Source organism: Ascidiella aspersa, chromosome 9, assembly GCF_963924565.1.
Source record: "Ascidiella aspersa chromosome 9, kaAscAspe10.2, whole genome shotgun sequence".
Taxonomy (NCBI): domain Eukaryota; kingdom Metazoa; phylum Chordata; class Ascidiacea; order Phlebobranchia; family Ascidiidae; genus Ascidiella; species Ascidiella aspersa.
Window position 1 is genome coordinate 6,820,585 of NC_139455.1, and position 118,982 is coordinate 6,939,566.

At 38.8% G+C, this 118,982-nt stretch overlaps 8 protein-coding genes across 10 annotated transcripts; 3 read left to right on the top strand and 5 right to left on the bottom strand.

The window, feature by feature from the left end:
- The first annotated feature begins 3,230 nt into the window (after positions 1-3,230).
- Positions 3,231-7,552, top strand: LOC146132111 (alpha-(1,6)-fucosyltransferase-like). The gene is made up of 6 exons (XM_083397209.1): positions 3,231-3,272; positions 3,555-3,792; positions 4,504-4,741; positions 5,747-5,935; positions 6,762-6,915; positions 7,304-7,552. The coding sequence occupies exons 1-6, from the start codon at positions 3,258-3,260 to the stop codon at positions 7,550-7,552; spliced, it is 1,083 nt and encodes a 360-aa protein (XP_083253335.1). The 5' UTR covers positions 3,231-3,257.
- Positions 7,553-11,282: 3,730 nt separating this feature from the next.
- Positions 11,283-12,992, bottom strand: LOC146132112 (kelch-like protein 21). The gene is made up of 3 exons (XM_083397975.1): positions 12,848-12,992; positions 11,894-12,026; positions 11,283-11,480 (listed from the first exon to the last, which is right to left on the bottom strand). The coding sequence occupies exons 1-3, from the start codon at positions 12,918-12,920 to the stop codon at positions 11,375-11,377; spliced, it is 312 nt and encodes a 103-aa protein (XP_083254101.1). The 5' UTR covers positions 12,921-12,992; the 3' UTR covers positions 11,283-11,374.
- Positions 12,993-24,892: 11,900 nt separating this feature from the next.
- On the top strand, positions 24,893-55,547 carry LOC146132113 (guanine nucleotide exchange factor VAV2-like). Of its 3 annotated transcripts, none has more exons than XM_083396708.1 (26): positions 24,893-25,165; positions 26,100-26,216; positions 26,616-26,671; positions 28,086-28,178; positions 30,931-31,045; positions 32,373-32,519; positions 32,830-32,925; positions 33,851-33,952; positions 34,394-34,489; positions 34,877-34,948; positions 35,547-35,639; positions 36,228-36,362; positions 37,820-37,903; positions 38,765-38,871; positions 41,563-41,696; positions 42,189-42,269; positions 43,834-43,880; positions 44,054-44,138; positions 44,815-44,942; positions 45,708-45,770; positions 46,838-46,980; positions 48,331-48,438; positions 48,975-49,065; positions 49,598-49,853; positions 51,571-51,737; positions 52,746-55,547. In XM_083396708.1, the coding sequence occupies exons 1-26, from the start codon at positions 24,956-24,958 to the stop codon at positions 52,785-52,787; spliced, it is 2,868 nt and encodes a 955-aa protein (XP_083252834.1). In that variant the 5' UTR covers positions 24,893-24,955; the 3' UTR covers positions 52,788-55,547. The 3 variants fall into 3 exon arrangements, with proteins under 3 accessions (XP_083252834.1, XP_083252836.1, XP_083252835.1); XM_083396710.1 differs by lacking the exon at positions 46,838-46,980 and adding an exon at positions 47,525-47,625; XM_083396709.1 differs by having other exon boundaries at positions 43,837-43,880.
- A 15,546-nt stretch (positions 55,548-71,093) lies between these two features.
- On the bottom strand, positions 71,094-78,715 carry LOC146132114 (uncharacterized). Its single transcript, XM_083397211.1, has 7 exons — positions 78,594-78,715; positions 77,801-77,913; positions 76,790-76,925; positions 73,159-75,223; positions 72,949-73,034; positions 72,236-72,571; positions 71,094-71,804 (listed from the first exon to the last, which is right to left on the bottom strand). Exons 1-7 carry the CDS (start codon positions 78,642-78,644, stop codon positions 71,418-71,420), a joined length of 3,174 nt encoding a protein of 1,057 aa, XP_083253337.1. The 5' UTR covers positions 78,645-78,715; the 3' UTR covers positions 71,094-71,417.
- A 12,943-nt stretch (positions 78,716-91,658) lies between these two features.
- On the bottom strand, positions 91,659-100,755 carry LOC146132115 (cell division cycle 7-related protein kinase-like). Its single transcript, XM_083397285.1, has 10 exons — positions 100,618-100,755; positions 99,539-99,730; positions 98,989-99,124; positions 98,633-98,726; positions 97,776-97,918; positions 96,402-97,079; positions 95,623-95,705; positions 94,925-95,074; positions 93,895-94,011; positions 91,659-91,920 (listed from the first exon to the last, which is right to left on the bottom strand). Exons 1-10 carry the CDS (start codon positions 100,694-100,696, stop codon positions 91,670-91,672), a joined length of 1,923 nt encoding a protein of 640 aa, XP_083253411.1. The 5' UTR covers positions 100,697-100,755; the 3' UTR covers positions 91,659-91,669.
- A 3,578-nt stretch (positions 100,756-104,333) lies between these two features.
- Positions 104,334-105,581, bottom strand: LOC146132116 (toll-like receptor 7). The gene has a single exon (XM_083397214.1). The coding sequence runs from the start codon at positions 105,579-105,581 to the stop codon at positions 104,334-104,336; it is 1,248 nt and encodes a 415-aa protein (XP_083253340.1).
- Positions 105,582-111,463: 5,882 nt separating this feature from the next.
- Positions 111,464-113,797, top strand: LOC146132117 (poly [ADP-ribose] polymerase 2-like). The gene has a single exon (XM_083397956.1). The coding sequence runs from the start codon at positions 111,516-111,518 to the stop codon at positions 113,139-113,141; it is 1,626 nt and encodes a 541-aa protein (XP_083254082.1). The 5' UTR covers positions 111,464-111,515; the 3' UTR covers positions 113,142-113,797.
- On the bottom strand, positions 113,779-114,941 carry LOC146132118 (eukaryotic translation initiation factor 6). The gene has a single exon (XM_083397957.1). It carries the CDS (start codon positions 114,879-114,881, stop codon positions 114,141-114,143), a length of 741 nt encoding a protein of 246 aa, XP_083254083.1. The 5' UTR covers positions 114,882-114,941; the 3' UTR covers positions 113,779-114,140.
- Between the last annotated feature and the right edge of the window lie 4,041 nt (positions 114,942-118,982).

Here is a 118,982-nt window from a genome sequence, read left to right on the forward strand (position 1 = left end):
TATTCGTTTTGCGCGAATCGATAACATATTTGTAATACAGCTTTTGTATTGAAATGCTGACCTCTTCAATTTAAAACAAAATAAACAAACTGTGTGCTTATAGTTACTTCTTTTAGACGTCTAGATGTAGCTTTGTGACGTCACGTTTTGATGTAACCGTGTGACGTTACATTATGACGTCTGTTCAAAAATATTTTCTGCCATAATCCCGTCGTTAAAGCTGATGTTTTCTTATGTATTGCCATTTACCAGTTTGCGCCAAATAAGTGTTATTTTTATTTCAGTGGGATCCTTTTCAGCTGTGCGTCGAACGAAACTTCCGGAATCTATTTCGCCTTCCGCTGCAAAGTGTGTCACTGCCACGGATATGACGTCAGTGGGACAAAGTTCAGGTCATGTTAAGCCATTTTACATGATTTATATAGTATTGACGCAAAGCTGTGAGATACATTTTACTGTCGAAGTAAGTCAAGGTAGCAAATTGTACATTAGTCCGTTGCGGAAGTTTGTTGAATTACAATACGCGTAAGGCACCTAAGGCAGATACAATAGGACAAATAATGAAGTCAGCTTAACTATATTTGTTTCAGTGTAGTATTCTATTTTACAACTGAGTTAAGTTAAAAATGCCATGCTTAGAGAATTTATTTTGAGCATATTGTTCTTATTTTAAGTTGGCGTACATTTAACCAGGCCCAGTATAGTGTGGCCAAAGATAAACTTTTTAAAGTACCGGTATTCTGAAGTATAGGCTAACCTGCCAAATTTTGTATAAATTTTACTTGTAGAGATATGTCATTAGAAAACAAGAATTAAATACTACACAGTACTGTAACTCGGCTAAATAAAAGTTTAGTTCTTTAATAATGTTTTTTATTATCCTTTATTTTTCAACTTGATACTTTAATATAGGGGAAGCGTTACATGCTTTAAAACAATGAGCCGCTTCGGTCGACGGACCTTGCTTCTCTTCATAGCGCTTCTGGTCTTTCTGCTTTACAGATACACAATTCGGTAAGATCCGTTCTTATATCACTGTGACTTGTATTTGTTAACAGCCTCGTATTGTGTAACCACAATTCCAGATTTGCTTTACATTATCTTCAACGCGATTTTCGTATGCTTTGATACGTTCAATGAAATATTTTTTGTTTCAACACGCGATAATAAGTTACACGGCGGAAGAAAAAGACGCACGAGAGATAAAAGATAGGTAGCACCTAAGAAGCGACATGTGCACGTTTAAACACTGGCCCATGGCTCGAAAAGCTGCGAGGTTATTATTTCCCAGCGCAACATGGTATTCTGATTTTTTACTGTTTTTACAGTGTTCTTGAACATCATTAAGGAGGGCAAAGTATAGGCGTATTTACATCGATAAATCAAAAAGCGAGCACAAATCAGTAAACAGTTGAGAAAATCATTCTTATTTACAGTACCAAACAGCACAGTACGTTCGATGAAGTATTTTTTTTTCTGTTTAATATTCATGCATAACATTTTTTTCATGTTGAGGGCTTTTATACAATTATCTCTTGGTTAGTGGTGATATGTCCGTCAACAACAATGATAAAATACCATTTAGCTAGAACAGCACTAAATAAATGTTAAAGTAACTACGAAAAACAACATAGTTGCAAGAAGTTTTTTGAACTTTTATGTTTTATTTATATCACGATACAACAAAGCGAGTGTGAAAGGGAAAAAAAGAGGCGAGATAAAACACATAGAGTTCAAAGAAGTAAAACAATCTTTTTAGTTTACGACGGAAAAGCGCCTCAAGTGGTGGAAAGCGTCAGCACCATTTTCCCCCAAAATTGGAAGATCGACCACAAATTGGATTACCGTCTCCAGGTAAATAATATTTATTTGCACCAACCTTGAATATCAAATGCAACTCGATAGATTTTGGGAATCTTGGTTCAAGATTTTGCAAAATGGTACACCAACTACTTTTACTATTCATTAAACGTAACATCTAATATTTCAAGGTGGCAAAACAAATAAACCTATTACGCGCAGACCTATTTTTATTATCAATGAAATCATCGATTTATCATAAAAAAATCATTTCATATTAACTTTTACCATAGTAAGCATAACATCAACCAATTAAATTCTTCTACCAATCAAATATTCGCCCAAAAAAACAACGTATATTTTGCCACACTATGGTTTTTAAGCTTTTTTAAATCATAGAACTTATGCTTATCCTGTAAAATAATTTTGCGGAAGATCAAACGAAAGGATGAGCACAAAATTGATGTCGGACTATATTGTACTGAGGCAGCTACAGGCCAACGCAGTTACAAACCTCTTATCAAACTAACTGAGTCTTAATAACACAACAATAAATAAAGTGAATCACGATAGAACAGTCCAACCAGTGATGGCTTTCATAAAACACCACTAGTGATTTCCGACCGGTGTTACATGGAACATTAGTCAAAACACCTAGTGATGTTTACGGAACACAAAATCACTGCAAAAAACGTTGAGTTGATTTGTGTAGGATTGTATTTTTTGTGTCTTCCGTCACAAAAGTTTTCCCTTCGTTCTTGCAGACCTAAACAGTCGCGGTTGGGGAAACTGGAATGTATCTGGAAACGTATCAACCCGTCTCAAGCCCAAACGCCCTGAACTCTTTTACATGTTACACACTGAACTCATGAACCTGAAGATACGATTGAAGGGCGAAGGCACAGACACGGCAAAAGACAATGAGCTACAATCGAGAATTAGGTATGTTCAGTTACATAAATCAGTAAAACAGCTAGAGGCGCCCCCCAAAACATATGGGGGGGGCATATGAATATATACACATAATTTTATTAATATGTACATGTGGAATTTATATCACTAGAAATTTTAATACAAATCAATATTACTCCTTTAGTACCGTAACTTAGTAAAACTGATAAACAATAATACATCTTTAAATCAATAGTAACAATTCAGAGGGGCGCCAATACAAACAGCATAGTAATACAACTTCAAAAACCAAACCACAATCAAGCTCAACAAAAAAAGAACAATTATAAGTTACAATTTCCCGGCACTGGAGATTTCATTCTCGCTTGAATGTTTTTCATGTTGTAAAACAGTAAAAATAATTGAGTCGTTCACTAAAACACACAAACTGCCACGTGCTTTGATTTTGCAGTCTTTTGATCAACCTCTACAAGAACGTCACCAATTTACGGGAGGAAGAGTATGGCGAGTTGGTCGACCGAATAACTGAAAAGATACAAGACAGCATGAACCGTTTGCAGGTAATTGGAGTATAACGTAACTATAACTAATTAGCATTATACATATTCACGTATTTTTCACACTCTTTCGAAAACCATGAAACCGTAATCAAGAAAAAACGTACATTACTGTTTAAAACAGTTATCTGTTTTCCTAAATCAATTAAATTTGGTGTCTTCAGTTTCCCATCAACACTTGAGTTTTTCAGAGAGAGTGTTGGTAAGTTAACCACTTCAAGACATCAACACACAGTGCTGTACGATGCCATGTTAACATAGTAAAAAACAAACACCTTATTGAAGAACCCTGGCAACTGTTCCACCGCAAAGAAGCTCGTTTGTGTGCTGGACAACTGGTACGGTTTCGGTGGAATGGTTCACCACGCTGTCTACTGCTATCACATGGGACTTGCCAGCAAGAGGATCGTGTTTTTCCACTTCCTCAAGGGGAATTACTACCGGGAGGTGCTGCGACCTACTACGTTCTGTAAGCTCGGCAAAGTCGACCTGGACAATCTGCCAGTCTGGAATGGAGTGAAAGGTAAACAATCCGGCGTGTAGTACACCGAAAAGCCATCGCAGACTCGCCGAATTTGTCGTTCAATGATGCAAGCAGAGCAAGCCAGAAAAACAACTAGCCTGCAGTGAGGTTCGAACTTAACTCCGACGTGCACTGCTTTGTCTGTGGAATGCCCGCAACATAAAATTACCGTTTAGGGATTGCCGGAACTAAATGTTTTTTTAAAATGGGTATTTTTTTTATCTACCCAAAAGCAGTTTCCCCGCTGAGGACAAACAGTGACCTCTTTAGTTGGATTCGTGTTGGTATTAATTTGTCTATATGTTGGTTTGAGATGCAGAGTATGTATAATTATATATGTATAAATATGTTTGTGGGGGAGGGGGGAAACCTATTTTTTTCTATAGTAGGCTATATACCACAAAATTTACTTTAGAACGAATACAGTACTTTAAAATTGGATTTAAATGTTCTAACAACTATAGTTAGTTTAGTATTTCGTTTTTTTATTAAAACCAGATTAAAGTCACATTACTGCATCGGATTTTTTTTTTTGTAAAACAATTTGGCCAAATTTTGTTCATCATGTTTAAGTCAGACATTTCAAGGGTCAAAAACTGTTCATCGCTGAGAAAAAAAATAACCAGTCCAATAACATCCATTTCTACTTTACCAATTTACAAAAAAAATCATTTTCTGATCGCTTTTTTCGCTCAACAACAGACAGCCCAGTCCTTGACCGCCCTATCGTTGCTTTCCACATGCGACAGAAGATCAAAGAAACTTTCGACTGCTTTCCGACCGACTCCCTACCGCGAGATGTCGCACCGCACATCCAGGAGTTCCACGGTCTGCCGGTGGCCTGGTGGCAGGGTCAGCTGGTCAAGTTCATCATGAAGCCCGTGGACGGACTCATGGACCGCGTGGAGGCAGTCAAAGACGAAATCGGCTTCGAATTGCCAATACTCGGGTAGGGTTTGTGGATTGCTGATGCGGTTACAATGTTGCAATGATATCGACTTGTGTACAATTATTTGAATTTGACGCACACCAGTGAAAGTTTGTAAGGGGCTTATGTTTAAAGAACATTTTGCGCGAAAATGACTTTTCTAGATTGCTGATTTTCAGAATTATTCGACCATGCTACATTATTTAAATCTATTCCACTGAACTTAAATTAACTGTTAACTTAAATTAATAAATTATTTTACTAAATCAGTTTAGGGATAAAAGACCATTATGAATTGCTTATTACAATGTTATATAATTAACTTATGCTAAATAAGTTAAATTTAAAGCACCCAAGTTACTGTTTTAGGGTATCTTTAATTTAGCGTGAGTGTTTTGCGCGAAATTACCTCTAAACTTAGTTATTGAGCAAATAACTTGACTTGGAATAAAACAAATTTACTTCGTTCTAGGACAGTGGTCGGCAAACTTTCTTTGTCGCGGCCCAAAATACTCTTTTCAGACCTATTGAAGGCCCACTACGTAAAACCACTACGAAAACAGTGGCGGATTCAGGATATTTGAATTTGGGGTGAAAGATTACACGGCGCCTCAATGCCCAAAACACTGCTGTACCATAATGTAATTGTAAAACATACTATAAAACGCAGAATACACGATAATTTCTTTCAGTTACATATTATTTAAGTTGGCAAAAAATATAGTTCGACTCTCAGGACCACACTTGGAATTGGGTCTTTACAAGCTGAGCCAATTTAAATATTTGGCTCTGCGGCCCACAGTTTGCCGACCACTGTTCTAGGACCTAGAAGAGGCTTTCATGTTTTGGTACTCGGTATACAAAACATAATTTGTGGCACAACTTGCTGATGATACAACCAGGTATCGAAACGTCTTAGTCAAATCGGTGTAGATTTACTCGACCATTATGGCCTAAAATTCACTTTTAAGCTAGCAACAACACAATACAAAACACGCAAAATAACATTACAAAAATGACGGGCAGGATGCACGTTCGCCGGACCGACAAGCATGTCCGCTACACGCACAACGACTTCGAGTACATGAAGGTGGCTTCGGCCTGGTTCGACGTCTACGATCAAAGGCTGATGGTTGACCGAAAGCCGCCGCTGAAGAAGAGGCGGATATTTCTGGCCACCGAGAACACGTCGACTGTCGAGGAGTTCCGGAGAAAGTAAGGCTCGAAGTAATTCGTTTTTTTTTGTGGAGCTGTTTTTTCCTGTAATACTGTTGTGTTGTAAACAAACTCATTTTCGCAAGACTTGAGTCCCAGTAAAATTAATTTTGAGAAATTTATTTAATTCACAATCGATTTTTTTTCAATATAAGTAAAAGTCGTGTTCCAAAATTGGCACTTATCGGCTGTTTAGTTCATATTTAATCCTGCATGTCAACTAAGAAAAGAAAAAAACGCTGTTGGACCACGTCGCATTTCAAACAACGGAATTAAATAAAATAAAATTGTAACACACAAACCATTACCTATAATTATAGGTAGCCTATGAAGCAATAAAGTTAATTGGAGGCGCTGGTCTAGAATCCTATACCGCAGTTATTAAATCAACGCACAATATTTGGGTTAGAGCCCCAGTTAGCGTTCGGGTGTGTGTGGGTGAAGTATTATTATATTCATTAATTACTAATACACTAACCCAAACGCTAACCCGCACCCTAACCCAAATAATGGGTGTTGTGTTAGGATTCTAGACCAGCACCAAGTTGGAACATAATGACTCTAATTCTTTGAGTTAGATTTTTAAAATTATTTGTTGGTCAGGTGGGGTCTAATAAGATATTGGAGTGTATCCTACAGACCTACACCACCTATGTTAAAATACATAGAAAACCCATAACTTACTTAATTTAACATGCTCAAAATATTATCGAGTTTTACGACGAATTGAAACAAATTTCATTTCTGTTTCATAGAGTTGAGAAAGTTTCAGGAAAATTCTCAGGTTCCCAGTTGCGTATAAAATCATAAGAACTGTGTTTCGCAGATACACCAAGTACGAGTTCGTCAACAACATGAAGGCGACCAAACTTTCCGAGGACAAGGGCAAGCGGTTACACAAAGAGGCTCTTCTCGGTCTGATGGTCGACATCCATCTTTTGTCTCGCTGTACTCATCTCATCTGCGACGGCAACTCAAACGTAATTTGATTACCATTTTTTAAGCAAGTTAGATGTAGTTAAAATTTAATCTAGCAAAGCTAGCAATTCCGGTCAGAGACTCTTCAAATATATATGTGTATATATATTTCTCCAGCAAAGGCATCGTCACTATATAATATTCAAATAAAGTCCAAGGAAACCAAGTCAAGTTTTCTGACCTATTTAATCATAAACATTCGCACGTTTCACAAATTAGCTTTAGAAAACTTATATAGTACACGGTGACACCCCCGTTAACCTCTTGCGACCCCATCGGGAGTCTTGACTCCCACGTTGAGAACCACTGGTATAGGGTATCTGAAAGTCTTAATCGAACCCGTCCCCTTACCGCTGTAACATTTCGTTCGTTACTTCCTAATCGTCTCAGGTGTGTCGACTCGCCTACGAGCTGATGCAGACGCGGCGAGTAGACGCTTCAGCGCGCTTCACCCCCGTGGGCCTGGTCTACCACAACTTTCCGGCCCGGAACCGCTTCGAGTACGTACTGGACTACTCGACGCCCCGAGGCCAGTGGTTTGAGCGCCAAATGCACCGACTTGACTGGTTCACCACCTCGCTCGACCCAAAGTACCAGATCGTGCGTGTCACCGACGCAGCGCCGGTCGACGTGCTGTAAACTATAGTGCAGGGGCGGGTAACCTTTTTAACACAAGGGCTAGTTAGGAAATAATGCTGACATGTGGGCCGCACATCGAATAAACACTAATTCATATTTTCAGCTTTTACTAGAAAAAACTAATTAGCTACTAGGTTGCAACTACGGCACTTTTGTCAGTGCTGTCTACTTGTGGATTCGGAAATAACCTTTTCTACAATTCCAATGACGCCTTTCTCGTACGGATCAGCTCAGTAGAATTTAATTAACAGCCTTAGTTCAAAACCAGCTGTTAAAAACATCTTAGTCAATATGCGTGGAAAAAGTATGTTACACCTTGACCGTAGCCTACTACACAAGTGTAATTGTTGCAAAACAGTAATTTATCATAACAACGTGACGCAAGTAAAGCTTTATGAATGAAGATTGTTTTGTAATAGATGCTTCCCATTCGAATTCAACTGCATTAGTGTAGTGGTGTAGCTTATGGGTTACATCGCACTTTAAACAGGAAACTTATATAGCAATAGTCCCAACATGGTGCACACTCATAGCCTTATTTAGGAAAAAATAGCTGGTAGAAGGTGAAGGGCCGCACAAAAAATGGAAAAGGGCCGCATGCGGCCAGCACGTTGCCCACCCCTGCTATAGTGGTTTTCAACCGCCGGTCGGCGTCAACCTTCCTCCCGTCTGCCAAATATATTACAATTTTAAATCTCAGTTGCAAATGGAAAATGTTAAAGACTTGTCCATAAACTTTAGAACTTCAACAGCTCCGTAATTTGCAGCATTGTGACGTAACATAGAGTTAATGGTCAACTTTGGACTTCGTCACAATGCTGCAAGTGTTGTGCCCAATTGTTTAAAAGTAGGGTACAACTTGTTTATTAAGTCTTAAATTTAAGACCAGTTGTTTGTGAAAAACTTTAGCAAAACTACGTATAACACGTATGATATCAAAGAGACAGCAGCAAATTGCTCAATAAATTGAAAGTTTCCATTCTTGCTTTTAAATTGCATATTTTTGTCGTAACTACATTTTGGGTTGCTTTTGATTTTGAAAGGTCCACCGGTCCGCAAATTTGTTTCAAATTTTACCGGTCCTTAAATTAAAAAGGGGAAGAACCACAGCAGTAAACGATGTTTTTGAGCAAATCGTTTTTCGGACGGTTTGCTGGCTAACGTACACTGGTTTGAGTCGCAGACCACAACCCCTTTTTTGCAATGGGCTTCTTTTCTGAATACAGCCTAATATTGTTAATTAAAAAGTACCCTCCCTGAAAAGTCATTATTTACAAACAAAAAACGTCCCTTGATAACAAAACAATGTTAAACTTGCCCATTTTTTGTTCGTTTTCAAATGCTTAGTTAACACCTCTTAGCGTTTAGAGTCTAAACGCAAACCATGTTAGTATTTACTTGCTGAAGAAAACCTTTATTTTTCTGTTTGTCGCGCCGCTATTAAATTAGTGGCATCATTGTTCACCAGGATTGTCAGTGTAGGTTTTTTCTCAGCGTCAATTTTCGGCAAAAGTGTCTGCCTTTGCAATGTGTCTGATAATTATTTGCAGTGCGCCTTATTTTGCAGTTTACCTCATACAAGTTTGTTTTGGAATGCTGTCGAATAAAGATAGATTTAAATAACTCGTATGGTTTAAATAGTTACATTTTAGTGCGAAAAGGGTTGGACAACCATACAACCTATAGCAAGGGCTGTAAATAGTTTGAAAAGGTCGAATAATTTAAAAACAAGTTTCAAACAAAGTATGGCGTAGCCTACTCATCTTTTTAGAAACATTTAAAAAACAATATTTTACGCAACATAGCCGACTTGTATAAGTATAAATTTAGAACTGCATACCTTGGATTTTTGTGCTACAGAACTCAATCAAACTCGTGCACTCTAACATGCAATTGAATTTGAATCTAAATGCATCAAGAAGACGGCAGAAAAGCGTTCTAAATAGCGTTATTTTTGTTTATTTTATGGTAATGGGACACGCAATGATAATACCAGCTTAAAGGTCGTTTCTAAAAATAATAATTTGTATTACAAATCAATTTACGCCATATTACACTGGCAATAATATCATTCCAAAATTATAAAACCAATAAGCCATTCTTGTGTCCCAGCAATTGAAAACCAACTAGTTGGAAAGTGTCATGCCATGCACGCGGCGAACAAAACTGTATTTTGTAAAACACTTACAAAATATATTTTGTTAGGGAAAGGGCCAAGGGCGGCGATACAATGGACACTGTTAAACGCATTGTTGGGGTAAACACTTTATATCAAGTTTAGACAATATATTATAAAAACTGCTAAACTTACTTTTAAACAACCGCCCAGTGAGCCGATAAACTGAACGTTGCAATAGCGCGCCAGTTTTTTCGGCGTATAAACGGTGCACGAACACAACCCTATCAAACCGCTTAATAAAGTTGTGGGGAACAACTTCTGTCGCAAACTGACTGAAGATATTCTGTAACGCCGTTGGGGATATTTTTATAAAATATTGTTTTGTGATTAGAAATATTGTTAAATATGAATAAAGGCGCAAATAATAAAAGCACCGTGCGAATAAAATACTTTTTTTGACGCAGTATTTCTGTGTACGAGCCTCAGTCTAAGCTACAATTACAAACGCTACAGATATATGTCAGAACAAATGTCCAAATAATAATTATCAGTTTTTACAGTTAAAACAAGAAATACTATCTGTGTTTTACCAGTTGTACCCCCAACCCCCTTATTTGAGTATGTGCTGGACTTTCCCGTTTGTTAGCCTGCCCGAAGCCATTCGACCCAGCGGTGATAATAAGTCATGGAAATCAAATAAAAACCCCATAAAAGTTATACATAATTGTTTTAATTCCAGCACTTTTCAGCTTATAGACTTTTAATTTAACGTGAAGGTTCAATTCTAGCTACAAAAAAACAAACACAAATGTTTTAAGGGTAAAAATAAATAAGAAACAGAGAGAACAGGACTAATAGGCCGGTTTAATAAAACAACCAAAATAATTAAAATGGTGTAAATTGGAGGGTCGGGATTTGCATAAATAGGATAATAGCGTGTATTCCATTTTTTCAACTGAAGCATAACTCACAAGTTACAATTCTTCAATTGATGCCAGTATAGAGTCGGTGGGCCTATACAGAAGTCCAGGGACCCAGGAGCCGATATGGAAAGGCGGCGTTTGTCGAGCGTCCTGCACACCAATGTCGAGCGCAACCCTTATGTTACAAGTGAAATAAAGTGAAAGCGGAATGAAAACTAATTCGATGAAAAAAAGTGAAATTGTAGTTAAGTGAATTTTTATTTTTTGTTCACACCATTTCAATAATTGAAAAAATTTACGGTGTATATATTAAGCTCTACAAAATTGTACAGGCTTGATAAAAAAATGGCTACTTTGTAGCAACTTTGGAAAAAAAGTGGCTTAAAACGATAAAAACAGACACGACCGGTAAACACAGGAATTTCACAAAAGTCATTGTCTGATTGGGCAAATAAGACCGCTTTATTGTTGACACACAGCTTGGCTCTGTGAAACAAATGGGCACCGCTAAAGAACTTTGTGAAATTGGGTAAACGCAATATTAGGCTCTGTGCCATTTAAACTGCAACGTTTCGGCTTACTATACGGCAAGCCTTCGTCAGGGACTAACACACAAGCCAACAGGGCGCAAAGTAAAATCACACAAAAAAATCCTGTTGGCCATGTGTGTCAGTCCCTGACGAAGGCTTGCCGTGTGGTAAGCCGAAACGTAGGTTGAAGAAATATATGCCAGAAGAACCTATTTTAAATATACTATGCCTGGTAGCAAAAGCATATTTATTAAACTGCAACGATGCAACCGTAGGTGGCAACATCATCCATGTGGAAACAAACGGTCCACTTGTTTTCTTGCGGGTCGTAAACTTCCACCGATTTCTCGTTGTATCTGTGATAAGAAGATGTACAACAACGATATAGTTTGCAAAACAAAACAAAATTAAATATATCTAAAAAGCATGAATACGAAGAACACATATGTGCCGATCGCTATGGTGGCCATATACAAATACGAAATTATTTAATTATAGCCAAACCGTACTCAAGTATTTTAATGATAATATTAAAATATAATTAATTCTTGAAGCTTTAGTTTTTGTTTCTAATTGCAATTATATTTGAGTTTGGGCGAGTAGCAACTTTACTCGCCAATATAAAGTCATCGTTTTGTTATCTTATCAAAAAAAGATATAAAATTATGGAACAGCAACGATATAACCCACTACAGTGTACCAATTTCATTGATATTCGTAATTATTTTAATTCATGGTGGTTAGATTATTTTCCAATCAGAATTCTAACCCGCAAATAACATGGAGCTTTCCTTGCAACACACAAGTTGCATGGCACCACCGTCCAACGCTGGTGGGTCGAACTTGAGTCCACGAGTTGCTTCTGGGGTCGTATCGTTCTACTGTGCTTAGAGTAGACGGGCCTGATTAAAAAGCACAATTGTTGAAGTCTGAACAACGTCGAAACTACTGCAGGGTTCGAAATGATGATTAAGTACTTATCCAATTAGGGTATTTAGAAAAAAAACATTGCTATCTTGACAGTTACGAATGAGTTTACATGCCAATTACCCTACTGCATGTATTGCAAGTGTACAAAGCAGCAATGTCCGATAATTTCGAATCGAATCGAAGCCGATACCCGATGCGAACAATAATATCGACACTCGTCCGATAGAATGGTATCGGTGCCGATCCGATACCTAAGTAATATTTCAGCCATGATTTGTGTTTAAATGCACCCATTTCTACCCCAATAAAACATAATGTAGGTGAACAACATGAGGTAACTAAACTTCTTAAGTCTAAAGCGATTTTTTGCAAAACAACCTCGAAAAAATAATACCTTCAAAGTTTCAATTTATCGATTTTAATTGTTTAAGCATAGTAATGACGTGCGTTTTGGAAACTAGGAAACGTGTTGGATTGTCGAGAGGGGTAAACAGCAGCCATTACCTAGTGGCCCACGCACCTTCGTAAATACTTTTTGTGTCTTTAATTTGCAAGTGGGCTCACAATGTTATAAGCTTCAGGGGATACCTTTCAGTGTGGTTTATGAGCAGAATTTGCGCAAATGTCGACTAACAAAATAATTTTAGCAATATTCGTTTTATCAGTTTAAGATAACGTCGTGTCGCCGTCTCATATATTTCGGACTCGGGTAAACTGTAATTTAAACAAAACTATCTCTGTTTTACAATTTTCAATCGAAAGGTTTAATCAAGAGTGTAATAAATAGAATTACCATTGGAACCGCAAGTTGCGTAAATGTTTCCTTGAAACGCAGCAACTGATACACCCGATCTAACTTCATTCATGTGTTGAATTGTTGACCACCGATTATTCGAGAACTTCTCACATGAGTTAACGTTTGTTGAGTCGTCCTCTCCGCCAATAACAAAAAGTGAACCTGGTAAAACAATTAACAAAAAATCAACACAAAAGTTTATTATTACTAAAGGTCAATGTTATCGGCAATTTTAGACCGATATCTTATTGTAGAAATTTACCAAATATTACTTGAGAAAACAGGAAGAAATTCTGTAATTGTAACAAACGGCTTCACATCGATTTTGCTACTCAAAATGGACTGACAAAAAAGTGAAACTCGTGAACTGACAAAAAGTGAAACTCGTGAACCAGCCAAGTCTTATTGTAGGTTTACATCAAAAAGTTGGATGGTTAATACCTTAAAATAAGCTATTGCTGCCAGGCATAATATATACCGGAGTGTCGCTCTTCCAGCAGTATTATATACCTTATTTTTAAATTAACAGATGTCAAGTTAATAAACTCCCCGGCTAATCTATGACAGATTAACATTCCTCCTAAAAGTGGGGTCCGCGTAGCAGCTTTACGAAAACAGTTGCGTTAATTAGTGACGTCATTACTAGCGCAGTTGCCTTAAAATTGCTCCAAGGTCGTTAAACGGTTAAGCCGAGTAACTCACCAAATATTCCAACCTCATAATCATAACATCAAGAGTATTATCTGTTAAACCCGAGTTGACAAAAATACAATTGAGCTCCTATATGTGACCGCAACAAACATATATTTTTATGTATACGTTACAATACTTATACGCTAGAAAGTTGGCAACACTCGCAAACAGCTGATAGCGATGCGAGGTAAAGTCAACTTTCATCCTTACCTTCAAATTCGACCATTGCGTGGTTACTTCTCGGTTGCATCAAATCAAGGCCCTTGCTCCAGGAATTGTTGTCGGGGTCGTAGATGATACAAGTTGATAGCGGCATGTAGTTGTTGGTATAACCACCAGTGACGTAGATCAAACCTGGGTTCAAAGCAAAAATATTTACATTGAACGAAGCTTTAAGCACAAAATATACACAACAACAAAACGACAAACTCATATATTGTACACTTTTGTAGTTAAAAAACTTGTGGAACACCAAAATAAATTCAACAAAATTTAAGGTATTGTCAATGTCACAATGGTATGGCTTACGCAATTAAAATCAGATGCGCTCTTAGGCCCATTGTGCAAGGCAAAAAACGGAAGAGCAGATAATGTTGCGCAGAGAGTCGGAAGTTTATTAAAATACTAGTTAGCCAAACTATCCAAAATCAAAATGACAGAGTAGGCTAACACAGGTATATTTATCCTTTAAAAAATATAATTTGTTACTCACCATTTAAAACAGCACAAGCGGCATTAAATCGACCTTCATATCAGCCAAAGTGGTCCAAGTTCGATCGGTGAGGTCAAACATTAGTTCACCGCAGTCGAGCAATCAACCGGTACGATCGGTTGCTGGAAATAAAACAAACATTTGTCGAATTAAAATGTGTTTCAATATTCATATTTAGATTAACCAACGCATATTCAGCAATCTAATATCGGACGAAATTACATTGGTTTATAGTTGGTCCGCTTGCTAGTGGGATTCTAAAAACATACGCTGTCACGAAAAGTTAAGATACAGTGCTAATTTTGATGGGACGCAAAAAAATAAAACAACATTAGAACAGAATTCGCTTACTATTTTAACGTATTTTACTTACTTTCTTGCAACAATACAATAGAACAGGGCTAAATTTCTAGACAAACACTATACTAGAACTGTTTTTAGCCTGACTTTTAAATATCTTAAGTATGAGCGGGGTTGTGTTTTTCCCCAATGTGCAATTGAATTTGTAACAAATTACCAAAAACTTTCCTTATCAACACTTTTTTATTGTTTTGTATCAGCTAAATACGTTGTGATGTCCGTATGTTGCACGTGAAAAACACAACAGCCACAAGTTATAGAATACGTAAATGGAAACACAATTTATTAGATATGAAGTACTTTTTTGAGCAATATAATATTTTGCTTTAACTTATACAATGAAATGTTAGAGTTTGGAATCTTATTACAAACGTATACACAACATAAATAATTCATGGTTTCCGCTTTATGTAAAATAGTTTATTATGTGCAAGGTTATTTGTTAAAGGCGAAGCAAGCTCCAATGAGAGCAAAATTAGCTAAATGATCTTGTTCCCCTTTGAGTCTGCGTAGCTCAGTTGGTAGAGCAACTGGGTGTGTAGTTTAAAAAGTCAATCCTTATTGGAAACTGATGATATAGACTCTATATATTATAGAGCCATTATCGTTGGCCGATGGGAATTCTAAATCGGATGATTCTAGTTGCAGATAGACATGTCTTATGTGTATAGTTTGAAGTAGTGATTAATTATCATTCACTATTTACCGGCAATTGTTCTTTTTGCTTAGTTGTGACATCAATCAACAAACATTGTTTATTTGAACTGCAGCCACCAATCATCAAAAACTTCGATGATTCTGTTTAAAAGTATCATCATTGTTAAAAACGTAGCAAGATTTGTTTTAAGGAAAATTGATTTTTTACTGGATTTTTTTCAAGTTTAGGGACTGGACTAGTTTTTTCCAAGGTATAAATTCCATTTACCTAATTTAAAATTATTTTATTTCTGGCTTTTGCAATTATAAAAGCAAAAATGTATTCAATAATATCAAAGTTAACAGTTAACCCAACCATGGTGCTTAACATACTTGGTATGAGCAGGGTTTTTTTTTTAAGGTTTGGTTTGGGTGACCGCTAAGTAGTTTTAAGAGACCGCAAGTGTTTCATTTAAATACCAAAAAGTTGCAGGTCCAAAATTTGGGAAACCGCTAGAGAAATTTGGGGACCTTTTCAGTCCCCCAAAACACCTTAAAAAAACACTGGGAAGTACAAAAATTAACTGATATGTTTATTTTTTTCTTAAACTAAGAGGCAAGAAGGGTTAGCAAAGAAGCGTGAATGACTTATTGAGAAAAAAAATTATCAAGTTTTGCAAGTACAAATATATTGTTTAAAACCACTCTTTTGTCATGACTCACATAAATTATTTTATGCTAAACTAGTTTCTCTGTGATATGAATCTTGTTTTCCCGTTTCTTATATTCAGTTACAGTGGCACTTACTATACACAGCGTAGTGTTGTCAGATGGGTTTATTCAGGAGGGGTTAGAGCACCATGTGTAAATGTTTTTTAGGTGTTTTGATAAATTGTGTAAAGTTTAAGAACCCCTGCTTTAGTGACAGGCATATTAAAACACTACATAATAATCTTTTACGATGGCAGTTTTTACTGATGAAAAACATGAAAGTTAATTATAATTGCATTTTTAAATGCTGGTAAATAATACATATTGGCATGGTTATGTGACACCTTGTAATTTTATTACATAGATATGTACTGGAATATAGTGTAACTGGTATATTAAATATAGATATATACAGTAGATCAATTAACCTTGTGGTTTGGGTTGAGATTCTAGGAGAAATTTCCTCATTTCTTTTATCACAGCAAGACAGCAAGCAACATTTTCACTAAGAAGAATCTATATAACAAATAACAGTCATATCTTAACATCTACATTAAATTCCCTATTACCCGAATTTAGGTAATGACCTTAGCTACTAAAAGCGGTCAGAAAACACTGTGTGGCTGTTATGATAAAATACAATACAATTTTTTTACAGTTCCTGAAACGCAACAAATAAATGGTTTATAAGGGTTTCAGATTTAATATCAGATTAATAGGCTACATCTAGGGATGTCCGGTAATATTGGATTTGAGCCGATACCCCATACCAAGAAGTAGTATCGGTACTCGTCCGATACTAGGGTGGTATCGCTGCCAATCCGTTACCAAATTATTATAGTAATTTCAGCCTTGACTTGCAATTCAAACCGGTTGACTTTTCTGGTTCACGTTCGGTTCGGGTTCAAGGATTTTTTTGTAATATGGTTCAGTTCCGGTTTCAGTTTGGGGCAAATCAAAAGTTCCCATTCAGCTTCGGTTCGAACATTGTTTTTACAAAATCGGTTCATTAAGTTCCGATTCGGATACAATTAAAGTTGCGTTAATCTAAAAATCTTGGTCAATAAATGTAGAGAATAAGAATTAAATTTTAACTCGCGTTAAATGTAAGTTTTGTGACGTATTAAAAAGCAAGCAGCTTGTTATTAAAATATCTGAAAAATGAAAAAGAAACGTTTTATTTAGTACATATTTATTTTTTTCATAAAATTTCGAACATGGCATAACTTTACTCTGCAAAAATACAACTTGTGACATCATGCTTGAGTGAAACGCTTTTTTGACAGGTTCGGTTGAGGTTGTTCATAAACGTCTGGTTCAAATATGGGCGTTATAATCTAAACAAAGTTACCTTTGAACTTTTCGATATTATTAGTTTGCTAATAACGGTATCGGTCGGATCGGATAGCGATACTTTTTGTCGAAAAAAAAGGGTAGCGGTTTTGGAAAAAAATGTCACATATCGGTCATTCCTAGCTCCATCATAGCATATCTACTTCTTCTTAAGTAGAAAGCTGATTATATCTCTTAAAATCAACAGAGTGGTTTAGGTTATAACACAAGATACATAAATAACATATTACAGGTGACATTTTCTAACACACTGTGTTACATGATGTATAGTTTGACAGGTTTCATTAAACATCAAGTTCATAGTGCTTTAGTGAACACTACGTTTGGTTTAATAATAATTAAATATTTGCAGCACTTCTGTCATTTTAGGCTAGCGAGCCTGGGTGAGTCTAGTAACTTCCACCAACCTCATCAAACACAATGGTCTGCAAGAATTCACCAGAAAGAGTTGAAAGGTCAAGTTGAGAGAAGAGGTTCACAAAATGGTACCTATGACTGGAAAGTTTGAAGTGAACCCATTGAATAATTCCTGTGAAAACAGACTCTCCTTGTTTCTAAATGATAAGAAAAACTATGACCGGCAAGAACAGTATTATATTAAACTTTGTGTGCTTTAAGTGATTTAAAAATTGGAACTGAGTGCTGGGGTTATCATCTCAACAAGTAATAGTGATGTCTGAATAAATTTTACAGAAACTATTTCTAAGCATCAGTATTTATCTTATACAATGGTGGTATCAGTTTTAGTCCCATATCTGGCTCTTTATGTAAGTAATCTGATATTCAAATGGAAAACTTCCAACTGGAAAGGCATATATAAAGTTTTGCTTTAATACTTGAACATGTACTATCAACTATAGATATCTCTCAATTTGTGGCTATTTTCTTATTTAATTATTTTATTAAAATTAATTTCTATCGTTATGCATATTGTTAACTGGGGCATAAAATAAAATACAAGCAAATAACAACACCATATACTACACCAAAGTAGACATTTCTATTATAAATTGGAACTTGATTTCAAGCATAAGATTGATTAACTACATTAAATGCGATGCACTGTGAGTAAAAAGGAAACATAAAATGACCGAAAAAATGTAAACAAATAAAAAATTGCTTAGATGGACCCATTTGAATCAAGTTTATCAACAAACAACATCACACTTGTAGATAATAGAACAATGGGGTACCTTGATAATAATTGATAAACTTGAATCACTAACACATAAATGTTGAATATTTTTTTTAATATTTTATCATCAATTCATATTTTTAACTCAAGGAAATATTTACCAAAAATATCATTCTGGAATATTCAACAAAATATCATCTTAAGAGAGTGATACCTGGTTTTAAATCATATTAGAATCAAAACTAAGGTAAATTTTGGAAAATAAAGTGACATTTTAGTTACCTTGGTATTTTGATGATTGAATATTATGGCAGAAATTCAGTTGTTTAAAGTCATCTTGTTGCACAACCGTTCAAAGTTGTCATGTATTACATGTTGCGCTCTTTTCTCAATTTCGGTGAGGTTGTATTCTTATACTTCTGAGCAGGGGCGTATCCAGAAATCCAAAAAGGGGCCCCGATTTTTTAACTTAGGGAAGTCCCCGTTTTTTCGTCCAACACTAATGACATCATAACATAGTGACGTATATAATAGCAATTGCAAAGATGTCATAAATAATAATAATAACAAAATCTTCAGAAAAAGCGAACCTTCAGACGCAAAGCGAACACGTGCGTCGTCCAAACTCCTACCAGGCGCCAGCTGCGAAACCGCTTAGTGTGCAGTGATTAACTACAGGCGAAAAACGAAAACAAGACCGTGAAATATATGCGATTGATTTTGCTAGATCCATGTACAGTAGGCTACTACGCTAAATCACAAGCACGTTTTTTTTTTTTTCGTTTTTCCCGGGTGTTATTCGAATAGCGTAACATCTGAGCCGAGCTGTGTGCCAAGTCAGCTAAAATACAACCACGTCTTACACTAGGGGTCGGCAACCTTTTTCTAGTCGCGGGGCCAAAACAAAACTCAGAAAGGTATTTGCGGGCCGCACAAAATGTTAACTATGAATTGTGTTATTGAAATGTTAGAACAACTGTGAATCAGGCAGGCTCGGATCTATTTTGCACTGTCTTAAACACGTGTTTAATTACATTAAAGAAAGCAGGAAAGTGTTAGCCAGTGGTTGCAAATTTTTTGCTCTTTTTAGAGCTACCGGTATTGAAGGCCTGTCACGCCAAAATCGGTCCGGTCGGATCGATTTTGGTCGTAATCAAGCGCCAAAACTGGTCCGGTCTGATCTTAGGGTTAGGGTTAGGGTTAGGGTTAGGGTTAGGGTTAGGGTTAGGGTTAGGGTTAGGGTTAGGGTTAGGGTTAGGGTTAGGGTTAGGGTTAGGGTTAGGGTTAGGGTTAGGTTTAGGTTTAGGTTTAGGTTTAGGTTTAGGTTTAGGTTTAGGTTTAGAGTTAGGGTTTAAGGATAAATAGGCGATTTTGAAGGCCGGACCAGTTTTGGCCTAGCCGGACCTTTAGCGGCTGTTCCAACGCCAAAATTGATCCGACCGGATCAGTTTTGGCCCCGGACCAAATTTCTCGTTACAGGCCCACTTTTTTTTCGCAATTATACGTAGTTAAAAAAGTCAACAAGTTTTTTTCTAACCAAAGGAAAGTAAAAGAAGTGTAAAGGTGTAGTGGCGTATTTTCCCATTGACCAAAAAGTAGGTCGGTAATGCCTAATTGCCAGTATTGTTCGAGCCCAGTCCTCAGGACAACCATTCTCCCAAAGGGAGACGGTGCCGCCACTTGGAGGTAAGGCTATATTCGAACTGCGCATCGGCAGCAGGTTAACACTTTTCGTTTATGGTGCAGGTAATATGTCAGTGTATATATTAGTAATAGTTTAAGTATTTATACTGGCCAAAAAAAAACGGTTTTACCCGGGAAAAAAATGCCAGGACACAAACCTCAAAGTGATCCGGTTAAAGACCCCTGTCAGGTAAGTATGTTGCCGACCCCTGTCTTACACCAACATCTGATATTAACGCGGACAGCAAACAGCGAGAAACAACAGCAACGCCTAACTCGACGTTTTCAGCGAGAAAAAAGCGGAGACCGCTTTATTTATTATTATTAATTGTCGAACACACACTTACTGATCAGCCAACCCGAACGAATAACGAAACGAGAAAGAGAAAAAACATTCTGCGTTTATCGACCAAACAGGAAACGAAAAACTGTGTTTTGCGTTTGATTTTGGTTTCGCATTAGCTTACGACGCGTGACCCAATTACATTAGAAAAACACGTAGCTTCGGACGGTGAGTTAAACCAACCAACCAAACAAACAAACAATATTGGTATAAAACTTAAATCAGAGACTATTGTTACAAATTCTACAGTTGAAATTGTTAAGCCGGACATTACATGCTGGAATTCAAACTATTATGTGTATTTATTCACTTTTTATTAAGTAAAGGTAATAATAATAAAAAATAGACTAATATATATATATAAATACATCCAACCTATGTGTGTATTCAGCATCTTCATGCAATTCCAATTTGGGTTTCTCTTTTCACTTTTTTTTTTAAAGTACACCTAATTACGTCATTTTGATTTTAAAAATTACTTTATATTAGCTCTAAACATTTAATTAAGCTCATTTATGTTCTGTAGTACTGCTTCTGTAATGACCTTCTCGTATTAAAGGTTGCACCTATATTTGTTTATATTTAGAATGCAAGCGCGTGCAGGGCGCATTTTTATTAGTAAAATAAATCTAATAATTTTTTCCGCTGGTAAGCGCAAATAAAGCAACGCAGGCAACGACTTAAATCTCTAATTGTGTGGCCGAAAAAAAAAATCTAATTCTGTGGCCGAACGTAAGTACTTATATGCTACCTCGCAACGGTTGTGGAGCACTTGCCTTGTTATATAGCAAACGTAATTTTCGTGCTTTCCCACGCTCAATTAAACTATTTCTGGCCAAAAGATGCAATAGGCCTATTTGTTGTATAGCCGGAGGGAAACTAATTAAAGACATGTCTTTTCAAAATTAATGACAAACCACACAATATTTTGCCCAACATACATGTTTAAGTATAAATTTAGAATTGCATACCTCGGATTTTTTGTGATACAGAACTTTATACATTTTGTTTGAGGTGAACCCAGGATTTTGTTTAGGCTGACCTTGCGAAAGTTGTCCTCAATCAAAGTCGTTCGCGCGAATGTGCAATTGAATTTGAATCTGAATAAATCTAAAATACGTCGGCAAAGCGTTCCAAGTTGCAGTAGTTTGTTTTTATTTTGTGGTGGAGGTATAGACTACACAGAAAGAGACAATGCCGGGTTAAAGGTCGTTTTAAACAGAAAATAGATTATAACTTGAAAGAGCCGCTATATTAAACTTGTATTAAATATTCCCAATTAAAAAAAACAGTAGGCTTTCAGCCTTCTTGTGCTTCACCAATTAAAAAACAGAGAGTTTAGAGAGTGTCATGCTATGCAAAACTGTCTATATAGTCTTAGATAAAATGATACTTGTCAAAATAGTTTTTTTGCATTTACATTTTTGTCAATACCCCACAAAATATAATTGTTTTCAGGGGAAGCATAGGGCGGCAATACAATGAATGCTGTTAAATGCTCTGTTGAGATATTCACTATACTCTAAATTTTATGCAATGTATTTTAAAAACTGCTTAATTTAGTTTTGACAGTCTATTTTGTTTACAATATATGGTTAGATGCGACACAGATTTGTGTTATTTTGTGTACAAATTTTTCAGAAAACCAGTTGATTGGGTTTTTGCCCTTTCTAATTATTTATCAGGCAACAAGTGTTTAGCCTTAGGCTCCCAAATAGAGTTTTATCGCTGCCGAGTTTATTACGCCAGATAAATAACCAACTTTGCCATCTTTTCGCTGAATAATATACTTTGCCTTCTTTACTTTCCGAATGACGGTTTTGTTCGCTTTAAAGCATTGAGAGATTGACGGAACCTATTCCACAGGCCAGATTAGTTTAAGACAACAAAAAGTTTAAATTAGCTAAAATTTCAGAGGCAGGCAGACGTTTAAAAAGAGGGGTTTAAACTTTGAAGTGCCCTCATAAAAAACAGTTTGAGTTATGTAGCTCATATATTAGCCTACTAACCACCATTATCGAAAACATAAAAAAATATGTAGTAAACTAATTGAATAGACATAAGTAGGCTACGTTATGATAGTGATAACAAGTCTGGGCTATATTTAGGTTTGGCTGCAATAAAATTTCTTACAACGAGTTGGTTTATTAGTTTATATAAAACCTTATTTAAAAAGGATGCAAAGCCTTGAAGCGACAGAAAATTTGAAACATCGCGAATCGAACCATCGCCTATATTACTCGAGTGTACCTATCAGACTCACAACATTTCTTAAAGAAGCGCCGTTAGACCCAGAAATAATTTCCACTGGGAAAGAAAAGGACGCAACTTCTCTAGTTAAATCTGATTTGGCAACACTTCAGCGTGAACAAAAAGAGCTAAACACTAAACACGTTCCGAAGGCAGAAACAGACATCAAAGCAGTATCACCTTTAAAGCAACATCTTCAAATAATTAGGTATGGAGGACTACTCAACCACACAGACAGTGAACCTTACCTATTCAAATTTGACCCTAAATCTTTGTCGAAAGCAGAGCAACAGTTAATACGATATGGAACATCGGCTCACATAAATGATGAAACACATCCAAAATCTTGTTGTTTGTCTGACGATAGGCACTCTGCTTCTAAACTTTGTACGAGTTCATTTTTATCTGACTGTGGTTATGCGAGCCTGTACGACTCAGTCAAGTCTAACGATAAAGTTAATCATCTTTCAAATTTGCCCACAACGTCTAATAGGAACCGTAAAATGCCCAAATCTGTTTTGAAAAAAAGTGCGAAAAGGCAGGACACAGCTTATAAACTTATCCTGGAAACAAAAAAGCATCCAAAGCTATCTCGGCGATGCAAAAGTAGTTCATCGGCATATTCCAGACCTGTTCAAGCAATTAGCGAAGCCAAACCTTGCACAAAATCCAAAAGTTACGGGGAAAACGATTATTTACGTAAGTATTTTTTGATATGACGTAATCCTATTGTTTTTTCCTGACAACAATGTGAAAAACAATAGAGAGTAGGCATTTAAAACACCAGTCGTTGTGAAAAGGGAGTCTAGTTTGCAATTTACTCGATTTCGCTAACACAACTATCCGAAGAATGCAGACGCATTTTCCGTTGCAAAAGTTGTTTGTTATGCCGAATTCGTTGTTTTTTCGATAAAACGTGTTGAGATCGAATTTTGGTGTGTGTTTTTTTTAGATTATCAAAGCTTAATGTGGCGTCTTGAAATATAGATACGAATAGGGTTTAAGAAATAATTGTCGAAGATATACAACTCGCCCTCCCTTTCTTATTGTGTAATTTGCGTCAATTTAAAATATATACTTTATTGTTTAGTTTAGTAGTTGTATAATTGTCACTACGATGTACAAAACTTCATATTTATTCTGATAACCGATATTTCTCAAACTGGGGCTGCGTACCCCTGGGTATTTTGTCAAAGGGTACATTGATTTATATTATATATATATATATATAGGCGCTCTTTCACTATTGTACGTAAAAATTAATAAAAAAAATTTTTCTTCAAATGCCGCATACCACAACGCATATTGTTTGGGTTAGGGTGCGGGTTAGCGTTTGGTTGAGGGTGGGTCAAGTTATTATTAATAATAAACATAATATTACTTGACCCACCCTCACCCAAACGCTAACCCAAACAATATGCGTTGTGGTATGCGGTATTATTATTCTTTTTTTTGCATAACTTTTCACTTACAATAGTGAAAGAGCGCCTATATATATTTACTGAAGCACATCCTTGTCATTTAACTTTAATGGTAATGAATTGCTTAACTGCTTGTGTACAGTAAATATGTATTACTATTGATTTGAATATTACAGTAATTATGTTAGTGTTTTTTTTATCAAAGTTTTTCTTGTTCTTAAAACTTATGGAGTCCTTTTTTGGTTGGGAAGTAAAATAGTTCAGAAGCTAAAAATGTGATAAACACTATAGCTTTTTTTAGATAAAACATCAGACATGGTTTTATTGGTTTGTATTAAAACCAGAAGAGAATGGTTTGTTCTAAAACAAGAAAAAAAACAAAAACTTCTGTTGTTTTATTGATGTTATTTCTATTATTTATGATGTTAAGGATAGTATGATTCTGTTAATGATAACACAGATACCCAGTCTGCATTCCTTGGCAGATCCATACCTGATATTTTTTGTATTTAAAAAAAAGTTGTGTGCACACCTGAATTGGTATATTGCACACATAAATTGCATATAAAAAGCTAAATTGTCATGTGATTTCTAGCCTATGTGCGGAAAAAACATAATTGCACACTTGTGCACCTTAAAATTTGTTGCTGCACCCCAAAATCTCTGCAAACTGCCAACTGATTTGATTAAAATAAATCTCTAACAAACCGTTGATGGTATCATTTGTTGTGTTTCTTAAGGTCTAGATAATTTCTTTCACCCAATTGAGCTGATATCATACAAAAAGAGAAGACGGCCAATCGGAAACATGGATCGGGAGTTATGGCGGCAGTGTGTCCGCTGGCTAATCGACACCGGCGTTCTACCGGCGCAGCACAGAACTGCACAAAGACACGCTGTCGTTTTCGACCTTGCGCAAACACTTCGCGATGGAGTTATTCTGTGCAATCTCCTCAACGTCATTCGGCCCGGTGCTGTGGACTTTGCAAAGATCAACCTGAGACCCCAGATGCTTCAGGTATAGATCTTGTTAGTTATTGTTGTTTTGTTTGAAGCAACCGCCAATTCCAGGTGGCGATTGTCTAAAGCAGGGTTTCTAATATTAGTTTAACATGTTTTTACCAATCAAAAATTTTGGTTTGCATGAACGAGGATCATCTTAAAACTTTAGAGACCCTTTTAGAGATTTCGTTTAAACATTTTCTTTTTTAATTAAATTCTATTTTTTGTTAATTATATATATATATATATATATACAAATATTTCAGTTAGGCCTTCATGTACCCCCTAGAACAAGTCCAAGTATAATATGCAAGTGTCCCTTATAAAACTGTATTACACTTTCTCCAAGGTACAAATAAAAACAATAATTTAAACTGTGCCCAGTGCGAATAGCTTAAGACTTCGCAGAACCCAGTTTGAAAACTCCTGGTTTAAATGGAATTGGTAACTTTTAGAGTAATGCTTACATGGTTTTGAAAACAACTTGCAGTTGGTAATTGTCCACCAATCCGCACTCATTAGACAAAATAACATTTGCCTAGAATGCGTCTGTGAATATCTCTCCAACTCCTAACAACTTGTTTTTTAATAATTTAATCTGTCTTTTATATTTGGTTGCTACATACATAAATAGTTTTTGTATAACTGGCCTAGATTGTTTAATGTTTACTGTACCTATTGAATACAACTTTTACCATGTGCGATTTTGTGTTTGATTTTGTAGTAACACAGACATGCATCCTCAGCAATTTATGCAAAAATTGTCTTTTATTATGTGGCATTTACCATAATTTGTTGCAAGTTTAGTTAGGTTTGATTTAGTTAGGTCTGCGCCTGTTGCGAAAAACAAATTGCACTTATCGTTGGCATTATGTGTTTTGTTTGGAGGGCAAGATTCTGTTGTGAAAACACATACTAAGCTTGTCTATAAACATGCTTTTTTTCTCCAGTTCCTCTGCATGCAAAATATCCTCACCGTGCTGGATTCACTGGAGAATGTTTTTCACATTCCTGCCGAAGACCTTTTCCAGCCAGAGGACCTGTATGACATGACTGATATTCCAAAGGTAGTGGTCCCTGCATTTATTTATTCAACACAATGAAAACCCCAAAAGTATTTATATTCTCATATTCTCCTTTTTATAATTGCATTGACTGTACAAAAGTGTATAAGTTGCATTTCGTTTAATTATAAAGCAAAGTACCCAATCATTCATTTAAAATTTACAACTGCATATAGAGAGACATATAATAGTCTGTTTTATGTCAAAATAAGTTAATATACTATTTTAAACTAAGCAATGTACAAAACAAGCCCTAAATTGTGTCACTTATCTAACTTCTTCCCCAAGTTATTGCATTTGAGTGTGAAGTCAATTAATTTAATGTATATATAAATATATAATATATATAACTTTAGAAGAAAACTAACCTAAATGCAATACTTTTGTATATTGTCTTCATAGGTGTTGAGAGTGCTATCAATGCTTTCACAGCGCCCAGAAGCCCAATCAAAATACAAGTAGGTTTTTTCAAGAAGCTAAATTGAATTATGTGTGTAATATATATATATATAATAATTTTCAGACTTGTGCAAAAAATATCCCATTAAAATGGCTCCAAAATTTGTTTAAAAAGTACATGTTACAAGTTGTATGCTACACTATTTTGTTTAATCAAACTGCTCCAAACGAAACTGTTTACAGTTGACTTCACAAAGGCCATTTTGAGCAATGACTGAGCACATACTGCTAAATCAGAGAGTGTGAAATATGCTTTCCAGCGATGATGTTACTCGTTGGCAAGCTAACAATATTGACTCAGCCTCCAGTGCCGTGTTTCTATCTTGAGGTTCAAAATGAAAGTCTTGTCAACTATGTTAGAACATTGGCCAGTAGTGGAAACCAATGTTGATTTATCGCCACTTTGCCCTAACCCTGTCACTACATCACCGTAAAACAAAATTGCACGGCATATTTTTCAATCTTGATGGGCTTCTTATTTCCAAGTAGTTACCTATCTGTGTGTGTTGAAATATAAATTATCATGTAGGGGCCGCAGGAGATAGTATATTCTCTTGTTTTTTAATAATTCACATTTCTGTCATTTAAATACTATACAACACCTCTCTCTTGGGGAAAATTTCAGTGTGAGTGTTTTTTTTTTATATTAACATCATGGTTCATCTAATTTCAATAAAAATATAAAAGCCATAATATTTGATAAAAGCGACATTTCGCAATTGATTTACACTGATGATGGCATGAGTTATTGCTGAAACGTCTGTAAATTGCGAAATGTCGCTTTTATCAAATATTATGGCTTTTATATTTTTATTGAAATTACTAAAGAAACCCGTGTATTGTGTTCCAATGGTTCATCTAAAACAGTAAAACAATTTGATTTATTTTCCATATCCTGCCTTATTGTTATTTAATATTTTATACAAATCAAAATGTCAAGAACTCATTAATGTTCTCATGTAAGCCATAAAATTAACGGCTTTAAAAGGCTTACCTACGTTGGGTCTCATGGTTTGTTTAAAAGCCATATATAGTTCATCTTTGTTTCTTTGTGAAAACAACCGTCAGTGGGTAACTGTGCAGTAGAGAAGCAACGCATAGTTCTACTGTGCTTGCCCACGTTTTTATGTGGCGCAATACACTCAAGGAAGTTGAATCACTGCTAACAAAACAAGAGTTTCCTCAATGATGAATGATTGTTTTTGAAGAAAAACTGCCTTTTAACAGACAAAATACTTGCAGGCTAATATTATGGTTATATCTTCTTTAGATGAGAAAGTATCTCAAAAGTTGTTTTGTTTTGATACTTATACGCTTGAAAATTTTCTGTGCATGTGTGTTTTAACACATACGTCTATAAACGTTTGTATAGACTGGAGTTTGAACAGCATGATAAATATTTTATTTTTACAGCCCTTTTCCTGAGTCAAGCTATCACTCTTCCCGCACGCTTAGCCGCGAAGAAGAAGATGAAGAAATTTACAGAAATCTGCCGGACTTGGCAAGGTTAGTTTGTGTTCTGTGTAACAAACCTTGCTTAACTTTTAAAGCAGCTTCAGCAATTTTTAGATAAAATGGGTTTGATCCATTCTATTTGCAGTTTGAGGAAGTAGTGTTTTGTAAAAAAGAATTTATTTTTTCCCTTATGTAACAGTAAATTCAACCCAGACAACTTTAACAAACAACTTAAAACGAAACAGTTGGTAGATTTTTCATTAGGGGTCAATACACATTCAATTGATTTAAATGTACGATACTTTTTTATATTTATATTGGAAGTTTTATGGAAAGGAAACTTGTTCCAGTAAACGACTTAATGATGGTGCTTTTTATATTTGTTTACATGCATTGTTTAACAAAAATATTCTCTTAACATATAAACCAAAAAAATACCTTTTTTGACACGCATTGTTAAACATAATGTTGTGTGTCTAACAAAGAGAAACTGTAAGCGCTAAGTATATGTAAATCAACTACTAAAAAAAACAGATAAAAACAGTTAAAATACCTCTCATCGTAAAGCAAGAAGCACTAAGTTGACATAAAACCATGTGGCAAAAGCTATTAAAAGATAATAACCTTTTGTGTATTTAAACTGCCATAGAGAACTGTTAAGTTTTGAGTTTATCTTGTTTTACTCATTAATAAATAACGATCATTTTATGGCAGCCCTGTTGTAAATAACAATGACACCAGCCTCATAAAAAGAACCTTATCTACACAAAAACTTGTAGCAATATTTATTAAAATATAGAAAAATGTGTAGGTACTTGAGGGAGGGCTAGTCATCTTAATATCATTGGGTCTTACTGTCAATGTACATCTGAAGATTGTTATACTAGTAGTCATTTTAAGGAAAGTGATTAGATATGCTTAGTTGATGACAACTCTTTTATCCAATTAATGTAACTTTTATTTACTTTTCAACTAAGTTATCCATCCGTCCTTTGTCTTCTGTAAACTAAATCTTAATGGCCCCATTTTAACCTTTTAACACACACTCACCCCGGAAATAGGCTAACATGACCTAGTTATGACGCTTAATTGTTGGATTAATAAGAAAAAATATATATCTTATAGAGTATTTTCATCTCTGGAGTGTTTTTAAGTTAGTTTGGCAGTTACAAAAACATCTATTTGAAACCAGTAGATGTATTCATATATATACACTATACATACATATATATATATATATATCATATATATCTGTAGCCCAATGTATGACCATCGGCCAAGTAGTATTCTTTAAATACCAATAGCAGACAAGTAGAAAGTTAACTTTAATACACAGTTTTAAATCAGGTATATTTAATTCCAACACAAATTTATTCATTTGGTTTGTAGTTTTTCAGCACAACATAAACTTCATACATTTTTGTGTCAAGAGATTTAGTTTACAAAAAACCTAATTTTCCATATCTATTTTTTACTTAGAACTTTCTATACATGTGACTAAATTAAAATAGTCTTAGTATTTTTTCATGTGTTTTACAACATGCACCAGGAATTGAAATAGTCTAGTATTTTTTCAATTTGTGTTTTACAACATGCAACAGGAATTGTTTACATGGTTTACTGCTACTTTAATTTTATAAAATTTTACATCCATTACCCATAAATATACACATGTGTGGTTATGTTTTACCCGGATAGTGCTGAAAAAATAAGAGATCAGGTTACAATATTATTTATTTTTTGGTAATATGAAAACCTTTTTGCGTAAAATTAAAAAACTGAACACATGTGTAAGTAGGCAAATAAGGAATATTATCACCATATATAAAAATGCATATATTTATTAACAGGACTTGAACATATTTGTAAACATTTACCTTCCGACAATGGTTCTTACTTCAACTGTGGAATGATATATCTTATCATTGAAATAAGCACCGGACTACTAACTTCCTTGTTCTTTTTGCTTGTGATTCACCATTATATGGCTACAGTCCACCGATGGTGTAACATGTATCATAATATTGTACCTTCGTCACCACCATCAGTGTAGTGTAATACCACTCCAAACAAACCGACTATGGAACTATTTACAAGCTTTTATTATGGCCTTCGTTGTCCTTGTGTTGCTCATTTCATTTTATTGATGGATATTATGTTACATATGCGCTTGTATTCAAATCAAGGGGATATTTGTAAAATTTGAATTTTTTTTAGTTATACCACTCAAAACAAAGCTATTTTTGAATTCTGGAGCTGTGAGTTAATCTTAATTTTTTATATTTGGACTTAAGTTGTTTCAACAGCCAGCTTAAAATGCCTTTGTCAATCTACCACTCTAAAAATAGATACATCACATTGGCCACAAAGTCTTTGAATTGATTTGTGCATTAAAGGCCTTTGAAAAACTCAATGTTTTTTTTCCAAAGTCAAAATCTTTAAGTGATGTGTGAAAAGTGAGCCATATTTGTAATTGTGTGCATTTATACTGTTTTGTTTTCAAATTATTATTCTGTTTTAACAATCTAAAGTTTTTCAAAACTTAGAACAAAATCATAACTTAACAACAACTTTACAAAAAAAATGATTATCCAAATAATTTCTCCACGAAATGATAACACAACTTTGGGATTTATATTCACTGTCAGCAGGTGTTATTGTCGTTATCAATAGATACATTTTTTTGGGTGATATAAATTAAGGTGCTCATTAAACTTTAGTCCTAACTGTTTTTATGCACTGTCACCACTGCCATTTATGTTTATTTTTTATCATTGATATAAAAAAAACTTTTTTTTTCCAGCGAGCGGGAATTGGCTGACGAAGAAGAACTTTACGATTCAGTTGCGGAAGAAAGGGAGGAAGAAGGAATTTACGGGTCACTTATTGCTGCCAAACCTTCCATTTCACCCTCAAAAGTAAGAACATTGCAGTATGTTTCAGTGTCCTTCTTCTAAAACACATTTTTACTTTAGCACAAAACTGCATCAAATGTTAATTGACAGTTACAGAATAATTAGCTTAAAATACTGGACCACCATCATTCTAAATAATTTGTAAAACATATTTTAATTTGTAAAACATATTTTAACTAAATTTTAGATGTATGACAATGTATTTTTCGTTTTTTCAAGCAATAACTTGGAAATTGGCCAAGCATACTTTGCACACAAGCCTAAAACCCCTCTATCTGGTTGTACATTATTGAACTATTTATTGTTTTCGTAGTGTTTTTTATATGGGAATATCGCTGTGCTATTGTAGCTTCAGTGCTTCCTATAAACTTTAGGCTGCTTTCAGGGACCAGGGTTCTCAGTTAAACAATGTTGTCTTAGCTTCCTGTGACCAACACAGTATTACTCATGTTACGTTTCGTTGGCTGGTTAGCTTGGTGCATTGCAAACTTGCACCAAGCTATAGGGCTGTCTAGTCCAGTCACGATTTGATTCATAAAACCAAACAACGCCATCTAAGCAGTGTATATTGATAATGTAAAATATTTATTAGCCCTGACATTTATAAGGTCCAATGCCAAATGTGGCATTTCATGCCTACCACCAAACCAGCTTTTTAACTTTGCAAGCAAGTCACAAAAATAACATAATGGTTGTTTTACCTTCCTTCCATGTGAAGTTTTCTTTTTGAAAAACTAATGAATCATAAAAAATCTTAAAGAAAATTATTCCGAAAGTATACTTTGACCAGTTTATTTTAGTTTAAAGAGTAGTCTAAATTCTGAATACAAAAATTTTAAATCTATGGGAATGAGTTTTTTTTTTAATATACAAAGCTGTGGTAATTTTATGTGTGAAGGGTAGTTGCAAATTCAATAAAATACTAAATACGAAATGTTATTCATTTTAGTTTTTTCTTTTAAACTAACTAATAATTTCATAGTAAACCAGTGGTCGGCAAACTGTGGGCCACGGTCCAAATGTGGTCCTTGGAGCCTGTCGAACTATGTTTTTTGCCAACCTGAACTGTATGTAATTGAAAATTTTTTCGCGTTTATATTATGTTTTACATTATGATATGACATTGTTTTGGACATAAGGTGCTGTGTTATATTTCACCTAAAAATCAAATATCATGAATCCGCCACTTTTTCATAGTTGTTTTTACGTAATGGGCCTTCATTAGCTCTGAAAAGAGTACTTCGGTCCGCAACAAATAAGTTTGCTGGCCACTGCAGTAAACCAATGTCAATGTATTTTATATGTAATCCTCTTGTTCCCTTTTTTCTAGGACAAACGATCCTGCTGTATCACGGAAATTATTGAAACAGAACGCAACTATGTGCAGCATCTGGAGATGATTATTGGCAAGTTTTTGAATCTCATGAGGGGAAAGCTGCAAATCAACCAGCTGAAGACCATCTTTATGAACCATGAGGTGAATGGCTGGAATCACTAGGTTTAACAATATTTGTACATACCTTTCTATTCCATTTAAAAATTCACGCAACCTGACAAAGAGGTTAACTGGGTCTGGATTAAAATAGCCTGAAAACTGTTACTTTTTTATAAGATTGCTTTTTTCTAAAATATAATAAAACTTTAACTGACTGTGTAATGTATCTTGTTGTTGTACAATATTTAAGTAATATACAGGTTTGAATGTCAGATATATTTAAATTGGTATTTAACTTACAAGTATTAACATTCCATTTCTTAATATTATTCAACTTTTGTTTACTTTACAGGTTCTTCTTTCCGATCACCGAGTATTCTTCAGCGACATAACAGCAGCTAAAAATGCTTCAGCGAAATCCATGAGTCAACCATTTTTAAGACAAAAGGTATATTTTATATTTTTTCTCTAAGCCAGTGTTTTTCACAGTGTTGTAATGACTTAAGTCAATGACTTGACTTAAGTCTTTTGGGCAAATGACTTGACTTGACTTAAGTAATTTGGACAAATGACTTGGGTTAAAATAAATTGTTTTAATTAAGCAATTATTTATAAAATTGCGTTATTTATCCCGATCGTTGCACATAAAACAATTTGTTTGTAATATGTTGCTTTTATGTTGGTTTTTACTTGAGTTGCTCATAAAAATTGAAGGAGTTTGCCGGTTTTCATAATTTAAAGTTTTATTTTTTTGACAATGGTTGGACTTGAAGTTGACTTGCTCTAATTATGACTTGACTTGGGCAACCGATGACTTGGACTGGGACTTGACTTGGACTTAAGTTATTTTACGAATGACTTGACTGGGACTTAATTCAATTCAAAATGACTTGTTTACAACACTGTTTTTTTATGTTAAAAAGTTGACCGATCCAGTGGTGATATTTTTCTTGGCCATGCCATACTCCAACGGAATGAGAGTAATTCAAGAAAGATTTATTATACTCTCAGTGAGAGTTGATTTTCATTTATATTCAAACAGTATACATGTATATTTTAGAATAATAATAAAACTGCTGGATGAGCAACACTTGGTTATACATTATGCCTGGCAGCAATAGCTTTTTTCATGTATATTTTAGGTGTCCATACATATGTACAGGTAATTAGCTCACTAAGGATTTTTTTCTTCCTTAATTTTGTATGCCAGGGGGACTTGAGAGTTTTATAAAATTAGCATGGTTAAAAAAATTATGTGTTTACGCCCCACTTTATTTCTCCAAGTGAATGCTTTTCAATAAATTTAAAAGTTTAAAAAAGTTAAGAAAGTTTGAATAAGTTAAGACCAACTTAAGATTGCCATTGCATCACAGGAAAAATTTCTTCACTATGGAACGTACTGCAGTGGTTTAACGGACGCCCAAGATTTGTTGGAAGAAATTATGAAGTCGGATGAGATGCGCATGTTTGTAGAGGTTAGTACTACTCTTATGCAGTTAAAAAGTGGAAATTATTGAGAGTAATATGCGTTGCCAATAGTTTTGGGGGGTTTAGGTATAAAATAATAATGCTATTGTTTTTCTTGTTTATACTCAGATCTAAGCCTGTTCAAAGACTGCCAGTTGTTGATATTTTATTTCATAAGATCGAAACAGAACAACAAAATTTAAAAAGATCTCCAACAACTCTATTAAAATGCAAAATACTACAGTCATGCCAAAAACAACATCATCATTTTTGCTAAAAAAAAACTTTCAAACACACGTTTTTGGGGTCAGGTTAAACCGATGAAATAGCTTTTTTAATTTCTTTAAGAATACCACATTAAATTCCTAACAAGTCACAATTTCTTAGGTATATATATAATATAAGGATTATATATATATATAATATAAGGAATTTTTCTTGTTTATAAGGATTTGCAAAATCAAGCCAGTCCAAGCAAGTTCAAGTTGCGTGAGTTACTCTGCGTTCCAATGCAAAGAGTGCTGAAGTACCACCTTCTAGTAAAGGTAATGAACAGACACACTTTAAAAATTTATCAATATCTCTCTTAAGATCTTAAAATTGAAACATTATTACATAAACTTTACCATGCAAATAGTATATTAAATTTGTGGATTTTCCAATGAATTAACCCCAGATTGGCTTCAACTCCAACTGCAAATTAACTTGAATATCATTTTTTGAGCTAAAAAAAGTATTGAAGTGTTTTTGATATTGTATAACTGAATTTAAGATACTAAATAAAGATGGTGGGCTCAGGTTACTTGATTTAAATGGTAACAGTATTATTTTAACGTCTTGGAAAATGAATGTACCAATTCAAAGCAAACTGTGTTTTGATCAAATTTGACAGTATTTTCTGGACAAAAAAAAAACAAGTGTTTTTCATAAAGGAACTAAACAAACACACCCCGGATACTCATCCGGACAAAAAGGAAATGGCAAAAGCTTTGGAAGCAATGCAGGTAAGTGATTGTAGCAACCCACTCTAATTTAACTGTCACATTTTAATCCTGAATCATTCATGGGGAAACACCCCTAGTTAGAAAATTATGTTTTTTTGCTTTTACATAATATTGCTAGGGATGCACTTAAGTTCCTAGGGTCACGAAATAGGTTGTCAGACTCTGGATTTGGCGGAGTCAATTAATTTTGCTGGAGTCGGATTCATGACTCGAGTAAGACTATAGGAGTCTGACACGTTTCAAAACTTATTAGGCCGCAAACTGTTAATTGTAAAAGGAGGAATAGCGTATGGTGAACAATTTCTTATGTATTGTGGGTGGGTCAATTACATACAACCTCTATGAATGGCTTGCTGTATATCCACCATATTTTAGTTTCGTATATAGGTGAAATACAGCCCGTAGAATCCTAGCCAGACTCCCCACTTAACAAAATCGTCATATTTGGCCGGATTCGACTCGGAACTCGCAAGTCAGACTCTGGTTTATTTTTTTGGTCGGACTTGTCTTACCGTGTATAGAATTGTAACACATAGGTACAACTCCCTTCACCAAACCTGGCTTTACTCCTTACATCCATATTGTGTTGTACTTGCAGGAAGTTTCCCACTACGTAAATGAAGTCAAGCGGGACAGCGAAATGTTAATCAACATTAACAAAGTCAGCTCATGTTTGTTGAGTTACAATATGGTAGGTATTTCTAAAGCTACAAGATCCTGCTAGGTGCTAGTCGTATGTCAACACCCTTACAATATACACAGAATGTTTTCCCTCTATTTCTTGAACACTTATTATTGTGTAAAGCTGTTAAGCGCATTGCATTTCTTTAGTAAGCAAGATGCTGGCAGAATCTTGCCAACCTTATAGTGACAAGCATTTTTGGTCCAAATTCTTCGGGTTTTTTGCTCTAGTCCAGGGTTTTTAAACAGGGTTGCTCATACCCCCAAAGTAAGCGATAACTTAGGTTGCTACAATCTATTAATAGACTTTTTTAGATTTTAAACAGTTACATTTTTTTTTTGGATTTTAAACAGTTACATCCATGTGAGACAAAAAAATAATCTCCTTTTTGGCTGAACTACACTTATGAAAAGCCAGAAAAAATAAATAGCAAAGTTTGGAGGCGACAAAATGTTGCTAAGATAAAAATTCAAAAACTTTTGCTCATAACAAATTAGTATGATAGGATGTCAGGGCGTCTATGCGTCGAGGACACTTTCTGTACTCTGCATAAGAAAATATTACTGTAACCAGTGTTCGAGTGCAATTTATTGGCAGCAAACACCGCTGTACCACTACGGCCGATTGCTCAAAGATGGCGAACTGAAGATTAAAGGCTCGCAGGACAAAAACCCAAAGACGAGGAACGCATTCCTCTTCGACCAAGCTCTCTTCATGACGAAGGCCGAAAGGGTAAGATTTGAACTGTCTGAAAACTGAAATATTTGATGTGACGAAACCGTTTTGCTCAAATTTACTTGTTATCTATGGAAAAATATTTCGACTAAAAAACTCACGTTAAATGCTTGCTAAAGATATTAGATTACATATTTGGTTAACCTGAGTGGGATAGAGAAAGAATGTACATTCGGGCTAATTACTATAATACTACACTTGTTATTATTTTTTTGACAATACGTACTCCCCGAAGGTTGTTCGAATACAAAACTCAAACGCTAAATAAAATCCCCATATATCGATTAGAAACATATATAAAATGATTTAGAAGGCTGGAGGCAAAATAAATCCCTCTTTACATTTGTGTGGCAATTATGCAAATTTTGATCGGGTATCCACCATACAATAAAACTCTAAAAATAATGTTTTTTAAAGTATGCATACTAAAAAATCATAGTCGTCTCATAGACATATGATGTATTGATCGGATACTTTGTGTAATTTACTATTATTTAAGATATTTGTAGTTTTTCCAAGACCATCAATATAAATATGTTAAAAATGTGTCTTGATTTAATGAACCCAATACTTATTACTTCTTAAAAAATGAGAAGACCTTATAATATGCCCAATTACCTAATGGAATATGCCCCCATAAGAAGTGTCATCCCAATTCGACCCTATTTTGTTAATACTTGGAAAGACAATATGATGCCTTTACAATAAACAGTGGTTTTCGAACCTATTGTTCAACATAAGCATTGTTAAAAAAGACCAGTCTGTATTAAAACCTAAATTCAGAATAAATAAAAAGACCATAGCTCAGTTGGTAGAGCGACGGTCCCGGCTTGACCGGAGGTCGTGAGTTCGAAACCTCACTGCAGGCCAGTTGTTTTTCTGGCTTGCTCTGCTTGCATCATAGATCGACAGATTTGGCAAGTCTGCGATGGCTTTTCGGTGTACTAAATTCAGAATACTTTTATATTAAGTCAATTGCAATGTTAAGTTACATTATATAAGCCAACTTTGCCTACTGCAACAGATATCATGTTTTATATGCTAACTACCAAAGATTAGTTACAAACTCACAATTAGCCAAATGTGACCTGAAGCTATTAAAGTTATCTCTTAAAGCAGGGATGTCCAACCTGCGGCCCGCGGGCCACATTCCGGCCCGATCTGAAATTTTTGTGCGGCCCGCTAGTCATTTTCACTCCCAAGTTGTATTTTAAACGTTCAATATTAGCCCAACTAAAATGTTCCAGTCAGCTTTTAGGTGCGCACTAATTGTATAGTATGGGTAAAAAAATATAAATATAACTCTAAAGGCCCGTTATAACTCTAAAGAGCAATACTGTATCTTGAAACGTAATAGGTTCTGCGGCCCATTAAATTATTTCAAGTGTCAATGTGGCCCACTATAATAAAATGTTGGACATCCCTGTCTTAAAGAAACATTGTTTTTTATTTAGAACGGAGCTTACAGCCTCAAAGATCTTGTTCGCTTAAAAGAATATCGTCTTAATGAATCCTTGGCATCTGTAAAGGGTGGCAAGGTAGGTTGTTAACTAAACTTGGATCGAAAGTCTTTTATTTATTATTTTATTTATGCATAACAGAGTCACTAATTTTTTGTTAAAGAGCAGAATAAGGCTTGACGTTTGCGGACCGGATAACTGTACAAATTGACGACCGTGATCTAGTCATACAATTTTGTGTTTATGACTTTGTTAATTTGATTGTTATGAAAACATTTTTAATTTACACTTGTATCGAATAGCTTTTCATTCGTATTTTCCTTTCCTTGTGCAATATGCCGTAGGCCGAATTAGTTAACTCTGCGATCGGCATCTGAACTGCTGTCCGTCGTTTGTTGACCCCTGGTTTAGAATCAGTGACTCATTTGTCGTAAATTAAGTGTACTAATGACTTTAGTCAATGACGCGAATTACGTCTTTTTTTAAAGACTTGATTTGGTTAGTTTTGGTAAAATGACTTGAATTGGACTTCAGGCATTAAGTCGAATGACTTGGGATGAAATCAAGTGTTTTCCTAACATTTTATTCTAAAATTGAGCTATTATCTAAGTTCTGCGCGTTAAACGATTAGTTTGCTTCACGTTTTTTTTGTGTTGAATTATTGCTCATTATCGGACAAGGTTATTGTTTAAGTTTTATTTCGGTGATTTGACTTGGAGTTAACTTGTTTTAAATGACTTGACTTGTTATATTTTTGAAAGACTTGACTTTGACTAAAGCTATTTCACAAATGACTTGACTTGGACCTAAGTCACTGAAATATACCTTGTTTATACGACTGCATAAATCACTAGTTGTAAGAAAATCGTCCGGGCACAAACTCTACTGTACACAAAATCTCCTTTCTCTTTTACCATTAAGTTCTACTTTCCTTTTCAGTGGTCTTGGAGCATGACACTGGAAGGTATAACCAGTGGTTCCTATGTACTGTATGCCAAAAACGAGTCGGAGAGAGCAAAGTGGCTGGAAGGCTTAAAGAATGCTTTGTAAGTCGCAAGTTATTGACCCACAGGTGGTGACAACTAGGGATCTTCAAAGTAGAATATCGAATCCTTACATCCCATCTGGATTCGAATCCAATTCTGCCGTTTATTTCGTGTAATTGGAACCGATATAATTTAATGTTTTACCGCGGATTGTAGCGCCTAATAGCACAAACGCTTGTGGTAAGTTGGCCTGTCGCAGCGGCGACCAATTTACAGAGCTTGCTTTAAATCAGTGTTTCCCAACCTTTTTTACACTACTGCCCCCTTGGGCTTAGTATTATTTCATATCGCCCCCCTCATCTTGCTTTACAGTAAAGTATTATATTAATCGTTGTCTAACATCATATTGTCTTCACTTTCGTTTTGATAAGCTGTCAGTGATATTTTAGGTTGCCTAACATACATTCACTATTGGAATTTATACATACATTATTTCGCCAGGTTATGTCATTACCAGGAAAAATTCATATCTTTCTGCACCAAGACTTTAAATCCTTTTCTAGTCGCGGGCCGCAACCAAACTCATAAATGTCTTTGTGGGCCGCGCAAAATGTTAACTAAGAAAAATGTTAGAACAAATGTGAATCAGGCGGGCCTCGGATTTTTTTATAAATACTAATAATGAAAGTGTATTAGTGTTTGTTAATGTTTTGAAGTCCGGGCACACCTGGCGAGCGAAGCGAGCAAAATTTTTTGGGAGTATAGCGGCATTTCTTTTAAATTTCCTGCTAGTTTTTATCACATTGGCGAAAAAAATAAAAAAAATGTTAAAAAATTTATGTCTAATATTTTTGAATACGTTTTCCGTTTGTCCGCGACACACTTGGCAGCCTTCCACGTCCCAACGGTAAAGAAGCGCTGATCTAGTCCAAAGAAAGCATCAAAACGTAAACAAACTTGACAAGAAAGATCATTCGCGCAGCGCGAAAATTTTTCGCCCGTACTAAGTTAAAATAGTCAAAAAGTATTTAAAATGGACTTGTGTCTAGTTGTCAAAGAGGCGGTGGGTAGAGGGCCGTAGATTGGCGACCCCTGCTTTAAATATACAAACATTTTGCCGCGTATAAAACGGTGAAACGCAACAACAACCAACAACTTTACATAAGAAAGTCAATTATTACGTAACAATGGTCGGGAAACTACTACAAGTTCGCAGTACGGAAATTGCCATTTAAGGTTAAAAGTTACCTACGTCCTACAGTGCTGTTTGTTACTATTTTTATGTGAACATTTTACAAAATTTTGATATAAGTACTTTCATGTAACGCCCCCTTATGTGCGTTCAGCGCCCCCCAAATAATGAAAAGACTCAAAACGCCCCTTGGAACTCGCCAACGCCCACAGGGGGGCGGTACCGCCCACGTTGGGAACCTCTGCTTTAAATGTAACCCGGTAGTAGTGTCAGCGTTTTTTCGGGTGACTAATTACCGCGTCTCGCGATGACGTTCGTCTAATAATTAAGTGTCAATCAAGCGTTATTGGGCGAGCGACTAACGTGTACTGCCAGTTGCGGAGTTCGCAATCCCTAAATGCGTTAAGTCAATAGTAACTTTGTATTCTTTGCAGTACATTATTTGACTGCATAACAGATCACGTCAGTAAAAAATAAGCCCTAAGACCCGAAAATTCCTGGAAAAATAGGACCGAATTGCTTAAAACTTCTGTGTGCAGTGTTGCATTGTACTCACTATTGGCAAAAATATAAGTTTTGGCAACAACCTGAACAGTTGACATATTATAGTTTACACAACTGCTTTAAATGACAGTTGTTAAGAATGTTAAACATATGGGAGATTTTTTTTATTATCATGTACACATGTTAGAAAATTGTTTTGGCGATTTATTGCTGTGATTGTGGGCCCGGTAGAGTATAGATTAAGATTAATCCCTTCCCCAAACAAAATCGAGGTTAAATAATTTAATAAAAATATACTAGGATTCGCTATTCTGGATTCGTTATTCTAGATTCGAAACCTATTATTCTAGAATACCTTGGGATTCTACTTTGAACATCCCTAGTGACAACACTCCTTTTTTTATATTGGATAATTGTACTTGTGTCTCCAATAACTCATATATAACTCATTGATTTTAATTACAGTGATTTTTAACCGGTTCCGCGGAACTAGTGTTTCATAAAAAATCGTCAGATGTTCAAATAAAATTGTCAGTGTGACTTATGTTTCATATAACACCATTCGAAAATCTCTTTTTAACGCCTTGATTTGATCCATTTTTTGTATAATAATAATAGTACTCGATGTGTTTTGTAATTTTATGGGCCTGTGGCTAAGTACAGTACAGATCAAGTATTAATTTCGCGCTAATCCAAACAGGCCCAGATATCGCACTTAGAAAAACTGAATAAATATAAACTAATTCGTTGTTTATCGTAATACGTTAATATGAACTTTCGTGTTTCGCAAAACTTTTTTAATGCTGAAGTGTTCGCGTGGCTAAATTATATAGCAGTGGTTCTCAACCTTTTTGTACCTGTGGCCACTTTTTGATGCTTTCAAATAGTCGCGGACCCCTTACATTTTGCGTTTAGTTCTTTTTAGTAATTCAATTTATCCACCCAATGCAACTTATCTAAAGCTTTTTATGTATCTCTCTGACGTTAAGTATATCTAAACAATGTTTTTTTTAGATATATACTGTAAACCCTATGCATTTTTCTTTACCTTTCAGTGACAACATAAACCCACATGCTATAAAGTCGAAAGAGCATTCATTTGTGATGCACACTTTCATTGAGCCGTCCCAGTGCAGTTACTGCAATAAGCTCTTTCTGGGTACCTTTTATCAAGGATATGTTTGCAGCAGTAAGTAGCATCATATATTTTGCCTTGGTGAAAAAATCGATTTGTACCACATTTTGTATGTCCACATACTCCTTGACACAAAAATATTTTTGGTCGCGTATGGTCGCGCAGCGCAGATTAGCAGCTAGTAGGACTTTAGGGTTACAATAGGTAAAAAAATGAAATGTTATCTATATCCTACTTTATGCCTGAGTGTTTCAATAACTTATTTCAAACACGTGTCATATTTCTGAATGTTGTATTACGATTATTTTTTAACGTAGTGTAACGATCGGTTTTTGTAATAATATTACTATAAGTATTGTTTATATAAGGATCTGTGCATGTTCCAACGCTTTCAGTGGTCAATCCTTAATTATCCCTGTCTTAAGATCCAAAAAATAACCACCAAGGTTAAAAATGATCGAAAACAACTTTATCGAAAATCGTACCCCTGTAAGTTGCCACATTACTGGAGCCCCTGATGGTGAAGTTTTTTGTGTGTGTTTACAGGAACGGGCGCCAAATCGCACAAAACATGCCTGGCAGAAACGCTGAAGCTGATTGAGACTGGCCAGCTCGGCGTACAAGGAAGTGAGTGATTTAACTGTGTTACTGTATAGTGGCTAGCCAAGTCTTCGATTTTCATTTCCTGATTTCGGATAAACCCATACTTTTTGGGAAAATGCACGTGCTACTTTTTCCCGTTTTTTACAATCATTAGGTTGCTTGAACACGTGTCCGAGCACCTAAAATAATGGAATTACAAAGACCTTATAAAAGCTACTAACAAAACTAGCATTGAACAACCTTTACCGACTGCGATAAGTTGGTTTTAAGTTTGGATTTCTCCCAGTTAAATAAATTTAGGTACCAAATACATTGCTGTTTTTTGGGGCTAGTAACAGCATGTAATACAGCAATAAGTAAATGCAACTAAATGATAGACTCGAGGAAGACAGACCTAATGTTGAACTAGTTTCTTTCAGTATTTACGTCAAGGCATATCATTTGTATTTCTAGTTGATTGAGAATGACCTATTTTTGCTGGAAATTTTGAAAGAGCGTCGTTTTTAGGAGCCCAGTGGCCAATTACCTTAAAAAGAAAAGGCGTGTATTTTTCTTAGACAATGACCGATTGTAACGACCTGTGCGGTCCGCCTTAACGGTTCTGATCTTCTACACCCAATTCGTAACAAATATTTGATCAGCACTAGAGAAAAAAAGAGGGTTAACTGTTTGGATAACATGTAGTGTTAAAGCTATTCTACTGCCAGCCAGTACTACAGTTAGTTGCTCCGAAAGTATCTTGGTCTGCAGATGGGTTCAAGATTTTATTCTTGATTTAGTCGATCGTTTTGAGCAAGTAAAGCTTTAGATTTGTTACTGATTGAAATACTAACATATGGTTAACTACCACATTTTATCACATGCTGGTTTTGCCTACATTAATACGTAAACTTTTGAATTTTTTGAATAGCATTGCCAATTTAATTGAAAAACGATGTTAAGCATGAGATCCTACTACTGATAAAGTGTTCCATCTGATGTAGTTTTAGACCAGGGGTGGGCAACCTTTTTAACACAAGGGCCAGTTAGAAAATGTAATGGTTACAGGAGGGCCGCACATCAAATAAACACTAATTCCTATTTTCAGCTTTTACTAGAAAAACACAAGTACAAGCGGATATAAAATATCATAGCAGACACACATGTGGATGTTCAAATAGAAGTTAGTGAGAAGGATGATGCTGGATATTCGGATCGGCTCAGTACAATTTAAATAACAGCCCTAATACAAAACCAGCTGTTAAACATAATATCTCAGTCAATATGCGTGGAAAAATAGCTGGAAGAAGGTGAAGGGCCGCACAAAAAATGGAAAAGGGCCGCATGCGGCCCGCGGGCCACACGTTGCCCACCCCTGTTTTAGACGATATTAGCTGCTGGAGATGTGTGTTGTGAAAAAGTTTAATTGTTTGACTTAGAGTGAGGTTATGCCAAAGTTTATATTGTTTATGGTGTGTTTTTTTTTTTATAAAACACAGCTTAGTCTTTCGCATTTTATTAATTTAAGGGCCCTTGAAATGTGATTTTTTTTTACTTTTTTCGCTGGTATTGTACTTCATTATAACAACACTTTGTATATTGTTTTCAGAAGTAAAAGAAGGCGCACCACCTGTCCCACAAAGAATAGGAATCACGGTAAAGCTACCGATTAAAAAGATTATTAATGTTATCGATGCAATATTGTTATTATCTCTTTTATTGTAAACGTTCAAGTAACGGTCATACATGTGCATCTCTTTTACCATTTGTGGTGTCTTGGTTCTCGGACAAGAGCAAAGCCCATTATTCATTTTTTTACTCATTCACAGCGCACCCCAACCCTTCCGACCGGGAAGCCTACGAACATTTCAGTTAACCAGCGACCGATCTCCACTCCTGTTGGCATAACTGGAAGTAAGTTCGAATTTGTGGGCGGACGTCCCTTGTTATCTCCAAACTAAAACGATCGAACATACTTTTTTGGCGACTTAAAGCTTTAATAAAGATTAAACGAAGTACAGAACTTGGTGAAACGAAAATCGGTTTGTTTGGATTTTATACGATAAATTTATTTCGCTACTAAAAGCATCATCAGTACAAACAAACTGATCTTCGATATTATAGGCGCCGAACGTGGGTGTGCAGAGCGTTTTTTGAGGCCCTGGATTTCCTGCAAAAATTTTTAATTTTTTTTTACATTTTTATGTCATTTTATCGCAGGTCGAGCACGCATTGAGATTTGAGTACAATTATTCTGACAGAATTACAAGACAACGCTTTGTTTAAAAGAAAATGTACCAAATCGCAAAATCTGTTTGCGAGACCTGCTACGTTTTGTCGGTAGTGAGTAATTCAAAGAAACGCCCTTGGATTTTGAAAGTTCGACGCCTATGTTCGATATACCAAGTTCTGCACTTAGTTTAATCTTTATCATTGATGTGCAACCCGAATCGTTTGTTGTTCGCCATTCGGATTCAGTTAGATTCTGTTATTCGAAAGAAAATCAACTTTAAGCGCAAGAATGCATTCTTTGGCCCAAAAATTATACCAGATCAACCGATTTAACGCTGGTGTTTTCGTTTTCGCGCAGAAGCATACAAAGCGCACCGCGACTACAACGGGAAACCCCATCCCCCCTTCTCCGGCGCCAACTTCATCACGTTCTCTGTGGGTGAACAGATCGAGGTCATCGAGCAAGTGACCTCCGACTGGTGGGTGGTAAGTACAGTCCGCCTTTTTTTTTACTAGAACATTTTTTTTTTTTTTTTTTTTTTTTTTATTTTTACTAGAACATACTGTTGCTGCCAGGCATTGTATCAAATATAAAGGGATTCTTCTGGCAAATATGTATTCAGCGCTGACGTTTCGATTACCTACACAGGTAATTTTCTTCGGGGCAATAAACTTGTAACTTTACAGAAGGGTGACTATGTAATATGTAGACCACCTTGTTTTTGTCTTTTGGCTCACTGTATATATACCCTTCTGTAAAATTACAAGTTTATTGCCCTGAAGAAGATTACCCGTATAGGTATCAAAACGTCGGCGCTAAATACATATTTGTCAAAAGAACCCCTTTATATTTGATTTTTACAAGGATCGGTATTTTGCTATTTTGCAAATTTTGCAAAAAAAATCTAAATTAAAAATTAAGAAATTCAGTAAACTTTTTCATACAACACACTATTTTCAAGTTTCGAAATACTGTAGAAATAAAGATTTTTCATATTCCTAAGGTTTTTATCTTGTTCACGTTTAAGAAAATTATGTAAAATATATCAGAAATTTCGAACCAAAACTTTCAGTATTACCGTTGTCGTAAGTTCGAATCTCACCATCGGCTCCTCAAATCCCAACAATTACTAGGTTTTAGTCCAATTCCGTTTGAAGGTTACTCACTTACTGTAATTTATGACATAAAGCTAACTGTGCTCCTTTTCCTTTTGTGAATTTTCTTCAAATAACTAACGTTGTTTACTCCAGGGCTATTCGATGTCGCAGTTTGACCGAAGGGGGTATTTTCCAGCCTCCCATGTCAGTCCTTTGGTAAGTTCAGTGGTTTCTTTTCGTGGAAAGTTGCTTCTCGGAGTGTTTAGGATGTACAATAGGTTTCGTTATTTTGTTAAAGCCAGTCGCCAGTGTAGGGTTGCCACTTGGGATGTTCGATACTTCACATTTTGTTCCCCTACCGATACTCGATATTTTTGACTAGAAGTATTGCGATTCGGTGCGGAATTACGTTACTACTGTGTTTAAACAAGCAAAACAACCGAAATAAAAACGTTAAAAGGGAATTCTCTACCAGTTTATTAGACCAAAATGTGCCCCAGTTGTTAACCTTCTATTTTTCAATTAATTTACGTGTGAAAGTCCATAGAATCTCTGCGTTGGATCATTGCTAAAATTTAAATATTAATTTGGTATCTGATCGGCACCGATACCAGCCTATATGGGACAAGTACCGATAGTTCAACTGGTCATCGGGTATCGGCTCCGGTCCAATATTATTGGCCATCCCTAGCAGCCGCAAAGTCTTTTAAAATACTTATATCTTGGATTGTCAGTAATTAAATTGTAAAAAAGTCTTCGAAAACCTTTTGAATTTATTTTATAAAAAATGTGTGGCATTTTTGGCCCCACGTTTGACTTTTGAAGTCTGTAGCGCGTCCCGGTTGCAATTTGAAGTTGTTCAGCACTCGGTATGTATGTTAAAGCAAATGTTACCTATTGTTTATAAAGTCAGATATGTATTGAGTTTTTGTAAGTAGTTGTAGTGTAACTTTCCTACCAAGTAAATATGAAAAAACGTTTATTTTTCACTTCCACTTGTTTGAAATGACATTGATCAGGTGCATTTTCTAAAAAAAAACTTTGACTTCTATCTTTGTTGAAAGCAAAGCGATGAAAAACATGAAGAAGAAATGTTTGGCTGAAACAACAACCAAGACGTGTGTTTTGGCCTTGTAGATGTCCCATGGCTAACTATATGTGGAGTTGTTGTTCCTGCTACAGTCCAATTAGAACCGAGCATATAGTCAAAGCAGAGAGGGCCCTTATGGCCGCAATCTTGATTTCATTTTCGAACGCTTCATTTTCACCCTAACCTCATTCAGACGCAAAGGATTAGCAGTTCGAAGCCTACGGGCAATTACCTTCCAACCAACGTGAGTGTTCAAAATTCGACGCAGGCTCCGTTTACGCAACGGCCCAGTACAATGAAATCGCAAAACACGACGTCACTGGAAGATAGCCCATGGTTCGTGTCGCATTCGATCCATTGCTTTCGCCCGGGATCCGAATTTTGTGCTACAGAAAAAAATTATATAATAAGAATTCTGCTGCTGTGTCTATTTCAAAACTACTGATTAGTGGTGTTTTGCAATTTTTTTGCAGATAGCGAGGTCCGAATTCTAACTTTCGCTAGAAAACTTGATTCTAACGCAATTTTGAGCTTTGATGCTCAGGCGCAATGCCCAAAGTTACTCGACTTGGACGAGAATTAATAAATTAAAAAATTTAAACAAAAATTGTACCCTTGATTCTTGAGAGATTTCGGCTTTTATTTGATTCCGGGCGATTGCAAACCTTCCCTATACATATCGTGGTTATTTTGTTTGTTAAAAATGTTATGTTTCTTATTTTCCTCCCCATTCACCCATTCCACCCCTGGTTTCCGTTAAAAACATTTCTCAACCCCTTCGTTAAAAACATATCTCCACCCCTTCGTCAAAAACATATCCCCACCCCTTCGTTAAAAACATATCTCCACCCCTTTTCTACCCCTTTAAACACCCCCAAAGAACCAGCATGAAAGGCCGGGTCGTCCTAGGTCGGATGGGAACCTTTACAACAAACCAGTTCCCAATCTATCCAGTCCGGTTCAGCTAGAGAAATACGATTGGTATATTTTTATGTCAAGTCTGGTGCAGCGGTGGTGCACTTATTAACCCTGTAATGGCTCTTATCACAGAATAATAAAACAAAACACAAAACTGCTTGGCTGACTAACTCCCGTAGCCGTAGTGCATGATGTGGTGGATATTATAATGGGCAAAGTATAAAGTATCTGTACATGTGAAGTTATTTAATGCTTAAGTGCTATTATCATTAACAGAAATGAAGCTTATTAGGGCAATTTAAACTTGTTTTTTACAGAATGTTAACCGCATTGGTGTGTAACGCTTTTTTATAGCTCAAGTCAGCGCCAGGCATCTGATTTAGGCTGCCTTTGGGGTCATGAAGTCAAAATTCGTTTTGCCACATTATATACATTCCCTAACGCTTACTCCACAACCCATTAACCCCACACTTAACCCAACCCACAAACCTTGCCTGTTATTAACACCAAAACCGCACCCCTTTGTTATCAAGTGCATGTGTCGTAAAAATATCATGCAAAGTAGTGCTTGGGTGTCATGCTATGCCATATATTATGCACAAACTGTTAAGTATATCACTTTGCCAATTTGGCTAAAACATGTACTGATTAGTTTAAACGGTTAAAAAAGTAAAAATGTTTAGCTTTATTTGTGTTAAAACATATGTGATCGTAAATCCGCAATGCACAAATTTAGGTTTTAACGTATCTTATTTCAACGCTAACCAGGTATGCTGGTACCATGGACCGTGGAGGTGCTGAAAACCTTTTAGCCGGCAAACCTTCCGGCACTTTTCTGATTCGCACGAGGGACGGACACCTTGCCATCAGTTTGTGGTGAGTGGTCGATTTATTTCTTGTTACAATTCGTAATTAGTCAACTGCTTTTAATCTTGGTCGACCGTGTAGGGCAGTAAAATTTATCTGGTGTTTTTATTGTGTCTATCGGACACCTTTCGATCAACTTGTGGTGGGGTGATTTATTTCGTGCGCCAATGCGTCGACTGCTTGTAATATCTCTTTAAACCTGTGTCTGGCTGCTTGCTCGACCGTGTAATGTAGCGCAGTAAATTGTATTTACCAGACGGCGTTTTTATTGTGTTTATAGTACGGCCTTGCTCTCGGATAGCACCCAAAAAATTGCCACTATTATCTATAAGCATAAATGTATAAATATACCAACAGTTTTTGTGAATCAATAAAGTACAATACAAATAACGAAATTGGAACTGTTCAAATTAAATTTCACAAGTTTCTTTGAGAAACTTTTAAAATTGTCGAGCTGGTGAAATTCGTTTTGGGTCAGTTTTACCAAAATAAAATTGCTTGCTGGACAGTTTAATATAATATAAAATTTGGAATTTTTTTCTAAGCTACCAATCGGACATGAAGCACATCAAAATCAACCAGACCCCGGACAACATGTATTACGTGGCCGAGTGCCGAAACTTTCGTTCCGTTCAGGTACCTACATCTTATCAAGTAATTTGGAAACTACAACTTAATATATCGGTTTCTAAACGCGATAGTTGGCAAGACTCTTGCGCTTTTTAAACGAAATGAATAATTTTACTGTAAAAATTTTAGTTAGGTTTTCAAAACTTGAAAACAAAAAATATTTGTACTTCATATAACGTAAGTTTTTTGTCGTTTTTATATTTTTTAAATGTGAAATTAATTACAATCCCGAAGAAACATAATTTTTATTTCAATATGTAGCGTTTTGCCTTTAAAAATTGACACCGTTGTTCCTTTGGGGTGAACACAAACGTGTTACATAACGTATTACCCAAAACTTTGGCAATAAACCTTTAAGAAAACTGTTTTAGTTTGGGAAAAAAAGTTTTAGTTTTGAAAAAAGTTTAAAAATTTAGCTGTAAAAAAATATTTGTTTTTAAATAAGGTCGACTTCACTTCAACGTATTGCGTATACACATAGGGCAACAAAAAATAACAACGACCAATTCATCCTAAATACCAATTACTACACACACAGGACCTGGTCAAGTATTATCAAGAAAACACGATGAGCACCTCATTTCTCGGTCTCGAAACCAACCTGAAGGTTCCCTACCGTGACAAGAACTTTTTCCCCGACCACGGCAAGACCACGCCGTCCCGGACCTCGCAAGGGGGCTTTCCCCAGCAGGGCGCCGCTGGCCACGCCGGCCACCCCAGCCACCCGACCGACATGAATTACCGGGGAAGCCCCATCCACGTGATTTCGAACGGCGTGCGGAGGATTAGCATTGGTGAGACGTCGTTTTAATTTGGCGGCCATTTTTGGGCTGTTGTAGTTTTGTTATAATGTTTAAAAAGGTTTTGGTTAAGAGACAGACGAAACCAGCATAGGGATAATCGTGTTTTACATACTCCACAGTACAGTTATTGTATCCGGGTCCCTCTCCCAATCGTGCGTTTCGAAACTCCAATACGTTTAATTATATGGGCATTACGAGTCTCGTTTGGTCTTGTGTTTAAGGAAACCGTATATATGTTCCCCCCTGTCTTTTATGTTTGACGATGTTGCAAACGACGCACGACGCGACAAGTACCTTCGATGTAATACCAAAATGACTCCATTGCAGTGAATAGATAACAAAATTATAAAATCCAAACGTGCTATTTACTGTTGGGGATGAACTCGTTTTGTCAGGGATTTTTGGAGCCATAAAGATCCGCGTTGTCACACAATTTTAACATGACTTTTTGTTTATACATTAACTTTTTAATGTATAAAAAACGTTGCGTCTGATCGAAAACCATGTATATAAACTGTTGCTACCAGCCATGGTAATATAAATCAAAAACAGCTCCTCTGGTAATTGTAATTGTTAACCAACGTTTCGGCAACCTATACAAGCCGCCTTCGTCAGGGTAAATGACACTGAACGCTCGTACAATAAATGGAAAGCAAAAAAAGGAAAAAAAAACAGAAATAAACGCGAGCAACGAAACGATAAGAAAATAATTAGCGACTGCCTCTAGTCCTTCAGCAGGTGCTTGTAGCATGCAGAAAGCATCACGTCAGTTTTGACGTGCATGATGTTACCCTTCTTATGGATGTTCCACGATTCCAAAAATATTCTTTTTCCTGTAATCGAAAACTATGTTTGTCTGAATGGCACAAATAAACTTGTTAATGGATCTGCACCGATACCGGAAAATTATCGGACGAGTACTACTTGGCATCGGGTATTGTCTCCCGTCCCAAAATATCGACCACTCGCTGGACAACTACATAATTTTAGCTGTTTATTCAACAGAATAGGGCAATAGGCTGCTGTTTGTAATCTAATTTGTAAATTAATTCGGTGTTCTAATTTAAGTTCTTTTACTGATCTAGCAAAATGCTAACTGGCAGAACTGCAGATAAACCTATATAATTAATTGAGCAATCTAAAAAGTCGCACCAAACCATACCAAAAAAGACTTTATCTAATTTAAACCAAAAGCGAGTTGTCCAAACCTGACCCCATATTCCCAAACAGAAAGGGATTCTGTATTCGTAGTTTATACCGACAGCTAGTAGCAAGTACGAATACTACCACTTGGGCATCGGGTATCGTTCTTGTCGGCCATCCCTAATCCCAAAGCGTATCTGACGACACAAAGCGATACTGTTTATCCATTTTAATCCTAAACAAACAGTTCGTCTTTATCTGTTATAATTACATAAACCACAGTAACAAGTACAACTTACCTGGAACGAATAAAACAACAATGTTATATAAATGTATATATATAAATAAGAATGATAAACATATTAGCATTGTAAGCAACTGCAACTGAAAGACTAACAAGCTGCTTGAAGTACAAACACAAAGCGAAGGACAAACCAAGAATAAAATCACATGAGCCCAACACATGAAATAAACCACATCAGAGATAAGAAAACATAGAACACTTAAACAATTGAAATAACTTAACAGATACAATGAAATAAAAAATCGCTCTTTTTTTTCCCAGCTTCTACCGACGGACGAGCGCACGACTTCATCAGCCACGGTCGAGTCCTGTACGACTTTCAACCACGCAGCTCCCAGGAAATACCCCTACGAGAGGGGGAGATCGTCAACGTCATCAACAAGGCCGGCGGTGCGCACGGATGGTGGAAGGGCGAGCTCGGCGGCATGGTGAGTGACGTCATAACTGAATGACGTGGTCGCTTTTTTGTGTTTTGGTCGTTGACGACTTGGTCGACGAAATATCTAGCGACGATTTCTTACAAGCACAGTTTCTTTTTTTTTTCAATTCGTTAGTTATGCTTTAATTCAGGGGTTCTTAACCTTTCTAGGTTCGTGGCCCACTTTTGCTTTAAAAACACTCCGTGGTTCGTTTAAAGTTCTGCTTAAATAGGTTATAATCAACTGAAATGTGTAAGAAAACAAGAATAACTTCAAAATGTCAAAGAAGAAGAACATTTTATAATAACCCACACATAACGCAACGGTTAATGCGAACTTTGATAAGTTGAGAATGTACTGTAAAATGAACTGAAAAATTAAACGAATAAATAAAATTTTCACCAACTTTACAATTTCCCAAAGCTCTTTGGCCCACTTTAAAATGCTTCTGTGCCCACCGGTTAAAAGACACCATGCTTTAATTCTATAAGAATCATTGGATTTGATTATTTAAGGATCCAATTTTTGGCAACTTTATTCCTAATAAATGACTCTTCGGTATCAGCTTGCTTTCTATTTTTTATAAGGTTGTAGAAAATTTAAATTGCCCTCAAAATCTCAAACGAATTGTTTAAATCGAGACATAATGTATTCAATGTCATTCAAATATTTTCAAAAACTGATATTTTTGTTGCATTTATAAAACGAACATCTTTCTAATCAAGTAAATAATCCGCTGCGTTTATTTGCCCGCTATCTATTGAAACACTGCCTTGTAATTTATTCTTAAACCAGTTAGGTTATATACTGTTTAAGTGTCATAGATTTGTTCGAAATTTAACACAACATTACTTTTATTCTTGCCTAACAGCTATTTTGTCAGGCGTATCAATGTTAAAACACAATTACACCGTCGTTGGCCTTGTTTGCTTTGCTGGGTTTCGAAACAGCGATCCTCGGAACTGGGCGTTGCTCTCTTGTCAACATATGCATTTTCAACCGTTTTGCCGCTTTCAGGTCGGGTACTTTCCCGCCAGCTTTATCAACGAGCTGGATTAGGGGCGGCATAAAAGAGATGACACGTCACGACGATTCGAGTGTGACGTAACAACGGCCTGCCTGTTCTTCACGAGAAATCTACTCCTTTCTTGCCATCGCATCTTTTTCGTGACCGAGGCTATCCATTCTCCCTCAATGGTGGATTTCCCGGTTACCGTGTTGGTTTATGTCATTTTTACCCTTCAACAGGGATATATGCAGACGCGTGCATTGCAGCGGAAAATCCGTTTCCGCACCTTTAAAAGCCGTCGTCCTTTTCCATTGTGACGTAAAATCACGCCATTTTTCGGCGTTTTTTTTCTTTCTTGCAATATGCTTTATCATACAGCTCCCGTTTCTAGCAATGTACTGCCGAGCAGCGGCCTGAAACGTGGATTAAGGACTGCAAAATTTAGGGTGAACTATTTTTCAAACTATATCCCACATTACAAGCAAATATATTTGCCGGGAGGTATTTATTATTTTATGTTTAGCCTGAAATCCACTGGTTTCTTTTGATGGTTCATCCGTGGGTTAATGCTGTCATTGGAAGTCATGCAAATAATGATCGTCGAAATTTTTCTTTTTAAAACAAACTTCAGATTTGACGATTATTATACACGTTTACACCTGGCGAATTTGTAAATGAAAACGTTTGTTTTTTGTTTTCCGCACACAGCGAAACTTCAATTCAAAATCGCACCGCTTTTACAACGCTTTTAGTTATTTGATTAACCAAAAAGTTCTTTTTTGGATATTGCATTAACACACCGAAGGAAAAGCAAAAATTGCGTCAAATTATTGAATTTGACTCGATTACAAACTAATTCAAACCGCGTCCCTTATAAAATGTCACGTTTTTTTGGCAATAGTATCGTGTTTTTTCATTTTTGTCGCCTTTTTTCCAGTCATGATAATCAAGTGTGTCCATCATCGAACAGCAAATATACAGGTTCGTGTTTTTCACTCCTTTTCTACTTTCCAAGCGCCTAACTTGTATTTTTGTGAATAACACGGATTTGGCATTTTACCGCTGTAACTCGTCGTAACGTTATTTAATCATTTTTACATTTTTTTGACTTGGTATCATGGTTCAACTTTTCCGTTTTGTCGCCTTGTGTTAATTAATCCAGAAAAGATTATCTTTAGCTGAAATGCCGATGTCGACTGTTGATTTCACTCGAGAATTTTTTTCGTTTTTAATACGTCAAAACAAAGCGTTTCGCTTTTCATGGCTCCAGCCATCCCGTTAAACGGATTTTTTATCACATCGAATTTACTTGGTCTTTTAAAACTTTAATCGTGCAGATGGAGAGATATAACAATCTAAAAATGATAAAAGTATTTGTTTCACGAATTTAACGAGTAAATTTAGCGAGTAAAAGCCGTTTCGTGTCATTTGAAGCATGCCAGAGTTGAAAGGCGGTAAATCGTCACCACAGATTCGGGTATTTGTTCCTTAATTTGTTTCGCAGTTTTTATTAACTTTCTCCTTTTATATTTTTTTCTAATGAGCGATTTTGGAGCCATTGATCCTGTTACCACTTAATCATTTTTTAAACGATCTTCGAATCCTTGCTAAACGAGTCTCTCAAAAAAAGAAAATATGGCGTTGTTCTTCACGATATTTCACTCACACTAACACCCAGTTGTTCAAAAGTTGCGTTTTCTTTCCTACCGGCTGCTCGCATTTTGCTACGTCATCGACACTTTTCAGTATCTTTCATATACAACACATCAACTTCCATTCGAAAGCCACAAAACCATCGCTTTCGCCTTCACCTTCACCTAAACACACGTGCTGATTTTAACCGTTTAAATGCGTTTTAAGTCATAACCGTTTGCTATTGTACTATCGTCACTGGCATTTTTTTAGCTGAGTTTTAAAATGATTTGCTGTATTCAAGTATTAATAGAAGTTACACAAAGTATTCTTGGATGGTTTTAAACGCTGCGCTGATTGCTTGTCTACCAATTAATCTAACGCAATAACAAAAACGCATTCTAAGTTCACCAATTAAGCGTTATTTTATTTGTAATAACTAACCCCCGAGATTATACTGTTTTTCTTTCGGTTTTAGACGAATTTGTAGCATTTTGGTTGGTAAAACAACGTGTTTTGACATTCTTAGGCTGGTTGAATTTCGACATTTGTGTGTTTTAACATTTTTTCACGTTTTTACGTAACACCGTTAACATATTAGGCGCAATGAAGGACCAAGATTATTTCACCAATACTTCTTTTTTTTCACTTTATCCCGCAATTAAATAATCCGTTGTTTTTATTGTCATCTGCTAAAAGACTTGGACCAAAATATCAGATTTGTTCAACCGCGCGTCGTATCGATGCCACATTAACTTATCGTGGGGCTAACTCCATGGCAAAGCCATAGACTCAAAATTATTTTATGTCCGGCAATGTATTTCTGCCTAGCGAAAGAACCCTAAAAACGGCAAGGCTATAGCGTAGCCGTGGTTTCGCTATTTCGGCCAAGTTTCAACGCGTCTGTTGTGCAATATTTTCTTGTGCCGCCATTTTATCGTCATTGTTGCCTTTGCTTTCTATACACGCAAGCTGGCCAGCATTGATGGCCGCTTCGAAAACGGCCCGCACCCTTTTTTCAAAGAAGATGGTGCCGGCCGATTTTCTAGCGGCCACGCATACAGGCCGGCACGTGTTTCAACCCTCGTACTTCGTTTTGTTTGTTTGTTTCACACACTATTTACTGGCTCCTTCCGTATTACAGTAGACTCTTTTGATTGCGAAACAAAAAGCTTCGAAAGGCGACATATACAGGGTGAGCTGTACGAAAGGCAAATGGCGGCCAAATGTTTGGACGACTGCTATTGTAGCCTGGTGTCAATAATTGCCAGTCTCGTTATCTCTGGTGTTAGATTAGGCTTTAGCCTCTGCCCTAAAAAAACTGCCCTACACTCATTTCAACGAACAGTTACGCACATGCAGAGAGAACCTGTTTATCATAGTAGAATAGTAGGCCCATAAAAAAACCTATTCTTCAATTTATCTACCACACAAAAAGAAGACCTTTACTAAGGGAACTAAACACACAAATATTAATTGGATAATTGGGAAGTTCAGTTAGAAGTTAAAGGTTAAATATTTTTGGCATGTCTGTGATTGTTAAAATAAAGTTAACGAAAGGAGCATCTCGTGAACTAAACACAAAAAAATTAATTTGATAATTGGGAAGTTCAGTTAAATGTTACAGGTAAAATAATTTTGGCAAGTGTCTGATTTTAAAAATAAAGTTAACATAAAGGGACACCAGCTGGTCCATCGTTTTACCAATTGGTGTCAGAAAAGAGCTGTTTTTTTAGCTTTCAGGTTGAAAACGCGATGAACAAAAGTTTTCCTGTTCCCTGAAATAAATTGCGTTAGTATATTTGATATAAACAAACGTTCAACTTAGAAAAATACGTGACGCCCTGTCCTTCAGTATTCGCACAATACTTGAAATATTTCGATATTTGCATTTACCAAGATGATTTAGTCGAAGAGATTGTGAGGTTCATTGACCCCAAAAGTAACCGCAATAACATACAGTGTGTTCAAAAAATGTAATTTATTTACGACCGTTAAATAAGTCTACTATAACGACGGCGTATATTACGCTAAAAAGATTTCTTTAAAAAGTTGCAAGTAGGCCTATATGGGTAAAATGTACAAACTCTTGCCCCACCCCTGTTCGATATTTGTTGGTATCGGTGAATATTCGAAACCAAATTATTATAGTTAGTTTACGAGAAAGTAAATTATGGTTTACGATTAAAACGGGAAGAGTCTATTTGCCCGGCAACCCGCAAAATTCAATTACGACGTATTGCTAAAGCCATTTACAGTAGCCTACTCCGAATTTCGCACTATTGCAAAATGGCTTTAGCAATAAATAGAATTGCAATTTTGCAGATCCTTGTACAGTAGTGCGAAGTTCGGTAAACGGGCGAGCCGGGCAAATAGCTTCTTCCATTAAAATGACCTTTCAATTTTTAGCGCGCTTTTGTTAATTTGACCTCAGTAAGGACGACATTGAAATCAGATGGGTCGGGCGAAAACATAATTGAAGTATCGAAAATTTCCAATCAGCCCTGTAACTGTAGAGCTGAACTTGAATTGCTAGCCTTCTCGGGTTTTCAAATCCGTTCGGTCGCATCGTTTTTTGTCTGAACAAATTGCCAATTAAGAAACACGTGTCACGCCTGTAATATGAAACCGCAGGACGCCACTTAATCACGGGTTAACTATTGGTAAGGCCGTAACTGACCGATAAATGATCTCTCGTCGTGTTTGTAACGTCAGCAACATGGATAACGGGTATTTGTAATTTTTTATGGTAAAAAGCATTGAATATTGCAATTTAGTTGGCTCCTGTTAAGGTTACTTTAACTCTGCATTTAGTAGTGATGTTAATAAGTCATTTGCAAAATACCTCAAGTACAATTTAAGTTAGTTGCAAAAAGTAGCAGGTTCAGTCCAAATCAATGTCATGAAATCATAAAACTAAAATTGATAAAAAAAGGAAAACGTAGATAGCAAACTGTACGTGCAAAATGAAGGTAAACTACCCATGTCAAAATGATTGTTTTTATTTGATGAAGACACCTAATTGAATGTAAATCATTTCACCATTCCCTTTGTGTCCAAATAAAGTCATTTAAAAATAATAACTAGTGTGTATTTTAGTCATTACAACACTGACCATTAGAAAGAGTTTTCACTTAGCCTATACACATCTACGCGCAACATATTTATTTCCAATGGGCTATATAAATAAAACAAAACATAATCCTTTCAACATCTGTTTTTAGTAGTTGTTGCAATAGGGCTACATTCTTAAATAGAGTTTTTGGTGCAATGCGTTGTTGGGTCAAACGGAGGTATTGCTAGCTGCTAGCTGCTAGCTTCTATCAGTTAAAAACCGCAGCGACAAGCTAATAACCGGCTAGCATCGGTCCAACCCAAATACAAAGTAGCCGTCTGCCAGTAGTCCTAACGAGAAGCCAATCATGAACCGACCAGACACACTTGGTTAATGCGACAACTTCCACTTGATTCGAAATGGCTCGCGGATCAAAAGTTCGACACGCTCGTTTCTCTTTAATGCCGCCAGTGTCGTGAGATTTAAAAGTGGAAAATCACGCGTCAATTTGACACACTTTTTTGCTGACGCTCTTGTGTGGTTTGTGGAGCGGATTAAATAATTCGTCGCGCATAGCAATTACATGTTTCGCCGAATTTTCTATAGTTTGGGCAAACGATTTACAGAAATAGGAGTTCTGCATTTTCAGATGTACGTCCTCGGCCGAGAATCGGTGAAATGGCTTTTCAACAAACAGGTTAAAGTTAAATCTGAAGCTACGTGGAACATATTGAAACAACATATTTGCAATTTATAGTCACAATACAGCTGTAATTCACTAAATAAACAATTCACAAATTTTCTTTTTAACTGTAATCAGCTGAAAAGATAGTTCACAAATTTTAAATGATTAAAATATAAAATAAAGACGTGTTGTATTGCCTTGCCGATATCCTCACTTTAAAGATCGTGGTAATCGTTTTTATAGCCGTGAGGTCCGTGGAGAATTTGTTTGTTGTGATACAGTTACACCTCGTCACTTCGGTCTAAGAAATTCCCACTTAGTTTCTCTGGTGCCTTTTGGGATCACTTTGATTGACTTCTTAGATACAAGGTACCCACAGGGCCGCGTAAAGTGATATTATATCGCTTATGAGTCAACCGGTGGGATTAAAATTCGTAACGAACGTACCAAAACGACCATTGGAAGAACGCCCGCCATTCAATCGCCATTTGGTCTTTTTTTTGCCTAAAAAGTTTTTATCACAAAATTGTACCTTTAGGGGTATAGAGATCCGCGGTGAAAAAAGTTTTAAGAACCCCTGCTATATAGCGACCAGCCGACAAACTTTCTAATTTGTATAGTAGATATGTTGGGGACTTCATTTGCTTAAAATGTTTTTATTACAAAAGTGATACAGTGTTATGAATTTTCCCTCCAACGACATTCTCTTTTTTCACTTTTCCTACACGGTTTACAACAATAACAAGTTACACCTAATAGGCCATTTTCACTCGTCCAAGAAAAATCCGCTCCCTTTAAACCAATCACCCGACGTCCAAACGACCGATCGCCGCTTCAAGAAAAGTGGCCGTCTGCCAGAAGTGGATCTCCATCGGCGTCATTTTGCGGCGCGCTTGTCGTCGGCCAAAGGTGTCCGCTTACCGAGCACGTGTTAAGTCAGCTGTTCCGGCTGACAGCGGGCAAGCCCGGTACTCCCCCACGGATACTTAACCCTCTCAGCTGTGCTCGAGGCAAGACAGAAAATGCGCAAACACCCAAAGCAATTGTGCTGCGAAAATAACGAACAAAATTAAGAGTCTTTAAGAATGTATTTATAACAAGGTGGTCATAGTTTTCTATCATTTGTGGCGCGTATATGAACTACATATGACGACTGCGTGTATAGGTGGGCGAGAAGTGTGATAAGCGTAGCGCGCAAATTGGCCTCGGCCGACGCTGGAGAGGGTTAATGCGCCGACGCAGAAGGTCAAGCCGCCGTATCGTAGCCCGGGCGCCAGCCAGTCGGCGTCGGCGGGCGAAAATCGACATCAAAGCCGACGCGAAAATCTGTTCTCCAAGGTCCCCAGCGCGATACCTCTTGCCGCCCAAACTAAGATCGGGACGAAAATCTGCGGTTCAAGACTTGGTGGTTTGCTGCTGAGGTGCCAGACTGGATTAACGCCGAGCCGGCAATTTTGCTCTTGGTTTTGATGCGGTTGCTGCTGTTTCTGTAGATGGAGCTTATAGTGCTAAGTCGAATGCTCCTGCTTAGAATTTTTTTCATGTTTTGGAGACGGTCGGGTTGGACGACTGTAAGGTCGTCAATATTTCGTTTTTAGAAACGCTTGCCTTTTGTGTGGCGATCCGAAACGGGAAGGGCCTAGTGCCGCCTGCAGTTCCATAATGTGATGCAGGCCTTTTTAAAGGATCCTGATTGTATCCAGGGGATATTGTACTAGATCGACCTAGTTACGCCGATAAATAAAGAAACTGCAATTTTTTGTTTTATTATTTTCAACTACTTTATTTTTTTAAACATTTTTAATTGTTTTAAGTGCATCATCGTTTTTTTAAATTGAAATTTATTCAAAGAAAACCGTTTAGGTAAACGTGCTGTAGCTGTTTCAGAGTTTTATTGAAAGCCAATAAATAAAGGCCTTTGTTGTCTTGCTACAGCATAAAAACGTGAAATTCGACTTGTCGTTTACAACAAGTGTACACAGCCGCGTGTGACGATCTCGCGAAATCAAGACCAACCAGGTCGCCAAACTTTCGGCGCAGCCGGCGACAAAACAATCGCACAGTCGCACATTCGAACAGTGGAGGCAACTCACAGTGCAAACATCCTCTCCCCCAAGAAAGAACAACTCCAGCCCCCCCGAAGCCGTGATTAATTACGTCGAAGCGCTCTTCGAACAACGAAAACCGCGAGAAACCCGAATCGGCGAAAAAACACCAGGGCGGACTGAAAAAAAAACGAGGCCGATTCGCGATCGCTGATTTCCCTCCTCGTTTTTCTCCGCCAAAGAGCGATGGAGGGAGCAAGCAGGAGGAGGTGACGCGCTTGTTTATCCTCCGCCGCCATAGATGGGCCGCGAAACAGGTGGCGTGTGGCGCCATCCAGCCGGGCCGCGGTCACACCAACCTGCCTATCTGTTACCGACAGCGATCGGCGGGCCTTATTTTAGCGCGCCCTTTGTTTGCCTTCGAGTGTGCGCCCGAAACTAGCGGCGGAGGCCTCGCGGTGTCATCGGCTCGCGGCCAGCGGCATTAGCCGGCTGTCAGTTGCGCCAGGCCGGCGCCCGGGCTGCGGATTTTCTTGGGCTATTTGCTGTTTTCTTTTTTTTCTGCCGTATCGATTTGTTTGCGAAACGATTAGGTTTTACGCCGCGAAGAAGACGACTTTCGTGCCGAGCGTTTAACTGGACTATACAGCTTGACGACAGTAGCAGGGGCACGTTTTCGTTCCTTTCTGTCCCTTATTCTTTTTACTGAAATCTGGCGACAATGCCTCCTACACAATAGCTCCAAACGCGGTTTCGTTTTGTCGCGTAATCCGTCCGGGGAAATAATGCGATTAAAGCACACGCTCGCGTTCGATCCGCAAAGCGGGAAAAGGGGCGAATGGGGATTAACGAGGCCGAAGTGCCTTGGACGCTTTTCAAATTATCCGCCTTCGATTTTTGGGCCGCAATCACTGGCAGGTGGGTGAATACACATGGCCGCGGTTTTCAAGGTGGTTAAATATTGTTTTTAATCTGCAAAGAGCAAATGGTATTTGCTTCAAAATGTCGAAAGGCTACTTATGCTAAACAGTCAACGTTTACAGATATCGTTAAGATATCTTCCTGGGCAAACTGGAAGTTAATAGTGACGCTTGCGTAATCTGTAAAATTATAACACGGAGAGCACTAGAAAAACATGAAAAAACAACATTGGTATTGCATTGTAAAACTTCATAAAGGCTATTGCGATGTGGTCAAGGTGGTTCAATATTGTTTTCAAGCTGTAAAGAGTCAAAGGCCTTTGCTTCGACATGTCGAAAGGCTTTTTGTGCTAAAATCGTTAAGATATCATTCTGGGCCAATTGAAAGTTATTATGGTGACGCTTGCGTAAGCAAAGACACCGTGTCGCTAGTGATCACGTTTTGGAAGTTTTAATGTCGTTTTTAAGAAATGATCTTTTCGCCAGCAAACCTTCCAAATCTTTGGGGCAACGACGATCAAGGATGACGTAACACATTGCTAATACGCAACGTCACGCATTTCGGCGGCAAGCTCGCGCACGACCGGCGCGGCATGCGAATCCACAAACAAACTCACATCAGCCACCCACAATATAAGAACGCCAGGGCCAAAGCAGACTCCGGCTCGGCTCGCGCGCTCTCCTGTGACGTGATCGCGCACACCTTGTCGACCTTTGACCCCACTGGCGCCCGACGACCTGTGCCTCTCCCTTTCCGACGACCGGCCTGCTGTATGTAGACACGGTGTATAGATATAGGTGACTGGCAGATGTAAATGCGAGAGCTTGCCGGCTTTCCGCCCGTTTCGCTCGTCACCGATTCCGTCCACCCACAACCTGCTGGTGTTGCTGCTGTTTTGTGCCTTTTAACGGCCCCCGCGCCGCCCTTGTGGCTGGTAGGGGGAAGACTGGGGGGGAGTGATTAGCCAGCGGCGGAGGAAATGCCTCCTTTGCCGGTGCCGCTGACGCCGCTGCTGCCTCCGAACTCAGGAATTCTCGGCATTTGCGCCCGGTTCGACATTCGGTATTGGAGGTTATGTCGTTATAGGCAGTTTTCGCACAAAACATGGTGGTGTATTCATTATTTTTTATTCGCGTAATACATCGTTGTGTATTTTTATAAGCACGCATTTATTACTTTTTTTGTAAGTCTGTTTACGAGACGCCTATTTTGCGCTATCTTATACTGACCGCAAACAATGGACCACTTATACTTCTATAGATGTTTGTTAATTTTGGCCTTTGAAAGAATAAATAATTTTTAACTCAGAAGGAACAATCGCAATGCCTTGCGTAACAATGCGAAGTGGTTACTTTTAAATAAAAAAACACTTTATGTATGATTTCCTTCCGAAATGCTTAAATTTCCTAAATATTTTGGCATTTAATTTGTCGTAAACTTTCAAAATTTAACAACTTTCGATAGAAATCGAAATTTAAAGCATATCAAATTTATTATCTGGAAATTATTTGGTCATTTGTTTGACTCGTACAAATTTTAAACAAATGCAAAACTCGAGAACGAGTCGAATTTCAATGTGCTGGTCCTCGAGGGCTGTTATGCCATGACGCAATCCTACGATGGGAAATCGACGAAAACGCAAGTCTCATTTTTTAATTTTCTGCTCTGTTGGCTTTCGTTGGTTTGCTTACAAACAGAAACCCGAAAGTATTGCAACAAAATATGAGCATCGCTCGTCCAAGTTTCACCCAAAACGATTACGGAAATTGCTTACGTAATGGGTGAAACATTTAGATTTCCTTTCGGCAAAGGTTGTTTACCCATGTATAGCAAGGTTTGATGTGATTTCAACCACCATACAGTACACTACTTTGATTTCAAAGTTAAACCACATGACGCGGCTATGCTCGGTGCAAGCAAACGTGTCTTACCACATTACCGCAAAACCAACTCAAACATGAGGTTATACATTGCACACAATTGCAAAACAGACTGAATCTGAACAATTGGATTGGCTAGAGAACTTTTGCCGAAATGTGTCTACGCGGTAGTTTTAGGTGTACGTTTTTAAAACTCCACAGCTTTTTTATAGGAGTAAAAAATGGTGGACTTAATGAGAGTTCGTCATTTTTTATGGGAGTAAAATGGTGGACTTAATCAGCGTTTGTCAAGCAACGCTGTTTTGTTCATAAGTAACACATAGTCTACGGCAGTGTTTATCAACCTATGGGTCGCGACCCAAAGTTGGACCGCCGTTTGAATTGGTTGGGTCGCCGGGTTCAGTATGGTTCACGAGACTAGGTTTTTGAAATTCATTCTGAGCAACATTTTTCCGAAATTTAAGAAAATTGCGGAAGTAATACGAAAAAGCCCAAATTGCCCTGATAAAGATTTCCCGTATAGTTTATCAAAACGTCGTTTTATTTGTTAATGAAAAATATTTGCCGAAAGAGCAATTTTATAGTTGATTCAATGTCTGGCAGCAACTGTATATTCAATACGGAGACATGGCTTAAAATAGTTAAATTAAAACATTTGTACGAGATTGTCGTTTGTTATGTTCGCTTACAAAAAGTTCAGTGAAGAGATTTGAGTCGCCAAAGCTTGAATGTTGTACTTACGCTTAGTAGCCAACTTATGTTTGATTGCGATCGATTGAAATATTTTTTAGAGACTCGCGATTGACTGGTTCAGTAAAAAAAGTCACAAGAACACTTATTAAACATTTTTAGCGTTAATTGCATTCCAAGCTAGCGATGGAGGTTGATTTGTTACGTCAAATAACGTTTTATTAGGCTTGTCCAGACAACAATTGAAAATTTTAATATTCCGCTTGTGAGCGACAGCTGCTGTAATGACGTAACACATATTTCACGCGATCGACGTGTTGCCTACCCCTGGTCTACAGTAATGCGGGGTGTTTTTTCTTTTAGATTTTCACGAACTTCCACGGAAACGACATTTAACCACGACTTCCACCCTAAGCAATAAAATACTCGAAGCTCCGAAACCACAGAATCAGCAGCGACAGCAACAGCCCCTTCGCTTTTCCGGTCCACGCGCGACATAAAGTCGTCACATTAGATGCGCGAAGCCGTGCGCTGTGCGGGTGTCGCCTTACCAAGGCCATCAGAACCCAGGCGCCGACGATATTGACCCTTGACCCCGGCGGTGCTTTGTGTGCGATGCCAAGGCGTCGCTAGTTCTCCGTTGGGGCGGAAGCGTGCTGACGACTTGGACGGCTGTGCCTTATTATCGCGTCAACACAGGTTTCGACACCCGGCCCCACTGGGGCTTTCAAGTGGCGCAGGCGCCGCCCCAGGGTCACCCGTTGCCCCTGCAAGCCCCCATGGGTCCGAGGGCGTATGTCACCCGATCCGCGACGCCTTTCGAATTCACAAACGACCCGGGGCGCCCTGCTGTGATATAAATCTGCCGCGAACGCCGGGGTTAGCTTCGCTTGGCTTCAACTACGAGAGCCCGGATTTGGCCGTTTCAGACCGAAGGCGACCAAATATGCAGCGGTGTCGTCGAAGTTCTATGTTGCGAAACGCGGAGTTGCTGGTGTTTCTCGGCTACGTCGACTTGATTACACTTAACGCAAGGCAACTATGAGCCATTTAACATTGGAGATATCCGATAGTTCGTTTTTCAGTTTAAAACCTTTTCATTTTTTTTAACTTTTGCCTTGATGACCGCTAAAAAAAAAAGGACCGGCAGTGTTGCATCTAAGTAACAACTGCTAACTCTCAGCTGTAGTGACAAATTTAAGCTATATTTTGAGAGACTGTTTAAGAAATTTGAGAGGCCGTTTCGATTCCTCAAATCACCTTTAAAAATACGCTCTACTGTAGTCAACTCACACCCGATATTTCGTCCAAAAATTACAGCCCTATATGATACCAAGTTACGTTACTACTTTACTGAAGTACACAAACTTGACTAAATTAAAAGGTTTGCGCTTGTAGGTTATTCGGCCAAAACCCTTTGGCGTTAACAAGCTTTGTTACCTTCCATCGTTATTTTACTTTCAAAATGTTTTTTTTTTAGTTTTGTATCGGATCGGCACGTAGTTTGGTATCGGATTATTCTACTTTGGTATAAGATTCAAACGAGTACCGATACTACTATTTGGCGTTTGGTTATCACGTACGATCCGATCATATCGGACATCACCAGTCACGATTTCACGATAGTTAAAAAGTTTTACCAACTGGGCCGAAATCTTATTCCTAAAAACAGCTCGCACCCACGCGCAAGTAAAAGGCTTTACATTTGCACAATAGAACCGGCACATACACGGGAATCACTTTGCAAAGCGGCGACAGACACATCTGGCGCCGACCTACACCTTGGCCCGTGACTTTGGTGCGTCATCATAAGCCTATCACGTCGCACCAATGCCACACAAAGTTGCGCCGTCGCCTGCGGGATATAACGGGGTTTATGGGGGTCATTAGTGGGGACGAGGCACGAGCCGCCAGTACATGAAGTCACAACAAAAGGGGCCTTTCTGTACACATGTGGGGTAAAAGGCTTCGCCCCATCAAATATTGTCCGTTTGAATTAAGTCTTTACGTATATTTTTTCTCTATCTATGACAGAAAAACGTTGATACCTTATTAACACCGCTGTACCTATTCAACACCTGAAGGTGCTAAATAATGCTCCAACTATAGAAACTCCGATTGATAACAATTGCGTCTCACCTTTTAAAAGTGATGCTTGAATTGCTTCTCAGTAACATTAATTGAAGATGATACAAGCTCGTATCGAAACGTCCTAATCAAAATGATGTCGATCTACTCGGCTTTTTTGGCTTTGTAATTCATTATCATATAACAGAAAGAGATTTTTAATTGAAAAAAAAGTAAAAAGGGAATAGGCAATGATGTTCATGAGCTGCATGCCAAAAAAAATACATGCTTGCCAAACTAACTCTTAAACCCTAACAATCACAATATAGTTGGACAGAAAATGTATAGCTACAGCCTCAAACGTCATTTCAAAGACAAAAGTAAAAAACCCTTCAAGACAGGGGTTTTAAACTAGGGTCCATGGACCCCTTGGAGCTACATGAACTAGTTTTAGGGGGGTTCATGAAGGCCTAATTGAAAGATTAGTTTATATTGAAAAACTAATCACATCTTTAACGAAAAGAGTTTAATAAAAAATAAAACGTTTTTGCACTGAATGTATTTATACTCGGTTTACTTTCACTTTTTTTGGGCCGGAAAGAAAATATTTCTGAAATCTATTTATATTGTGACGTAAATTTGTGACGTAATCCCTTAAAATTTCTTGCCAAAACACTGGTCAATGCAAACCAATTTTTTGGGGGGTAAAAAAGTTAAGAACTCCTGCTTTAAGTGGTTAAGAAAACTACTGTGAAGTAATCTTACGCGACAGTTTTATCTAATGTCCTGTTTCCGGTGTCATTTTTAGCCGCACTTAGCCAATTTGACGCAGAAGTTTCCGCCTTCTCGCTCCGATTTCGCCTAAATTTACGATACCGAGCCTGTTCGAGGGAAGAAAAAGCGCAGTTGTCTGTAGACTGTAAGGCGACCATAACATGCAAACTTCACAGTTCACACGCGCGTGGGCATACCTTACAAAGCAGCCAAGTGCCTGCTTTACCAGCAGTGGCGTTACCAGCAGCAGCGGCGTTGTTCAAGGCAACGGTGGGCGGCTGCCGCTCCATATGGTTTATTGTTGTTTATGATTCGCGCGTCAAGACTGGCGCCAGCCGAACGCGACCACCGGCGCGCTGCGAGGTTTGGCGTAATCCGAACGGCGATTCGTCAGACGCCGACGCCGACTTTGCGGCTTGGCGCTGGCTTTTGCTACTACTGCTGGAATGATCCCGATGCGAAACGACACATAAAGCCGAAGAGAAACTACTGTACGCCTTGTACGGGTTAAAATCAAATACTTTTGTAGTGGCCGGGTAACGTTTTTGTAAAGTGCGCAAACAGCCTATACAGTATTTTGCTGTCAAATCCTAAGAAAAACATCATTTTGCAACAACGGGTCAAATAAATCCCACTTGGCAATCGATGTCGGAATTTTTATTTTTTTAATTTTTCATAGCCTACTAGCCGTGTATGTCACTTAAAAATTTGTAAATCAGGTTAACAAACAGATTAAATGTTGAAATGTGCATACTTTCGAGCACGATTTATTATCGGGTCAAAAAAGAAACCCTTTTGCAATGTTTGGCAACATTGCTTTTGGCTATTTAAAATATGTTTAACATTTCTATAAACAAAACTCAAAACGTAAGGGTAAATGCTGAGTCAATGTATGGACTTTTATCAGTTTTTATTAACTCCGGAATATGGAAGATAATTCCCCCTTTTCTAAGATTTGTATTAGCCCCGTCAGTCATGATCTAAAAGCGGTGGCATGTCACGAGATTAAACATGATGCACAGGTCAATGACGAAAATGGCTTTGAAGATTCACTGGATTTTGGCTTTTCGCAACTTACAACATGTCTAAACCAGAATAAAATGCATGACATTTTGTTTGAATTCAACAAATTGTTGGCATTTACAGATTTTACAATATTGCCCCTAGAGCAGACTAGTTTACATTACACTATTATTCTTGTAGGGCCTATTTGTGATATTTTATGGAAACCATATATAAAATAGATATATACATATCTGTATTTATTCTATAATCTATATTTTTTAGTTTTTACCTGTTTCATATGAAGTGATTGTATAGCAAAAATGTAACTTACATTTCAGGCAACTTCGACCTTGGAATGAAAAGGTCTACCTAGACTTAAAAAGCTTTAAACCAGCAAAGCACAAAAAAACTCTTTGGTTGTAAGAATAGTTAGAGGTAAAACGGAAATAAAGTGACTAATGCACAATTAATTTTGAATAATATACAGACCATAAATCTATGCTTGTTAACTTTTATAATATATAGAAACTTGTGTTATTCTAAACACTTTGCTTCAAACTTACCCCCAGTTTAATGAAAAAAAGACAAACAATATTTCTTTACTTGCAAAGTTAAACATTCGAGCTAAGGCCCAATAAAGTTCCCATGGAAGTTTTGAAGTCCAAATGCAATCTCTGACCCTTGGGGTCCTTTTCCCACGGAGAAGTCTGCACCCCAGTGGTCTAACACAAACGCGTGAACGGTTTGGGTCGAGATGGGAGTTTGCGGTCTCACTGACCTTTCGATCTACGTTGTGTTATTGTAAACGTAACGTATAGCTTGACAGATGGCCCCAACAGCTGAAAAGGGCGACACGTCACGACCCTTTTGTCTTGTGTTAAGCACGATTTTGTATTTGGCTGAGACGAGTAACAGACTGCCAATGCACACAACACTACAGACCTGATCGGCGTTGTTTTTTAATATAAAGAGGCAGGGTAAGCGATACACTTTGACCTACATTGGGTTGTTTAGCTGGTGTTGGGATTCGGATACGGTAGGAGTATCTTTTTATTACTTATCCGAGGCGAATAATTGTTCTACAGTGATCCTATAGCGGGCTTCCCAAGTGGTCTAGACCATGCCGGAAGTTGCATAACGAGTTATCGGTCGCGTTCAATTTCACATGAAAGTGGTCTTACATTTACATTAATTGTTTTTTTTCTGAATTTGATACAAAAATTGAAAGGAAATAAATCATAATCTTTAACTGAGTTGCCTATATGATTTGACAAATGCGTGGAGATAAAGACAAGAAATCACTGTCAAAGGGTCGCGAAAAAGTAAGGGTTTTAATAAATTCAGAGGGGTCGCAGAACAAACCATGTTCGAAGTCCTGCGCCAATATGCCAACATGCTTTAAAAAAAACGTATTGTATGAAGCAGATTGATGCGAATTTGGGCACAATTAATGTTTTTTGTTCTGAAAAGACAAAACACTTTGTCATGTAGATCAGTGGTCCCCATCCTGTGGGTCGCGACCCCAAGTCGCCTAAAATTTTTGTGGGGTCGCCATAACTCACCATATTCTTGCAGTTTTAGAACGGTTTATGTGTTTTGTTTTCTTTACAATGACGTCACACTAAATAAACGTGATTGACTGCGTCTTACAATACATCAAATTGCTGTTTTTAGCTCTTAAGCGCTGCTAAATCAGCTAACGTGACATATTGGGCAACATGGTTGGCAGGTGTAAGGAGTAGGCTTTATATTCTTAGTTATGACAGCGGATGCAGCAACCGCATTGCTTCGTAGGCCTATACCCCAAGGTTTCATGAAATATTTTCTTTTAGACTTCGATGCAATCAACGTACCTGACTCTATCAATTTTTGTTATTAAACTACTCATTCAGGTTTTAACCACATGGTATGTGAAGCCGGATTTAGCGCAATGAGCATAATATTAAAAACGAAACAACGTAATCGCTTGAAAATATAGGGCTTGACATGCAGTTATGCTTATGCAAAGTGGAGCCGCGTTTGCAAAAACCAGTGGATACTGTATTTTATTTTTATTTAAATTGGGGTCGCTTGTTAAAAAGGTTGGAGACCATTAATGTAGATCGTTAATATTGAAAATATACAGTTATTGTTCATGAAAATACCATCAGCAGCAGAACCACTTTCGAAGAAAATTTCAACAGAACAAACGGAAAAACTCGACGCACCAATGTGCGTCGCCCGTCACTTGCCCAAGCGTATACCCGAACATGAAAAATGTCCCACGCCCAATCACTCCGCCGCCATACACAACAAACCGGGCGCCCATCTGGCCGGCGAGCGTAAACGAGGCCCGTGAAACGAAGATCCGATGTTTGCAGGCGAAATATCGGATTGGCAGCTACCGGTGCTTAGCCGCTTAGCGCGGCGCCTGTCGCTCTGTAACAGTGTCGCGCTGAGCCCGCAAATCCGCCTTTTATTTCGGTTTGCCGGCGCCGCCGCTGCTTTGACTGTCCGCTCGATTAATGACGTCGACCTTGAGGGCAGCGATGTATGCCGACTCTTGAAGGTTTTTTTGGGCGCGACACGTCGAAAAAAAAACAGGATCAGAAATTTTTGAAAGGATTATATATTTCGCCTATACTGGCATCGTCAGTTACTTAATTCGAATGAATCTTGGATGTGACACTCGGTTGGCCGTCTCTTGGAGGTGTTTTAGGACGCTACATGCCGGTTTGTTATTATATGAGCCGAAACTTTATTTTCGGGACATATCTTGTTATCTGCTGTTATTCTCCCCCACAACTTTATTTTTTGTTTTGCTAATTTCAACCACCTAATTGTCAACATTTCTCAGTTGCATAATTGCACGCCAGTTTCTGTTGAACACAGCACGCTTAAAGTTACGTGAATTATGGCGTCACATTATAACGTAACTTGTGACACCATAAAGTCAATGAAATAATCTCATTTTGTCTAAAATGCACACTTTTTAAAATAGGTCTCACTTTTAGATCATTTGTATCGCATTTTCATTTAGTGAGACTTTTTGCACTACGTTTTTCTAGGGTGTTTAATCTATTTTTGTTTCAATGCGTAATTTCTTCTAAAAAATCCAAATTAACTTTAATTGCCGAAATGTTTCGTTGAAATTTCTTCGGGATTTCGTAATTTAGTAAAACGTTTTTCTAAATAACTAAATAGATGGATTTAATAATTAAACCTAACGGTTCAGTCATTACTTTAAAACAATATCCAAGTCTCAAGTTTCAGTTCTTGTTTTGTATTTTCGTCGAGCAGCAGAATTAGACAAAAGAAATAGTGAGCAAGAAAGAAAGAAAAACAAAAAAAAATACTAAAACACATGAAATAAGGACGAGAAAAGGAACTTTGCAATGGACGCCAATAGACTAAAAAGAGGGCAATTTCACTTGGTTTTGCACAACAGCAACAACGAGAATAGTATCAGACGGAAAACATTTACCGAACACAACGCATTGTAGCAACACGCGCTTTCAACATACTGTCACATCTTGGCATAGGGTTGTTTCGCAACTGCATAGCGCACAAAGATACAAATGGGACTGAGCGTCCGAGTCAAACTGCCACATACTAGAAAACTGCCACATTGTAGTTTTAGGTAGGTTAATTGCCAATAATAGGGCCTTACAATCGAATAGTGGTTTGTTTTGTGTGTTTTCGCGGTTTGTCACTAATATGGAAACAATAACAAATCCTCTTTGCACTTACACCAAAATATTTTTGAAAACACCGAAGGAAGGTAAAACACTGCAGAACTGCATTCACCTGATAGCATTGGACGAAATCGACCGGTATTTGTTATCAAAAGCCGAACGTGAACGGAAACGATAGTAATAGGTTTTACGTGGAAAGTTATGAAATCAAAAATTTAGAAAATAAAAAAATCGGCAAAATAGGATCAAAGGTTAAGACTGGGCAGTGGCTTCTGATTTTGTCATCGCTTCGTTCTCTGCGGACTTGATTGCTTCTATCAGCATCTCCTTCGCCTCGGAGAGCGACCGAAGCGTGACGTCATCAAACACGTCGCCGGCGTCGTCGACCGTCTCGACGTCCACGTCACCAGCAATGACGTCATCGCTTGTTTCGGCGGCCTGGGGCTCGGCAGACGAGGAACCGGGATGGTTGCGGTTGGAAACGGAGGTGGGAGAGCCGGGAGTCGATTTTTCAGAAAGAGGAAGACGGAAGTGTGTGTCCTCCTCTTCCTCCGTGATCTTCTGCTTCTCGTAGTTGACCATCTCCCACTCGATCTGCGCCTTGTTGCTCTTGCGACGGCTGCGCGCGCGGCTTTCAGCCTGCAGAAGTTAAGGGCGATTTTGAGAAGAGGATTTTCTATACAAGGGGATTCGTTTGGCTGAACGACCTCGGTTGGGGGAACGCTGATTAAATTATCCGATGCATGTGAGTAGGTGCTCTTGTTAGCTTTCGGTTTTAAAACAGATTAAGGCTGACATCGTCTTATTTTTTTCAGAGTTATACAGTGGTTTCGTGGTTAAAAGCAAGTGGCTCTAACATAACTCCAACCTAGAAAAATAGCATGTAAAAAACGCCATCTGCCAACCAAAGGTGTTGGACAACGACTCTAATATCGAACGATACGTAATTAGGAAAAAAAACGTGCTAAACTACGTAAACGCTAAGGACTCAAATATCAACAAATAAGTACTTGAAAAAATCGTGTTAATTTAACAAAACAAATCAAATCGAATGCTGAAACCGTATTTACCTGCAAAACGCGCGTGCACTGGTCCACGCCCTGCGGAAAGGTAGTGCTTTCGTCGCGTCCGGCCAGCACCGAGAGGGTGCGGATGTACGAACAGGCGATTCGCAGGATGGCCAGCTTGGAAAGCTTCTGGTTGCAAGAGTAGCTAGGCACCTGGGCGCGCAGCTCGTCGAACGCAGAGCTGATCGTGTGGACGCGGGTTCTTTCCCGGGCGTTGGCGACCAACCGACGTTCCCGGGTCAGATTTTTGTAGCCGGCGGCGCGAGGACTGCCCGAAAGGCCGTCGCCGCGCATTGGCGAGTCGATGTCTCCCATGTCCAGCGGCATTTCGAGTTGGGTCTGCGGAAGGAAACTGATCCGGTCACCGAAGGAAACAGTGTAAAATTGTGTCGCGATATTTTGCTGTTTAAAAGTCGCACCAGGCAATGTTAAATTTACAAATAACGGCCACTGGAAGCTACGGCCTAAGTTACATTCATGACATATGTACAAGAATGACATTCCATTTAATCCCATTTTATGAAAGACAATACGAGAAAAGTAAAAAGAAACAAATAACGCCTGAAAAAAGCTAACATAAGTCGGTCGAACTCTTTCGGTGTGAAGTTATTCACTCAGGCCAAGTATAGAAATAATGTTGGTGCAAATTTTTTCAAATCAAATAGATACTATGGCCATCCGAAAATAATGCTATATCAACGTCCTTTAATTCTCACCTTGATGAATTTCAGAGGCTCTTTTTCGACCTTCTTCAAGACGACGTGATCTTCGGAGTGCTTGGACTTTTTGGACGGCGTCGATTCTAATAAAAGAATCAAACTTTAAATATGTTTCAAGTTAACCTGGGTAGCAAATGATTGGTAGAGAACCGAAACTGTGATGGGCGACAATAATACGTAGTTGACGTTAATTAAATTTCTAACTACCTGTTGGTTTATTTTTCCTCTCTTCGCCTCCGCGCCTCTCCGCTTTTCGCTTTTCGGAGCGGGACGATTTCGGTGTGGTCTTGGATGCCTTGGGGCCCTTCGGTGGGCACGGTTGCTTGGCAGGGGCCGGGACAAGGCGCGCCTCTTCGCGGTTTGCGGGAAGCGCCAGCGCGGGTCGAACCACGGGAATCGGCCGCTTGACTTCCGTCTGAGTCTTAAGCTGCGTTTTAGCAGCGAGAACAGGCGGGACGTGAAAGTCAGCCACTGGCGGACTACGTTCGCGCGACTGCTGCTGGCTCTCATGGGAAGGACGCCTGTTGCCCCAACGCTCTCTGGCCTCGTGTTGCTCCCTGGCCTGCTGGTGCTGCTGCTGTTGGGCGGCTGCGGCAGCCTGGAGAAGCGGGTTGGCAGACATGGCTGGGAAGGCGCCCTGGCCGAGAAACATAGACGAGGTCTGGAGCTGTTGGAGTGCCTGGATCTGCTCGACTGACATCTGTGGGAACACTGGAAGTCCGAGGCCGGCGCCGGGCAGCATCGACGCCACATTAGCGGCGCCGGCATGGGCCAGCATCTCGCGCCACAACAGTGGGTTGCTCAGGAATGAGTTGGCACCGAAGAGAAGAGGGTTAGGCGCCGCCGCCGCGGCCATTGGGTTGGTTTGAGGCATTCCTGGGACAGCGAACGGCATCGACATGCCCTGCATCGCGAAGGCAGGGTTGAAGGCAAAGGGCGAGGAGTAGGGCAGGCCGAAGGGCGAGTGCGGGGTTTGTCCGGCGTACATCGACATGTAAGGGTTGTTGCTCATTGAGTCGGAATCGGAGGAGGCGTGTCGCGCACGTTTGGCTCCCGACAGCGATCTTTTCCTCTTCGTGCGATCCTCGGAGGGGGCGGACGACTCGGTTTCGTGGTGGTTACTGCTTGTTTCTGGACCTTTTCTTTTCCGGGAGTTTTTCTTAGCCCCTGATTCGCGTCGCGACTTGGCAGCGGCCTTGGGAATGTCAGCCACATCAGAAGCATTGTGTTTACCGCAGGTGTTGTTGACGCCGTTGCGGCGGTAAGCCGTGAATGCGGTTCGCTGTTCAGCGCCTACTTCCACAGGCGCCGTTCTGTCGGCAGATGGAGGCGATACAGCCTGCACACGCGGCTGCTGCGGCTGCGGCTGGCGTGATTGCTCGTGAAGATGGCGATCACTGTGATTGCAATCACCGCGTGATGATTGCTGCTCCTTGTTCGCTTGTTTGCCATTAGGGAAGTCTCTCTGCACTTGCTGCTGCTGCTGCTGCTGATGCTGTGGGTGGCTGGGCTCGGGCTGCTTCCTGGCCGTGGGCAATTCCCACTCGCTGCTGTTTCTGCGCCGCGTCGAGTCGACTTTGGAACCGTTTTCAGCGCTCTCGGGCGAACTTGGCGCGGAGCCGCGACCTTCGAACGACCCCGGTCGATCAGGAGCGCGCTGGCCCGGCAGTGGCGCCGCCTGAGCGACGCCCGGCCTCCGCTCGGCTTCGCGGTCCAAGATGGCGCTTCTATATTTGTCGCCGATGTCGACGCGACTGCCAAAGGCGGCGTACATCTGGCGCAAGATGTCGCTCGAGTCCGGAAGGGATTGAGGCGTTTCGCTTCCGTATTGCTTCTGCTGTTGCTGTTGCTGCTGGTTGCTGAAGCTCGCTGCGGGTGAATTGGAGCTCTGTCGGCCTTGTAACGATTTTACAGGGCTGGTGGAGTCGCCGGTACTGCGCGCCGCGTCGAATAGCATCCGCTTCTTTAGGGGATGCGCGTTTTTGGTCGCGTGCGTTTTTTCCGGGCGCTGTTCAACCGGTGATGAGTTCCTGGACAAGCTGCTGCGGCTTAAGTTGTTGTTGTTCGTGTTTTCTTCGACGCCGTCGCGCTGTTGCGGCTCCGGGCCTTCCCCGGCAGCCATCTGGCCCAGCCTGGCAGCCACCAGGGACGGGTGCTGGTTGTACATCTGCGCCAGGAGGCCCAGTTTGGTCATAGGTGCCATTTCGGGGTGCACTGGCTCCGGGTTACGCGACTCGTCCGACTTAGAACTTGAATCGGTTGAGGGACTCCTCTGAAAAATACAAACACTAGAGTCAAAAATTATGCTTTAGAATTGTCGAACTTTAGGTTTAAACATATCAGATTTTATTTTTTGACATGACAGTTTTACGGGGTACAATCAAGACCTATGGCACCAACAAACGCAAATTATCGAACTTCGGGTTTCAACTGATTGCATTCCATGTATTTTACATAACAGTGTTTTAAAGGGTACAAATCAGGCCTATGGCATCAGCAAGACCAGTTAATATTGGGTCGCTTAATCACGGTGCATAAAACCTAGGTGTAATCTACCGTTTTTGGTGCCTAACCCTCCATTTGAGCCCCTAATTGGCTAAATGATGGACGCAAGTCACACGTTGAAAAACAAGTTTCAATATCACTCATCTTATCCTCGAATCGCCAGTAGAAAAACTCCGTGGAAACACGTTCCTATCGGCCGCAAATCGCACCCGAAAATTTCGAACAAGCAGGTCGATGGAGTTGCACCCGGTTTTGCAAGATTTTAAAATGCCCAGCAGGCTCCGACGCGGTAATTATCGCCGACAGATGTTTCTCCCATTTCGCCGATACCGCGCCGTTTCTCATTGGAAAGAAGTCCACTTAGCACAGAACAGAAGGGCCTGAGCGGTAAGCCTTACTCGGGGGAATAGATACGCACAGGGAAACGATGGGAGAACTGGGAAGAATGGAAGACGGATGCGGAGTGCTAATTGCCATCAAAAATCCGACGGCCCTTTAATCTATCCCACCTTGATTTATTATATTATTAATAATGTGAAAAGGGGCTTCTAAAAATACCCTTGACGTCCAGGTAGATTGGCGGACTCCTGTTCCCCAATCTACTATGTCTATTTCGTTTTTCCAGTTTGCTCGACGATAAAAAAGTGGGACGAAAGAGCGTATGGAAAACACATTTTTACGGGCGGCTTCTTATGCTGAGCAACGGGTCGAAAAACGTCTGGCAAGCAAAAAGGCACGACGGTGCAGCTTGTACGGCCCTCCATTAATGTGGTCGCGTAGATCGGCTCTCGCCACACGTCCCCTGATAGTTTTCGAGTCGGCAAGCTTCTGGTGCCTAATTGGCGTGTGTATACCCGATGTTGACATATAGAAGCCCATCGGGAATAAAAGCAGTACAAAGGACACAGCTGTGCGCGGGGAGCTAACGCGCCTGCATCAGCGCCTGGCAGCCGGCGCTTTGTTGACTGTTGGCGTCGTTTCAGGCCCGCGGTCGGCCTCGGCGAGATATCGATTTTGGGAAAAGTATATAGGTTCCTAATAAAGAATTGTAACGCGCGGAAAGCAGGTTCAAGATTAATGGCACTATGAATACCCAAGTTTGGCAAAAATCGTTCTGGGTGGGCAATGGCCTGGGATGTTTCATTGAGAGCTATACCAATAAACCACAGACGACCCACCTACGTCTTGGTACGATTTGAGTAATAGAGAGAAAATCCGAACGCAAACGTTTGCAAGGCTAAAAACAACAGTAAACGTGTATTCTCGATTCTTCGCACAATCTTCCAAAAACGAAAAAAAACAACTCGCGGCATTTATCGATCTGCCTCCTTACCCGATGATGGTTGTGATGACGGTGATGCTGGTAGGCGGCCACGCGTTCCCCGGCCAGGGCCGACGCGGCCGTCGCGAACCGGTCGTAGGCCTCGATCTCTGGCGAGCTGCTGCTGCTATCTGACAGATGCTGCTCCCTGAGGAAATAATAGCAAAATCAATCGCCGCTCGCTCGCTCTAACCCGCAAATCCCCTTTCGAACGTGTCGTCCCACTGCTGCTGCTTCCCATTGGCGTCCAAATTCTCCTGGCGCCCCCTGCCCTACCGCCAGCTTGCGCTGCAATCGAAACGCAGGGACGGGCCAGCTTACAAGGCCACATCAAAGATCGCCTGGCTCGTTTTCCCGACTTAACGTTGGCACCGTTTTTCAGCCAGTGGCTATCCAAAGGCATGCTTATCCCTCTATTTTCCAGGCTTGTCACAACTGGCACGACAATAAAAAAAAAGACCAGGCCGCATTTTAAATTAACCGCGCAAACTGGCCGAATATGTCGCTGGCAATTGTCTTGGGATCGGACAAGATTTCGATCTTGAAGAAGACAGAAGCTGCCATCTGTTACACTCGATGCTACAACCCTTATCATATGCTTTGAGACGTTTGGACTTAGTAACCAAATTGCTGAATTGAAATTGAGCTATTAACACAACTTGCGTTTATCACACACCAATTCGTTACAGCGAAAATAGACTACGTGGAAAAAATGGTTTAAGGGTCAAAAACAACTCATTTAAAAGCTAAATACTGCAATTGGTCAGGCGAAGCATCATTAGTGCTGTTTTTACCAAACAAATTTTGTTTTTTTGGATCCTGCGATATGGAAAAAGTCATAAGCATCTCATAGTTTTAGAAAGCTATAGGTCCGAAAACTAACATTAGTAATACTATTACCGGTAGCCCACATCAAAGTGTTGGCTAAAGTGTCATATAAAGTTTCAGATAACAGTATTGTGCAATTGGAAGATTGGTTGTATTGTGGGCTAGTCGCCATCCGGAGCTACATTTTATCCTTACCTGGTAACATGACGTTTGTAGATGTCGCTGTGCGAAAATGACGTTGCCACGCAAGCCGGCATGACGTCACTCTTCACGTTCACTTTGTATTGGTTGAGGATGTTTGAGTGTATCTGCAGACAATGGGTCTGTTAGATGCACGACAAAATCAGATAAATAGAAGTAGCATTCGTTTCGTACATGTACTATCATGCAACAGAAGGCCCAAAATCCCCAGTACACATTTCACAAAGCGGGCATTGTGCGGAAAACCCTAAGCTTCAAAGAAGCCCTTGCGCGTGGCCCTCTTATCGCATTCGGGAGCCTTACACACTATACGCGAAGCCAAGCTGGCCTCAACGCCTCATAACCGACTTCAAGTGCGTGAGGAGATAAGCCCAAGTGTCGGCGAGATAACTCCGTGTCTTGGGTGCTAAGGGGAAAACGGCCTCTGGATATTTTCTTCTGTTAGCTAAAATAACGGCAACAACCCAAACTGCTCGATGACTGTTTTTAAAATGGCGGAAAGCCCTTTGCCTGATTGTAAAATCGCACCCTCATTAGATGTCCGCCCGCGTTAAAAGCAATAGCGTTGTGTAACACGAATATAGCTACTTGGTGGCGTGTTGATATATAATATTTCACATTTAAATTAATTTTCAGCGCGTTGGCCTTTGTTGAAGCCCTTTCAACAAGCGAGTACGTACCTTATAAAGGTTGCCTGGCAAGTTAGCTGTAAAAGTTTGAGTTCACTCGAAGCGAGGAACTCTTTGATATTATTTATTTGAATATTTGAATAACTTTAAGAACTTACCTTTGGAGAGGCGGAGGTCATATCAGGTGAAAACGCTTCTTCGAGCACCATAAAGGATATAATGCCACCTTATAAATCCAGCATGAGAAGTGGAATTCTCAATTCGCTCGGCGTGTTACACAGAGTAAATTGGCAGATATTGGCTTTTCGACTATAAATTGCTTTTAAAGCCTACGCTAGCTGGTGGAAATTAAACAGAAGATCAAAAAATGTGCTTCGCAAGCCTTTGAAAGTGTTAGACGAAAAGTAAAGCAGTCTAAATAAAAGGGTAAGATATGTTGCTTGCTGCTAACTTACACCTGCTGTCAAGTGCGTCGTTTTACAAAACAAATCTGACTGACTAACACTGTTTCATACTTCGAACAAAAACTCCGCTGAAACGCGGGACTCAACTTTCCTCCTTCGTCGGCGCGGGAACAGAACAACCAAATCGCCGCCGAAATCTCGCGCCCACGTCGATGTGTAACAACACGCCGCACCTCGCCACATCGTAGTGTGAACTGCGCTAACCACTGCCCGGCGCGAACCTGCGTCTAATCCGCTGCAAAAACGAGAGAAGTGCATCTGTTGGGTCAGCAGCAGCAGGGACAAGCGAGCGAAGGCTTTTTGCCCGCCTATTTGCCCGCCGATGCCTAATGCGCTCACGCCAGCTGTCGCGTTTTCAAGCGCCTAGGCCCCGATCCACCCGCAATGCATAATGCATCGCGTAGTTGCAGTCACCTGGGCCCTTCGCCGCCCGTCTTAGTCGCGACAGAGGACCGCCAAGTGGCCCGGGACAGCTGTTCCGCATTTCCCCCATGCGATGCAAGTCATCTGCCCGGCGCCCGCCTTGCAGCAGTTGCACTGGATGAAGGGCAGGTCCTCTGGGCCGCCTTCTACGCTGCCACGGACCGCTTAGCGCCCCGCTTGTCGACCCGGCTCGTAAAACCATTTTCGCATCAAATTAATTTCACCTTTTTTCTCGTGTCGCGGCGCAGAAGGCGGCCGAGAGAGAGAGAGACGCGGACCTGAGCCCTTCCCATCTGTCAGTCACGGTGATGCCCACTGACGACGCTCTGTCTGCTCCCTTTCGCCGCTTGCTCTCTTGCATTCTCCCACTCTCCAAGCTTCCCACGCGCGCCTCCTCCCGCGCCCGGCTAATTGATCCGCGCTGCCGATTCTGGGCGGAATTCTGAAATTCCGCTTTTGTGACGTCGTTTCACGTCTTCGTAACTTTCGCTGGGGCTCGCAATTTGCTTCTTCGCGCCGTGTCGGTTTTGTGTTGCCGTCAACGCGGGCTGAATTGGTTCGCCAACACCTCGCGGCGCGAAACACTTAATTCGCGCCTTTCAGTCGGATAAGTGGCCCGTGTTGTGGCCGCCTTTGTGCCCGGCTCCGCTTTTCCCACCTCATGTAACAATCCTTTCTTTCAGGGCCGCGCCTGCACCGGACGAATAAACGGACAAGCAACCGAGGCAAGCGGAAATTTTCGGCCCGTATCCATTTTCTCTTTGAGACGCATCCACCAAAGGACTTTGCCACAAATGGCCGTCCACTGTTGACTTTTCGGGGCAAAAGCGCAGTTTTTTTTCGGGCCGTCTTTTGTGTCTCGGTGTGGATATTGTAATGCGAGAAAGGCGTCTCAGCGCAGAACTAATTTCCGTTTCCGCAGAAAGGCCTTAAATATCGATACATTGCAGCAGGCCGATGTTTTTCATCAATGTGACGTGTATGATAGTTTTGCGTATGCTTCACCCTGAAGACTGACTTTACACTTTACAGTCAACAATCGATATTTCATGCAGAAGTTTAAAACAAAAACTTCTCAAAAATGTTTTTTGGAAACGCTATGTCATTTTTCTGATCACTCTTCTAAAAATTAGGAGTCAAGTCACTCATTATTATTAGAACAGCTCCTAAATTTTTCAGCTGTTCGGAGATAAAAAAAATATCCTTAAACAGTTATGCCAGTAGTTGCTTATACCACTTGCATTAACCCGCATTTCCATTTGGCGCGTGTTCGCTGTCTCCAAGCCACTTCGCTCACAACACCGACCCTCGTCATGCCAGATGGCGGCCGTTGATAAGAAGGTCCACAGCAGCAACAGCAGCATCTAAACAGCTCGCAGCACATAAGCAAAGGCTGAAGCGATTTGCCATCAAGGCGGACGGAAAAGCAATTTGCGTCAGCTCAATTATTACAGCGGCTAATACCCACTCGAGTTCGGATGCCGAATTTATCGCTGTTAAATGCGCAAGGACTGGCGCTCGCCATCTGGGCAAAAACAAGGAAGGCTTCCTCATTGCGAACGCGGTTAAATGACGGATACGGCTCGAGAATGGCAGCAACGGCAAAAGTTGTGTGATTTCGCGGAAAGGCTCGACTGCACTCTCACAATGCGGTCTTTCGCTTTGTTACGATCGCAATCGGCCCGATATACAGTAATGCCCCTTGCAAACAGAGGAAATAAGCTGATGGAGCCCGCAGGAAAAAATACAATAAAAACATCACGCAAACAGCCTTCATACCTGTAAATTATCACACAACTCTGCAGGCAACAAAACCCTTTTTGCACCAGCGGAACTTTATGCACGTATCTAAAAAAACAGTTTAACTTACAGGTACACCTGTCAAATGGTAATACCGGTGCCGATCTGATACCAAATCAAGTTATACTCATTCTAGTCACAACAAACCAACCAGCGTAGGGATTTTTAATTTTGGTCCGTAATAGTTTCTTAGTCAAGTATGTGTAACCTTACAATCGCTTTACAAATGTAATTGTGGCCTTAAATGTATTGCGCATAAGATACGTACCAGACATTGGTCGCATATATCTACAGTGCACTATACAGCTACACCTCGGCCGACTTATTCGAGCAGGCGCAATCTTGAAAACCTTTTGTCACGCTCGCGGAGTAATTAGCAGGCGGCGGCGCGAGGTCTAATAAAAACAACAGAAGCGTGTGTTCAAACTGGTCAAAAGCGGCCGCTTCTCAAGAAAGCAACAATGGACGGATCGCGACAAGTGACATCTGCCACTGTATGGACATTGACCGCCGCCATGCCGACCAAGGAGAATCGTTCGCCCTTCCAACGAATGAATAGCATCTGTTCGTAAACCGCCTCGCATTTTCCCCACGGCTTTCTCGGTATTCGAGTGACGATGTTGTGGATAAATTTGGTTTATGTCGGCCCGGTTTTCACGGCCAGCTCGTGAAGCGCCGACATATCTGTTCTGAGTCTATTTTTTCATGTCACATTCGCAAAGTTGGCTTTGCCCTTTTCGGCAAGGTTCGCCACATGTGCAATGGTCAAGTCAAGGCGTTATCTTTGCTTCATTGGCAATTTGTAAAGCGTATACCAGTCCAGCTCTTTTGAGTTTTACAAAAAGAGCTTTGTAAAAAAAGGCTATCAATTCTTTCGACAATTCTTAGAATATGACAATATATTTAATTCCCAGCTGTTATTCTAAACACCCACAGCGTTTAAAGCGATATGAATGCCTTGTATTATTTTGTCGCATTCCTTTTGTATGCAAACAAAATATTTTTTATTATATATAAAAAAATTAAATTCCATTGAAACCTAACGCGAATTTGTTGTTTAAAAATCGCCGTGCTATGGAACCTCTATTCCGCGTCCAATACAGGTCTTCTTCCAGTATTAGCCAGACTTAAAAAGCGATCTAACAATCTTTCCCCCATTTTCGATCAAACCTCGGTTAAACGATGGGGCGATTGCTTTTAGCGCGGCGACGGCGACCGGGACTCGGTGTTGACTTAAAAGCACGCGACACACACCGGGGGTCGATAACAGCTGGCCACCATTCAGCACCGACCTGGCATCGGCGATTCCCCGAGCGAAATGTGGTGGCCCTGGCTAAAATTGCCCATTGACCTTTCGCCTTATTTGAGCATGTGCTGCGAGTGGTTACTGTAGGTCTTCTTAGGTTTTTCGTTTTATTTTTTTTTACAAAGATACGTCAGCATTATAGGCGCTCGAATTGCTTTGTTTACTTTCTATTTACAGCGATTCGAATTTGACACAAAAATTGGTTTGATAAAAATCAATCGTTTTTTTTTGCGTAAGTCGGTTTTGCGAACTGGAAATTGGACAAGTGGCGAAAAAAGCAGTATAGGACCAAAACACTCAATTAAAGAAATACCTGATTTTTTCGCTTATCGAGGTAGTCACGTATATACTTAATATGAACAGATCGTTAGGTAACGCTTTGGTCAAACGTAGGGAAAATTTTTTTTTAACAAACAACCATCATCAAACGAAACGCGGACATTTAATAGACCAATGTGGCAAATTTTCTAGAAGTGAAATAAATAAATCGCATGATGACTAATTTTTAAGGCTTGAAAAACAATGCAAAGGCGTGGTCTTACTCTAAAGGGTGACGTGGCTCTCTATAAAAACTTGTCCAATTTGATCTAAACAACAGGCAACAACACAGCTGCCTCGAGCGCCGGGTCCTGTTTTCGTTGAGCAGCGCTTTATCTCCGAACCCAGGCGGGATCGAATCTCGGGCAAATGCAAAGCAGAGCAGAGTAGAGGGTGTGGATGGGCGTGTCAACGGGGGGAGGGGGCGTGATGTAGAGATGCGCATCCATCGACGACGGGCATCCGGCGATCGATCGAATCGGTCGGCCAAATATCCTCAGAGGCATTCGCTTTCCGGCGCCCCATGTCAGGGCTGTCGCGGGCGACCGCCAAAGCCATCGCAATCGGGCTGACATCTGCTCCGTTGAATCATATCTCCCCATCTCCCGGCCGCCGCTGTTGATTAATTAACGAAGCCTGCGCGCTGCTTCAAGACCTATGCTTCGCCTATTGACTCCTCATCAGCCAGGGTTCTCCTGGGAACGCCGAAATGAAGGCGCAGGTGCATCACCTTCGTCTGACTCGTCCAAACGTCGTCCGGCTCGATTCGCAGTGACGTTTCTCGCTCGGATGACGCGCTGAGGTTAATGCGCCGTGGCCGCGCTATTAGGGCCGATCGAACTTCTAGCTTGTATCCGGCTATGCTGCTGTTGTACAGCAATGCTTCTACTGCATTTAACATTTTTTCGCTTTGTTCACGAAATCTCCAACGGTCTTTAGATATTTGCTCGTGTGTCTATTGTCGATTGGCGTATATTTTTTGGGGGGCGTGCCGCCGAATTTGTTCTCTGTTATGTGCGCGTCGCAAGTGGAAAAATGTGAAGGGCACTGTTCTTGTACATCGATATTATTTACGGTTAAACCTAGTTACTTAAAACGGCTTGTTTATGCACTTAGCTATTACACAGCTTAATACAGTGGTTCTCAACCTTTTTTCTTTCGTGGCCCATTTACGTTGCAAAAAAATTCTGTGACCCAATTGAATTTTTATGAAAGAAAAAGCTTTAAAATAGGTTTAGAACAAAACACAGCAGAACATATTTCAAAAAAGATTATTTATTCAACCGTGCATTAGTGAAATACTTGTGGCTGAACAATAAATTTACATTCCTTTTTAATTCCTCCCCAAGCCATTATTCCTATAAAGTGAGCCATGGCCCACTGGCTGAGAACCGCTGGCTTAATACAAGCGATTTAACTAATCATGTTTGTACTTTTTTATGTTTTTTTTTAATACTTAATAGCATTTCGAAGGAAACCCGACCAATATAGATTTTTCCCACAATAATAACATCGCTGATTCAATTTTAAGTACGCATGCAGCGTTTTGTACTTGAAACTCGGGCTGTAGACCTCGCAGACACATCGCATTTTCCCAAAAATTAAACCTAGAATAAAGGGCGCGCGGTCGTATGGCTAGCTTAAGCACGCGAGGCCCGCCTTTTGACTCAGCAGTACAAACAACAAGAGAGGGAAGGTGGGGGTTAGCCTCGCAAATCAGCATCGGTGATCTTGTCGGCTAAGGCGCCGACTCACAACGCAGCCTGCAGGCACTGACAGGGCATAGGGTAGGTGAAATAGACGGGCCAGTATGCCATGGCGACGGTAAAGAGTATTCCGCGTCAACATTTTTAAAGTATGCCACACAGCATTAAAACATGTTCTTCTACAAATAAGCTCTTGGATAGACTTCGGAATAAATCGCCTTCAACTTTACCCGTTTGAATTGCAAACTTGTTTATCCGGCAAATAGTTTTTTATAATGAATACACCCACGTTTCGGTGATAGAAAACAAATTTTACAATTCAACTAATGACAGTCAGCAGCAGTATGTTCATTACCCGTTTGATTATGTTTAACATTCTCCATTAACGTCGTAGTAAGGTCAACCATCCCCCAAAATCGCAACACATTCAACGCTTTGGACGAAATACGCAGAAAAGGATTGTAGTACACAGCACTAAGTAGGTTCACCACCCCTGCTGTATAGAGGCTTGGCGATGTAGCCCTGTTGCCTTGTGTACACAGGGGCCGGGCCCCTCTTTCGCGTCGCCGCGTTGTTTTGCTATCCGGGCCGTGTTTGCCCAGTGACGGTGTTAGGGGGTGTTGGGTATGTTTGCGGCGCCAGGCCCGCGTGTGTCGACCGCCACGCACAATTTGCACCTTATCAATCCGGCTCGTCTACCCCTGTCTCGCTTCCTTTAGACTTACAGGCCTAAAGATCCGTCCGATGATGGAGAACGGCGAGGAGGATTTCCTATCAAAACTAGCTTAGGGCGCCGCATTCCTCGAGGCCCCGTTGTCTGGTCTACCGGAACAAACCCGATTAACGAATATGCGCCCGATTTACTTTCGAATGTTTTTAGCTGGGGGCAAGCTTTATGCACACAGTATAATCTATACTCAAACTTTTAAACGTCCCACCTCACTCTCTATAACGTGGTATTTGTACTTATGTTTAAAGCGGTTCTGATAGCCTAGGTCGTAAGTTCGAACCTTCACGTAGGCTAGATTTCATCCCTAGCTTGCGCGAAACCCATTGACTGATGATTTCGGTTTAGTGCAGTGGGTCTCAAAGGTAGCCACTTGGCTCCCCAAGGGAGGTATTTTTAAATTTGAGGAGGAAATTTGTTCTAAAGAGGAATTGGGGAGAAAAATGGATAAAGAATAAGTTATTTAATCGGTCATATGCATTAATAAGCTTATTTCACTGTAATGATTGGATTGATTGCTATTGTAAAGAGTCTATTAGGCCACAATATATAAGTCTATTGGTTATTAGAGTTACAGCCATTTAAGAAATAGACACTAAATCAGGCATTTTTACATAGGAATAAAATTAATACCTATCTATACGTTATGTGTTCAAACAAACGAAACTTTTCAGACGAATTGCGCATCAAAATTTTGTAGCAAGTCTTGGCTTTGAGCGGAAATGTGTCTTCTTTTGCTGGGGAGAAATTTACAGTTTGGGGCTTGTAAGGGAGGAATATGAAAAAAACTTTGAGAGCCTAAAACAGTAGTTGCACACATATGTGTATGAAAAGTTTCTGTTTTTAACGACGTTGAACCGCGTGTTTACCAGCTGGTGGCCTAATCACGCGTGACGTCATAAAGTCGTCGTAAATTGACACACATCGGACCGCGCCCGTCGAAAAGCACTTTCCATCTTTGCTTAGCGGGGAGCGCGCGCCCGCAACCGTAGCTAATTGCGTGCGACGCCGGCGTCCATTTAATTATAGAGGGCTCTGTGTAAGGCGTCGCTGTTCGGTGTTGCCGAGGTTTGTTTGAGCGCCGCACCAAAGGACATTGTCGTCGAAGCCAAATCGTAAAGGTGACGGTTCGTTCTATTTCGGACGCGAACTATTTTTAGGCAAAGGCGCAAAACGGGCGACGTTTCGAATTTGCATCCCCGGGTTTATTTTCGAATCGACGCAACCACTGGCTTTCGAAGCAACACGCCCCTTTTGCGCAGCCCGGGCACAATAAACAATGTGGACGCATATAGGTTGCGCGAGCGTGCCACAATACGGCGAAAACGCACGTGTATAAGTCAGTGGTTCTCAACCGGGGTGCCGCAGCATCCTGGGGTGCAATTTCTAATGTTCAAGGGCGACGGGAGATATTTGAGAATCTTTAAGAATCTAATTTTTGCTCAACTTCTACAACTGGTTGTGTAAGATTAGAGTGGAATAAATCCAATTATAACTTTCTACGTTGTGTATAGAGTGACGTGTGTTTTTCCAGTTTCGTTTATTGTGACATTCTAGTGAACTACCTACGGAAAAATCTTGTATAGGGGTGCTGCAATTTATTTATTATTTTCTGTAGTGGTTTTATTATTGAAAACCACTGGTATAAGTAAATTAATACACCGTGTAAAATCAGCCGCTTGTGCTGTAAGTTTTAATCAGAGACACCTTTTAATGCTTTAGCTGTGGGCTGCGGGTGTTTGTGGCACTCAGACTGTGGCGTCGTGTGCCCACTAATCACTACCGAGTCATTTTGCCGCTAATCCCACAGAGTAAACGACAACAAACTTGTCGCGGTGCAAAGAAAACAGTCGCTGAATCTTTGGGCGAGTGACCGAGTGTGCATTGCAATTAACGATGATTGCATGCGTTTTTGGCGGTTTCGCCTGGCTATATATGGAAAAGACTTGGAGGCTATATTTGACTGGGACTGCGGTATTGGTACAACCTATAAATAGCACCGATGCCAATTGGCACAAATCAAATTGGTCGCCTCTGCTTGTCGTATCCATTCGGAAGTGTTTAGGAGACCTTCGGACCAAAAAGAGAAAAACTGAATTGTTTACGAAACACCATAAACTACGATTCGACCGAACAAAAATATTAAGGTTTTCCAAAATTAACAGACTCTACTGATTAAGGATCAAAAAATACTAACTAAAATTAAAATTAGTGGAAAACGCCTAACGCGCACTGTTTTACACAGTATTTAATTTTACCGCTAAATATTTTTTGTCGCAATGCACGGATTTCCCGTTTTAACGTTGAGTCGTTAAAAAAGCAGGTGTGGTGAGTTGAGCTTTAGATTGACGATTAGTTAGCACCCCAAACAAAATATAATGTTCAAACGGTAGCTTATTTAATTATGCACAGTCCCGTTTTCTATCCTAATTCATTGTCATTTTGAACGATAACCATGTGGAGCTTTTGTGACGAGCGCATTAAATGGCCTGGTTGTTCACACCCGCGAAGAAGAAGCGGTCTATCAAAATCGAAGCCGCATCGGCCGATTAATAAACACAGCGATCTAGAGGTGCCGCGGTGTCTTCTCGTCAAAAAGCCGGCGCTGGTCGAAAGCGTATTAAGCGAGACCACACGGGAGCTCTTGCTTACAGGCGCACACCGCGAAACGCGCGTAATTGCCGGGCGTATTAAAGGTGCGACACTTGGCGCTACGCAGAGCCGAGCGAGAAAGCAGCGTCGCCCAGGTTGGTCGGTTTATCTTGCCAGGGCGGCGAACGGGCCGCTGACAATTTCTGGGTTTTGATCTTTGCGTTTTGTTTGCGCTTTGTCGTCGGCTGGCGACAGGCTGGCGCCGCGCGCTGGGACCCTGCCGCCGGATAACCACCTGCCGCCGCTTGCGCGCGCCAATAACTCGCAGTGTTTACCATTCCCCGCTCGCCCGAAAGCAGCTGTTAGCTCGCCACCTCGCCCGCTCCGCCGCGCCGCCGCCTTCTCTTGCCTTCTCCCGGCACCGAGCCGCCTTGGCGCCACGCGGTCTTGTAATTTCGCGTATCGGGAATCTTTCATTGACTCCGGCACGGGCCCGCCGGCAGCGCTTGGAGTCTTGATCTGGCAAACGAGCCAGCGAGTGCGCGCGAGAAAAAGAGAGCCCTGTATTTATCTTTCCCCCTCTCGCATCCCTCTGCCTTGTGTCTCTGACGAAGCGCCGCTGCCTCCCGGGCGCATTGTTAGAGCTCGTCGCGGTGTGCGCGTGGCGCCAGCCAGTCTGAGGCGGCGCGGCACGAAACAAAAGCCAAGAAAATCTGGAAGCGACAACCCCCCTCCGATGATCGCCTGTTTAACGCTCGCCTCCCGATCACCAAAAGCACACACACGCACGGGCAAATACGACTCCCTTCTGCCACTCTAAAATGCGACCTGCAACCGTCGGGTTCTTTCTCACGCCGCTCGCCGCTTCTTCGATTCATTCGCTGCAAAGCGATCGGACGACGAGCTTTTAGGGCGAACGGGAAGTGTCGTGTTAGCGGCGTCCGCGATTACTGTCATGCCCGTCATCGCCGAGACGAACTTTTCCCGTTTGGATCAGACCAACGGCGGGTTATTAGCCCGTTGGAATCGCTTGGAATTGCTACAATGTGCGAAAAAATCGAGTCTAAACGACCGACTTTGAACTGCAAAGTTCGGGTCGAAATACGGATCCAGAAACATGTTTTTATCAGAAAGACACATTGCCTCAACAGTGCCTTATGCTTTTGAAAACGCATTTTAACGGCACACACATAACTAGGAGTTTCTCGGGAAGACTGCCAACAAGAAAAATATTATTTTAACTTTGATGAGTAAAATTTTTTAAATCTTAAATAAGCTTTTCAACTGACTTTTTATTATAAAGCTAGCAAACGAAACAGGGAACACATTAAAGAATGATATTAAAAAATAGAGGAGGATATTCCATTTTTAAGTAACGCTAAAACGCACTGTCAGGTGCCAACCGGACCTAAACGGGTGTTCATGTTGGTACGCATGGATAATTTGTATTGCAGTAGAATCATGTTGTCATGTGATGTCAAACAAACCGACATCGATTTTATAAGTAACAATCAACGATAGCCATTGTCCAATTTTTTGAAAATTGACCACTCAGTAAAAATGGCGTCGAGAAAATATTTTGCCGTTTGCTCTATAGCGCCTCCAGCGACCTAATATTTTGGATAAAAACAGTGAAACTATAACAGTCAAGACAAATTCAGATACGAAGGCACACACGAAGGGATTTAGGCTGTGAAACATCTATCATATTAAAACCATTCACAATACAGGGTCTGTCGCATTATTACGATTTCTAATTAATATTAGTCACGTTTTCGAAGTCTATTTGTTTGTTTTAAAGGCCGATAAATAGAAACTTACAGCACATGCATCTTATCAGATAAATTAAACGAATTTAGAACATTAAACCACAACCAATAAAGGAAATTCGGTTCGATGGTAAACAAAAAGTGCGTCTATATTTTCTGGTATTTACCACTTAAACATAATAAAATGTATAACAAATATTTTGCCAACTCTGCAAACAACACGATAAAGTATACTACAAAATAAGTCTATATATATTTGATTTTCCTAAACGCTGCTTCATACAATTAGCTAAATTGAACGACACTTCTCTGAACTGCAAAGCTCAATAGGCGAAAACTATTCTTTTTTGCAACTAGAAAATATTTGTACGAATATAGCTCATTTCTCTAAAAAAACACTTAGCTCTATTCAAAGTAACGATCTCAAACTCAAATTATTTCGTATAGGCCAAAACAAAACATGTACAGCACGTTAAACCGGGGGCCAAACTAACCTGGACTCGAAAGCTTTGCCTAGGAATTACAACCTGGCACAACGGAATACAGTAAGCAAAACACATTCTAAGATTAACCACGTTTTTGTTCTGTTAACTCTTTGTGACATCACCATCTATATTGCTGCGCTTGTGAGGTCTGCTTTTTTTTCGGCTTACGTCCGTTATAATTCACTGAGCCTAGCATAACACCAACATCTGTTGCAGTCTTGATGAACCAGTGTCAGATATAATCTTTTAAATAAGATTTGCTATTGGCCTAAGAATAAATACGACATGAATTTTTTAAAATGCTTTGTAAATACGACGGAAAACACTAAAATTCTCCTAAGACAATAACGCATATTATATATAATATTTTCATTTAATTTCGTTTAAAATCACAACGCAAAACATCAAGAGCAGTATTGAAGAAGATAACACGAAAACGCCTTTTGCAAAGAAGGGGCAATGTTTCTTATTAAGCAATTTTACAACTCAGTAAAGGAATCACAACATTTGAGCAGCTGCAAAATAAAGCGACGGACAAGACGAATGAATAAATTCGGGCAGTAAATAAAATTTATAAAACAATTGTAAAACTCTAAAACAACGCACAAAACACGAATGTATAATCACAGAATAAAAAACAAATCATCAATCGAACTCAAAACACGACAAAATAAAAAAAACTTAAAACACGACACATGGAATGGGCTATAGCTGCGTCTCGAACAACTAACACTGTAAAAAATCTGTGTAACGTAGTTCACCCAAACAAATAGAAACACATCAGTTACACAATTATTTTTAGTGGCAGGATTGTCCAGTGGTGAACAAATTGGTGAAAGATTAACTGACATTGGAGAATCGACAAGTGAAATAAAGTTGTGCACAATAATTTTGGATCGAAATTGGTGAGATTGCGCAATCGAGGACGAACTTAACAGTATTGCCCTGATTAGTTATTAGTCCTTGATAATCAACGCATGTAAAATTTCTTACAAATATGGGTTTGGGCAAAACAAACCTACAAATTGAACAAATTTGAATTTAATTCCAACGCCTAAAATAGTTAAAGCTATAAATTCGTCTCGTTGGTGTATTAAAACGATGTTTTTTTTAAATTTCGGCAAACCCTTCAGTTAATTTATAACATTTTGGCCTGTTAACCTAACCAGCTCAGATTTAGCAGTAAGCCAAAATGGTACCAGAAATTTAAGTCATAAAAGTTGAAGATCCTGGATAAAACGTTTAAGTATTGTTTCAATCATTATGTGGAACACATACGATATCAGAATAGATTTCTTCAAACAATGCAGCGAAAAACGATTGTTTTGTGATAACGGAGTGGTGGCATTGGCCCAAGGGCGTAAGTTCGACTCTATCTCAAGCAAACAGATTAAGAGCAGAAATCAGAAGTTAATTCAAATAGGAAAACATACAGGATGCCTGTAAGTACACCAAACTACGCATGGCTTCATTAAGAGAAATATAGCGCCAGGTTTTTTTCCAGCATTGATTAAACAAACTAAAATTCCTCGCTTAAGGAGTAAGTACCGTTTTTCACGACCGCCTGCTGCACTGTTTAGGGAAGAAATACAACGACATCATTCGTAGTGAAAAAAAAAAAAACGGTGCCGAGTGAAATTGATTTCAAAAAAGTGCGTCGGGACGGAAAAAGAAGGGGTGATTGAGGGCCTGCGCTGCGCTGATGCGAGTGTGCGGGTTCAGGTCGAGTAGCCGGGCGAGTAGGTCAAACGCCGAGTCGGGGATGTCCACGGCACGGAAGGCCCGGGAGCTTGTGACGTCATCATCGCTTTGTAGAGGTGATTGGGGCGAACTGGGTCTGCTACCCGTGTAATCGGTATTATGTCGTCGACGGGGAGATCTGCGGCTGTTCGGACCTGTATTGATTAAAAGATTGGGGTAATTTTGGGTAAAAGCGAAATGCGTTTGCGACAGGCAAAAATGTATAGGATAAAAAGAGATTGGGACAACAAGTTAAAGAGTTCGAAAGGTGTTTTGCGTGAAGAAAAGTTACAGTTCAGGTAAGAAATATGAAAATATTAGGCCAAAAGTTTAGTGCTATGTAGAGTATTGGTTCTCTATCCCGTTAATTTTCCCGGTGTTATGAAAAAAAATTATCTGCACCCTTTTTAAGTAATATAAAGGGACAACTCAAAGTTTGCAAAATAGTGCTAGAAAATTATTGTTTTATTCGTTTTATTTTTTACCAGGATAAAAATAAAAAGCGGTAAGACAACTATATTTTGGGATGGATTTTGTATCTTTGCTATTTGTATAAAAATGCGTAATTGTAGGCGTGGAAGAAAGTACTGAAGGTCGACCGATAAATTGGCAGATTTAAGATAAAAGTCGTACAAAGAGTAAAAGGTCCAATGGTTTGTTCACGGAAATCTCGTAAACATGGCTGTTGTGTAAGGCAATTTACCTTATTGCGTAATTCATTTGCGAAAAAGGAGTAAAATTGCTTTCGCTTTGCGGATTGTGTCAATCGAATTTATAGTCACTTTTTTGTTTGGAATAAAAGACAAGACTAAATGAGAATGGGATTTAAACATCACGTCATATTCTGAAAAAGGTACACTGGGTATACCTTTATCATTAGATAGATATAGACGCATGATGTTAACGTCTTTTGACGTTTAGCGGTCGTCATAAAGTGAAAAATGGGCATCGGTATCGAAAGACAACACGAAAAAGCAAAATCTAAAAAAAAACATTAAACCACGTTTTACGCCTGAAATCCCAAACCTTGCGCAACAAGCTGGTAAAATTTGATCATTAAATGTATCTCCTTCCGAACACCTAAATATCTAAATACCCTTATTCCCTGCGAGACATTTTTTCCCCAAGTAAACCGGAAAACGCAAAAATATACTATACAACAGTTACACACATAAAATATACACCATTCACACACACAAGCTTGAACGCTGAGGAAATTGCGGAAAGGTTCTAACGAGGTCAACCCACAACAAACCTTACGTGCTCAGTCCTCATTGGCATGTTACAAACACCATGTAAAAAATACAAACGAGTATATAAAATGTTATGTTTTATAAACTACACTAAAATATAATCGACGCAATGTAAAGTCCTCGCGAGTGGCAAGTTCGGATTAAGGCGTGTAGTGGTTGCGAACAAATACTGCGCATGATTTAAATGTATTTTTTTTTCGGGCGGCCAATTACTCGGCAATAACCTTCGACTAATCATTATTAGGTGCTACTTAGAAGTAATTGGGGACTAACGTGTAATGCCAGGGTGAAGCGATGCAATTTTCCTTAAAGGCGTTAAGTTGCAAAAGTAGCATTCCATAGTAAAACGCGCCAAGTACGTTATAGGTTTATCTTTAATCTAAAACTCAGCAAGGTTTCGCCACAGCGTAATTGTCAAACAATGGTACTAGAATTGCACTCACTATGCGGACAAAAAATCAGTTGGAGCAACAAACCCCGCGTTTCTATCATGTTTTCCTTTTTGGTTGTTGTTGTGTAGTGCAATTATGCAACAAAATTTTACCCACTGCTTTAAATGGCAGTTTTTCATAATGATAATTACTTGTAATTTAATTTTCCGATCACAATAAGGTTCCTCTAGCAAATAATTGTGCGATTAATTGCTGTTTTGTTACCAAAGGGTACAAACCAAACAAAAAAACGAAATAATTACTTAAAAGTCTACTCGGATTCAATATTCTGGAATCGTTAGTCTAGATTCGAAACGTGTTATTCTATACCACTTTGAGATTCCACCTAGAACCTCCCTAAAAGTGACTATAGTTTTAGACACTTGATATCGACTGAGCATCTAGCAGAAAACGGCAGGAATTTTTATTTGTCGGCCTATCTTACCTTTAAGCAAGGAACCGCTGTTCTGGTCGCAATCAGGTTCTGGTGATTTCTTGAGGCTCATCACTACACCCTTCAAGTCGTAGCCGTGGTAAGACGATGATATCGTGCACTTTTTGCCTGTTTGATTAATATGGGGTTTAATTTTCGATCACGGTTTTACGGAACAACAATTATATGATTACCCTTAATCGAAAGCAGTTCACAATATCCACAAAGTGGTAAACAACGTAAACATCAGATGTGTTAGAACCGAGTCGGAGCAAAGAGTCAAAGTCAATCGACGAATTGTATAAATATAATGCTAGTAGCGTATAGCGAACGAAATGTGTTTGTTAACAAATAAAAACTCAACTTTTGCTTTTATCCTTTAGCGCAAATTTACAAACGAGTCGTCACATTTAAATCACAAAACAATTCATATCTACACTTTGAAATGGGGATGTTCGATAATATCGGACCGTAGCCGATACACGGTGCCAACTGTAAGTATCGGACATCGGCGCTCGTCCGATACTAGAGTGAGTAGTGGTATCGGTCCTGATCCGAAACCAAATTAATACTGTGAATTTGCGATCAAACGCAGCAATTTCGACCAAAACTTTTAGCCTAATAACCTAAAACAATTAATTACTATTAAACCTTAAAATTTCATCTATGTTTAAGAATAGTAATGAATTTGTTTGGTATCGGATCGGACGCTATGCTTGATGTCGAAAATATTGGGTATCGGTATCGCGATAAAATGTCTAGTATCGGACGTACTTACTTTGAAAACAGATGAGCTTGACCAAAAAACAATAAAACAAAATTCTGGCAAAATGGCGAAACATGGCGATCCTTAAAACTTAAATGTTATTATACGCGTTTCGCTTAATGAGTTAAACCATACCAAATCAAGTTCCAAAATGTACTATTGATAAACAAAAATCTTTCATTTCGACTTTAACCCTTTGTCGCCAAAAGAAAAGAAAGCAATCGATAATGACCTCCTGAAAAGTATATAGGTATCGTTTTCCCGTCGCGAACTCACCGCAAATCTTGGCGACGTCCAGGACCCTTTTGTGGCCGAAGAGGGAAACGATTTGCGATAAGGACTCGACGTCGTTGGCGGGACGGAAGAAGGGACATCGGCCGGTTAGCAGGGAAAGGAAAATGACGCCGGCAGCCCAAATGTCGACGGCTGAAAGGAAAAACAAGCACCGAAAAATGAATAAGCGAATTATAAAAAAAAACATTAATAGAGAACTTTTGATTTTTTTTTCGGACAACCGCTGGCCGTAAAAGTCTACTTGTTAATACTCAGGGCTTACTCAAAAAAATTATACTGCAAATAGTTTTCTATTTAACCTCAATTAGGTTTATAGCGCAAATCAATTTTTCTGTAAATATACCAGGTATAGTTGAAAAGATCGTGTTGGTTCACAACACAAAAACGTAACAATTTTTGCGGTCCTTTCCATATTTGTATGCTTACAGAAATTTGCTTTTTGAACACAATGGAGTAGACAACAAAGAGTTTTATTTACTATTTAACTCTATTCATATAAAAAGTTTATTCCATTTTTTTTTAAATACACCAAGATTTTAACTCGCCCTTCATGGACCCCCTTTGACACCCCCCGACGCTCCTTGACGCTCCATGGACGCCAGTTAATAACATGGTTCGTGTCCTCGTTGGTTAAACTTGTGTTGGCGCAAACAAAACTGCAAGCTAGCCTTGATTCTCACCTGTGGTTTGCGCGTTGTAGCGAAGAAGTACTTCAGGGGCACGAAATCCCGCCGTTCCAGCACGGGGAGCTGCAAAACCTGGCCTGAAATCAAACGATTATATGATAAATTTGTTTTCTGGGGGGGGGGGGGGGTCCAATCTGTTTATCTGCAATCCCTTATTTATGTAAACAGCTTTCCGCAACCCTTTTACATTCGACATAATTTTCTATAAAACGTTATCAAGAAAAAATAAGTCTTGTAAGGCATAATCGCTTATTACTACGTTTACTTCTTTGTCAAAACAAGAATAGTTACAGATGACTTTTTAAAGGAAACGCACTTTACATAATAAAATGTTCATTTCAGATCCTCTATCAGACCCGACCCTCCAAAAAATTTCTGTTACTTAAACCCTCCATTTGAAAATAACTTCCCATCCCTGCTGTAGATGTAAGCGCAAAAGTGATTTAGGCCTTCTCGCTATCTGTAAAACCGACGGCCAGTGTTAAAAGCGCTGTAACCAGGCTGTAGGTTAGACTTTTAGCAGCCTTTCTTTGTATATGAATTAAATAGGGCAAAGTTGGATGACATAACTGACATTTCACTTAAAAAAACATATCGATTTCATCCGTTTATCTTCATGAAATGGAGTTACAGAACGAAACTTAAAAACAAAATGTCAAACAGTAATTTTTCCTCGCTCTATTTTTAATGTATTCCAGAAAGTTCATTTTTTGCAATAACTAAGAGCCAAATATAAATCGTTGGCATCAGTTAAAACATAAAGAGTTATATACCTTGCGAGGCATTTGTAGCAGACCGTGAGTTTTCCGTAGCAAGCGCACATCTTGTCGCTCGCCGTGGCGCTCTTCTTGTGCCCTGCCGGTGACGGAGCGTTCGGTGCCCGGCTGCCGTACTTCCGGATGTTGGGGAACACGTCGGCGATGGTGACTTTGCTCGTCTTCCTCGCTCCGAAGATGGGAGTCAAGGCGGAGGAGGAAGACACGGAGGACCGACGGTGAGGTTGTGGAAGCGGGGATGTGAAGGAGGAGAATTTGGGAGTCTTTAAAGAGGAGGAAATAGATCCAGTTAATCTTCCCGGAGTCGCGTTCTCCTCGTTTCCTGCTCTAGTCTTCCTCGGAGATTTCCTCTTCTGCTGCTCCTGGTGGCCAAGGAGCTTCTTCTCGTGGAGCCTCTTCACTTCTTCCTTCAGTGATCTGGGGCAGCTTTTCCTGGCGGGCGCGTTGGTGTTGATCTTGATTTCGGCCAGACACTTTCGCTTCGCTTTGGGCGAGCACGTCCCCGTTGAGTGGCGTGCCGAGTGATTACAGGAGCTCGTTGTTGTGGTCGGCGAGGGTCGTTTTATGCTCTGGCTGATGCTCAGCGGCTTACTCTTGTTGACTTCCTTTGGCTTCGGCTTTCCCTTGTCGCTTTTCTGATGTTCCTGAGCGAGGCCAAAATCGACCAGACCGCCCCTAAACAAAGAAGAGATCATCAGTGATGAAACACATGTATGAGGAGGTGTACGGTGAACCGAATATTTCTACTGTCAATGCGAATAGCTCCGTACATTAACTTTCGCGATGTTTTTGTTTACGAATTGGTTTGCTATTGGTGTGAGTTACTGTCATGTTCTATGAACAAACAGATGAGAGAAAGCAGTGTTTTAACCACTTTTAAAAATCACCACCCTTATGCGAGAAACGATTCTACAATATATATTCATATTTGTGAGGTGGTGTATATTTTGACAAACTTAGATTCAAGTTTTAATATTGATTAACATACCTTCTACAACAATGTAAGCTAAGTTATTGTTTGGCGCTGCCGCCATTTATAAAGCTAAAAAGGGGATATCGAATGGCATTTTATCAGGTTCAATGAATATGCTAGAAAAACCAATGGATGAATTTTTTTTTAAAAACGATGAGAAAATAACAATATGAAAGATTTCGTGAGTTTAGCTCAGTGGTTCTTAACCGGGGTGCCGCAGCTATTTATTATTTTTTAGGGGTGCCGTAAGCCTTAAAAGGTTGAGAATCACTGGTTTGGCTCTAACTTTGCGATCTTGTGTTTTAATGATATGGATCCGTTTTAAAATTGGCCAGTGGGACTCTAAAAAGGCTGATCCTAGTTTATAATTTGCATGCGTGCATAAATTACTTTCATACGTTTTGGTTTTAAGGTCGAACAGGAAGTTGTTTGGCTTCACGTCCCTGTGTATGACGTTGAAGCTGTGCACCCTGTGCAGGGAGAGCATGAGTTGCCACATGTAGTCGCGCACATCGCCTATGCTCATCAGGTTCAGGATGTCCTGTGGAAAAGTAACATCACGTTTAAAAGGGCTTGTAGCTAGCACACTGGCAGGGCAAAGGGAAGGCCTGGTGTAAATTAATATGGAGAATTAGTGCTTTATTTAAAAAAAAATTTAGTGAGCCCTAGGTTTAACAGTTTAAATGATAACATTTTTTGTTGTCTGGATGGGCACATATTTGGTATTTAAAGCAATGTGTATTGGGTTTGTTTCGTATTAAGTTTCCCATTAGCATTTTAAACAGAAAAAATATAGATGTAACAGTTTGTATGAAAAACTTGCACGGCCTCTAGCAGTCCACGACTCGTGGACCCCAGCTTAGGGAGCTCTGCCCTATATTACCATGTTTATAAGTTTAAAAAAACAACAGTTTACCTTACTTAAAACTGATTAAAAATGATAAATTATAACAAATGCAAATTAACAACATTTTTCACACAAAAATGATTTTATACCATTATCTCAAAAAGTTATTTTTACTTTATTATAGTGCATATTTTCGCTTATATATTTATTTATTTAATTGGGTCAACAGCTAAAACAAACTAGGTTTAGTTTTCCTAAAAACTTAAAAGTTGTATTGTATACAGACAGTATCTGTTTTGTAATTGTATTGTAACATAATCATGCAACATTTACACACCAAGCACCTAGAATTAATTTGCTTCAATATCAAAACAATTATTAATTATTTATAAGAAACCTTTGTATTACCATAAATTTTGAATGCTTGATGTATGGCATTATGATCACCACCTCTCCGTTGTGCCTAATGCAGCCCTCGATGCCAACAACATGTTGTGCACCTCTGAAATATGTAAATTAAATTTAACTCACCCTACTAACATTAAAACTAGCATGCAACTGGAGCATATTTTGAATCTGTGCCTTGCAATTAATCTCTTTATAAATTTTCAATGATTTTAAATTTTTATCAGATAAAAAGTCATAAAATTTACACTGAGCATTTTAAAACATAGGTAGGCACTACTTTTTAAAAAAGGATAAGGTGAATAGAGGAGTTACACTAGTACACTCAGATAAATCTGTGAGAAAATAATAAATTTTACCCGATCTCCTTTAAGCACTTGACCTCACTCTCAATTCTTTTGGGGTGTGAAGTTGAAAATATGTGTTTCAGTGCATACATAGGACTGTCCTCACCAAGATGTTTCAGCGTAGCAAGATACACATTGCTAAATGTACCTGGAAAGTTCAAAAAATCGGTTTATGCTAAGCCCAACAACAAAGGCCTACTTAAATATCTGGAAATCTACACACCCGTGTATTTTGCAATCTACACACCCTTGTATTTTGCAGTTAAATGACCAACTGCATGCATAAAATTGTTTGTGGACCGCTGAAGAAATGCACTCAGCATATATATATATATATATATAATTTAACTGGTGAATGACAAAAAATAGACCACATCATACACAGACATGTGTATAAATATTAAGATATTTCCCTAATCATACTTTGCTTACATGAAAATCTTTTAGGAGCCATTTTTAACATTTATAAACAAGTTTGTGTCATGTCACCTAGCTAAACACTACGATGTGCGATGGTAAACAAAACCATGCATTAACAAGAATATTTTTGTTTGTCAGTTACCTGAACCAATTAACTTTTTCATGTTGAAATGAGTCCCGACTTGTGGTACGCTCGTTAGTAAAGTAGAAAATTCATCAGATTTTGGTGTAGTTTTTGATTTCTTGTGTTTCTTTTTAGCTTGACCCTTTTCTTGTTTGGAACTTTTGCCGGGGCTCGCTTGAATCCAAGCAAGGGAGCTTTCATCGTGAAAGTCTAAAGTTCAACAGAATAGTTAAACGCTGAAATCAAACTATGTTTTGTATGTACAGTTCAAATTTTTGGAGTGTCTAATACAGTGGTTCCCAAACATTTTTTGGCTCGCAGCACACTAAAAATTCTTAACCATTTCACAGTACACTTTTAATAGAACAACAATAGAGCAATTTTACAATCGGCCTTAAAACATGACACTATTTGTAAATGTCTCAAAGTTATTAATTCGTAGTGAATAGTGTGTATTTAAGTCTAAAATGCTTGCGTGTATGCCTATTGGTAAAACAAATACTCTTATTTACAAAAAGTTCGCGGCACACTTGACAATCTCTCGAGGCACACTAGTGTGCCGCGGCACACAGCTTGGGATTCACTGGTTCAATATCTTTCAAAAGTACTGACACTTTTGACGCTTTAAAAAATTGCAATTTTGGGAAAAAGGGGTACTTTGTAAAAAGCGGACCTTTTTGTATTTTGGGTTTAAATTAAAAACATAAATAAACTACCCATGAAAAATCAAATATTATACACTATGACAACAAATTTAGGAAACGTTATGCACAAACCAGTAACTGTGGCGATTTATTGCGAGCCTTAATTTTTTTAAATAAATTTTGCACCAAACTGGAATGCAATCCGTTTTTTTGCTATACATTTGATGTGATCAGATACACTATTCAAAAATGTTTTCATACTTCACATTTTTAGATTAACAGCAAGGTTAAATGATAAATAGATTGTATCACATGAAACCTGAACACACATATGTGTGTTTACAACTGAAATCTAGAGTCTGCAATGGCTTTCGGTGTAGATTGTATCAATCAGAATTTATCTTCAAGGTAGAGTCCACTAAAAAGATAGTTTTATGTAAAACTTAATTATACCTTCCAACTTTGGTAGATAAGAATTAGATGTGGTGTCGTTGTTGTTGAGCTGCATTCCAGGTTCAATAACGTCAACCATGATAAAAGGTTATTTAAAAAATTAAAAATAAAATCTAAAAAGGCTTTTACCAGTAAAATCTACAAATAAAATAAATGTTTTAGGTCAAACTACTTAAGTATTTACATTTAAGGTCATCTACCTCCTTTTGTACAACTTAAAATCTGTCATACATCTAAAACACAGCCTTCAACTGAGCTCATTTACAGTTTGTGTATACAGCGGATTCTAAAATGTGACAGGATACGGATACTAAAGTCAAGAGACCGCCAGCAGATAATTACCGGTAACTCGTATGGCGCTAAGTTTCAGAGGAACGGCTCTAGTTCGGTCGGCCATTATCGCACCATTGCTAGACGACTTACAGCTTATTGGTTCCCTAAACGCAGCAGAAACTACAGTCCAGAAGCCCTAACAAAGGGATTTCACAACACCAGGAACCTTCGATCGCCTTCCATCTGTCAGTACTACACACAGCTTCGGCCTTCGGTAATCTTTCTACTACACCGGTTCCCCTTTTTCCTTTTTTCTCTCGTTTAATTCCCGCCTCATGAAGTCATCGTTCAGCGCGCCAAACGAATCGGTTTCCTCGCCAAGTTAAAAGCGTCTTTCTCATCACAGTACTTGAAATATATCGATAAGGTAAAATACTGCGGCAAAAACGGTAAAATAAAAATTCCCTTGTTTTAAGATTCCGAATTGCCCTCAATCATCGCCTGAAAAATGCAAAATATTGCAGTAGAGAAAAACAGCTTAATTATAATGGCCGCCATTCTGTGTCTGTACAAAGAGAGACTCTTTGGTCTGTATAACAGATAAAAAACTAGGCTTACTCACTTAGCAAAAAAAATGGGAAAGAAACTAAATGAAATCTAAAAAGGAGACAATTTGACCAATGATACTATGCAAAATATGACAGTTATTTAAGCTGTAGGCAACATACCCAACAATTGGGGTATTTATGATGTATATTAAATAGCCCTAGCACAGCGGTTCTCAATCTTTTATGCTCCGTGGCCCCCTTTGATAAGCTCTCAACCCTCGTGGCCCCCTCTGCTTATAATAAATATTCAACATTGTATTTACGTTTTTCACTTGTTTTACTTCTCCACGTTAGTAACGATTCAGCCATTAAACGAAGTTCAACGAATGATTAACTTTTTAAATAACTTCAACTTAAAGGTGTTGTTTAAATTAGAGTACATAACTACACGAAAAATGCACAAGAACATAAAACATAATAGATACACGAAAATGTTCTTAAAACTTCTATTTTGCCCATACATTGAATGCAATGCAAAACAATGTTGTGTTTTAGCCTACTTATACTTTATCTGAAATGTGATTTGTTAATAAGGCAATATATATATTATGCTGCAAAAAATACAAAGTAATTACTACCATTGATGTGTTGCTATTACGTGACAATTACGCTGTGCATAACCTCGCTGAATATTGGCCTAAAGTTGACCTTGAGTAACCCCGCAGATAACTTTGCGCGTTTTACGACGGAATGTTTGTTTTGCAACTAAACGCCCTTTAAGGAAATCTCTGTACCGGTACCTGGCATTACACGTTAGTTTTACACGTTACCCAACAGCATTGACGCTTTTGCTCAGGCGAAAGTTATCGGCCAGTAATAGAACGCCCGAAAAAACGCAAACCACGCATATATGGTTTCACTAGAAGCAGCACAGTACTTGTTTCGCCACAGCGATAAGCGGCGTTCATGCATACTTTTTCGCGAGTAAAGTTCCAATTACCCAACATGAACAGCAGAAGTTTTTTTAATACCGATGGCCAAGCTATAGAGAGTTATGCCCGTGGTCTCCCAATCAACGCTCCGTGGCCCCCATGGGGGTGAGGGCCACGGTTGAGAAACCCTGCCCTACCAGTTTTTGTTTTCTCATTTGAGTATCAATAGCGACCAATAAGTCGATAGTAAAAGTAATCTGCTAAACTAAAAAATTTTTACTCTTCAGAGAGCATTTTAAGCGAAATCAATAACCAACGCGAATGGTTGTTTCGAAAGTGACATTCTATAGGCATTTATTATTTGACGGAATATTTGACGTGGGTAGCAATAAGCTAATAGGCACGGAAACAGCATAAACATACTTGGAAAAACGAACAGCATGCCATAGTTTGTAAGATTTACCCGGCTAATAAAGTAATTGGAAAAGATTTAGGTAATAAATCGTGCAAATAAGCGAAAACTATGAAAGTTAAATTTACCAACAGCATAGCCTACAATAGTGACAAGCACAAAAATTATAAAACACGTGATGGATGTTATTTTCCAGTGATGTAAACAAGTGTATTTAAACTGACCTAACGTCCCAGTCAAGTCATAATTAGAGCAAGTCAAGTCTTTGTCATTAAAATTTAACGTTGAACTATTAAAGTTATTTAAATAGATTTGACACCAAAACGAACATATAGCAAGCTTTTGTTTTCCAAATCGAGATAAATGACCCCATTTTACAAAAAATAATTCTTAATGAAAATATTTTTTAAGCTTGTCCAAAATTTGTCATAAAGACTTATGTCAAGTTAAGTCATTTGTTTGAAAGACTCTATAGTCATGTCATTACAACACTGTTGTTTTCCCTTATATCCCTTTACACTCTATTTTGCATTTTTGGACTAGCTAACATTTGACAGAACCTGCCGGCAATCGGATATAACGACGGTATTTTCAAATTACAAAAACAACGGCTCGGCCACAATTATTACACGCGATATTTTGATGACAAGAAACGTAAAGAGCTTGTCGCTAAAATTAAGGACAAACCAACACTTTTTGGTTTAAAGCAGTTTTTCTCAACCTTTTTCGCGCAACGACCCGAATAACTAAAGTATATAGCCTAAGTGGGCCATTTCCCATTTCCCTTAACTATACTTTTTTGCAAGCGACCCATTGGTTAAAAACTGGTTTAAAAGAATAAACTACAAAGTCATATATTGACTCGTTGACGAAACACGGCCGAATAGACCTACGTTCAATATTTTGGTCTGCAGAACATCAAGAATAACTAATGAGTTATGAAAATAGTACCAGCCATCATTTTCTTTTTTTACCAGGCTATACCTTGTCATCTCGTTGAATGTATTGAACGATAAACATTATTCTCCGAAAGAAAAATAGAAAGGACTTTATTCCACTTTCAAACCCAAAAGTACCACCATACTTTTGGGCCTTAAAAGGTTGATTTAGGCCGTTACCGGAACTCACGCTAAAGTAACTGTTAATGCTTTTATTTCTTGAATACAAAGCTACACTGCAACCACGAAGATAAAACAAATAACAGCAGATATGTTGTTGAACATTTAAACCGAAAATTGAAGATAGGCTACAATAATTTCTAACGCACTTGTACAAGGTATTTACATTATCATAACGTAAATATGTCATAATTATTCTTTAAAACAACATTTTCGACAACCCAAATTCTAAAAGTGCTTTGTACAACGTCGATTAAAGAAAAGGTATCCACCAAAAATAAAATTAAATAAATATTTACAGGAGATCACCAACCGTCAAAAAGACCTGTTTAGCAGTTATGAAAAAAAAGTATTCAAAATTTGCAAACTTGTATCAATGAAAAATAAAGTGTACAAACAGCGGAAAGTACACCGTACCACTCTGCAAAATACTTCAGAGCAGAATGGCAGTTCTCATCTCTTCCCAAAACACTTCCTCGTCTTCCCCAGGACCCGGATACTGCACTACGCTGTAGGGATGCTTTCTGGCTCTGTACTTGGCGAAGGAACTGCCACCGACCCCGGGCTCGTAGTTGACCATCACACAGCGATCGCGAGTCCCCGAGTACGCCCAGTCTTCCAGCACTGAGATCACGTACTTGCACTTGCGAGACGCGCCGAAGCCGTTGGACATGATCACGATGGTCTTTCGACTGGCCTGCATTCGCAAAAGCAACTGGTTGAGCGGCGTAGGCCCACAGAAGTCGCTCTGGCCGATGACGCCGATCCGCAAGGGCGGGTTGCCGCCTTGCAGCTTTCCTACAAGGCGGTCGTCCAGCCAGTCAGAGATAGGCGTGTTGCAAGTGTCATAAACAACGAAACCGTGATATGAGTAGGTCGTGTCACCGTTATCAAGATTGCCGTTTTGGGCAGAAGTTTCCTCTATGGACTCCCTCTCGTGCCGTTTCCTTATGTTGCCGTGAACCATCTTTGCAAAAATTACTTTAAACCACTTGCTGAATCCTACCGATCCCACAATAAACAGAACCAAATTGATCGAGAAGAAAATTGTCAGGTTGAGTAACGCCATGTTGGTTTGACAAAAATAAGAGAGACTGTAGCTAAAAATGGTTTCAAGCTTTCCGTCTGTCGTGTAGCAAACAAGGCATCCACCGAAATATTCGAACATCTGGTTCGGACAGAAAGGTAAGAAACCCTTAACATACAAGTGATCAAATGTGCCAGACCGTATCAGCCATCCAAAGTTGTCACTCATGCTGCAATGACATGCCATCACGTTTCCACGTAAATCCAAGAGCGACAACTGGGTTAAAAGCTGTTTTGAGTATGTAATGGGCGACAAATCCTCCAACTTGTTAAAGGAAATATCAAGATAGTGCAATTTTGGTAAGTTAAACGAACCCGGAGCTACTGATCGAATCATGTTGTGTGGAATGGAGAGAACTTCGAGTTGAGAACAGCACCATACAAGGCTCGTGTTTAGAGTTTGTATAAAGTTCCGATCGAGAAGAAGTTTAGTCAAGTTCGGCAACTCGCGAAGTGCGACGTACGGAAACCATTCCAAACCGTTTCGACTGAGGTCTAATAGAGTGATTGATGGGGTGCCTTTAAAAAAATTGTCACCAATTCTCCATCTTAAAAGAGCATTTTGCATCGTCAGTGCAACGATCCTTGGAAACATGGCGTACGTATAGTCGTTACGCAATGAATCAAATCGTGGAAATGCAGTTCCGGATATATCAAGCTTTCTAACATTTTCGAAAGTGATATTGCGCGCTAAATACCATTTCAATAGGTGATAGATCCCACTGTCACCACCCCCTATTTTTAAATATGATTGACCCTTTATAGCAGTTAAAAATTCTAAACTCATATCAGGATCATAGAAAGATCCAAAGATGGCAATGTCGACACTTGATAAACGTTTGAATGCCAACGGAAATATCATTCGAATTGGATTATAACTCAAGTTAACCGATCTTAGATTACAAAGCGACGAAAATGTGTTGTTTCCAATGTAACTTATTTTGTTGTTACTGAGATCGAGAAAAGTAACAAATGTGCTTGCGCCAAAGGTCCGATTTTCCAATCTAGCTATGGAGTTTCTATGCAATGTGATTAAGTTGTTGTAGTTTCCACTAACTGATAAATCAGTACCGTTACCTTTGCGTTTAACTTCAATTCGACTTTCACTGTAATAGATAGACGAAATTTCGTTATAAGACAAATCAATGCTTTCCAAATGGATCAATTCATCTAAAGCTCTCATGTCGAACTGTGTAATACCACTACCTCCCAAATAAAGGTTTTTGAAATAAGGGAGGTTGGCCAGAGCTACAAAACTTTGGGCGGTGACTTTCCTGTATCGAATTGCATACATGGCGAATTTATCCACATCTTTTTCGTCATATGTCATTCCAAGACTCAACGTAAGAAGTGCTGGGAAGCTCTGATACGCACCTCCCAGCATTAGTTCTTCATTTTCGGGTGGTGTGGGGTAATAAGAGAAATTTTGACAACGATTATTTGCTGCAAGGTAAATTTTTTTTAGATATGGTAGACTTGGCACCATCGTCGGGTTTAACGTTAGAAATTTAAAGCAATTGAAAGAAAGATACAAAGATCTAAGTGCTTTATTTTTCGCAAGGAAGTTTTTCGGCAGGCTAGTTAGCATGTTAGCAGATAAATCAAGTGCTTCCAAACGTTTTAAATTGTCCAATGAGCCCGACTGGATTTCCAAAGGTAGAAAATCGTAACTGGATGTCCAGCCTAAACCTAAATAAACGAGGTTCGGTGATACGATGAAATCATCTCTGTCTAATTGATGTATGGGATTTCCTGTCAAGACAATACACTCCATGCTTTCGACGAAGAGAAATTTCGGCAACGATTTTAAGTTGTTAAAGGAAATGTCGAGGTAACGGGGTTTGCTGTACTTAAAAGGTTTTCCAGTGACGATAAACTTCCTTGGGCACAGGCTGACAGGCTTCGTTTGTACGCAGTTCGATTGTAACAAAACTACGTCAAGACTCGTAAGAACGGAAAGCTGCTGTTCGCTAATTGGTACCATGAATGTGTTGCTCAGCACCAGCACTTCGAGGGAAGGTGGCAAGTTTTCTGGCAACGTAAGCATGGAGTTGTGATTAAGGTCGAGATATTTAAGCCTGGTCAAACGGGAAAAAGCAAGGGGGTGAAATTCCATATGCCCGGCACATTGCGGTTGGGCAATCTTTGTTTGGGTTTGGCAGTTTACACTCAAGTCCAGGGCTATGAGCGAACGATACCTTGACAAGTCATCGGCGCCGACGTACCTTATCAGGTTGCCGTAAAATACCAGTATTTCAACGTTGGGATCGAGAAGCTTCGGTATTTGTTGAATTCCTCGTTGGTGGCAACTAATAAGAGGAGATGGATATTTTGCCCAGTTTGGAAATTTGATTTGTTCGAATGCCTTCTTCGCGGCAAACCCAATTGCATGTTGAAATGAGCGGTTGGTCAGAGGGCTGCATTGATATTTGCCAAACTGAATCGTTTTCGATTTGTTGTCACTCGCAATAGGCGATATAAAACAATTGATAAATATACACAAAAAAACTAAGATCTGGTTCATTTTTAAACAACGCCACCTGTATAAATGAGATAACAACAATAACTTTGTTTACAACTCCAGGTTTTAAACTGCTAAAGCAGATTGGCGGCATTGTTTGCATAAAAATGCATTTCAGCCAAAAGTAAATTTAGTTTTAATAGTCTTTATCAAAGTTTTAGAATTTTTCAAAACTTATGAGAAGACCCTTTACAATGGTTAAACCTTTATCTAGTCGCGGGCCAAACCTCAGAAAGGTCTTTGCGGAAAGTTAAATTTAAACTGTGTAGACTTTACGCATCTTATTGTAATTATAAGAACCGCAACGACTGTCAATCAGAGATTCCGGTATGCTATAGCAAAAAGGAAGCGAAATTTGCCTATTTCGGTCACGTTTTAGCGACACAAAGAGATGCGAGGTCATGTACAGCACGTTTTGAAACTAACCTGTGAATAACACCGCCAGTCCGCCACGTATTCAACGAATACACTTGCGAAAACGACTATACTATATAAGCCTAATAAGTCCACCATTGCGAAATAAGGAACGAAGTATACTTTACACTTACAGTGTTCATGTAACTCGATTGCTTATCTAATCTCAAACCTAAGCTTGAAATACAACTCAAAAAATTCTGATAAACTTCTAAGGTTAACCCATAACCATCAACGGACAAAAGCTACAGAGTCGGAGTCGCACTCGGGACCCGAGGAAGGCTACGTTAAGACTATACTCGAATCCTGTCTGTCGTGTAGCCTACCTGCGCAGCAACAAAAAACGACGAGGCCTCAAATTGTAAATGTGAAACATTTAGTGAAATAATTCCAACTAAGTATTTTGGGTGTTTTAAAGGAGTTATGATCCCTTCATGAGTAAATTGCTGTATAGTGTATATCCATTATCCACCCTATTTTAGTTGCGTGAATGGGTGGAATGCAGACTGTCGAGTCAAAGCCGGGTTTGGAACTCGAATAACATCATCATCGAAATTTGACACATCTCGAAATAAGGCCAAAATAGGAACATTCCAAAAGTCAATATAGTCGGAATAATATCTGAATCAGAATAAAACTTAAACGGCCAGAACAAGATTTAAACATCCTTTTACTTAACCCAAACCCCTACCCTAACTTGATAACTATAACTAAACCAATAGTTTCACCCCTAACCCATATACCAACCCCAGCCATTACCCACCCCAAACATTAAACGGAGCCAAAAAGACCAATGACAGAACGACCGAGGCGAGAAATAGAAGCCGTATATGCTTAGGTTGGACGTAGATAAATGAAAAATATTCGTTAAAATTAAAAAAGTGAGATATGATTACTAACACTTGACCCACCTGAACCCAAACGCTAACCCGAATCCAAACCCAAATAATGTGCGTTAATTTAATAATTATCCGAACGCTGGAAAAAAAAGCCCAAACTCGGGTGGGCATAGCCTATATAGTTCATCGTCCATTGTATAAAGGATTTTTACGTCACAAATTGAGGTATTGGGGCCTGAAGCGTTATAACTTATAATTTGAGGCAAGCGGATTTAATTACAAGTCTCATTAAACTAATTTGCCTCGGCAATCAACCTCGCTATTGCTTCAATAAGTTTTGGTGTTGTCTGATTACAATTCCACACAGTTTGTGTTGGCTATTATGGGCAAACCGGCTAATGCCGGCAAGCACAACCACTCGCTGTCTTGACACGACTAGACTGGATTGGTTCAACAGCAGAACAACTTGTAAATTGATCCTGAGAACTGGACATTTTTATTTTGTAAGCAATCCTTTTTATACACAAAGCAGCAATGACACGGCAAATTGTTACATTATCTAATAGTAATTTCGTCACACGGGTGTTGGCTTATCGCCTTTCTTTCTCAACTTATCTCCTACAAGGAAGTTAGAATCTGTTCATATTAGTACACGAAAGCGGCTTCTCTAACTGTAAACACAATTTCGAATCATTGTTTTGGGATGCGGCTAATGTGCCAATTCTCAAAGCGGCGATTTAAGGTCGCACATTCGCTGACAATATAAGGAAGGATATGCGTCAGTTTTGTTATTCGTCATCTGTGAACAAGTGGCCGAACTGTTTCGCAAGGCACTGGCAATTTACCGGAAGTTTTCACTAAAAACGCACACAGTAGCAATTCGTCAACATTACATTTTCGAGTTTAGACACATAAAGCTCTTTGATAAATAGATATATTATTACAATTTTGATAAATATACAACAGGATGTTTTTGGTAAGGATGCGTTATGACAATTTTGATAATTAGACAAGAAATAATAAAGGGGCGTATGTTTTTGTTGTTCGTTAATTACTTAAAACGATTAATTAAACATGTAAAAATGGCCACTGCCACCACAAATTATTAAATTAACGCACATTATTTGGGTTAGGGTGCTGGTTAACGTTTGGGTTCGGGTTGGTCAAGTATTATTGAAATCTTCTTATCCACATTTGTTAAGTCAAATTAGTGCATTGTCCAAGACCTCAAAGTCTAAAAGTCGGACTTTTTGATCCTTTGAATGCACTAATTGTCGCAGACCTTTTTGCTTGGAAATGCACTAATTTCTGACGGATGGGGTGCAACATCCATTCGGTAAATTAATAGTAGGTCGAAAAATAGGTAGAGATAGTGGTGACAAACACTTAGGTTGGACTGATTGCATCCTAAATGATAAGCAAGGCCATATTGAATTACTCATTAAGGGCTTTTAAGAAGGCCTTTATTATTTGCAAAAATTCATGTCATGCAAAAAAGGTTAAACAGTGGAAACTTAAAAATAGGTGTAAGACAATTATCAACAACCAAACGACTAGCATATCTTCGCTTTTGGATGGAATATGAAAACAGATTAACTCTATGAATGTGCCGACAAAACAGAAACAAACATTGATTTTGTTGACAGGGCCGAACACACTGGTTGGACATTAACCAGGTTGTTGTAACATATCGCGCTTGCATCTGCATGGATTCCGCTTTACCGTTTCCATTGCGTGTAGAAATTTAATTTCTGCACACATAAAAGAGTCATTAGGTGTTGGTGAGTTGTAGCGGAACTTCGTGCTATTTCCTGTACTATACGGCCATCTCGAACTCGAATGACGTGCTAATTGTATCATTAGGCGTGCATTGCCTTGATACAAATATAGCTGCAATGTGGCTAATGCGTGGCCCCGTGGGATGTTGCTGGTGTAATACATGAGTGAATAGCAGGCGAACGTGTTTGACGAAGCAGAAGGTTCTGTTCATAGCAGCTATAACAGAACTGTTGGCAGCGGCATAACTTGATATTACAGCACGCTCGTGGGGATAGGGTTTAGTTTTACTTTCAAGTGTAACGAAGCATGTGCGTTAACTTATGAATGCTTTATTCTGTATGCTACCCTTAACACCGTGTTTATTACCAAAAATGTTTATTCAATCAAACATGTGATAATAATGATACTGTTTAGCTTGACTACATGATTAGCCTATCACTCTAGGCCAGGGCGAAAAACTATAGTTGTCTTATTGTAGGGAACTCGAATAAACTCGACCAGGACTCTGATAAAGTTTACTGTTTCTTTTCTTTTGATCGCAAGATTGTACTTAAATGTATAAAATGAAACGCTTTGTACACATCGTTTGTTGAGTTTTTGAGAAACCGCCACGGTTCAATGCATCGCTAAAACAACAAGATCGTTGGTATCCAAGGATACCACTTTTGTACGATTCTCACAGTTTTCAAATAAAATGGATTACCGTTTTAAAAGAACAGCAAACATTTTTTAAAGCAAGAACGTTAAACATATATTTTGGAATACCATTAAGTATGCCTGCAATAGGCAAAGCTGTTGCATTTACAGAGTTAATAGAATACCTAGCAGCAGTTGAGTAAAATATTTTTAATTAGCAGATGACATTGAAGCTGTTTATCGCAGAATACAATCTTTTTTAAAACTACGCCATGTATTTACAGAACACGTATAGTGTTTTATAACAGTTTTAAATCTAGTTTGTGATACACTTGCAAATATGGGTAGGCCCAAGAGAAAAACCACACCACTGGCAACTCCACCTGCAGCCAAAAAAGCACAGAAACGAAAAGCACAGGACGTAAAAGTTAAACCAGACCCGGATGCAGATAAACCAAGTACTTCTGCAGACTCTGACAAGGATCAGAAAGTTGTCACTTTTACAGGCACAATACCGGTCGACAGTGAATGCCCATTAAATCCCAAAGATTATCATGTGCATATTGCAGGCACCGATATTTACAATGCAATGTTAAACCAAACTAACATTGGTGCAAACAACAACAAGTACTACATCTTGCAGGTTATAAAGCACAACAACAAAAGTGAATTCTTCTCGTGGTTTAGATGGGGCAGAGTTGGTAAAACTGCAGGCACACAACTAACGCCTAACCAAGAACATAAAGCCATCCAACTCTTTCGAAAAAAGTTTCAAAATAAAACAGGTTTCGTTTGGGTCTTCAGAAGTGGGTTTACAAAAACAAAGGGTAAATATGACATGGTTGAAATTGACTATGGCCAAGACGATACCAGTTCAACTGAGGTTGACGGTCCTAAAAAGCCAAAAATACAAGTAGAATCAAAACTGGACAAGCGGATTCAGGATGTCATGAGTTTGATCTTTGACCAAAATGAATGGGAAGCTTCCATTAAGGAAATGAAGTTTGACATTAAAAAGGCACCCCTGGGAAAACTTACCAAAGCACAGATAACAGCAGGTTACGAGTCATTGAAAAGAATTGAATCATGTATCCAGAAGAAAAAACAGACGGGGACCGAATTGGCTGATGCTTGCAGCGAATTCTACACAAGGGTCCCACATGACTTTGGTATGAAAGTTCCACCCCTGATTAAGACACCACAAGATATCAAAGAAAAGCTGCAGCTCCTTGAGGCACTGGAAGACCTTCAAATTGCCATCAGCGTTGTTGATGAAAAGCAAGATGAAACTAAAAACAAGCTGGATGGATATTATGATTCGCTGCAATGTGATTTGGCTCCATTGGAGAAAACAGACAGTGAATTTAAGGAGATTGCAAAGTATGTGAAAAACACACATGCCAGTACCCACAATCAGTACGAATTAGCGGTACAGGAAGTTTTTCGGGTCAACCGTGAGAGTGACACCAAAAAATTTAAAAAAGATCTGGGCTCCAGGATGTTGCTGTGGCATGGGTCTCGTCTTACCAACTGGTGCGGCATCTTGAAGCAAGGTTTGCGAATTGCACCACCAGAAGCTCCAGTGACAGGCTACATGTTCGGAAAGGGAGTCTACTTTGCAGACATGGTTTCAAAGTCTGCCAACTATTGCTTCACCAATGCCAGGCAGCCAATCGGTTTTTTACTTGTGTGCGAAGTAGCACTTGGTTCTATGAACGAGAAGACATACTCTGATTATAATGCCGATAAGTTGCCAAAAGGCAAGCATAGTACAAAGGGCTGTGGCAGAACTGCACCTGATCCCAAGAGTTATGTAAAGTTGGAAGATGGGGCTGTAATTCCCTCTGGAAAACCGAAACCAGTTAAACTCAAAGATGGAGGGTATCTGATGTACAACGAATATATTGTCTACAACACGGCTCAGATTAAACCAAGATACCTGGTAAAAACCAAGTTCAGGTACTAAACAGTGACCTAAGGCTTCTAAAGCATTTATGGCAAAATATTGTTTCTTCAATTTTGACCAGTGGATAGCTGCACAACTTCATTACTCAAAGTACCAGTGTGTATAAAATGCTGTTTTTTATTGGTTTTACTCTCAAGTTTCATTACACTAATCACTGTTTTTAATTACTACTGCACTTCCATAGAAATAAGTTTTGTTCATAAATTGTATTGCACTTTAAAACCAAGTTTTTGGTTGTTTATATTATGCATTATATTGTATGATTATTGGATTTGTTGTATCATTGTTGACAATGTTATCTTAGTAGTTTTTCTATATGCAGCGTTATTATAAAATATATAACATGTTGTTTGTAATCTTTATCTATTTTTACTGAGATAAACCAATTCATTTTTGAAATGAAACAAAACTTTAATTATATTTAGTGGATTGACATTTTGAAAATATATTTTGTGCATATCAAATATTCCTTTTACATTATAGATGTTTGATCTAAACTGTATTAATCATGTGGAGAAACAATTGTGGTGTTCAGTTAAATGTTAAAAATTGTAAACCTTTTTTAGGCCAATGAGTTCCGTCAGCTGTCTGCATATTTTCTAAATTAACTGGCGTAAATATTATATTCACAATTACATATGTGTCCTGTTTTTTTAGTTACATGTCGAAAAACATGGAAAAGCAAGGGATACAAGCTTCTTACTACAATAGATTGAGAATTGTCAGGACAGTAAAATGAATTTTTTGGTCATTACCAACAGCCTGATTTTTCGATTTAACATTTTACTCCTGTTGACCAACAAAAGTTTAAAGTTTAATTACCACACTTTCACTGCTTAACCATAAAATTCAAACCTTTTAAAAAATGCAACACATGCTGGCGCTGACAAAATAATAATACACTACAGTGTATAAATTTGGCAGTTGATGAAACTTAAAGAGTTACGCCAGGCCATAAAGCCTTTTCGTTAATATGCGACAGTGAAATTATTAAAATTGCTAAACAATACTGTCAATTAGGGAATCACGCATAGTTGTTTGAACCGAATTAGGATTTTGATTGTCACCTAATTTAAATACGCTCTCTACAACTGAAAGTTCAGTACTGGTGGTGTCGAGTCCACAAAACGCACACCAGTCATTAACAACCATGCCAGCGCCAATGACTTCGCTACCCCGGTTTACGGTCCCTGCAACCAGGGGTACTTGCAGGAGTGAAGAGAGTTCGTCCAGGTCTTCTATGCTTGTTTTGGGATGAACCAGTCCTCCTTGGTTACTGAAACAGCAATAACTGCCAACCAAAACTTGATCGGTTACAGTTTGCCGGAAGACCTCTACCTTCAAAACGTCGGCCAAGATTTCTTCAGTCTCCTGATCTAAATCAGGATGAACGAGAGCAACGTAATCGTTGCATGACACCACATTGCCAAGCGCTGAGAGCCGCTCTTCTAATCTTTGAATCTTTACCGAGTCCGGAAGACAGTTGCGGATATGCTGTAGCTCTTGGTCTGTTGTAGAATTTGGTACCAAAAGGCCGTGTCGGTTTCCAACGCACATTCTTCCAATAATCCTGCATTCGGCAATGGAAGCGTGCACCACTGGTATGGTGTCTGCAAGTTCTGATTCAAAGACACTGTAAAAATTTTCAGAGCCCCCAATGGCCACCAGGCAGTATGAATTTGTCAGCTTGGCAAATACTCCGATTTCATTGTTGTTTTCAAATTGTACCCTCACCGCCATCTTGCAGTTGTTGAAGTGAAATGATAGTTTGTGCTAACTTTTAAAGAAATCCGGTACAACTATTTTTCCAAAAAGAAAAATATAGAATTTAAACATTTATTACAATAATTAGCCAAATATTTATAACAGGTTATGCATTGTTAAATCAACATATAAACAACATATATGTTTCAATTTGAATTTAATAAGTTTCAGTAAAATAGCTTAGCATTTTTTTCAGACTTGGGACTGAAGTTATTATGTTAAATGAATTGGGTTGAAATTTTTTAAAATAGGGTTATTTATCTCAATTTTGCACATACCGTATGTACCTTGCTAGGTGTTAGACTTTTGTTTATTTTTAATTGGTTTACTGCGCACATTCGGACAAGTTAGTTGATTCAATTTTTTTGGTTAAACCTTTTGATCGTTTTATTTCAATGAGTTAATTTGGAATGACTTGCTCTAATAATGACATGACGGGATCTTGACTTGGTTTGGAATTATTTTACAAAGGACTTGATAGGGACTTGTTCATTTTAAAATCCCTTGTTTAAAACGCTGCTATTTACATACAAAATGAATATTAAATAATTGAAAGCAAAAGTAATATTAAATAACTAAAAGCTTAACAAAATTCTTCAGTACTGGAAGCCTAACGCAAATAATTTCTACTTTTTAAACCTTCACCCTTAATTTACGCGAGACAAGTACTTAATTCCAAGCAAACCTAAAAAAGAATTTTACTTTACCACTTTTTGTGTATATCAGATGATCTCAACATACTTTCAACTCGATCACGCTAACCGACGAAAAATATTGGCGTCACAGCGGTAAATGGAAATTATACCGATACGGGTGCCGTTTATATTAGAGTCAACGAATATAAAAAGTTACCCAAAACTATTTGCTTTTGGACCAAAAACGATATTGCACAACTACTTTGCAACGTGCGCCGAAATGTACAACGATTCAAACTTGCGTTATTTGCAAGAAGCCGTAGCTGTTTTTCATCCTTTCGAGCGCATTGCGCAAGAATATATCTATTAAAAAACCCTTCGAAAACAAATACCGATTTATTTGTGGGTGCGAAACAATTTCGAAAAATAATTTGATAATGACAGACCACAAACTACGAGTAGAATTGGAAATATTCCAAAGGAAAATTTCTTTTGCACAGGACTGTAAAAGCGAAAGTAAAAAACAAACAAAAGTTGATAATACTATTGTAAACAAGTCATTTTGAAAAGACCTAATTACCAGTCAAATCATTTGAAAAATAACTTCGACTATTTTTACGCTGTGTAGTTTATTAACGCGTAATAAAAAAAAGTTAAAAAAGAAAATGATTTGACCTAGTGCACTAAAGTCACTGTTCTTAAATGACCTAGTTTGACCTAATTTTTTTGGTGAAAATGACTTGTCTTAAACTTAGCCTAAGTTATTTAAGCAAGAGACTTGGATTAAATTAAAGAATCGGAACTATATTAATTATGAAAACCTCAAGTGTAAAAAACGTTTGCTTTTTTAGGTTAAACGTGTTCTTATATTCTTTAGGTTTAAATTTATTTTGTATGTCAATAACTTAACGACTGGAACGATTTATGTATGATTTCGATTTCATTTGCAAGGGCGGATCCAGGCGGTACGAGGTTTATGTACGTATTTGCTAAACCAGCATATAAAGGCGTTATTTCGCGAACGTCGTTTTAAAATATTAAAGTTGTTTTTTGAAAACTGCAAATTAATTTAATATAATATTAAAACATTTATATGCACTTTTTGCGATTTTAGAGTTTAAACTAGAGAAGCGATAAAGTTTCTACCGCCCTTCAAAAGTATTTTGTCCACTTTTTGTGAGCACATAGAACATACCGTCTTTTGCAAAAATGTAACTTAAACTGCCTTAAATTTATCCAGTCAAAACAATATCATCCTGCTTTGTCGTCGACATCACTACCCCAAATCGATGATATAATAGTGAGTAGTGACATAGAGCATATATGTTTGGTACATAAAACAACAAAAACAATGCAGCAAAACTTATCGCGCCTGAGCTTTTTCCAATTTTGCTATGTTTTGTCAGTTTTACGCAAAATTTGTTTAGCCCAAGGGACACACACGATATTTTTATCAATACGCCCAATGCATCACGTGGTTTTTGCCTATTTAAACCAAATGGCAATTTTTGCCCGTTTATGATGGTTTTCGTCTACAATTTGCGCACTAGTTTGTTAGCGAACTACAGGTGTTTTTTAGGATTACTTGCTTCATGACGTCAGCTTATGACAAAACTTTGTGACGACAACCCTTTTCTCCCACTTCATGCCAACAAACGTTAGTGGTTAGCCTATGGATCCGCTCCTGGTCATGAGTGGTTTTTGGACATGATTATAGTCGCGATTTTTTCACGTTCTCCCCCTTTTTGGTGACATTTTTAGAAACTAATCATTGTTGACGTAAAACCCAACATAAGGAAAAGAAGCTCTAATTTTTAACCGACTATGTACATTTAGAACAGCGTTTTTAAACTGGAGTGTCCGAAAGGAAAATGTGTATGATTCGCGGCGCGCGAAACCTTTTAAAATCATTTATTCGCGCACCCGCATCCTTCCTATTAAGTTTTCCTAAGTAGTCTAGACTCTAAATGGTTTAATTCAGGTTTGCGGAGTCGGTTAAAAATAACCAAAAAAAGTCCGACTTCATCCGTTTCATTTTGATATCAATTACTTGACTCGGAGTTCACAATTGCTGACTTGACTGCGAATTTTTCTGGGTATCTGGTGAGTTGGACTGGTACGTTACTTGTAATTAATTCAAAAAAAGACTTGTCTTGGACCTAAATTATTTATTTACAACACTGCTTTTTAATGCCTCGCATGTCGCAGATTGTGAAGTGATCTTTAAAAAATGTTCATGCCTCTTTAACAAAATCGTGCATTCGCCTCTATCTTAATCAAAACATGCTAGACCAGTGGTCCTCAACCTTTTATGCTTTGTGGCCCCCTTTGAAAGACTCTCGACCCTCATGGCCCCTGCTTATAAAAATATCAAGCATTGTGTTTAACGTATTTACTTGTTTTACTTCTTCACGTTAATAACAAATACAGCCATTAATCAACGAAGAAATGCACTTACCTCTCAAAATTGTCCAAATAAAGCATTTTAATTTAAATTAACTTAGTTAGTCATGACAAATCTTGTTTTTCGACGCCGCCAAGGTATTTTTTTATCTTCGGCTCTGTTTTGTACGGAGCAAAGCGATGTCACTACATTCGTCGAGATGCTTTCTCGATTTTCCTTATTATTAATGCGTTAATTACAATTAGCCTACTTAACAAATAAGTTGTACATGGACCGCTGAATGTTGGCCGAAAAATGACCTTGAATATTTGGATAACCCTGTAGCGTACTTTATGTGTTTTACGATGGAATGTTTCTTTTGCAACTAAACGCCTTTAAGGAAATTGCGAACTGTTGTATCTGGCACACTAGTTTCTCGCCGAACAGCATTTGTCGGAGATTTAATGATTAGGCAAGGGTATCGGCAAGTAGGCCTAATAATTGGCCGCCCGAAAAAACGCTGACGCCGCACTGCATGGCTACGTATGAAGCAGAACAGTTATAGTTTCGCCACAGCGTCAGGCCTTTAACATAATTTGCCACTCGCGAACGACGAATTAGGCGTAACTTTTCTTGATAAAACGAATAAAAATGATTCAATATTCTAATTTTAACATCAATACTGGCGAGTCAAAGCACGTGTCAGAAAAATGGGTTACAAAACGTTGCAAGAAAGTTTTACAGTCATAATAAAAAACTCAAAATTAAGTTAACTGGTAAATTTTAAAAATAGTTACACTTTGTTTTTTGCAACATCTAGCTAGAGAGTTATGCCCGTGGACAAGACAAAATATCGCAAAGTTGACACCAAGCCAACTTTTAAGAAATAGTTTTTCGGTTCTTTTTAGTCAATGTCATTCGTCATGTCACATCAACACTAACCAAGACCCACCAATCCAATATGACCTTAACACATATCAGGTTACGTGAGATGCCTGCTATACCATTTTCTCAGCAGTTTAAAATTTGTATTAGAAAACATATTAACCCATCAACCTG

Bases quoted from the DNA above. Each gene is read 5' to 3' on its own strand.
- LOC146132116 (XM_083397214.1), bottom strand. From the start codon at position 105,581: ATGTTTCCAAGGATCGTTGCACTGACGATGCAAAATGCTCTTTTAAGA.
- LOC146132111 (XM_083397209.1), top strand. The intron at 3,793-4,503 runs GTAAACAATCCG...CAGACAGCCCAG, and splicing joins AGTCTGGAATGGAGTGAAAG to TCCTTGACCGCCCTATCGTT. The intron at 5,936-6,761 runs GTAAGGCTCGAA...TGTGTTTCGCAG, and splicing joins GTCGAGGAGTTCCGGAGAAA to ATACACCAAGTACGAGTTCG.
- LOC146132113 (XM_083396708.1), top strand. From the start codon at position 24,956: ATGGATCGGGAGTTATGGCGGCAGTGTGTCCGCTGGCTAATCGACACC. The intron at 41,697-42,188 runs GTAAGTAGCATC...GTGTGTTTACAG, and splicing joins TCAAGGATATGTTTGCAGCA to GAACGGGCGCCAAATCGCAC. The intron at 44,943-45,707 runs GTAAGTACAGTC...TGTTTACTCCAG, and splicing joins TGACCTCCGACTGGTGGGTG to GGCTATTCGATGTCGCAGTT.
- LOC146132112 (XM_083397975.1), bottom strand. From the start codon at position 12,920: ATGAATGAAGTTAGATCGGGTGTATCAGTTGCTGCGTTTCAAGGAAAC. The intron at 12,027-12,847 runs GTAATTCTATTT...CTTTTTAATCAG, and splicing joins CGCAACTTGCGGTTCCAATG to GCCCGTCTACTCTAAGCACA. The intron at 11,481-11,893 runs GTTAGAATTCTG...TTCTTATCACAG, and splicing joins AAGCTCCATGTTATTTGCGG to ATACAACGAGAAATCGGTGG.
- LOC146132114 (XM_083397211.1), bottom strand. From the start codon at position 78,644: ATGGTGCTCGAAGAAGCGTTTTCACCTGATATGACCTCCGCCTCTCCA. The intron at 75,224-76,789 runs GTAAGGAGGCAG...TGTATTTTTCAG, and splicing joins GTCATCACAACCATCATCGG to AGGAGTCCCTCAACCGATTC. The intron at 73,035-73,158 runs GTAGTTAGAAAT...TTCTTTTATTAG, and splicing joins GAGGAAAAATAAACCAACAG to AATCGACGCCGTCCAAAAAG.
- LOC146132117 (XM_083397956.1), top strand. From the start codon at position 111,516: ATGGGTAGGCCCAAGAGAAAAACCACACCACTGGCAACTCCACCTGCA.
- LOC146132115 (XM_083397285.1), bottom strand. From the start codon at position 100,696: ATGGTTGACGTTATTGAACCTGGAATGCAGCTCAACAACAACGACACC. The intron at 97,080-97,775 runs GTATGAAAGTAA...TTCTTTGTTTAG, and splicing joins TTCGACCTTAAAACCAAAAC to GGGCGGTCTGGTCGATTTTG. The intron at 95,075-95,622 runs GTGAGAATCAAG...TTTTCCTTTCAG, and splicing joins CTACAACGCGCAAACCACAG to CCGTCGACATTTGGGCTGCC.
- LOC146132118 (XM_083397957.1), bottom strand. From the start codon at position 114,881: ATGGCGGTGAGGGTACAATTTGAAAACAACAATGAAATCGGAGTATTT.